Source organism: Salvelinus namaycush, chromosome 3 (assembly GCF_016432855.1).
Source record: "Salvelinus namaycush isolate Seneca chromosome 3, SaNama_1.0, whole genome shotgun sequence".
Taxonomy (NCBI): domain Eukaryota; kingdom Metazoa; phylum Chordata; class Actinopteri; order Salmoniformes; family Salmonidae; genus Salvelinus; species Salvelinus namaycush.
The window spans coordinates 61,170,380-61,314,558 of record NC_052309.1 but is presented as its reverse complement, the minus strand read 5'-3'; the positions used below and the strand labels follow the sequence as shown (position 1 = coordinate 61,314,558).

General features: G+C 43.5%; 6 protein-coding genes and 1 pseudogene across 9 annotated transcripts in view; 3 read left to right on the top strand and 4 right to left on the bottom strand.

The window, feature by feature from the left end:
* Window positions 1-19,603, top strand: part of stxbp2 (syntaxin binding protein 2) — a 19,810-nt gene extending 207 nt beyond the window's left edge. The window contains exons 2-18 of one of the 2 annotated variants that reach the window (XM_038980740.1): window positions 1,480-1,529; window positions 1,638-1,719; window positions 2,093-2,169; window positions 2,311-2,386; window positions 2,602-2,705; window positions 2,930-3,078; window positions 3,391-3,475; window positions 4,341-4,471; window positions 4,840-4,947; window positions 5,173-5,296; window positions 7,425-7,505; window positions 9,084-9,225; window positions 9,694-9,800; window positions 9,949-10,047; window positions 11,754-11,839; window positions 16,287-16,444; window positions 18,653-19,603. In XM_038980740.1, coding sequence (XP_038836668.1) covers window positions 1,480-1,529; window positions 1,638-1,719; window positions 2,093-2,169; window positions 2,311-2,386; window positions 2,602-2,705; window positions 2,930-3,078; window positions 3,391-3,475; window positions 4,341-4,471; window positions 4,840-4,947; window positions 5,173-5,296; window positions 7,425-7,505; window positions 9,084-9,225; window positions 9,694-9,800; window positions 9,949-10,047; window positions 11,754-11,839; window positions 16,287-16,444; window positions 18,653-18,717 — 1,724 coding nt within the window. In that variant the 3' untranslated portion in view covers window positions 18,718-19,603. Of the gene's footprint in view, window positions 1-1,479; window positions 1,530-1,637; window positions 1,720-2,092; window positions 2,170-2,310; window positions 2,387-2,601; window positions 2,706-2,929; window positions 3,079-3,390; window positions 3,476-4,340; window positions 4,472-4,839; window positions 4,948-5,172; window positions 5,297-7,424; window positions 7,506-9,083; window positions 9,226-9,693; window positions 9,801-9,948; window positions 10,048-11,753; window positions 11,840-16,283; window positions 16,445-18,652 lie in introns of both variants that reach the window. The other variant, XM_038980731.1, reaches the window with a different exon arrangement.
* Window positions 19,604-28,873: 9,270 nt separating this feature from the next.
* LOC120034226 (zinc finger and SCAN domain-containing protein 12-like) lies at window positions 28,874-31,397 on the bottom strand. Its single transcript, XM_038980707.1, has 2 exons — window positions 30,686-31,397; window positions 28,874-30,495 (listed from the first exon to the last, which is right to left on the bottom strand). Exons 1-2 carry the CDS (start codon window positions 30,879-30,881, stop codon window positions 29,309-29,311), a joined length of 1,383 nt encoding a protein of 460 aa, XP_038836635.1. The 5' UTR covers window positions 30,882-31,397; the 3' UTR covers window positions 28,874-29,308.
* LOC120034213 (pre-mRNA-splicing factor SYF1-like) lies at window positions 31,154-49,203 on the top strand. 2 transcript variants are annotated; one of them, XM_038980696.1, is made up of 19 exons: window positions 31,154-31,246; window positions 32,445-32,593; window positions 33,733-33,856; window positions 34,077-34,274; window positions 35,937-36,071; window positions 36,274-36,438; window positions 38,493-38,637; window positions 39,613-39,764; window positions 40,296-40,415; window positions 40,715-40,846; window positions 41,279-41,410; window positions 41,910-42,023; window positions 42,314-42,476; window positions 42,921-43,111; window positions 44,966-45,088; window positions 45,589-45,760; window positions 46,068-46,194; window positions 46,485-46,600; window positions 47,854-49,203. In XM_038980696.1, the coding sequence occupies exons 1-19, from the start codon at window positions 31,211-31,213 to the stop codon at window positions 47,919-47,921; spliced, it is 2,562 nt and encodes an 853-aa protein (XP_038836624.1). In that variant the 5' UTR covers window positions 31,154-31,210; the 3' UTR covers window positions 47,922-49,203. The 2 variants fall into 2 exon arrangements, with proteins under 2 accessions (XP_038836624.1, XP_038836615.1); XM_038980687.1 differs by lacking the exons at window positions 31,154-31,246; window positions 32,445-32,593 and adding an exon at window positions 33,181-33,362.
* LOC120034235 lies at window positions 34,568-35,238 on the bottom strand (annotated as a pseudogene).
* Window positions 49,204-50,590: 1,387 nt separating the features above from the next.
* Window positions 50,591-103,275, top strand: camsap3 (calmodulin regulated spectrin-associated protein family, member 3). 2 transcript variants are annotated; one of them, XM_038980658.1, is made up of 17 exons: window positions 50,591-51,130; window positions 64,163-64,425; window positions 87,602-87,757; window positions 87,911-87,997; window positions 90,365-90,503; window positions 90,944-91,083; window positions 91,726-91,810; window positions 92,215-92,257; window positions 92,468-92,538; window positions 92,992-93,064; window positions 93,234-95,484; window positions 95,573-95,706; window positions 95,894-96,186; window positions 96,344-96,446; window positions 96,685-96,803; window positions 99,085-99,203; window positions 100,462-103,275. In XM_038980658.1, exons 1-17 carry the CDS (start codon window positions 50,998-51,000, stop codon window positions 100,762-100,764), a joined length of 4,512 nt encoding a protein of 1,503 aa, XP_038836586.1. In that variant the 5' UTR covers window positions 50,591-50,997; the 3' UTR covers window positions 100,765-103,275. The 2 variants fall into 2 exon arrangements, with proteins under 2 accessions (XP_038836586.1, XP_038836594.1); XM_038980666.1 differs by having other exon boundaries at window positions 93,028-93,064; window positions 100,462-100,764.
* Window positions 103,276-104,336: 1,061 nt separating this feature from the next.
* On the bottom strand, window positions 104,337-111,271 carry nr5a5 (nuclear receptor subfamily 5, group A, member 5). Its single transcript, XM_038980676.1, has 7 exons — window positions 111,004-111,271; window positions 109,591-109,706; window positions 109,062-109,203; window positions 106,824-107,566; window positions 106,574-106,693; window positions 106,023-106,170; window positions 104,337-105,722 (listed from the first exon to the last, which is right to left on the bottom strand). The coding sequence occupies exons 1-7, from the start codon at window positions 111,098-111,100 to the stop codon at window positions 105,475-105,477; spliced, it is 1,614 nt and encodes a 537-aa protein (XP_038836604.1). The 5' UTR covers window positions 111,101-111,271; the 3' UTR covers window positions 104,337-105,474.
* Window positions 111,272-123,629: 12,358 nt separating this feature from the next.
* soul5 (heme-binding protein soul5) lies at window positions 123,630-127,143 on the bottom strand. Its single transcript, XM_038980647.1, has 7 exons — window positions 126,981-127,143; window positions 126,066-126,125; window positions 125,829-125,910; window positions 125,370-125,490; window positions 125,001-125,140; window positions 124,244-124,407; window positions 123,630-124,123 (listed from the first exon to the last, which is right to left on the bottom strand). Coding segments are annotated over exons 1-7 (648 nt in total). The 5' UTR covers window positions 126,983-127,143; the 3' UTR covers window positions 123,630-124,044.
* Between the last annotated feature and the right edge of the window lie 17,036 nt (window positions 127,144-144,179).

Genomic DNA, 144,179 nt, shown 5'->3' with positions numbered 1-144,179 from the left:
ATCCAAACTGCCTGGCTAGCGATGCATAGCATTCGCCACTCAAGCAAGTTGCTTCCTAGTAATGCCTGGCCATGGGAAATAGCTAGCTGTCATTAGGCTATTTAAAATGTAAATATTAAATGTGACTGGGAAAGGTATGCCTCATCACTAGTAGCAGTATTTCAAGTAAGCTCTAAAACTTGTTTTGCTAACTTTAGAAAAGTTTGGTCATACGCACGTCCTTGAAAACATAGGTGCTGGGCTAATGAACAATACTAGTAAAGAACAAGAAGGCCCGCACACTATTAAAAATCCCAATTCACCGCTTTTTTGACAACGTTTCGATCCGAAACGGATCTTCGTCAGGTCAAACATACAGTGCACACATACCAAAATATACACATCTCACCTCACGTGACCATTGCGGACATGACGCATGGTGGGTGCAAAAAATATTAGTTTATCTCTAATAATTTTATAACAATGAGATGGGTACATGTCGTAGTTCCAAAAAATAATATATATTTACAAAATGACCAAGTCGGTGACTTGGAAGTCAAGAAATGGTCTGATATCAAACTCCTGGTTCAGACCTCTAAGAGACATGGTACACAAACGGTGGATCCAATACAATTATCTTCTCAATAATAGATTATCAGTATCTCCCCCCTCCTAGTAGTCTTAACATGTTCGATGGCAATGTATCTCAAAGAGCTAATGTTGTGAAGAGCCACCACATTGTCTAGAAAGGTACTACGTGGCACCGGTGGAATGTCAGACCTCACCACCATTTGACTGATGTTGGGAGCGCGTCTGAAGACTACCCGCGGGGGTTCTTTAAACGTCTTTTCCAGTTGTGGATCAGTGCTCAAGATGTACCAGTGTTTTTTTAATGATGTGATCGAACTGTTTACCAAGTGGGGAGTATTGAAGGAAGCATTGAATGCTTTGGTCAGGAGGCCGGGGAGGTTTGGGCGTGAGGCTTTCATCCTGGGTCATATTTTTACAGCGTTCCCTTGTGTTTTGCTTACTTTATTATGGAAGCTATGATGGGAACAATAGGTCAAGTTGGGTGTAGCTAGTTGATTGTGGGCTGCCTTGTGATCAACCGTACACGTGAAGGAAGACGATGTGTACCTACTACCTGTGTAAGTTTGTTCCTTTGCCTTTTACGACCCAATTAGTTACTGTTTGACACTGGCTACCAAATGCCACCTGAAAAAACATAGATAAATTGGGTCAACTTTAAGAGATCTCTGTCAAATATGGAACCAGGAGAAAAAATACTGATTACAGAACCTAGACTACTGTTGTCTATTTCCAAATGTTTTGCCTCTTGCCAGGCCATCATTGTAAATAATAATTTGTTCTTAATTGACCCCCCCAGGTAAACTAAATATAAAATAAACAGCTCTACTCATTCTGAGTTATTGGACACATTTCAGTTTTGTTACTGTAATATTTCATACTTCCTCTGTCTGTCTTTCCTCATCTCTTAAGAAATCCTGAATGGAGTTATCAAAAGTGTGAAGAAGGATGGAGAATGGAAGGTATTGTAAAAAATGTTTTGCGAGTTGCTCTGAAAAGGTCCATGTCAAAAGACATAATGTCTAATGATCAATTGAATATTAATTGATAACGCCAATCTGTTTATCCAGGTGCTCATTGTGGACCACATCAGCATGCGAATCCTGTCCTCCTGCTGCAAGATGTCAGATATCATGGCAGAGGGGGTGACTAGTAAGTGTTGGGATGGGATGGCCAGTGGGCTAGGCTACTTGTATTTGTCAATAACAATTTATTAGATCAAGGGACACATCATTCTAAACTAGGTTCAGAGTAGACCTGGGTTCAAAGAGTATTTGTTTTCTTTCAAATACTTAAGCTGCGCTCAACTGAGCTTGTTTGGTGCAATGGTACCAATAGTCCCAAAAGTACAAACCCAACCCCTCCCACCTGGCACTTGAGACAGGCTCAATTAAACGCTATTTGAAAGAAGTAAATACTATTTGAACCCAGGTATGGGTCATAGTATGAGGAAGTGAGTGTCTGTGGAGGCGTTCTTCAGTTAGGATTGTACAGTCACTAACTGATCTTCCTTTTCCTCCCCTAGTTGTGGAGGACATCAACAAGCGCAGGGAACCCATCTCTAGCCTGGAGGCCATTTATCTGATCTCTCCTTCAGAGAAGGTGAGAAGTGTGTTTCCCCTGCCATTCCCCCTTTCACTATGTCATCAACTGCCATATCCTGTACTGCTGTAAAGCAATCTTACACTCTTCATCTTCCTCTTTTTCTCTCTCTCACCTGTGTGTGTGTGCGGATGTTCTCAGTCGGTTCGTGCTCTCATCAATGACTTCAAAGAGATTGCTTTCACCTACAAAGCGGCGCACATCTTCTTCACAGACAGTAAGACCATTTGTTTTAAAGTGTTATAAAAACTTCAAAACTGTACTCTTCCCTTGTCTGATACAAAAAAATGTGGTATCCTTCTGGTCATGTCTCTCTTGAAAGGAGATTCTAAATCTAATTGAGATTAACCTCGCAAAATGACAAAAAGCAGGAATATTTTGTTTAATAATACAAAATAACTGTTGGTTTTGTGACAATCACCTATCCTGCAGACTGCCCAGATGCTCTTTTTGCTGAGATTGGGAGGTCCAGAGTTGCCAGAGTCATCAAGACTCTGAAGGAGATCAACGTGGCTTTCCTGCCATATGAGTCCCAGGTGGGTACCTACCTACCTACCTACCCTACAGCACCTTCTTTGAACTTTGCTCAACTCTGGTCGCATGGCCAAATTGCCAAAAGTCTCATCTTGCCACCTCCCATTGAAAACAACACATTTTCTGGTAGTTTGATCGCTCTAAGGAGTATCCAGTGAAAATGCCCAGTAATTGTCGTCTCTCGCTCTCTCTCCCTCACGCCCTTCCTCTCCCTTCTCTATTCTAGGTATTTTCCCTGGACGATCCCAGCTCCCTGCACTCATTCTACAGTCCAGTTGGAGAGGGGAATAAAGACAGAATGATGGAGACTCTGGCAGAGCAGATCGCCACCCTCTGTGACACCCTGAAGGAGTACCCTGCCATCCGCTACCGCAGGTACCTATACACACCATACCCTAACTTACAGACAGGTCTCATAAATACAGGCATGCAAGTGCTACCAGAGTTTTCAGTGGGAATTGGATGTTCATCTGAGTAAATGGATACTTTTAGTCCTCCAATAGTGGACGAAGGTAGCAACATCCCACATGGATCGCGAATTGACACTTTTCAATGTCTTTTTCAAAGCTCATCACACATGTCTTGCATACAGAGCCTGTCTTCAATGGTCTTTTTGCACATCTGTGTCTGTGCTAGTTCAGTCGCAAGTCACCTCTCTCTCTCGTTCTCTCCCTCCCTCTACCATAGCGGTCCTGAGGAGAATGCCAGACTGGCTGAGGAGGTGTATCAGCGTCTGAACGCCCATAAAGCAGACAACCCCAGCATGGGAGAGGTGAGGAGAGGAGACACCAACGCCTCACCACCTCTCGCAATACACAACACTTCTTTACAGTACTAATAGTACCATGTCTGCTTGGCTCAATGACCGTTCACTCCCTGAAAATACACTGCATTGAATGACTTCTATCGGGCACCATCAAATGCTTTGTCTTTATGATAATAGGCTTATGCTATGATTATTGAAGCATTTTGAAAGTGTTACATCTATCGGAGTCTCTCATAGCTACTTCTACTTTCTCACTTGATTTCCTGTAAGTTATATTTCACACTCTCTGTTGCTCGGCTACTTTTCTCTCCTTTTCTGTCTTTCCTAGCTGGCATTTCCTTAAGCCTGTGTTGGACTTCTGAAGGCATGTATTCATTTGATATAATTTACCTTTCTGCTGTTGTCTTCTCCATGGTCTCTCTGCCTCAGTACCCAGCACAGTAATACCATTTTCACACTATCAGAACCGTACTGTGCTGGCTCGGATATGTGTTTTTCACAACAAAATATCCACTGTGGTGTGTGCATAAGCAGGCCAGCGCAGTACAGTGTGAAAATGGTATTAGAATACACATGGCAGAGATATTTTCTTGTTTTTGTGGTTGTACTTTTAGAAAAAATTGAATGCGTGAAAAAAAACTCTTCTGAATGTGGTCAAGTCTGATGGTGGCACTGAGTAGGTGACTTATTGGTAAATCCTGTTACCCAAAAGCATTCCTGACATTCTATTGTATAGCTAGAGACAATATATTTGATATATAACAATATGCCCTGTCTGCCAAAGCATTGAAGGAGTTAACTGGTCATTTAAAAAGTGACATTTTTAGGTATAATTTCTTGCCCTGACGTGAGATGTCTCATGCGTTTTCAGGGTCCTGACAAGGCCAGGTCACAGCTGTTGATTGTGGACCGTGGCTTTGACCCTATCTCTCCCATTCTTCATGAGCTGACTTTCCAGGCCATGGTCTATGACCTTTTGGACATCAAACAGGACATCTACAAGTAGGCTTAGTTTGGCAACCTGTTCCCAATATACTTCACTACTTTTGACCAAGGCCCATGATGACCATATGGAAAATGCTATACAGACACTCCTGACCTGCAAAACGATACTTCATTTCAGAATTGGTTAAGATTAGCTTAAGGTTAAGGGTCAGTTTTACATTTTGGTTAGTCGTTTTACAGGTTAGGAGTATAACCTTTCTCCCACCATATTATTATTTTATTTTTTTAATGTAGCTATATATAGTACTAATGTATAGTTACATATCATACCATGAGTAGAAGAAGGTATCTGTTATCCCTGTATAACGGTTGTTATTTTGTGTGTTCTAGTTATCAAACGATCCCTGTGTTATTGTGTGTTGTAGATATCAGACGACTGGGATCGGGGACTCGAAGGAGAAGGAGGTTCTCCTGGACGAAGACGATGATCTGTGGGTCCAGCTGAGACACATGCACATAGCCGACGTCACCAAGTAAGACACACGCTCATCAAGATCACATACGACTAGTGTTTTTAGTTCATCTAACCTCAACTAATAAGAGATGACATGATCCAGAGTTGATGGAGGTAAGTTACGAGTGTTGTATTCAGGAAGTGAATTGTGAAAATTCATATCATGAATTCTCTTTCTTGAATTGAACACTGAATTGAAGCCAGCGCTGGGTTCAGATGTTGATGCTCTTTGTTCGTGTTTCAGGAAAGTGACGGAGCTGCTGCGTGTGTTCTGCGAGAGCAAGAGGATGTCCACTGATAAGGCCAACATCAAAGACCTGTCTCAGATGCTTAAGAAGATGCCACAGTACCAGAAGGAGCTCAGCTTGGTGGGTATTCCTTGTCTTTCCATCTAAAAATCAGTTGATTGGTTGAGGCTGGCATTCATGTCTCTCCAGTGATCACATACTGTCAGCCTAAATGTCAACACATGTTCTATTCACATTTGGCAAAGACACGGGCTGTGTTCCAATGTCCATACTAGCAGACAGTAGGATTTTTACCTGCTACGCTGAAAGCTTAGTGCAAGTTACTTTATCCTATTGTTCTCAGGAGTGAGCTGCACGTAAAAAAAAAAAAAAAAAAAGTGCATTTTACACTCAAGGGGCGTGAGCCTGATTTAATTGAAATTAATAGGAGCGTATTACCCTCTGCAAATGTTGCGCATCCGGTGTAGCAGGCCACTTATAATGCATGCCCAATACATTTTTTCATTCTACTGTGCCTTCAGAAAGTATTCACGCTCCTTGACTTTTCCCCAAAATTTTTGTGTTACAGACGGAATTTAAAATGAGTTAAATTGAGATTTTCTGGGGTCACTGGCCTACACACAATACCACAATGTCAAAGTGGAATTATGTTTTTTAGAAACTTTTACAAATTACTTAATAATGTAAAGCTGAAATGTCTTAAGTCAATAAGAATTCAACCCTTTGGTTATGGCAAGCCTAAATACGTTCAGGAGTAAACTTTTGCTTAAGTCGCATAATAAGTTGCATGGATTCACTGTGTGTAATGGTGTTTATCATGATTTTTGAATGACTACCTCATCTCTGTACCTCACACATACAATTATCAGTCGAGCAGTGAATTTCAAACACAGATTCAACCACAAAGATCAGGGAAGTTATCCAATGCCTTGCATAAGAATGGCCACCTATTGGTAGATGGGTTAATAAAAATACAGACACTGAATATCCCTTTGAGCATGGTGGTTATTAATTAATTAAAATACAGGCGTTCTTCCTAACTCAGTTGCCGGAGAGGAAGGAAACTGCTCAGAGATTTCACCATGTTACAGAGTTTAATGGCTGTTATAGGAAAACTAGGGATGGATCAACAACATTGTAGTTAACTCCACTATACTAACCTAATTGACAGAGTGAAATGAAGGAAGCCTGTACAGAATAAAAATATTCCAAAACATGCATCCTGTTTGGAACAAGACAGTAAATTATTACTGCAAAAAAAATGGCAAACCAATTACCTTTTTGTCCTGAATACAAAGTGTTATGTTTGGGGAAAATACAATATAAAACATTAGTGAGTACCACTCTCCATATTTTCAAGCATAGTGGTGGCTGCATCAGGTTATGGGTATGCTTGTAATCTTTGTGTGTAACCTTTATTTAACTAGGCAAGTCAGTTAAGAACAAATTCTTATTTACAATGACTGCCTACTGGGGAACATTGGGTTAACTGCCTTATTTAGGGGCAGAACGACAGATTTTTGCCTTGTCAGCTCGGGGATTCGATTCAGCAATCTTTCGGTTACTAGTCCAACGCTGTAACCACTAGGCTACCTGCCACATCTTTAAGGACTGTGGAATTTTTCAGGATAAAATTTTTTATGGAATGGTGCTAAGCACAGGCAAAATCCTAGAGGAAAAGCTGGTTTGGTCTGCTTTCCACGAGACACTGGTAGATGAATTCACCTTTAGCAGAACAATAACCTAAAACACAAGTCCAAATCTACACAGGAGTTGCTTACCAAGAAGACAGTGAATGTTCCTGAGTGGCTGAGCTACAGTTTTGACTTAAATCTACTTGAAAATCTATGTTAAGACCTGAAAATGGTTGTCTAGCAATGATCAACAATCAATTTGACAGGACTTAAAGAATTTAGAAAAGAATGGGCAAATGTTGCGCAATCCATGTGTGGAAAGCTCTTTGAGACTTACCCAGAAAGACTCAGAGCTCTATAATCACTGCTAAAGGTGCTTCTACAAAGTATTGACTCAGGGGTGTGAATGTATTTAATTTTCCCTCCAAAATTAAACAGTTCTTAAAAACATTTTGATTGTGTCATTATGGGGTAGTGTGTGTAGATGGGTGAGAACTGCAATTTAATCCATTTTGAATTCAGGCTGTAACAACAAAGTGGAGTATCATGATAGTGTTTTGTGATGACATCAACTTTTAGAAGTTAATAAGTAATGTATTTCTTTTGATTTGCAGTACTCCACTCACCTGCACCTGGCTGAGGCCTGTATGAAGAAATTCAAAGCCTCGGTGGACAAGCTGTGTGAGGTGGAACAGGTCAGTGTTGCTACAAAACAGAAGTCCCAAATGGCACCCTATACTCTATATAGTGCACTACTTTTGACCAAGACCCATAGGGATCTGATCACAAGTAGTGCACTATTTAGGGAATAGGGTGCCGTCAAGCTCCCTCTCTCTCTTATGAAACCATATGCAAATGGCCTGGCAGGTACACTCATAATACACCCAGGAGCATGCTTTTGATTCTCGGAAGTTTAAACACACCCTGTTTTTATTTAACCAGCATGACCCTTGAGATGAATCTTGTCTTTTTCGAGAGTGACCTATAGCATTTTAATTACATGTTTGTAGTTTCTTTGATTGTATATGTTTCTGTTCTGTGATTAAAAAAAAAAAAAATTCTCCCCCATCTTTCCTGACATCCTCTATCATACTTTCTACACTGAAATGTTTATTTTCCCAAAGATATCCTATATAATATAAAAACAAATATAATATTATCTTGAATAATCACATCCCTGGTTGTTAGCCTTAGGTGGTTAAACCATGAATGACTAGGTCACTATGATAATGTTGTGCTGTTGTGTAATATATTTTAATATTTAGAACTATCTTATCATATAATAATGCTGTCCCACAGCGTCGTCCGGGTTAGGGGAGGGTTTGGCCGGCAGGGATGTCCTTGTCCCATCGCGCACTAGCGACTCCTGTGACGGGCCTGGCGCAGTGTGCGCTGACACGGTCGGCAGGTGTACGATGTTTCCTCTGACACATTGGTGTGGCTGGCTTACGGGTTAAGCGGGCATTGTGTCAAGAAGCAGTGCGGCTTGGTTGGGTTGTGTTTCGGGGGACGCACGGCTCCCGACCTTCGTCTCTCTCGAGTCCGTACGGGAGTTGCAGGGATGAGACAAGACTGCAACTACCAGTTGGATACCACGAAATTGGGGCGAAAAAGGGCTGAAAAAAAGTAGTGCACTTTATAGGGAATAGGGTGCCATTTGACATGCTACCATAGTGTGACGCTGTCTGGCGTCCTAGTGGGCATCCACTTCACTAATGTTGTGTAAAGGGCTTGAGACGAGACGTGTCGCACATCTCTATCAAGTGTCCCTCTCTGAACCTACAGTAATGCACAGGAAGCTGTTGTCATGTCATACCTAGTCTTTTAAAGACCATTAATGTTGCCAGGCTGTTATTACTACATCCATCCAGAAATCTTACACCATAAGACATCGTACATCTCAGACTAGAACCCCTTTCCCTTCCTGGTTCCCAGAACAGCTCCTACTTTCTCCCTCAACACATTTACCCCGTGCCAAATGGCACCCGAGTCCCTATTTAGTGCATTACTAATAGCGTGCCATTTGGGACGCATACATTGTTTTGATCTTAATGATTCTAATAGCGCCGCTCAGGTTTGTTTCCTAGTCTTTAACATGGTAGGTTTAGTGGTGGATCATTTGAGACGTACACAGCATGTCCAGGAGTGAGGTAATCCGGGTCTGATTGTGGGACTAGGATCTGCAGTGTTAATGCACTGATGCAGATGGGGTGGACCTAAATGCATCATTCTCTGAGTGGTCGATTTGTTGTTTCCCCCCATATGTTTCCCAGGACCTGGCCATGGGGACTGATGTAGATGGGGAACCCCTGAAGGATGCCATGAAGAGCATCGTCCCTGTACTCCTCAACACCGACATCGACCCCTATGACAAGATCCGCATCATACTGCTCTATGTCTTTCACAAGAAGAAGGGTAGGTCAACAGAATGGCTCTGGCTGCATGATCCCAATGTGTCTGCTTTCTGTCAATGCATGGTCAAGACACACACACACACACACACAGCAGGTACAGCAATATGAGCGTTTCTAATATGATAGGACACAGCTACTCTCCACCTGACTGCTATTGAAATGAAATGGTAGCTTTCCTGAACAGCTCTATAAGATCAATTGACTTGTTCACATTTCTTTGGTGTGTGTGTGTGTATATATTTGTGGATGTTGGCCTGAGGAGCAGATGGTGGTCTTTAAGTTGAGCGCTTGGCTCTACTCTGTAAATAATGATGGTCTCTCTAAGGATATATGATGTGGTTACTGTTGATACTCGGGGGATGACAACAGGCTAGCTAAGGAAGCAGTTTTGATTAGGCTAACTTGATGAGTCGTCACTCATCACGTTTTCCAGCTCTACTCTGTATAACGGTGGTCTCCTCACACACAGGCATTGGAGAGGAGAACCTGACCAAGTTAATCCAGCATGCCAACGTGCAGGCAAACAGCAACATCATCACCAACCTACAGCACCTGGGCTGTCCTGTCATCGCTGGGGTCAGTAGGGCTCTGTCTCTCCGGTCTGTCCGTCTCTCCGCCGCTCTCTCTCTCTCTCATGTTTTTGGGCTGAACAAATGCCTCTCTTTACAGTGAAGCCTTTTTTCCGCTTGTTATATTTTGAAGGATGTGAAATGTTGTGTTTCAGGCTCTCAATGCAGGGAAAACACTGCCTGAGAAGAAAGAGCGCAAGGAGAGCACGTACCAGCTCTCCCGATGGACACCCACCATCAAAGACGTGATGGAGGTATGGAGGAGGAGAAGGATAGACAGTGTGGTTTGAGGAAGTTGGACCTGCTTTGAAATGGGCCTGGGCTTTCCCACCCAGACCCGATATGCGTACATACATAACAAACAAACAAAAATATATATATATATATATATGAGACCCTTTCACGAACTGACCCGGGACAACTAGACCCGTTCCATATAGACTTGGTCAGATCCAGGTCCGATCCGAGTGCAGGAAGCAGCAGAAAAGTACATTTTAAAGATTTTTTTTATTAACCGGAGCTGATAAAGCATGAGAGAGAGAGAGGTGCTGCTCTAGCAGGGACCGTACTGTTTGTGTACTGTGAGAGTAAGGGAGGATCACCAAGCAGACTCGTGCTATGTATTTTATTTAACTAGGCAAGTCAGTTAAGAAAACATTCTTATTTAGAATGACTGCCTAGGAACAGTGGGTTAACTGCCTTGTTCAGGGGCAGAACGACAGATTTTTACCTTGTCAGCTCGGGGATTCGATCTAGAAACCTTTCGGTTACTGGCCCAACGCTCTAACCACTAGGCTTCCAGCAGCCCCATATACCCTTGACAATAATATCAGATAAGACCCGTGACATTTCTTTGAATTCTGGATCGGGTCTCAGGTATTTGGGTACAGGTGGAGCCGTCAACAGCTGACTGACGACAGGACGGTCGGCCAATAGTGCAGTTGAGTCCGTTTCGGCGGTAACATGGACTCTAAACAAAGTGATTAAACTTTGTTGCTCCTTGTTGAAACAAGCAACAAAAACACCCCCCACAATGCAGCAGCACACATAGAATGAATAGAAGTGGCTTGGAACCTATAACCCTGGCAAATTGACTGGTAAACTCATGGGTACACTCGCAATGGCTTCCTGATATAGACCCAGTCGGTATTAGATAGAGAGGCACGACCCTGCCCGTCTGTGGGGAAGACAACCTGTGCTTACCCCAGTGGCTCACAGCAAAAACTTGACCTTTTTCAACCACAATTCCCTTGTTTTAGTCAATTACAAAACTACATTTTAAGAAAAGTACATGTATAAAGATTACTTTTCAACATTGCCTGCTCTCTGGCCTTCTCACGACTTAGAAAAACGTTTAGGCTTCCCAGATCCCCCTTTTCTGTCATGACGATGCTAGCTAGCAGCCACTTGAGTGAGTGCTACCTACCGACCGGAACATTAAGCTAGCCAAGACCAACAACACAAACAAACAGACTATACGAGTAGTGAGTAGAGTTCCAAACGGACTGTACTAAACAAGTTAAATGTCTTACCTGTGATGTTTTCCACACACATAGTTACGTGTAGTCTACTTGGACACTGCGCCCCCCATTTCTCACTCTCCCACACCGAATAGCCTGAAGCCACAGGGCTCTTCTCACAGGCTCTGTTTCCCTATGTGGGAGCCCTGCAAACCATAGGTCAGTATTTATGACCTGGCTACATGTACATTGAACAACACAGCAGCTTTTCTGCATGTTTTGTTGTTTCTGTATAACAACAACAAATCTATGATGAAGTCGCCTCTTACAATGTGGATCAACAGGAAATAATGTTGGTGTTCCCCAACTTGTGGGCGTGGTCGAGGAGGAATTCCTTATTACATGAATACCGACTGGGACTATTGTGAGGCATTTGACTAGCCAATTACTGTCATCCAAAAATTCCAAGTCTGACCAACCATGTCTGCCTATTTTTCCAGAATGCCATAGAGGACAAGCTGGACCGGAAGCAGTGGCCATTCATCTCTGAGCCTGCCCCCATCAACACCATGCAGACGACTGTCAGGTGTGTATACTCTATACACCACGGGGGGGAGGGGTGGAGCCGGTCTGGGGACAGAGAAGGGGCATGGCCTTATCGGAGGCAGATGGATAACCAGGGTCACATACGTTAACACTTTAATCTCAGATTTAATCTTTAAAATAGAGCTTTGGCGCAGTTAAGTGGGCTGGAGAGGTGAAAAGTTAGTTGATCCAAGCTGCCATTAGACAGCCTGTGAATAATCTACCAGGAGTTATTTTATTTTTAGTTTGTTGATATAGCTTGTTCATGTTGTACAGTGCATTCGGCAAGTATTCAGACCCCTTGACTTTTTCCACATTTTGTTACGTTACAGCCTTAATCTAATATGTATATATATTTTTTCCTTTATTTAACTAGGCAAGTCAGTTGAGAACAAATTTGTATTTTCAATGACTTGCCTAGGAACAGTGGGTTAACTGCCTTGTTCAGGGGCAGAATGACAGATTTTTCCCTTGTCAGCTCGGGGATTCGATCTAGCAACCTTTTGGTTATTAGTCCAACGCTCTAACCACTAGGCTACCTGCCACCCCATAAGGACAAAGCAAAACCAGGTTTTTCTAAATGTTTGCTAATTTATATATATTTTTTTTTGTAAAACAATTATTTACATAAGTATTCAGACCCTTTACTATCAGACTTGAAATTGAGCTCAGGTGCGTCCTGTTTCCATTGATCATCCTTGAGATGTTTCTACAACTTGATTGGAGTCCACCTGTGGTAAATTCGATTGATTGGACATGATATGGAAAGGCACACACCTGTCTATATATACACAGTGCATGTCAGAGGAAAAACCAAGCCATGAAATTGAAGGAATTGTCCATAGAGCTCTGAGACAGGACCTGGGGAAGTGTACCAAAAATGATCTGCAGCATTGAAGGTCCCCAAGAGTACAGTGGCCTCCATCATTCTTAAATGGAAGCAGTTTGGAACCACCAAGACTCTTCTTAGAGCTGGCCACCTGGCCAAACTGAGCAATCGGGGGAGAAGGGTGACCAAAAACCCGATGGTCATTCTGACAGAGCTCCAGAGTTCCTCTGTGTAGATGGGAGAACCTTCCAAAAGGACAACCATCTCTGCAGCACTCCACCAATCAGGTCTTTATGGTAGAGTGGTCAGACGGAAGACACTCCTCAGTAAAAGACACATGTCAGCCTGCTTGGAGTTTGCCAAAAGGCACCTAAAGGACACAGACCAAGAGAAACAAGATTCTCTGGTCTGATGAAACCAAGATTGAACTATTTGGCCTGAATGCCAAGTGTCACGGCTGGAGGAAACCTGGCACCATCCCAAAGGTGAAGCATGGTGGTGGCAGCATCATGCTGTGGGGATGTTTTTCAGTGGGAGGGACTGGGAGACTAGTCAGGATCGAGGGAAAGATGAACAGAGCAAAGTACAGAGAGATCGTTGACGTAAACCTGCTCCAGAGTGCTCAGGACCTCAGACTGGGGGGACGGTTCACCTTCCAACAGGACAACGACACTAAGCACACAGCCAAGACAACATAGGAGTGGCTTCAGGACCAGTCTCTGAATGTGCTTGAGTGTTCCAGCCCGGACTTGAACCCGATCTAACATCTCTAGATACTTGTGTAAATATGATAGTTCCGTTTTTTTTTTTTTTTATACATTTGCTAACATTTCTAAACTGTTTTTGCTTTGTCCTTGTATGGTATTGTGTGTGTGTGTGTGTGTGTGTGTGTGTGTGTGTGTGTGTGTGTAAATAACAATTTCATCCATTTTAGAATAAGGCTGTAGCGTAACAAAATGTGGAAAAAGTCAAGGTCTGAATACTTTCCGAATGCACTGTATAAAAGCTCATCTGAAGGCACTCCCGGGCTTGGTAATCTGTGTGTTTGCTAATTAATTTACACAATGCAGTGGTGTCCCAAATGGCACCTTATTCCCTATATGGTGCACTACTTTTGACCAGAGCCCTGGTTGAAAGTTGTGCACCATATAGAGAGAATAGGGTGCCATTTGGGACATACACAGACTTCCTTGTTCAGAGCAAAGCTCTTCTTGAGGGCAGGGTTTAAATTCTTGATAAAATATTTATATATACACACACAGACGTATCATCATGGGTTGTGTCCTAAATGGCACTCTATTCCCTTTTATAGTGCACTACTTTGGACCAGGGCCCATAGGGCATTGGTCAAAAGTAGAATACAATGTAAAATGGGATCCCATTTGGGATGCACCCATGAAGAAATATGTTATATAGCAAGGACATCAACAGCTTAATGGAATACAAATGTGTTCACATCTGGGGATGTAACTTTAAACATGTCAACATCCGGCAGCTGTTCTTTTAGCTTTATAACTATATACCCTGTGCTTTTGTTCTCGTCCCACTGATGTTGTGCATTAGCCTACAGTACCAGACCCATACTCATTCTACATTGTAGAATAATAGTGAAGACATCAAACTATGAAATGACACATATGGAATCAAGTAGTAGCCAAAAAAGTGTTAAACAAATCAAAATATATTTCATATTTGAGATTCTTCAAAGTAGCCACCCTTTGCCTTGATGAAAGCTTTGCACACTCTTGGCATTCTCTCAACCAACTTCGCCTGGAATGCTTTTCCAACAGTCTTGAAGGAGTTCCCACATATGCTGAGCACTTGTTGGCTGCTTTTCCTTCACTCTGCGGTCCGACTCATCCAAAACCATCTCAATTGGGTTGAGGTCGGGTGATTGTGAAGGCCAGGTTCATCACTCTCCTCATTGGTCAAATACCCCTTACACAGCCTGGAGATGTGTTGGGTCATTGTCCTGTTGAAAAACAAATGATAGTCCCACTAAGAGCAAACCAGATTGGATGGTGTATCGCTGCAGAATGCTGTGGTAGCCATGCTGGTTAAGTGTGTCTTGAATTCTAAATATATCACTGACATTGTCACCAGCAAAGCACCATCACACCTCCTCCATGCTTCACAGTGGGAACCACACATGCGGAGATCATCCTTTCACCTACTCTGCATCTCACAAAGACACGGAGGTTGGATCCAAAAATCTCAAATTTAGACTCATCAGACCAAAGGACAGATTTCCACTGGTCTAATGTCCATTGCTCGTGTTTCTTGGCCCAAGCAAGTCTCTTCTTATTATTGGTGTCCTTTAGTAGTGGTTTCTTCGCAACCATGAAGGCCTGATTCACGCAGTCTCCTCTGAACAGTTGATGTTGAGATGTCTGTTACTTGAACTCTGAAACATTTATTTGGGATGCAATTTCTGAGGCTGGTAACTCTAATGATCTTATCCTCTGCAGCAGAGGTAACTCTGGGTCTTCCTTTCCTGTGGCTGTCCTCACGAGAGCCAGTTCCATCATAGCGCTTGATGGTTTCTGTGACTGCACTTGAAGAAAATGTAAAAGTATTTGAAATTTTCCAGATTGACTGACCCATGTCTTAAAGTAATGATGGACTGTCGTTTCTCTTTTATTTGAGCTGTTCTTGCCATAATATGGACTTGGTCTTTTACCAAATAGGGCTATCTTCTGTATACCACCCCTATCTTGTCACAACACAACTAATTTGCTTAAACGCATTAAGAAGGAAAGAAATTCTACAAATTAACTTTTAACAGGGCACACCTGTTAATTGAAATGCATTTCAGGTGACTACCTCATGAAACTGGTTGAGAGAATGCCAAGAGTGTGCAAAGTTGTCATCAAGGCAAAGGGTGGCTACTTTGAAGAATCTCAAATATAAAATATATAGCACTTTTTTGGTTACTGCATGATTCCATATGTGTTATTTCATGGTTTTGATGTTTTCACTATTATTCTACAATGTAGAAAATAGTAAGAAAGAAATAAAAACCCTTGAATGAGTAGGTGTCTGGTACTGTATATGTAGATCATATTTAATATATCCCCATTGCACCCCTGCATCTTGGATTATTCACATAGTACATCTACATAGCCCCTCGTTGATTATCCCATACATATAATAGACTTAGAATAACTTTATTTTTGGGTTATAATATACTATGTTCTATTTAATTCTGTGCATGGCCAGCCATCTTGCCAAATCATATTATCTTGAGGCTTTACACCACTTACGGTATCTATTATATAATCAAACAATATAGTGTGATAATTTACACCATAACTATGTATTGATTTAAGATCGATAATTGTTGGTAATGGATATATGATCGTTGGATAACTACATAATTACTAATGTACAGTACATCACAGGAGGCTGGTGAGTGGCGTGAATGGAATTTTATCAAACACATTAAAAACACTGTGTTTGATATCGTTCCATGTATCCCGTTCGAGCCATTTACTATAAACCCACCCTCTCCATTTAAAGTGCCACCAGCCACCACTGATGTTTTATTTTACCCCAGCAAATAATTTCTACATAATTAGAAATGTACATGTTTTATTATGTTTGTATCATACTGCAGCAGTGCGCGGTTCGGACAATGGCACAAGAACAAGTCTCCAACGGAGTATCGTTCCGGCCCTCGGCTCATCATCTTCATGATCGGAGGCGTGTCCCACTCCGAGATGCGCTCCGCCTACGAGGTCACTCGAGCTACCGACGGAAAATGGGAGGTCCTGATTGGTAAGGAACACAATAGTTGGACTCAAACTTAAGTGTACACGTTTGTATTTTATTTAACCTTTATCTTTAACCAGGCAAGCCAGTTGAATTTTTATTTTATTTACAATGACGACACACCATGTACCCTCGTTTGGAATTCCCCTGCTGGTGGCGCGAAAAGATCCTACAGTGCCTTCAGAAAGTATTCACACCCCTTAATTTATTCCACATTTTGTTGTGTTACAGCCTGAATAGATTACATGGATTTTTAATCCTTTAAGTCCTGTCAAATTGGTTGTTGATCATTGCTCAACAACCATTTTCAGGTCTTGCCATAGATTTTCAAGTAGATTTAAGTCAAAACTGTAACTCGGCCACTCAGAAACATTCACTGTCTTGGTAAGCAACTCCAGTGTAGATTATCCCTTGTGTTTTAGGTTATTGTCCTGCTGTCAAGTTGAAACAGACTGAACCAGGTTTTACACTAGGATTTTGCCTCCTGTTAGCTCCATTCTGTTTATTTTTTATTCTGAGAAACTCCCCAGTCCTGAACTATTGCAAGCATTACCCATAACATGATGCAGCCACAACTATGCTTGAAAATATGGAGAGTGGTACTTCGTAATGTGTTGTATTGGATTTTCCCCAAACAACACTATATTCAAGACAAAAAGTGAATTGCTTTGCCACATTTTTTGCAGCATTACTTTAGTGCCTCGTTGTAAACAGGATGCATGATTTGGAATATTTGTGTTGAGTTGAGTTGAAATAGAAGATCCCAGAAATGTTCCATATGCACAAAAAGCTTATTTCGCTTACATTTTGTGGACAAATTTGTTTACATCCCTGTTAGTGAGCATTTCTCCTTTGCCAAGATAATCCATCCACCTGACAGGTGTGGCAAATCAAGAAGCTGATAAAACAGCATGATCATTAGACAGGAGCGCCTTATGCTTGGGACAATAACATGCCACTATAATGTGCAGTTTTGTGTCACAACACAATGCCACAGATGTCTCAAGTTTTGAAGGAGCGTGCAGTTGGCATGCTGACTGCAGGAATGTCCACCAGAGCTGTTGCTAGATATTTTAATGTTAATTTCTCTACCATAAGCCGCCTACAACGTCATTTTAGAGAATTTGTCAGTACGTCCAACCTGTCTCACAACCGCAGACCATGTGTAACCACGTCAGGACCTCCACATCCGGCTTCTTTACCTGCGTTATTGTTTCAGACCAGCCACCGGGACAGCTGATGAAACTGACGAGTATTTCTGTCTCTAATTAAGCCCTTTTGTGGGGAATAACTCATTCTGCTTGGCTGGGCCTGGCTCCTCAGTGCGCCCAAGCCCAGTCATGATTTCCTTATATGAACTGTAACTCAGTAAAATCTTTGAAATTGTTGCGTTTATTTTTAATCAGTATATACAATATTGTTGATCCATCCCCAATTTTATCCAATCACAGCCATTTAAACTCTCTAACTGTTTTAGTCACCATTGGCCTCATGGTGAAATTCCTGAGCGGTTTCCTTCTGCGGCAACGGAGTTAGGAAGGACGCCTTTATCTTTGTAGTGACTGGGTGTATTGATACACCATCCAAAGTGTAATTAATAACTTCACCATGCTCAAAGGGATATTATTCAATGTCTGCTTTTTTTTCCTTTGCAAGACATTGGAAAACTTCCATGGTCATTTTGGTTGAATCTGTGTTTGAAATTCACTGCTCGAATGAGGGACTTTAAAGATAATTGTATGTGTGAGGTACAGAGATGAGGTAGTAATTCAAAAATCATGTTAAACACTATTATTGCACACAGAGTGAGTCCATGCAACTTATTGTGTGACTTGTATAACACATTTTTACTCCTGAACTTATTTAGGCTTTCCATAACAAAGGGGTTGAATACTTGACTCAGGACATTTCAGCTTAAATGTTTTTGTTAATTTGCAAGCATTTCAAAAAACAATTCCACTTTGACATGATGGAGTATTGTGTGTGTGTGTGTAGGCCAGTGACGACAAATCTCTGAATTCAGGCTGTAACAACAAAATGTGGGGAAAGTCAATACTTTCCAAAGGCACTGTATATCCCCCAGCATGTTTCTGTCTCTCTCCATACATTTTCATCACGAATCTTCACAATGAATGTAAGCGTCTTTGGGTTTCAGAAAAGCGCTATATAATTAGTATTAATATTCCTGTTTTTCGTTTCCCCTCCTCTCTATAGGTTCGTCTCACATTGTCACTCCCACCAGCTTCCTAAATGACCTGAAGAAGCTGGACCTGGTTTAAACTCCTGAAAGCTAGATATAACCCTCCCTTCTCTCCTCAGGCCTGGAAGGGAGCTGGTCTGAGTTTGCTGGGAGAATGTCTCTGAACACAAACCTGGATTCAAATTGCGCTTGTTTTGATTAAGCCTGCCGGGAGTGCCAGATCAGTGGGATTTGCAGTTTGTACTTTTTAGGACTATTCCAGTGGTTCTATTGGGTTAGACAAGTTCAATTAAGCACAGTTAAAAATAAAACGAATACTATTTGAACCCAGGTCTGCTGTTAACGGAGGGGTTCATCATGAGATGCTTGTGTACTCGTCTGTTGCAGGGTTTGAGATGACTAAAGCAAAGTGCCTTTTTTAAGATGTAGTCATCATTAAAGGAATGTATCTGATGATTCTCAATATTTTATTGAATTTTCTTAGTTGAATTATGCTTGAATTAAAACAAATGATGTACATACGTATTAATGTAATGCTGTGATGGACATTGTTTGCTCTGAATATTTCATTAAAACAGTCCTTATATTATGAAGATTATTTGAACCTGTGTCTTCTACTGTAATTGAGTTACAAATATGGGGCTGCATATCAACATTCTAAAGTGGCTTCCTCTTCTCTTGTCCTCACTGCTGAAGAACGAAAGGATATAAAGAGCAGTGGCCTCTTTAGACTATTGAGATGTAACCCGTGTTGGGACCATTAAATACTTGTGTGCCTTTCCCGAGTTACATTTATTCTTTTCATCTGTCTGAATGTCTTTACTACTGTAGTGTCTTTCTCTGAAATCATGCACTTTCATAATAATATAGGTTTTATAAAGGAAGGGATGATGTGTGGTTGTTAGGGCCTTTGATGTCTTTGTATTTTAGTCCAAATTATGAATAAACAAAATGCATACATTTTACTCTTTGTCATATGTTCTAGCTGCCATGAGAATGCCAAGAGAATCCCTGGTGTTGAAGCCAGGAGAAATCAACATAGTACTAGTCTGGGTACCGGGTGCAGATTAAGCCTGGAAAAACACTTTCAATTTAGATTATTTTTAGTCCAGGACTAGGACTGTGTCTGGGAAACTGTCCCTATTTTGATTGTATACATGAATTCTAATGTCCATTTATATGGCAATCAAGCATGAGTTATGTATTGTAGCATGTATTCTAATTTCTATGGTTTTCACAATCGATGCTGAAGGTCTTTGTTTAATGTAATTGATATTGACCACCAGCCTGTTTAGGATTGGAGACTTTATGGCACTGAGCTTAATTACTTATGCATCCTTATCCTCACTTCTTAATACTGCATTATGTGTCAGTCTAAATAAAATAAAAAAAATTGTCCCACTTAAAAAATAAACATGTTTTAATGTGTATAGACTTTGAGCAGAAACACCACATGGATGCTTCACAAGTCATTTATAGCGTTTCATAATAGATAATGGTGATATAATAGGCCGCTTCATCTGGTGTTACATCTGGAATTTGCTAAGGTCCACTGTAGCTCAGCTGGTAGAGAGCATGGTGCTTTCAATGCCAGGAGAGTGGGTTTGATTCCCAGGACCACTTGTCCGTAAGATGCACGACTGTAAGTCACTGGATAAAAGCGTCTGCTAAACGGCATATATATCATATGTATGCCTTATAAAAGTCTTATGAATGCTTCAGTAAGCCTTACAAATTTGGTGTAGTTTGAAGTGGGACCTAAATAGTCCCCCCATATACTGTATGTTCTTTATCAATGGCTGAAATGACACCGGTATCTGGTTCTGAGTGAAGCATCTATGCAGGCTTATAAAGGCTTCATTAACCTTTCATTGCTACCCATCCCGGATCCGGGAGCATCCTCATCAAAAAAGCTGACTAGCATAGCCTAGCCTAACGCGACAGGGATATCATATAATATAATTTTCATGAAATCACAAGTCCAATACAGCAAATGAAAGATAAACATCTTGTGAATCCAGCCATCATTTCCGATTTTTTTAAATGTTTTACAGCGAAAACACTATGTATTTCTATTAGCTAACCACAATAGCAAAAGACTCAACCGCATATTTTCACCATTTTTCTACCGCATAGGTAGCTATCACAAAACCGACCAAATAGAGATATAATTAGTCACTAACCAAGAAACAACTTCATCAGATGACAGTCTTATAACATGTTATACAATAAATTTATGTTTTGTTCGAAAATGTGCATATTTGAGGTATAAATCATAGTTTTACATTGCAGCTACCATCAAAAATATCACCAAAGCAGACAGAATAATTACAGAGAGCAACGTGAAATACCTAAATACTCATCATAAAACATTTATGAAAAATACATGGTGTACAGCAAATGAAAGATAAACATCTTGTGAATCCAGCCAATATTTCAGATTTTTTAAGTGTTTTACAGCGAAAACACAATAAAAAAAAAGTAAAAGTAATGTTTCGTTCAGGGTGGGACTCAAATACGGTATATGTTATTTAATAGTGACTGGAATTATTGGTTAAGATAATTTAGTATGACACTGAAGACAAGACAAGTCTGTGACCTGCAGTCAGCCTCTGTACAGACGATCTAACCCTGACCTCTGACCTGTCACCCTGCACGCCAACCCTTCACATGATGAGGATGTGCGCTCGACAAAACACAAACAACATGCATACATGGATATGGCTTTAATGATGTCAGCTGAATGTTATCAACAGCGAAAAGATCATCCTGTCTAGAGGATTATATATTTTATCTGTGATCACAGATGGTGATATTGAAGAGGGATGGAGGGTGGCAGCAGATGGAGCACTTAATGGGGAGGGGTTAATACTTAAGGGCTTATGTGATCCTTTAAAAGCATCCCCTCTAGTCACAACCTGCTTCTTATGCACTGGTACTGGCAATATCAAACCTCGCAAACATTATTCGAAAATCATACTCTTTTTAATCCATTTGGAATTTCCTATTACTACTGTAAGAGATATTGAGTTCTACGTGGTGTGTTCTCTCACCTGAAGTAGTTGTTGTGCCACTTTTCCACACTTGACTTGTGATTTGGCTCTGGTCGTTCTGGATGATGACAGCTGCTGAAGTGGAGACAGATTGGAGGAAACAGTATCCTGCTGTTATGTCATAGTGTCATTCATATTTATTAAATTATTTGTTTCATTTTACATCAGGATACACATAAAATGACAATAATTAGTTATTTTTTATAGCCAGCCAATGTAAAACGTGAATGCCTTTGAAAATTGTAAGAAAAATTTGAATGTGGTTGTATGGGTTTATGACCGTGTTCAAGAGGTTTTCATTGTACTGAACATTCATCTGTCATTCTCTGTTGTGTCACTAGCTACCTAACTATGTTCATGTTACTGCCAGACCTGCCTGGGTTCAAATACTATTTACGATAGAAGCTGACTTCTCCACATTGGGGGACTAGATACAAAGTGCTTTCATTTATAAACTGTAAAACAGATATGAATGAAAATAGCCTCAAATTACAGGAGACATTATGTACTGTTTCCTCATATGAAACACTTGATGACAAATAAAAAAAAGCTGGAGTATAGAACCAAATAAAATGTTTTAGCTTCACTGTCCAAATACATAAGGTGTGGACTGTATGGCTCAGGTCTTGTATTTATAAAGTGAACGAATGCTGATCCAGAATCAGGTTCCCCCAGTACATATAATCTTATTCATAAGGATCTAAAAGACAAAACTGATCCTAGATCAGCACTCCTATTATAAGAGACTGTATGAAATGTATATAGTATGTACAGTATACGTTGGAAGTAGAAGCCTAAGAGTTGTTGTCCATTAGATAACTCCAATTAGGGGAGGGATAATAAACAATTTATTTTTTATTTTTAATATAGATATTTTACATACAGTACCAGTCAAAAGTTTGTAGCAGAGGTAACTCTGGGTCTTCCTTTCATGTGGCGGTCCTCATGACAGCCAGTTTCATCATAGTGCTTGATGTTTTATGCGACTGCACTTACAGAAACTTTCACAATTCTCTCCATTTCCCGGATTGACTGATGTACTGTAATGATGGATTATCATTTCTCTTTGCTTATTTGAGCTATTCTTGCTATAATGTGGACTTGGTCTTTTACCAAATAGGGCTATCTTCTGTACACCACCCCTACCTTGTCACAACACAACTGATTGGTTCAAACGCATTAAGAAGGAAAGAAATTCTACAAATTAACTTTTAACAAGGCACACCTGTTAATTGAAATGCATTCCAGGTTACTACCTCATGAAACTGGTTGAGAGAATGCCAAGAGTGTGCAAAGCTGTCATTAAGGCAAAGGGTGGCTACTTTGAAGAATCTCAAATTTCAACTATATTTGTTTAACACTTTTTTGGTTACTACATGATTCCATATGTGTTATTTCATAGTTTTGATGTTTTCACTATTATTCTACAATGTAGAAAATAGTAAAAATAAAGAATGACCCTTGAATGAGTAGGTGTGTCCAAACTTTTGACTGGTACTGTATATATTTACAAAAAAATATATGGAGGTTTGGAAATGATGCAGACAATTGACGGAAGCCACAATCTATCTGCAATATTAAAGCTGATCTACCCCCCTAAAATAAATGTAAAAAAAGGGACTATGAATACGGGCCCTGATCTACTGTAATGTGTTCATATTGAAATTAATCTTTCTCCTTCAACTCTTTGTCATTGTCCAACAGGGAGCACCAGCTGAGAATGACAAGTTCCTCATCATGATGAGTCACACCCGAGGCTGTCGTATGGAAGAGCAACACTGTGTCTTGAACCCTACCGGGACCACTCCCTCTACCCCAAAACACTCCACGACTATACCTTCAGGTCAGTACTGTACTAACCTAATGTAGCAGGCGTTAAAGAAAAGCCCTTGCGGGGTCCTCACATCAGGTTTTCAGGGGAAAAGGAAGCTAGGTTGAAGATGCTTTATCCCTGAAAACTGGATGTTTCTGGGGTTTTATGACACCGCTAAGGGTGGTGCTGTACTGAAATTGCAGATATACAGACAAACAGCTGCCAGTAGTGCTTTCTATTCATCTTGGAAAAGTTGGTATTGATTTTTCTGTCTTCTCTCCCTCCCCTCTTTCTCTCTCTCTCCTCCCCCTTTTTCTCTCCCTCCCTCCCACTCAATTTATCTCTCTCTCCATCTTTCTGATAGGACAAGATGCTGACCGGTTCTTTAACCTGTTGGCCAACACCCAGGGTCATCGGCTTGACGACCAGCGAGTGACCCTTCCCTTGTTGCCTGGGATACATGGGTCTTCTGCTGGTCATCAGGATGGTGTGAAGACAAAGGCTGGACCTGATCCAGCTGTCACACCCCAGGTAGGCCCTATTCTGACTTCCAAATCAACCCCTAGCTCAGTGTTTTTCTACCCAAAAGGGAGCACATTTTATCCCCTACTTCCAAGGGCTAGGAGGGGGACAGGGGAAGCAGGTAGCTGACTATTGGTGGCTATTCAGCAGCCTGATGGTCTAGGGGTAGAAGCTATTGGCCAGTCTGTTTGTTTTAACCATGATAATCCTATGATGGAAGTGGGGAGAACAGGTCGTGGCTCGGGTGGCTGAGGTCCCTGATGATCTTTTTGGCCTTCCTGAGACACCTGGTGTTGTAGGTGTCATGGAGGGCAGGCAGTGTGCACCCAATGGTCCGTTCGGTTGAGCATACCACCCTTTGTAGTGCCTTGCGGTCAGTGGCGGTGGAGTTGCCGTACCAGGCTGTGATGCAGGCCGACAGTATGCTCTCGATGGTGCTCCTGTAGAACACTGTGAGAACCCTCGGGGGCAGGCCACATTTCCTCAGCCTTCTGAGGTTAAAGAATTGCTGTCGTGCCTTCACCACCACGGTGTGGTAGGACCATTCAGCTCCTTGGAGATGTGTACGCTGAGGAACTTTAAGTTTTTGACCGTCTCCACGGTGTCCCGTTGATGAGGATGGGGACGTGCCCTGCCTGGTTGCTCTTGAAGTCCACAATCAGCTCCTTTGTTTTGCTGACGTTGAGGGAGAGGTTGTTTACCTGGCAACCTCCTCACTATAGGCCGTCTCGTCTTTGTTGGTACTATCCTGTCGTCAATGAACTTGATGATGGAGTCGGAACAATGTAAGGCCATGCAGTCGTGGGTATACAGGGAGTACAGGAGGGGACTGAGGACACACCCTTGTGGGACCCCCGTGTTGAGGATCAATGTGGTGGAGGTCATCTTGTCTCCCTTTACCACCTGGGGTCGTCCCGTCAAGAATTCCAGGACCCAGTTGCATAGGAAGTTCAGTCCCGGAGCTGTGAGCATTGTGGTGAGCTTAGACGGTGCTATGGTATGCATTCCTCTTGTCCAGGAGGGTGAGGGCAGTGTGCAGTGCAATGGTGATTGTGTCATCTGTGGATCTGTCGGGCGGTAGGCGAATTGGAGAAGGTTGAGTGTGTTGGGGAGGGAGGAGGTGATGTAGTCTTTGACTAGCCTCTCGAAGCACTTCATGATTGACGGAAGTGAGTGTTACGGGTCAGTAGTCATTTAGTTTAGTTACTTTCCCTTTCTTGGGCACTGGGAGGATAGTGGACATCTTGAAGCAGGTGGGGATAACGGCCCGAGCTAGAGAGAGATTAAAAATGGCAGGAAACCCAACAGCTAGCTGGTCTGCACATGCTCTGAGGGTGCGGCTAGGGATGCAGTCTGGGCTGGCAGTCTTGCGAGGGTTAACATGTTTTAATGACTTTGTGGAGACCGTAAGCACGTAGCCTTCGGTGTCCTCAGGGGCTCTCCTCGGCAGCTCAGAGTCGTTTTGCTCAAAGTGTGAGAAAAAGGTGTTTAGCTCGTCCGGTAGTGCGGCGTTGGTGGCCCAACATGACTGGCTTTCTTTTTGTAAACCGTGCTCGTTTGAAGCCCCTGCCACATACGCCTCGTATCCGACCCGCTGAATTGCTCCTCCACTTTGTTCTTATACTCGTGTCTCGCCACCTTGATCAATCTGGGTCGGTCGTATTTGTACTGTTTAACCATACAAATGTCGCCAGAAAAACAACATGTAGCAATTACAATTGAAACCTGTCAAATCCTCTCACATACACAGGAGTGCCAAGGGAGTAGGTCCTATGCTTGATTTGGAATTCTGCAATAATCTAGAACTTACTCTGTTAGAGCAGGCGCCTCTTCAACCTCAGGAGGCTGAAGAAATTCGGCTTGTCACCAAAAGCACTCACAAACTTCTACAGATGCACAATCGAGAGCATCCTGTCGGGCTGTATCACCGCCTGGTACGGCAACTGCTCCGCCCACAACCGTAAGGCTCTCCAGAGGGTAGTGAGGTCTGCACAACGCATCACCGGGGGCAAACTACCTGCCCTCCAGGACACCTACACCACCCGATGTCACAGGAAGGCCATAAAGATCATCAAGGACAACAACCACCCAAGCCACTGCCTGTTCACCCCGCTATCATCCAGAAGGCGAGGTCAGTACAGGTGCATCAAAGCAGGGACCGAGAGACTGAAAAACAGCTTCTATCTTAAGGCCATCAGACTGTTAAACAGCCACCACTAACATTTAGCGGCCGCTGCCAACATACTGACTCAACTCCAGCCACTTTAATAATGGGAATTGATGGAAATTATGTAAAAATGTACCACTAGCCACTTTAAACAATGCCACTTAATATAATGTTTACATACCCTACATTACTCATCTCATATGCATATGTATATACTGTACTCTATATCATCTACTGCATCTTGCCATCTTTATGTAATACATGTATCACTAGCCACTTTAAACTATGCCACTTTATGTTTACATACCCTACATTACTCATCTCATATGTATATACTGTACTCTATACCATCTACTGCATCTTGCCTATGCCGTTCTGTACCATCACTCATTCATATATCTTTATGTACATATTCTTTATCCCTTTACACTTGTGTGTATAAGGTAGTAGTTGTGGAATTGTTAGGTTAGATTACTTGTTGGTTATTATTGCATTGTCGGAACTAGAAGCACAAGCATTTCGCTACACTCGCATTAACATCTGCTAACCATGTGTATGTGACAAATAAAATTCGATTTGATTTGATTTGTTCCCAACCTTTTCCACCCAGAGCCCTTATTAAATACACCACCAAAAAATAAAGTCTAGACCCGATTTTCCCTAAATGTTATTCTGCTACCAAATACATTTTATTATGATCATTTATATGAACTCTCAATTAAATTATACATATTCTCTTTTATAGACAGTGATTAGACCAATTGATATTGACAGTCACACATTGTATAAGATTACTTCCCAAGCAAAGTCCAATTTCTCTGACTCCTTGACTTTAGAAGGTCGTAGCTCAGCTTCTGAATGTCATAGAGACATGCCATATATTACCATGTGCATCAGTCACATCTTCCTCTGGCATTTCACTGCTTGTTTCTTGCCAAAAGCATTGTGGATTTATGCATCGTTTTAAATTGGTATAAAAATGGCATATTGTAAAAAAACATTGGCGCCACGCCCCATAGGTTAGAGCATAAAGCAACAGCAGTGATGTGTTAATGATGACGTCCATCCTCTGATATTTTCTGTCAGAGCTCCAAGGCAGATGTGCCACCATGGTCTTCCACACCCCAGATCATCCTGACTGAAGGGACTCCACTCACACAGGCCTACTATAGACCAGATTCTCCCACCCAGGCCTTATCTGAACAAGCAAACTCCCAGAGAGAGACACCAAGATCAACTTCCTTTAGCCCTGGCTCTGAATACAAGACCATACAGGATCCCTCAGCTCAAGTAAATATATTCACTTGAAATGTTTATTGCTTTTGTGGGATAACATCACATGCACATTTAAAACAAAAAGGAAAACCAATACAGAGGTATTCATATGCGTAGTAGGTAGGCAAGTCACTATGCAACAGGTGAGGTCAAGTAAATACATCTGTGTTTTCTTATATTTCATTCTCATTTTGATAAACAGATGTCTATTGATTATGGATGCATGTTGATTTGTTCACTTGGCTTCTTATACATTCCCACCATCAGACGCTTATATTTTGAAAGCATGATTAAATCAGTTTATTCAATGCTTGCTTTACTCAACGTCTGAACTCTGAAAGAATAGTTGTATTGTTGTCTGTATTGCTTTTTGAATTACAATAACTGTGGTACTTTCTTCCTAAAGGTAACATTGAGGTTGTCTATGTGCTTCACTCCACAACAGGTAAGCTTATGCATGATGTTGGTGACAGTCTGCTTGTTTGAAGAGTGTGGTCATACCGTATGTCAGTATTGTGGTCAACAAGTAAAACATCACCCAACAAGACTGTTGATTACTCATTTGGGAACTCATTAAGGCAGTTACAGAATGCAATTATAGAACTAAGAATGCAATAGAATACACATTACAATTCGTTTTCAGTTTCTGTCACTCAGGGACGCAAGGCCGACAACCAAATGAAAAGCTCCTTACCAGAAATGTTCCTCGATTTGGGACCCCAGAAGAGGCTCTGGTTCACTCTGAGCCTAACCCCAAGAAGAACCCTATCCCTCAACCTCGTTGTTCCTCTCCAGGCTCTGAGGGGTGGCCAGTCCTCTTCTGGCTGTGCCGGGTGGAGATTATAACAGAACATGGCCAAGATGTTCAAACGTTCATAGATGACCTGCAGGGTCCGTTCCAGGTCGTGTTTATTGCAATCGTGTTGCACAGATGATCAGATCTCACAAAGCCTGGTGAAGCGTTCCTATGTGTTTTAATCTTCCAAGATGTGCATCCCCATTTAAAAAAGGAATGTCTGGAACAACACCACCATATCAGAATCTCAAATGTCTTGCAAATGTTATATATCTCACGTCATATTTTTCAGCAATCCTATGTATTTTATGATGAGCTGCAGGCGAGAATGCAGCATTATGTGAATCTTCTTGTTTTGAACAGCAAGTTGAAGTTGTCAGTGTAATTCTTGTTAATAGCTATCCAATAAAAAAAATACATGATTGGTTTAAATTCTATTGCTTCTAAGTGAATTTTGTCATGTGTCATGTGTTCAGAACCTTACAGATAATAGCGTAGGTTCAGTCTGCAGCATCACGGTCAAAGGCCAAATGTACCATGGAAGTCTCTCAAATCACCAATGGGAATGGAGAAAAGCAGAATAGCACACAAATGAATGACTAGTTTAGATTGAGAACAAAAATGCTAACTTTATTCAGAATGTTGAAGATAATTTTCATTCCTATCATAACAGGTCAACATCAGATCTAATCTATACAGATCAGTTCGGTGGTTGGGTTTGTGTAGGCCTGGATTTGGGTTATGCCGGATCCATCCTTACAGCCAATTAAATGCATCCCACGGTGGATTAATGAAAATAAAATGAGCTTGGCTTTCAACAAGTTAGAGAATGTGACACTTTATAGAAACACGGGCACATAAATAACTTCTGTCTGCTATTTGCATTTGGTAAACTAATTGGTAATGGATACTAACAAGTAATGGTAACTACTGCACTGATTCCATAATGCAATGTGTGTGTCCTAAAGGGCTGTTCTCCTGTCCAATGGCGGTTAGAATGCGCCTCAATCTTCTATCTGATACCGTAACCCATACATGGCACTCTCATGTTGTATTCTCCTTCTTGTTGTGAACACTCTTCATGTGCCTTCTTTGAGATTCAAGCGCTTTGAAGCGCGTACCGCAATCGGTGCACACATATGGTCGTTCCTCATTGTGCATTGTCTGGTGCTTATTCAGTGACGTTAACGTGGCAAAACATTTATAGCATTCAGAACACATGTACGGTCTCTCCCCTGTGTGAACTCTCATATGCACTTTCAGGTTATCTCTTCTGTTAAAACCACGGTGGCAAACCGGGCAAGGAAACGGTTTGTCCCCTGTGTGAATCCTCCTATGCTTTGTCAGACAATCACTCGACCTAAAGCCTTTGCCACAGTCACTGCAGCGATGGGGTCTTTCCCCTGTGTGAATCATCATGTGTCTTTTCAGATTACTAGTCCAGTTGAAACATTGACCACATAAGTGACAAAAAAGATTTTTCATGTGAGTTTGGAGATGCTCTATGAGAATTTCTTTGGACTCAAAGTGTTTTCCACAGATACCACAAAGGCAATCTAGGCCTATATCCTCTGTGTGTTCTCGTGTATGTTTTATTAAAAAACTCACAGAGTAACATTTATTTCCACACACACCACACCAACAGGGAGTAGTAAGGCTTTGACTGTGTGGGTTCATATGGGATGACTCTGTGGATTTCCTTCCTTTTTTCCACATACCGGAGCTATGGCTTGCTATTTTCTGTGCTTTCTTTGATTTGAGTGGCTTAAACCTAATCCAAGGTTCCTTTTCCTCTTCTACACCTTCCCTGTATTTACTTGGGGTTGGAGAACAGACCGGATTTACCACAGAGAGGGGCTGAGGTTCCCTGGTTGGTTCTAATGACATGTAGCCCTCTCCATCAGGTTCTGTTTTGATCGGTTCCGTTGAAGTGCTTGTTAGAGAGGCTCCCTGTCCATATTCCTCACTTTGGGTTAGGTAAAGATGTGAGGGCTGACATGAGTCCTCTTCCTGATCATAGTCACTTTTCACACAGTCATTAGAGCTAATTATGAAGAAGTCATTATGAAACTCTTCCTCCTGCATGGTCCTGTGTTGCTCCTGTTGTTCCTCCTTAATCTGAGTGGGCTCTGGGTCTTCTTGCCCCAGACTGGGGCTCCATTCCTGCTCACAGTGTTGCTGCTCAGTGGGAACCTCCTCTTCGAAGACAGTGAGAGAGAGCTGCTGGAGGTCTGGGGAGAAGGATTAAACAAAAAAGTCAAAGCTGACATGAGACCATAATTACATTTACATGTATGCCACATAATACAAAACGTGTCTTTCAGCAGGACATGTGTTTCGTGCTCAAATGTAATAAAAAATGATTGCCAATGTCGCATAATATTAATGTCAACAGGAAAAATATAATAGCTAGTGACAAACCTGTCCTTTGTAATTGTATCTTTTGTGGTTTGAGAACGATATCAAGCTGCCTCTGTAGACGGCCGTTCTCCTCTTTTGAACGATACACTTCTTCCTGGTACTCTGCTATCGTTTTCTCAACAGCCCCAAATATCTCCTCAGCAGCTGCTGTTAAACGCTGGTTGAGAAACATTCTCAACAACTGTATTTTAGCCATTTTAAATAATCCAAGCAGACTAGCTAGCGCGTTTGTGTTTGTCGACGTTTTGGTAACCTTTCACCTTTAGTTTTGGCCATGCACGAGCATATCATATTTTCCAGTGTCGCGTCCTGCTGGGCTGGAGAACTGACATACGATGTTTTCTTCGTGACTAATGATTGGATAGTCTGTTGAGTGACCGTTGTACTACCCAATGATATTTCCAAAAGGGGCGGGGTTATTCTACGTTCTGAACACGTTGGAGGAGTCAGGAAGTTTAGTAACAATATATACATTTTGGGGTACTTTTGACACTACGGGTGTTAATTTTGATCATAAAAACAAAAATGTCCTCTCTAAATGGGAAACCGGACGTCATGTTTGTAAGTTATTTCATGAATATTGATACTTTGTTGTGGAATTGTTCTCAGCATGCTGCAATATGTCTGCGGCCTCCTCGAACTCGGATGTGTCGATTTGAATGCACCGGCTAACAAACGTTATATCTATCTGACAATAACACGTATCTAGATGATTGTTCCTTGAGATACTGTACAGGCTACTTACTGTGTGTGACTTTACATCATATTGTAGTAGGCTGGACACATTAAATGTTTAACAATGCTTTTTCTGATAAAAGCGAGTTCATTTCATAATTTTACCGTATGTTCCAGCTGCTTGCCGTAGCTTTGAAGTAATCACGAAAAAACAGGGCTTAATTTAGGGCATTTTTCGGCCTGCCAGCTCCTCCTATTCGTTATATTGAGCACCGTAGTACCAATTTGCCTTACGAACGTTCTATTATTCCCAGCCTATTGGTCTACGCCACAGTGCCTGCTTTGCTATTGTTTTTGCTATTGTTGGCAATGAGAACTGCCCACGTTGCTGGTAGTTAAAATGTAAACAACAACAAAAACGTACTCATGGAACTCTGAGGTCGTCCCATTGTTTCCTATAGGGAAGTATAGGTATATCTGTCTATTTTGCCAAATATCTCGCAATGTGTATATTTCGATTTTTTTCAAGTCGGACACCATTTTAATCAGGATAATCTCTTTCCAATTACTTAAATTTGGGCAGCGTACTCTGCTGTCATCGGTCGCTAGACTAGAAATAGTCTAAAGTTGCTATTGTTTTCCCTATTTCCTCGTTATGCAGACATAAGCACACTTGGCACCATCGAGGTGCGGATGTTTACTTTCTACATTACTATCTAAGAACAGATTGTAGTGGTAAAATAAAAAGGGATACATTTTTGGTGCCATTTACACGAAATTGAATTCTAAGCGACACTCCAGTCAGAAGAGGCTCTGCGAATGTTCTATTCCATTCATTTGCTATGGGCTCGCGCTAGTGGTCCAGCTTAGTCAACGTTATTTTGCCATTTTTCAGCCTTGGGTGATTTTTGACTCGTTCTATTGTCCGGCCTACTTGTAGCCCTTTCTATCCTTCAGAACAACGTTGCACTAGTTCCGAGAATAGTGCAGCGTTTTTCGAAGGAGAGAAAGGTGTCCAACGTTGTTCCAAGGAGAGAAGGCTTCCCGTTGACCGTTTTGCTGTGTTGGTGGTGGGCTTTTTCAGGAGGAAGATGACCTGCCTTATGAGGAGGAGATCATCAGGAATCCGTACTCGGTCAAGTGCTGGATGCGCTACATCGAGTTCAAACAGAATGGCGTCAAGTCCATCCTCAACATGATCTATGAACGAGCTCTGAAAGAGCTACCTGGCAGGTGGAGGCACAGTTTCTACATCTAGCTAGGTGCAGTGTTTCCCAATCCTGGTCCCGGGGACCCAAAAGGGTGCCGTGTATCGTTTTATTTTTGCCCCAAAATACACCCCCCTGGGTGCCCAGGGCCAGAATAAGAAAACACTGCTAAAGGTTCATGGAAAATACTGTGATGTCCCAGACTGTTTGTAGTCTGTCTGTAACTAGAGACAGGAACATGTTCACGGACAGTTACTGTTGCACATATAAGGACGGTTTCCAGGACACATCTTGAACTAGCCTTTCAACGAATCCGAGAGTGAAAGACTCCTCTCTCGTCTCTAACATGTAGACTCACTTTTTGTGAACAGTCCCATCACAAATCAGATTGGTGAATAAACTTTATTTAAACGTACTTGACCAGTTGTCTGCTGATTTTGTCCTAATGTAGGATGTAATCTGAGACAAAATATCCATAGAGTAGTGTTATTAACCTGACTTTCGGTACGCTGGTCTGTATGTCAGTTTGTATTTCTGTTTTGTATTTTCAATGCTGACACAATTTGCACGTAACTTACGCAATATATCAACAATGGCCGAGTTTAACCAAAGCACAGACCAAACGTTGCCCCACGCAAACAGCTGGCAAACTTCCAGCTGATTGCGAGGGAATGGGCTTTGGTCAGCAACATTCGGTTACATTTGGCTATTGTTTACATATTGTGAATAATGTGAAATGCGTCAGTAGATGGAAAATACAAGCAACGGAACCTTCCGACGCTGCAAAAAGTAAGGTAAACAACACTTTCCTGTGGTTACCCTATCTCCACTTCCTACCGCCAAATTAACCAACAGCATGGACAACCGTATGTTTAAATGTCATTGTATTCAACTTTCTGGCTTACAGAGAATATTACATATTTTTTACAGTGACTTCTTTCAGACTGATATCCATGGAATAACCATGGTAACAGTCTGATGTTTAGACATCTTAAACCTAGTCCTGGACTAAAAACATTTGTCAATCAGTCTCTGGGAAATCATCCCATAATCTAGGTTTATTTGAAACAGTACAATGGTTGTTATTGAATACCATACCAGTGTCTGGGCTAGGGTTTTAGGCATTGCTAAATGTTCACGGATTGTTCATACGTGACCTTGCAGTTACAAGTTATGGTACAACTACCTGAGAGAGAGACGGAAACAGGTCAAAGGGAAGTGCATCACGGAGCCAGCCTACGAGGAGATCAACAACTGCCATGAAAGAGCACTGGTTTTCATGCACAAGGTAGGCTAATGCTTATGTCCTGTTGTCCGTCCATCCATTGTGAAGAGAAAATACTCACACAAACTCTGAGGAATATCATTGTCCATTCATTGGCACAGACTATGACAGAGTACATTTATGTGTGTGAGAGTATTTTTTTTTAAACTTGGAAGTAGATTTTGTCGTCTGAGATTGTAGGAATAGCATCCCACATAACTTGTTCTTCCTGTGGCTGTCCTAGATGCCGAGGATCTGGCTGGACTACTGCCAGTTCCTGGTAGCTCAGTGTAAGATCACCAGGAGCAGACGCACGTTTGACCGAGCACTCCGAGCCCTGCCCGTCACTCAGCACCCTCGCATCTGGCCCCTGTACCTCCGCTTTGCCCGGAACCTGCCCCTGCCTGAGACCGCCATCCGTGTCTATCGCAGGTACCTCAAGGTAAGAGGACATTTCTAGAAGATTTGCTCCTCTGTGATTGAACTACAACCAAGGCTGAAGCACCTGAAGCCTCTCTTTATGGAAGACAGTCACAGGATAAATCAGAATTCACATTAATAAACACTTTATTTAATTTCAACCATGGTGATAAGAATGTGTCCTGGTTATGAGATTATAACAACACCAACCACACATCACATCGGAAACCGACAAGCTATCACGCAACATAGAAGGTAGGCCTGGAATAGATGACAGTGCTACCAATAAATGTGTGAAAGCAGGCAATGTGCCGCTCACACTTGGCTGAGCAGAAAATCATTAAAGGAAGTGTGAGAAGGCCACACGTGCATTGGCCCTTAGGCGTATGTAGACCTGATCTCCCACCTCCAGCTGTAGCGTGACTGCGTTACCGCCGTTATCTGCTGTATCAGTACTAGACTTGGGGTCAGATGTAATAGGCAGACACTCTCCATTCTTGATCAGGGATGTGTGGGAGTCTTCAGATCCTCCAGCCTGAAAGAAGAAGCTGAAGTAGTAGACCCCTCTTACAGGGGCTGCAAACACTTCTGTGCTGGGGGCTTTAGGCGTTGCCGATGTTAGTGATGACCTTGCTGTAGGTCAGGTTAGCGTCTTGGCTGAAGGGCCCTATTTTTCCAGTCTCTCAGGACAGCGGAAAAGAGCACCTTTGTCTTCTCTTTATTTCTCAGCTCCTCAAGCTGGCTCTCGATGACTTTTAGCTTGGTTTCCATGGCTCCTAGTTTTTCCCATCGTGGTTTGCAGTTTTTTCCACTGTGGTTTGCAGTTTCTCCTCCATGACTCCGAATTCTATAATTAGAGTCAACATGTAGCGTGAGTTCTGTAGTTCTGCAGTGCATTCCGCCTCATGTTCAGTCATTGGGGTGTCCTCCTGTGCAAGTGACAGACAGCAGCTCAGAGACGCCATCAGAAATGCAGTAGCCTTCATCCTTCACCTGGGTTCTGATACCCTTCTGAGTAAACCGTATTGGTCCTGAGTAGGCCTAACCTGTTTTGATTCCAGAGTTTTCTCAGCTTCTTTTTATACAGCCAGGTTTGACACGATCCAGTAGACTGGAAGTTAGTCCTTGTAATGTTGGTTTTATCGTTCTTTATTCAACCTTATTAGTCCGTAAATCAGACTGTCTGTGATTTTGTACCTAGATTGTGCTGTTCTGGCTTGGACAAAGCTTACTTTCTGGCCCTGTCCCTAGAGTTGCCGAACGTGTGATAACATTGCAGCGATGGTAGCTTTGTGTGTGTTATCTCCAAATCATATATCATTAGAAATCTGAAAGATTTTTAGAATATTTGGGTCAGGAGACCTCTGACCTCTAGGGTTCATATTGGAATGAACTCTATACATTACCCTGATAACCCTAGAGATTTCTTTAGTCCTTGTAATTATTTGAAGGAATGGACAGGACAATATACATGCATTCAAAAGATTGCATTTTTCTAGTCTTCCACACACGCAGCAGTGTGGTATTCCAGAGTTATTAGATAAATGGTTGATTAAGAAAGCTACATTTATATATTGGTTGTCAAGTGAGTTCTACTGTGCCACAAGTCTATATTTCTCAAAATGACAAAGTTATTTCTGCAACAGCCCCCTGGATTTGACTCTCTCCCCTTCTTTCTCTGCAGCTGTCCCCAGAGAATGCAGAGGAGTACATAGATTACCTGCGTTCCTGCAGCAAGCTGGATGAAGCAGCGGTGCGTCTGGCAGCCGTTGTCAACGATGAGAGCTTTGTGTCCAAAGAGGGCAAGTCTAACTACCAGGTAAGACCACGTCTGGCTCATCCTCCTTATCCCCATGTTGTTGTGTGGTTGATATCTAACGTTATCCCCATGTTGCTGTGTGGTTGATATCTAACGTTATCCCCATGTTGTTGTGTGGTTGATATCTAACGTTATCCCCATGTTGCTGTGTGGTTGATATCTAACGTTATCCCCATGTTGTTGTGTGGTTGATATCTAACAGCTATGGCACGAGCTGTGTGACCTGATCTCTCAGAACCCAGACAAGGTGAACTCTCTGAATGTTGGGGCCATCATCCGTGGAGGCCTCACTCGTTTCACAGACCAGCTGGGCAAACTCTGGTGCTCCCTGGCTGACTACTACATTCGCAGTGGACATTTTGAAAAGGTACTGGTCTGGATTTATGCATCCCAAATGGCACCCTATTCCCTTTGTAGTGCACTACTTTTGACCAGAGTCCTATAGACAATGTCATCTTTATAGTCCACTTTTGACTTTGTCGTCATGCATCAGGGTCATTAGAAATTCTTATTATCAATGACGGCCTAGGAACAGGGGCAGAACGACAGATTTTTCCCTTGTCAGCTCGGGGATTCAATCTTGCAACCTTTCGGTTACTAGTCCAACGCTCTAACCACTAGGCTACCTGCCGCCCCAGAAATTATGTAGGATTGTAGGGTAACTTACCACCATAACCTTGTCATAATATACACTGCTCAAAAAAATAAAGGGAACACTTAAACAACACAATGTAACTCCAAGTCAATCACACTTCTGTGAAATCAAACTGTCCACTTAGGAAGCAACACTGATTGACAATAAATTTCACATACTGTTGTGCAAATGGAATAGACAAAAGGTGGAAATTATAGGCAATTAGTAAGACACCCCCAAAAAAGGAATGGTTCTGCAGGTGGTGACCACACACCACTTCTCAGTTCCTATGCTTCCTGGCTGATGTTTTGGTCACTTTTGAATGCTGGCGGTGCTTTCACTCTAGTGGTAGCATGAGACGGAGTCTACAACCCACACGAGTGGCTCAGGTAGTGCAGTTCATCCAGGATGGCACATCAATGCGAGCTGTGGCAAAAAGGTTTGTTGTGTCTGTCAGCGTAGTGTCCAGAGCATGGAGGCGCTACCAGGAGACAGGCCAGTACATCAGGAGACGTGGAGGAGGCCGTAGGAGGGCAACAACCCAGCAGCAGGACCGCTACCTCCGCCTTTGTGCAAGGAGGTGCACTGCCAGAGCCCTGCAAAATGACCTCCAGCAGGCCACAAATGTGCATGTGTCAGCATATGGTCTCACAAGGGGTCTGAGGATCTCATCTCGGTACCTAATGGCAGTCAGGCTACCTCTGGCGAGCACATGGAGGGCTGTGCGGCCCCACAAAGAAATGCCACCCCACACCATGACTGACCCACCGCCAAACCGGTCATGCTGGAGGATGTTGCAGGCAGCAGAACGTTCTCCACGGCGTCTCCAGACTCTGTCACGTCTGTCACATGTGCTCATGTGCTCAGTGTGAACCTGCTTTCATCTGTGAAGAGCACAGGGCGCCAGTGGCGAATTTGCCAATCTTGGTGTTCTCTGGCAAATGCCAAACGTCCTGCACGGTGTTGGGCTGTAAGCACAACCCTCACCTGTGGACGTCGGGCCCTCATACCACCCTCATGGAGTCTGTTTCTGACCGTTTGAGCAGACACATGCACATTTGTGGCCTGATGGAGGTCATTTTGCAGGGCTCTGGCAGTGCACCTCCTTGCACAAAGGCGGAGGTAGCGGTCCTGCTGCTGGGTTGTTGCCCTCCTACGGCCTCCTCCACGTCTCCTGATGTACTGGCCTGTCTCCTGGTAGCGCCTCCATGCTCTGGACACTACGCTGACAGACACAACAAACCTTTTTGCCACAGCTCGCATTGATGTGCCATCCTGGATGAACTGCACTACCTGAGCCACTCGTGTGGGTTGTAGACTCCGTCTCATGCTACCACTAGAGTGAAAGCACCGCCAGCATTCAAAAGTGACCAAAACATCAGCCAGGAAGCATAGGAACTGAGAAGTGGTGTGTGGTCACCACCTGCAGAACCATTCCTTTTTTGGGGGTGTCTTACTAATTGCCTATAATTTCCACCTTTTGTCTATTCCATTTGCACAACAGTATGTGAAATTTATTGTCAATCAGTGTTGCTTCCTAAGTGGACAGTTTGATTTCACAGAAGTGTGATTGACTTGGAGTTACATTGTGTTGTTTAAGTGTTCCCTTTATTTTTTTGAGCAGTGTATATTTGACATGTTTTGACTAGCTATCATGCATGTTATGAAGCTTTACGACATTGTTATGTAGTTCAAATAAAGTGTTACCAAATATATTCACTGTTTTTGGGATGCACACACACACTCACACAGACTAATTTGAATGCTTGTGTGTTGTGGCCCACCAGGCTCGTGATGTGTATGAGGAGGCCATCTTGACGGTGGTGACGGTGAGAGATTTCACCCAGGTGTTCGACAGCTACGCCCAGTTTGAGGAGAGCATGATCGCTGCCAAGATGGAGACTACCTCCGAGATGGGGAAAGATGAAGAAGGTGGGCGCATCTCAATAGTCTAAAGTGATGTCACTCTCCGCATCTCCTGCTCGGATCTCAAGTAACTGTATAAAGGGAGATTGATTCCTTACCTAGGTATCCATGTTACTGTTTTTCCAATCCTGGCTGGTACTTTTTTAAATTTATTTATTTTTTATTTTTTTATAAATTGTATCCCCTTTTCTCCCCAATTTTCGTGGTATCCAATCGCTAGTAATTACTATCTTGTCTCATCGCTACAACTCCCGTACGGGCTCGGGAGAGACGAAGGTCGAAAGCCATGCGTCCTCCGAAGCACAACCCAACCAAGCCGCACTGCTTCTTAACACAGCGCGCCTCCAACCCGGAAGCCAGCCGCACCAATGTGTCGGAGGAAACACCGTGCACCCGCCCCCCTCGGTTAGCGCGCACTGCGCCCGGCCCGCCACAGGAGTCGCTGGAGCGCGATGAGACAAGGATATCCCTACCGGCCAAACCCTCCCTAACCCGGACGACGCTAAGCCAATTGTGCGTCGCCCCACGGACCTCCCGGTCGCGGCCGGCTGCGACAGAGCCTGGGCGCGAACCCAGAGACTCTGGTGGCGCAGCTAGCACTGCGATGCAGTGCTCTAGACCACTGCGCCACCCGGGAGGCCCTCCTGGCTGGTACTTTGAGTAAAAAATGTTATTTGTCACGTACCCAGTTTACAGCCGGTCTAAAAGGTGCAGGGAAATGCCGGTGCGCTAGTTCCTTCAACATAACACGTAAATGTAACCGAAGGAGAGTAGTCTTGGGAATCAAGCCATTTTAGAGTATTGAGATGCACCCAGTGTGTCTGGATTGTGGAGTATCACAATCTCTCGCAAAAATAGAATTGATCTCAACGAGAATAACCTGTGTAAATAAAGATTACAAGGGGGGGGGGGAAATCACAGCCGTAAGTGAATGTTTTGCCTTTGTCGTCATGCTCAACTCGTGTTTCCTTTCCTTCTCAGAGAACATAGACCTGGAGCTGCGTCTGGCCCGCTTTGAGCAGCTGATCGCCCGCAGGCCCCTCCTGCTGAACAGTGTGCTGCTGAGACAGAACCCCCACAACGTCCACGAGTGGCATAAGAGGGTCAAACTGTACGAGGGGAAACCACGACAGGTAGCAGAAACCAGAAGTGGGCACGTAGTAGGAGTGCTGATCCAGGATCAGTTTAGCCTTTTAGATCATACTGAATATGATTATATGAACAGACGGGACCAGATCCTAGATCAGCACTCCTACTCTGAGACCCTTTGTGGATACAGGCCCTGAGCTCTTAGCCCTAGTCTGACTCGGTGTCATCTCCTTGGCTCTGTCTCTAATACCCATTTTATACTACTGAACCGAGGTGTACTGCGCTGGCCTGGTTCCGCATCCACTGTTCTAGCTGGAACCGGGATGTGAAATGAAAATATCCGAGCCAGCGCAGTACGGTTCAGGCCGCCATTATAATGTGAAAATCCTGAAAAACAGTTCTTTACCGAGCTAGTTGACATCTGTGTTATTGGTAGAGAGTAGCGATTAATCATGTTTACAGATTTCACGTTTCTAATTGTTTCTTAGTCTTTCTAGCTGGCAATAGGTATCTTGCATGCTCTTCCTCACATACATGTACAGTGTATAGAAGGTGTGTCTTAACCTCTTTTTCAGATCATCAACACCTACACAGAGGCAGTTCAGACTGTAGACCCTATGAAGGCTACAGGGAAACCCAGCTCTCTCTGGGTCTCCTTCGCCAAGTTCTATGAGGAGAACGAGCAGCTAGACGACGTGAGTCTCAAACTAACGTTTCCCCATTCCACGTGGGTTGAAATTGTATTTAAAATCTTTAAAATATTTCAAGTGTTCGTTTGTGCCTGTCTGGAGTGCCAGATGGTTAGAATTGTCACTTTTGGGACTATTCCATTGGTTTCATTGCAAGCTCGCCAAGCAAGCCTAGTAAAGTATTTACCCAGGTCTTCTCCCTACTTAGGGTGACAACAACATAGATTTACTCCTTCAACCCAAGAGGAAGTTAAGTTAATTTTTTTTAATGTTCTTTCTCTTTTTCCACTTTTCCCAACCATCAGGCGCGGACCATCTTTGAGAAAGCCACCAAGGTGAACTACAAGCAGGTTGACGACCTGGCTGGCGTGTGGTGTGAATACGGAGAGATGGAGCTACGCCATGAGAACTACGAACAGGCGCTACGTATACTGAGGGTGAGAAGGAAACATAGGCACAACAAATACTGACCCACTATCTGTCACACACTCCAAAGACACTTACATTTGTGCTTTTCTGTCATCCAGAATTATTTCGTATGCGTTTTAAACTGCTTAACGTTGCTGTGTGGGCAGCTGATCTGTACTTGCGTTTTTAATCTATCTATTTAATAACTTCAATCAATGAATACCCTCATCTAATCTCAAATTCTATGATGCAGACTGCTCTTCTCAGAGTTTCAAATATTCTGTCTATAGATGCACATTTTTATTTATTTTTATTTAAGCCTTCTTTTACAAGGTAAGTTGACTGAGAACACATTCTCATTTACAGCAACGAGCCGGGGAATAGTTACAGGGGGGATGAATAAGTACTGGATGCATGTCTGTGTAAATATCCCTTGACTTTCTCTCTTTCCAATTGTGTAGAAAGCAACTGCCATCCCGTCCAAGAAGGCGGAGTACTTTGACGTGTCAGAGCCGGTGCAGAACAGAGTGTACAAGTCTCTGAAGGTCTGGTCCATGCTGGCTGACCTGGAGGAGAGTATGGGAACCTTCCAGGTACTTTCTTCATATTTCCCTCTAAGGTATCTGTCTTCGTTGTGTTTCAATTGCACTGCTTTAGAAAGGAAAAGAAGGTAGCTTTGATGCAACACATCTAAGACTGCGTTTACACAGCCAGCCCAAATCGGATCTTTTGCCCCATTATTGGCAAAAGATCTTATCTTATTGGTCAAAAGATCAAAATGGGGCTACCTGTGTATACGCAGCCTAACAATAGTCAACCAACATTTCGGCAGCAAGTATCCTTCATCATGGTTTCTGGATTGGATTGATTAACATTGTTTAGGTTTATACGGTTGGCGTATTCCATGAGCTCTTCTTTCAGATTAAATCGTGTTAGAACAGGAGAAACTGAAAATGCATCTTGTGCATAGTGATGACCCAGTTTTAGGGACCAAACAATGAAACAACCAAAACGTGTAACAACAACGCATGTAATGACCATACGATATAACTAACAACCCTGCCTTTTGTCTTGGTCGTTTCTCCCCGTCAGTCCACCAAGGCGGTGTACGACCGCATCATTGACCTGCGCATAGCCACACCCCAGATAATCATCAACTACGCCATGTTCCTGGAGGAGCACAACTACTTTGAGGAGAGCTTCAAGGTGACACCGTCCACCTGCCCTGATGCACACATCTCACTAGCCTGGTCCCAGTTCAGTTGTGCTGTCTTGACAACTCTTATGGTCATTATCACGATGCCTGAACTGGGACCAGTCTAACGTTTCACAGCCTAGCATATCAACACTAACTCATACTGCATTCAAACTGGGTCGTGTTCAGGGCAGAGTACCCTACTGAACAAGACCCTGACCGTGCCTCCACCCTTAAAACCACAGCATTTTGATCAGTTGTTAAATCCCCGTTGCTGACGGTCTCCATGCGCTCTCTACAGGCGTACGAGCGCGGCATCGCCCTCTTCAGGTGGCCCAACGTCTATGACATCTGGAACACCTACCTCACCAAGTTCATCGACCGCTACGGGGGCAAGAAGCTGGAGAGGGCCCGGGACCTGTTTGAGCAGGCGCTGGATGGCTGTCCAGCCAAGTTCGCGAAGAGTAAGGGACTTTGTTGTCTACGTGACTTCTGTATGTTTTTATGTCTAATGCATGTTTGTGACGTGTTGCATGTCTGTTGAAGTATGATGCAAAAAATAATTTCCTGACTGATAAAACAAAGTCACCATCACAGTTGCTTTTTAGCTACTGAGAAGCACCAAGGAAAATACTGCCCTTTTCACACTACCAAGACAAGCTGTACTGTGCTGGCCTGGTTACACATCCACCACATTTGCAGGAACCGTGCTGGGAATGACAGATGTTAAAAGACCATGACCGAGCCAGCTCCGTACGGTTCAGGTTGGCATGATAGTATGAAAAGGGTGTTCGTGTATTTTTCAGTTTGCTGCTGGTATCTATTGTAATAATGGCCTCTTATTTATGTGGTACTATCCCCCCAGCTACAGGAATGACAAGTGAGCTATTTTCTGTTGTGATTGACAGCCATCTACCTGCTGTACGCCAAACTGGAGGAGGAGTTTGGGTTGGCGCGTCATGCCATGGCGGTGTACGAAAGAGCCACGCAGGCGGTGGACAACACGGAGAGGCATCACATGTTCAACATCTACATCAAGAGGGCTGCAGAGATCTACGGCGTCACCTACACCAGAGCTATCTACCAGAAAGCCATCGAGGTAAGAGTGTAGTGGCGCACACACAGGTGCATCTCAATAGTCTAAATCAGGGCCTGCAGGTGGTTTGAGTAAAAAAAGAGATACTTCAAAGTAGCCACCCTTTGCCTTGATAGTTTTGCACTCTCCTGGCATTCTCTCAAGCAGCTTCATGAGGTAGTCACCTGGAATGTATTTCAATTAACAGGTGTGCCTTGTTAATTTCTTTCCTTAATGCGTTTGAGCCAATCAGTTTTGTTGTGACAAGGTAGGGGTGGTATACAGAAGATAACCCTATTTGGTAAAAGACCAAGTCCATATTATGGCAAGAACAGCTCAAATAAGCAAAGAGTAACAACCGTCCATCATTACTTGAAGACTTGAAGCTCAGTCAATTCAGAAAATTTCAAGAACTTTGAAAGTTTCTTCAAGTTCAGTTGCAAAACCAAGCGCTAATATGAAACTGGCTCTCATGAGGACCGTCACAGAAAAGGAAGACCCAGAGTTACTTCTGCTGCAGAGGATAAGTGAATGAGAGTTAACTGCACCTCAGATTGCAGCCCATATAAATGTTTCACAGAGTTCAAGTACCAGACACATCTCAACGTCAACTGTTCAGAGGAGACTCCGTGAATCAGGCCTTCATGGTCAAATTTCTGCAAAGAAACCACTACTAAAGGACACCAATATGAAGAAGAGAATTGCTTGGGCCAAGAAACATGAGCAATGGACATTAGACCGATGGAAATCTGTCCTTTGGTCTGATGAGTCCAAATTTGAGATTTTTGGTTCCAACCACCGTGTCTTTGTGAGCCGTATAGTAGGTGAACGGATGATCGCTGCATGTGTGGTTCCCACCATGAAGCATGGAGGAGGAGGTGTGATGGTGTGGGGTTGCTTTACTGGTGACACTGTCTGTGATTTGTTTAGAATTCAAGGCACACTTAACCAGCATGGCAACCACAGCCTTCTGCAGTGATACGCCATCCCATCTGGTTTGTGCTATCATTTGTTTTTCAACAGGACAATGATCCAAAACACACCTCCAGGCTGTGTAAGGGCTATTTGACCAAGAAGGAGGGTGATGGAGTGCTGCATCAGATGACCTGGCCTCCAAATTCACCTGACCTCAACCCAATTGAGATGGTTTGGGATGAGTAGGACTGCAGAGTGAAGGAAAAGCAGCCAACAAGTGCTCAGCATATGTGGGAACTCCTTCAAGTGTTAAGTGTTGGAAAAGCATTCCTCATGAAGCTGGTTGAGAGAATGCCAAGAGTGTGCAAATCTGTCAAGGCAAAGGGTGGCTACTTTGAAGAATCTCAAATATAAAATATTTTGATTTGTTTAACACTTTTTTTGGTTACTACATGATTCCATATGTGTTATTTCATAGTTTTGATGTCTTGACTGTTATTCTACAATGTAGAAAATAGTTTAAAAAAAATATTTAAACTTGAATGAGTAGGTGTGTCCAAACTTATATATATTCCATTTTTTTGGGGGGGGGAACAAACTCAATATACTTTCAAATGACTAAAACCAAATATAAATGTTGTGAAAATGATAAGGGACCTACATTCATACCCGTTTCATGACTGTCTCCAGCATGCTAATAATCACTGAAATGAAAGCTAGACAGTCAGTGAGCATTAAACATTTTCCAAAAGATGGATATTGGAAAATGTTTTGCTAATTCTGACGGTGAAAAAGATAACACATTTTCAGTGCGGCCCTCGTTGAAGAACGAATGCAGCCCCCATGGCAAAATGAGTTGGACACCCCTAAATTAATCACGTGTTTTTTATTCATTGTTAAGCTGTATATGGTTATGCAGCTAATATATTCCAATATATAATATCATATGTTGTTTTCTTCCAGGTGCTTCCAGACGAACACTCCAGGGACATGTGTCTGCGCTTCGCTGACATGGAGAGCAAACTGGGCGAGATCGACCGGGGACGAGCCATATACTCCTACTGCTCTCAGATCTGTGACCCAAGGGTGAGCTCTCACACTGACCCAGGGTCCTGTTCATTAGTGCACTCTAGAGCTGGGCAATATGGACAAAAATCCGTATCACGATAAATTGCCTGAATTGATGCGATAACAATAAATAGAGCGATATGCTTATAACATTAATGTACTACCACTACTACTAGTTTGATAGTTGTAGCCATCAATTGTGCCATTAACAATCACTCAGCAAACGTATTTAATTTCAAACTTCACATTTCTCTACTGTAGGCTACTTATCGCAATTAATGATATAAGCAAAATGCCTGCGGTAAGTTATCGGTATGCTCGGTGTCGATGATTTTTGGTTTATCGTCCCAGCTGTAACGCACACCGTAGGAAAACGTTGTTGAACGAAAAACAAGCTGTTCTTATTGGACAATCCATGTAGTCATTCTCTGTTTCAGTCCTTTCCTCATTTTGGTGGAAACACAGGTTCGTGTTCAGTAACGATAAAATGTTTCACTCCCTGTGTGTGTTTGTTTCAGATGACGGCTACGTTCTGGCAGACATGGAAGGAGTTTGAGATCCGCCATGGGAATGAAGACACTATCCGGGAGATGCTGAGGATCAAGCGCAGCGTCCAGGCCACGTATAACACACAGGTCAACTTCATGTCCTCACAGATGATGAAGGCCACCACCAACGCCACCGGCACCAGTAAGAATGCACACACACACGCGCATGCATGCACACATATGCACGCACACACACACACACACACAAAACACACACGAACACCTTTGGTCTCCAATGATGGCACAACCTTATCAAGCATTATATATTTTTCCTATAAGAGATTGATTAATTGATTCATCTCATATGTTGATTTTGAAGTGTCATTCTCACATCTGTAGATGTTTTTCATGAAAAACATAGGCCAGATGGGGCTAGATTAGAGTTAGGGCTAAATCAGGGTTAGGGTGTACCTTTGTATCTAACTCTGTGATTCTGTGTGTGTGTGCAGTCTCAGATCTTGCCCCGGGCCAGATGGGGCTGGATGATATGAAACTGTTGGAGCAGCAGGCCCAACTGCTGGCCGCCGAGGCTGAACAGGACAAACCCAAACTCAAAGAGAAGATCCTCTTCGTCAGGTCTGTCACCCCCCACCCATTTAGCATCCTTTCCTTTGACCTCTGAAACCCCCAACTACAGACCAGGGCCCGTATCCCCAAAGCGTCTCAGAATAGGAGTGCTGATCTAAAATGTAATATCATAATGAATAAGATAATATGGACAGATCTTAGATCAGCAATCCTACTTTGAGACGCTTTGTGGAAACGGGCCCAGGAAGTGGCCAGTCATTTAATATAAATACAACAATGCAGAAGTGGTTCAATACTGGTCTTAACCACTGTGTGTCATTGTGAATCTGTTTGTTTAGGAGTGACACGTCACGCAGCGAGCTGGCTGAACTGGCCAAACAAGCCAACCCTGATGAGATTGATATTGATATTGATATTGATGATGAGGATGAGGATGAAGACCAGGGCCCAGAGGGTGAGTTACAACATCACCGGGGGGGGGGGCTGTTGAGCAGGGAGCAATGCTACAGAACATTTACATAGAAATGGACTGTGTAGATACAGAAAGTGATTCTGTCACAGAATATAGAACCATGCCAACCTTATACTTTACATTTCTATCTGCAATGTTTTGATGATTGAATGTTTCAGCTGTTTTCTTGAAAACCCTAATAATAATAATATTTAAAAAAAAAAATAATACATACATACATACATAGTACCAGTCAAATGTTTGGACTCCTACTCATTCAAGGGTTTTTCTTTATTTGTACTATTTTCTACATTGTAGAATAATAGTGAAGACATCAAACTATGAAATAACACATATGGAATCATGTAGTAAGCCAAAAAATTTATTTATATTTGAGAATCTTCAAAGTAGCCACACTTTTCCTTGATGACAGCTTTGCACACTCTTCGCATTCTCTCAACCAGCTTCATGAGGTAGTCACCTGGAATGCATTTCAATTAACAGGTGTGCCTTGTTAAAAGTTATTTTGTGGAATTTCTTTCCTTAATGCATTTAAGCCAATCAGTTGTGTTGTGACAAGGTAGGGATGGTATACAGAAGATAGCCCTATTTGTTAAAAGACCAAGTCCATATTATGGCAAGAACAGCTCAAATAAGCAAAGAGAAACGACAGTCCATCATTACTTTAAGACATGAAGGTCAGTCAATCTGGAAAAGTTCAAGAACTTTCAAGGTTTCTTCAAGTGCAGTTGTAAAAACCATCAAGCGTTATGATGAAACTGGCTCTCATGAGGACCGCCACAGAAAAGGAAGACCCAGAATTACCTTTGCTGCAGAGGATAAGTTAATTAGCGTTACCAGCCTCAGAAATTGCAGCCCAAATAAATGCTTCACAGAGTTCAAGTAACAGACACATCTCAACATCAACTGTTCAGAGGAGACTGTGAATCAGGCCTTCATGGTTGAATTGTTGCAAAGAAACCACTACTAAAGGACAACAATAAGAAGAAGAGACTTGCTTGGGCCAAGAAACACGAGCAATGGAAATCTCTCCTTTGGTCTGATGAGTCCAAATTTGAGATTTTTGGTTCCAACCGCTGTGTCTTTGTGAGTCGCAGAGTAGGTGAACGGATTATCTCTGCATGTGTGGTTCCCACAGTGAAGCATGGAGGAGGTGGTGTCATGCGGCTTTGCTGGTGACACTGCATGGTGTTTATGTAAATGTGTGTTTTCATTATGTTTGTCTCTCCCTCCAGAGGTGCAGTTGGAACAGAAGACCGTCCCCACCGCTGTCTTTGGAGGGCTGAAAGAAGGAGAAGATTGAATACAGATATGACATCACTGACGAGCTCCCTGGTCCACGAATGGAGCCTTTTCAACCCCTGTAAAATGTATGATGAGAATAGATTGTGTGGAATGTGAACTTTGTCATTTATCTTTTCTTTGTTGTTGACTGTAAGGGTTCTTGCTCTACATTCATAGATTGTCAAGTCTGCACCAGATCTGTGAATAAAAATGAGATTTATCAATAGAATTCAAATGTTCCTTATTAAAAACAAATGAAATGCTCCTTTCTAAAAACAATGTAAATGCTAATTTTCCTTCTAAACATGAGGACCAAGGCACACTTCAAAGTTTACATGTTCAAATTACGATGGCATGTTCAATAGAACAAAATTGTAAAAACCTCTGACATGTTTTGGCATGACTTTTGTCAGGTAGTTTTTAAGATTTTGTTCTATTGAACATGCTACAGTATCATAATAAAGAGTGCCTTGGTCCTCCTTGTTATTTATGTCATATTAACCCTTTAACCAAAGAGCGCCTTCAACCTACAAAGATCTACTAGTAGTGTATCCTAGCAGCACTTATAATTCTTTCTACAAATGCTCCTTGATGTAGTGATGCATTAAAGCAAAACTAGCATTGGTAACACTGTGGCTCTTTTTCGACAGTTGAAATCACTGTTTGCTACGGTATTGTATGTCTTGGCATTGCAATTATTTCAACCTGCATGACCTTGAGCCTGTTCACAATGGTTCTATGAATTTGATGTGTAAACTGCTGACATAACTCTTACTGTAAGTCCAACACCATGACTGACCGGGTCTGTGCAGCAGTGCTTTGCTGCAGAAAGACAAAGGGGAGTTTCCTGCCCTAGAAAAACAGGGAGTAGTTATGCTGGGTGAATAGGGAATATTTCATTGATACTGGAGCTGGGAGTTGTAAGCAACAAGAGACACATTTTACAGCCTTGTCATGCTCCCAGGCTTATTGTTTTCTCTAGCACTCACACTAGCTGGAATTCAACAATTCTTAAGAATTAGGAACGTGGCATCCTATACTGGATCTGAGCAGTATGTTGTGTATTGTAGCCTAAAGTAACATAATTTACACTTCCACCTAAACTAACCCTTAAACCAGTTTTTTACTGATTTGTTTGTATTGTTATGAAGGGAAATTAATAACCCTAGAACAGGAAAGTAAATAGTCCTAGCATTCTCTTCTATCCAGTGGTGTAAATTACTTAAGTAAAAATACTTTAAAGTACTACCTAAGTTGTTTTTGGGGGTGTCTGTACTTTACTATTTCTATTTTTGACTACTTTTACTCCACTACATTCCTAAAGAAAATAATGTACTTTTTACTCCTTACATTTGCCCTGACACCCAAAAGTACTCGTTACATTTTTAATGCTTAGCAGGACAGGAAAATTGTCTAATTCACACACAAGAGAACATCCCTGGTCATCCTTACTGCCTCTGATCTGGCAGACTCACTAAACACAAATGCTTCCTTTGTAAATTATGTCTGAGTGTTGAATTGTGACCCTGGCTAACCGTCAATAAAAAATACAAAAAAAAAAAATTGTGTCTTCTGGTTTTCTTAATATAAGAAATTTTAAATAATTTATACTTTTACCTTTGATCCTTAAGTACATTTAAAACCAAATACTTTTAGACTTACTCAATTAATATTTTACTGGGTGACTTTTACTTTAGTTATTTTATTTTAAGGTATCTTTACTTTTACTTAAGTATGAAAATTGGGTACTTGTTTCACCACTGCACCACTGCTTCCATCTCCTGTTTTAAGTGATCGGTTTGTTATTCAGAGAAAGGAATCACCCTGGAACGGAAAAGAAATAGGCCTTAGCGTTCTTCTCTTCCATAATTAGATGAAAATAGTTGAGAGGTAATCCTCTCAGGCTGCGTCCCTAATGACACCATTTTCCCTACATATGTATTACTTTTGATCAGAGCCTTATGGGCCCTGGTCGAAAGTAGTACACTATATAAGGAATAGAGTACCATTTGGGACGTAGTCACAATGTTACTGCTGAGAGAGCTCTTGGAACTTTCAAGGCCATCATGTGATGTGATTGGGAGATCTGTGTGCCTGCTGAGAATTCTGTGTTTTCTGTGTGGTTTGCAAAGCTTGAGGATTGACTGGAAAGTGTAAAGAAAAGAAATCAAGGCCTAGGCTCCTATTTCACATGTTTATTTTAGTACAATTTGGGGGTTTGTGGCAGTCCATGTGTTTTATTTTAATAATAGTTGCTTATAATTTGGTGGGCTACTTTTTGTTCAAAACCACACAGAGTAGGCCTACGTGAGACCTGTGATAAAAATGCCTACATTGCATTATCATTTATGGCACCTAGGCCATTTATGCACCTGTTTAATTAAAACGTATAGGCCTACATTTCATATACATTCCAAAATGCATCATTGTTGGCGTTTTCTTTTACCTGTATGGTAGGTTTCATGGTCAGAGGACAATATTTGGAGACAAGTGTATGGAAACCTCCTTTAGGCTATTTGCTCAATTCAACACGGCAAGTTTCACCTACCTAATTCATATTATGCCATACCTAATGCACCTGTCATCATACGCTACCTGCTGGTCGCGTTCACACGATTGAGAACCCGCCCCTTCACTCTTCCTCAAACGCGATTGGCCAGTCGGCTGAGTGAGTGATGCCATTGTGGAGCACCTGGAAATCAGTCATCGGCGGGGCTCCAGCCTACTGTAGAGCGCTAACCAAACGTTAGCAATGCGGACGGCAAAACGGGAAATAATACGCCTTTATTTATTTATTTTTATAACCCGATGTGTTGGGGCTTCAGTAGGGCTTTAAGACCGCGCGCCTTCATCTTATGACCATTTTTTGGGGTCTGTAATCAGGAGAGAAACGGGATATATCCTGAGCTGGGGCCCATAGTGTCTGGATATTTCCTGAGAAAACGATTACACACATCCGTGTTCCTCAGCCCCAGTGTTATGGAAAAGGAAAAATAAAAGAATGAATGCTTGATTTGAAGCTTTTTCTTTCGCCACCAACTATTTTCTAGGTCTCTATCCCCGTCCGGTTACTACGGCCTGTCTGCGGACTTGCTATGGTGGACACCAACGCGATGAGGAAGACTTTTGTAGTCCCGGACATAAAACCTTTGGATCTGTATGATTGTACCAGGGCAAAAATATGCGCAAGTGTGGGATGGGTCTTGGCTAAATCTTACGGCAATGCAGGTATGTGGCCTAGGCTATTGTAGCCAGACGTTTATAATGTTTTGTTCTGTGTTTTTCTTACATTCCCCTCCCTCCCATGTAATCCAGCATTGTTCCCCAACTGTCAGTGTTATGAAAAGCGCGTGCATGAAGGTGAACTGACTGCGCGTTGTGTAAACTCAGCGATTTTGGGCACACAAAGAGTATCCTACAGTACGTTAGAGGTGGGACAGAGAGCGTGTGTGGGATGTAGCCCTACTCTGCACCCCATTTCAACCCGAATAGCGGTCCTTCGTCAGATTCCCAGGTGTTGTGCCTGAATATTGTTTAACGTCGAAAATATATCCTTACAACATCCTAAAAACAGACGCACTGTTGTTTTTGTTTTGGATCACAGCAGCCTATTTGATCAACAGTAGTTGATTTAAGATCCAGCTCGCTGCTTGCCAATTTCGACTGGTGCATTGAGGCCCCCCTAGCGAATGGTGACGAGGCATCGGTTTTGACAGCTTGTCTAATTTCAATCACCAATAATGGAATGAACTAATTTAATTTTGGCTGGCGAGTAACTCCGGGACTATAAAATATCCTGACCTGAACCGAGTGTTCACCACTGAAAAACACATAGGCTATTGTCAGGTCAGCTGCTGAACAAATAGCGTGATATTTTAATAATGTATCCAAATATACTATAACAGGAGGTATCGATAATGGTATATTTCTCTATAATAATACTAATGGTAGAAGCCTACTGAAACCACCCGTTCTCTTTCGATGACGCGCATGCATACACACCCACTTAAAGATAATCGGTTGGTTAGATATATGTCTACTACACTATTTAAACGAAACCCGTTTTAGTTTTATATAAGCCGCCTACCCTCCCCAGTTGAATGAACATCTATACTGAACCCATATATAAACCCAACAATTTCAATGACTACAGTTCATATAAGGAAATCAGTCAATTGAAATGAATTCATTTGGCCCTAATCTATGGATTTCACATGACTGGGCAGGGGCGCAGCCATGGGTGGGCATGGGAGGGCATAGGCCCACCCACTTGGGAGCCAGGCCCAGACAATCAGAATTAGTTTTTCCCCACAAGAGGGCTTTATTACATACAGAAATACTCCTCAGTTTCATCAGCTGTCCAGGTGGCTGGCCTCAGACGATCCCGCAAGTAAAGAAGCCTGATGTGGAGGTCCTGGGCTGACATATAACAAATGGTCTGCAGTTATGAGTGCGGTTGGAAGTACTGACAAATTCTCTAAAACGACGGCTTATGGTAGAGAAATGAACATTAAATTATCTGGCAACAGCTCTGGGGGAAATTCCTGCAGTCAGCACGCCAATTGCATGCTCCCTCAACTTGAGACATCAGTGGCATTGTGTTGTGACAAAACTGCACATTTTAGTGGACTTTTATTGTCCCCACACAAGGTGCACCTGTGTAATGATCATACAGTTTAATCAGCTTCTGGATATGCCACACCTGTCAGATTGATGGATTACCTTGCCAAAGGAGAAGAGCTTACTAATAGGGATGTAATTATATTTGTGCACACAATTTGAGAGAAATAAGCTTTTTGTGCTTGGAACATTTCTGGAATATTTTATTTCAGCTCATGAAACATGGGACCAACACTTTACATGTTGCGTTTTATATTTTTGTTCAGTATAGATGGGAAAGGACAGAACCAATAACCAACCACCATACACCTGCATTTATGTATGTATGTTTGTTTTACTTATAATAGGAGGATATGGAGTACTCTTACCAAGTGCTCTCTTACTATACATAAGCTCTCTTATTGGTCAACCCTAGCCACAGTCCAGAACACTTGATTGATGCATAATGCATAGTCCTACGGCACATAAGACATTCTACTACACTTAGTAAACTGTGAAGATCCATTCCTATCTTAGTTCGAAAAGGCTACATTTGGAAATCCTGTAACGATAACCTTCCTTCACTTTCCTGAAATGTAAACAAAGGTCCCCGATTTCCCCGGCTAGCCAGGGATAATGAAAGGAGCTTGGGAGTACCCTGACTGAATTCATGCCAACAAACACACACACACACACACACACACACACACTAAGATGTCTCTAGTTTTGTCAGACATCAAGCAGACTAATTGATATCTGTTCTCTCTGTAAAAATCGAATAATTAAACAAAATAACTAAATTAGATTGTGTACACAGGGGTCAGAGCATACAAGAAACAGAGAGCAACTCATGGAATGGGTGAACAGATAGATATGAAAGACAAAACCCCATGCTCTGTCAAACTCAATGTGACTTCCCTGTTTAAATAAGGAATTAATGACAATATTGATTAGCCTACTTGATTAGCCTTCTCTGTCTGTCTGTCTGTCTGTCTGAGATAAAACAGAGTTCCCAGTGAACAAAGGTTATAAAAACATCTCTTGTTTGTTCACTGCGCCTGAAACCTGTCGCTGCTTTGTAGCTCCACCTTGCTAGAGCTGTGTCCTGTTCATAATTATGACTCATGTTCTCATCATCAGTGTGTCTTGGGTTGGGTGTGAGACTGAGTCAATAAGTGAGGAGGACCTAAGGAGGATCTAGCGCTGCATCCCGACTCTCTACGCTTCTGCCCTAAGTGTTTACTTGTTCTTCTCCCTTTGTGGATTTAAAAGGAAATTAATGGTATAAGAAATATGGTGGAAACTACCTATGTGCTGTAGCACATGCTTACAGCATGTAAATACAGGGTTCTGTTCAGCGAAGTTGAAAACGTATTCAAACGCAATAAAGCAATGAGGTGCTACTACCTGAACCAAACAGACTGATTTTCATTTTCCGTTGCAGAACGTTTTGCTACGGTGTGCCCTACTGAACCTAACCCTGGTCTATGATGGGAAGGGTATTCATGTTGAAGCTTAGGATGTCATTATGCTGTGGCTCTGTGGGCATTTTATAGGCCAGTAGGAAGTCACCAGTCCTGTTGGAAGGTGAACCTTTGCCCCAGTCTGAGGTCCTGAGCACTCTGGATCAGGTTTTCATGAATGATCTCTCTGTACTTTGCTTCTTACATCTTTGCCTTGATCCTGACTAGTCTCCCAGTCCCTGCCGTTGTAAAACCTCCCCACAGTATGATGCTGCCACCACCATGCTTCACCGTAGGGATGATGCCAGGTTTCCTCCAGACGTGACGCTTGGCATTCAGCCCAAAGAGTTCAATCTTGGTTTCATCAGAACAGAGAGTCTTGTTTTCATGGTCTGAGAGTCTTTAGGTGCCTTTTGGCAAGCTCCAAGTGGGCTGTCATGTGCCTTTTTACTGAGGAGTGGCTTCTGTCTGGCCACTCTACCTCCTTGCTTGCACATACTTTTTCAGTTCTGCCCACAGATTTTCTATAGGATTGAGGTCAGGGCTTTGTGATGGCCACTCCAATACCTTGACTTTGTTGTCCTTAAGCCCTTTTGGCACAACTTTGGAAGTATGCTTGAGGTCATTGTCCATTTGGAAGACCCATTTGCGACCAAGCTTTAACTTCCTGACTGGTGTCTTGAGATGTTGCTTCAATATATCCACATAATTTTCCTTTCTCATGATGCCATCTATTTTGTGAAGTGCACCAGTCCCTCCAGTTACAAAGCACCCCCACAACATGATGCTGCCACCCCCATGCTTCACGGTTGGGATGGTGTTCTTCGGCCTCCAAACATAACGATGGTCATTATGGCCAAACAGTTATATATTTTTCCCATCAGACCAGAGGACATTTCTCCAAAAAGTACGATCTTTGTCCCCATGTGCAGTTGCAAACCATAGTCTGGCTATTTTATGGCGGTTTTGGAGCAGTGGCTTCTACCTTGCTGAGCGGCCTTTCAGGTTATGTCGATATAGGACTTGTTTTACTGTGGATATAGATACTTTTGTACCTGTTTCCTCCAGCATCTTCACAAGGTCCTTTGCTGTTGTACTGGGATTGATTTGCACTTTTCGCACATTGTACGTTCATCTCTAGGAGACAGAACACGTCTCCTTCCTGAGCGGTATGACTGCTGCGTGGTCCCATGGTGTTTATACTTGCGTACTATTGTTTGTACATATGAATGTGGTACCTTCAGGCATTTGGAAATTGCTCCCAAGGATGAACCAGACTTGTGGAGGTCTACAATTTCTTGTCTGAGGTCTTGGCTGATTTTTTTTCTTTTCCCATGATGTCACGCAAAGAGGCACTGCGTTGAAGGTAGGCCTTGAAATACATCCACAGGTACACCTCCAATTGACTCAAATGATGTCAATTAGCCTATCAGAAGCTTCTAAAGCCATGACATAATTTTCTGGAATTTTCCAAGCTGTTTAAAGACACAGTCAACTTAGTGTATGTAAACTACTGACCCACTGGAATTGTGATACAGTGAAATAATCTGTCTGTAAACAATTGTTGGGAAAATGACTTGTGTCATGCACAAAGTAGATGTCCTAACCAACTTGCCAAAACTGTAGTTTGTAAACAAGAAATTTGTGGAGTGGTTGAAAAACGAGTTTTAATGTCTCCAACCTAAGTGTATGTTAACTTCCGACTTCAACTGTGTTTAAATAAGGTATTTCTGTTTTAGATTTTTAATACATTTGCAAACATTTCAAATAAACAGTTTTCGCTTTGTCATTATGGGGTATTGTGTGTAGATTGATGATTGCAATTTTTTTTATTTTAGAATAAGGCTGTAACATAACAAAATGTGGGAAAATTCAAGGGGTCTGAATACTTTCTGAATGCACTGTATGTATGTCTCATAATTGAGGCATTCAAATCTTGGGGGATTTATATCAACATTTTTATACACAAACCAGTAATAGTTTTTAAATGTAAAATTTTTCATTTATTCCTTATTTAACCGAAGATGTCACATTGAATTTGACATAGAGCATGGCAGTTGCAATGCCAGGATAGTGGGTTCGATTCCCGGACCACCTGTGCGTAAAATGACTACAATCATGACTCTAAGTCCCTTTTGATAAAAGCGTCTGTTAAATGGCATATTATTATCTTTTTCAGTACACCCTAGTTTTAACAATAGACAAGAATGCTGGTAACCCATGATGTCTGAAGTGTGTGTAGTTAACCTCAACCTGTAGACATCAAAACCCTGAGGCCTGTAGTTATTTCGAAGGGTGTTTCAGGCAATCGGCATATCAACCTGAACCAGAGAGGGGTCATGTGGAACATTAGCCTAGTCCACAGGATAATAACATGTTCACCATTAGTTACCAGTCTTAAAACAAGGCCTGTCTTTGTCCTAAAAGCACTCAGCGTCTCCCACTGTATAATGAAGGTTTTGATATTTCTGTGAACATGCTATGGAGGGATATCACCACAGCGACAACAACGGATCAACAATTGTCGACAACAACATTGTGATTTATGTTCTATAAATTATTTTTGATATTTTCTAGGATAATCGTTTGAAGTACATCTTATTTGATCATAGATACTTATTTGGATGTTCTCACTTAAAGCAGACATTTGAGACTGTGCTTTCTCCCACCCTCCCTCTTAGTGCTTACCTTGCACAGTTGAGCATATCAGAGTTCTTTCTGAATTATTTAAGGTGTAGACATGTTCATGAACGGTCTTCGCAGTATACTGGACCCCGGCCCTAATCAGGAAATGTGTGGGCCTCTGTCTGCTTCTGGCAGCTGCTTTGTTCGGCCCTTAGTTTTAATTAAGTGGTCTTAATGTGTTCACTGTTCCCATGACAACCCTTCTGAAATGTAACGCTGGTCAGCCAGCCAGTAAACCAGTCAGTTTGTCTGTCAGTCTGCCAGCCAGTCAGTCAGTCAGTGCTCTACCTGGTGTACAGTTAACTGGAATGGAGAGGGACAGAATTGATCCTTACAGAATCTTACCCATAATGACGCTTCGATTGAAACTAGGGCCAGCCTCTGTGTGTAGTCCTATTTCAGTGTTTTAGTTTGTGACTGTCCATTTGTTGACGGCCACATGTCTGTTTATGACAAGACTGACCGGTCGGGCTAATTCAATCGATCAATTATATATAGGACTACATGGACCTCTGCTCTGGTGCATCCCCCTGCCACTTCCTGTCAGTAGTGGGGTTGGGGTGTAGACAACACACAGAGCAGAGCTCTTTTATATTCTACTCCATCATTACCTTTACCTCAATTTACCTTAGTCTATTCACTTATAGTTCTTGTGTAAGTTGTCAGAGCCTTTTGTGTATTACTCACCAAATTTACATGATGTTTTTATTACAATCCAGCTTGTGTATGACCTTTGACCCCTCACCTAGACCAATAGATATGCCCTGACCCCTGACCTGTTATAGTGATAGTTGAGCGGCTGCTTCCCTGGAACCAGTGTCCCGGTTACTACACTCACTCAGCAAACACTAACCTGTCTGACTTTGTGTAAACTATCAAAATACTATCCTCTTGAGGGGGTATGGATATCAATGTCCTGGTGACATTTACTGCTGACTCGTGACCCTTTTCCTGATTTCCACTCACTCTTTTTTTTTTTCTCACTCCTAAACATTGTGTCCTAAGCATTTTTTTTTCAAACAAAGTGTGAACGGCTGTTGTGTTACTTGAAAGAGAGCAGGTGTGTGTGCTGCAGGCCTTTTTAAAACTGCGGTTCCCAATACCTGAAATCCCATTTGCAAAATGTCTATTTCCAGCTGCTGCTGCTTCCCTGTCTGTCTGTTTCAACCTGGTGATGTGTGTGACAAAGACTGGTCGTTCATCCTTCTGGACCGTCCCACAGGGAAATTATGCTTGTATCGACTGCATCCATCTTGCTTTGCATCCTAATTTGCATTATGTCATTTTTTATTTTTTTTCTCCACGTCCTATAGTGACGTCCTGGTGGTGCGTGGTGGAACTGCACTGAAAATCCATAAAACATTATTATTCCACGTGCAGTGTCTGAAAACGCCTTGTGTGTTCAATGCGGTATCTTATGTTGCATTTCAATACTCTAGCAACTTGGCGGGCCAATGTGCTTCCTTCCATCAGTCCAGTTCTTTTGAATCCGAGTGGAGGAAGGAAAGGAGATGAGAAAAGGTCCACTGCTTTAGACTATTGAGATGCACCCGTAGTTTAACCTCCCTCACTTGGTCAGTTAGTTTGCATGAAACGTTTATACTGCTAACAATGCCCTGTGGTTTAACCACAATGGAACATTCACACACCCCAATGTAATCTTTCTCTATTTGACATACTAGTATTCTACACCTGGGTTGTGTTCAGTTGGGTGAAAACCTTTGAGAAACGGGAGTGATATTTCATGAACAATAATCACAGATTATTGTTTTGTTTTCTGTTGCGAAACGTTGTAGTGGTGAAAGTACAGAAAGCCGGAGGGAGGTAAATGGAATGTTGTTTTTGGGAAAGACGTCCCATGCTATTGTGTGCCCTAAATAAAACCAATAACATAATTCAAGGAACCCTAATGCAAAACGACAACATGGTCGGGCGACTCCCTTTATCCTTCAATCTCCTCTGATCTTCTCATGAGTCAGAGTTCAGCACGTGATGTCCCTTTTTAAGTCTCCTTTCAGATACTAACCTAACTGTTCCTTTTTCATTGTTTTCAGCCTTCCAACTGTTTACGGTAGGGTTTGAAAATGAGTCTGTGTGTAGGCTACGTTTACTGTCCATCGAATAAGCCATGTCGGTCTCATCTAGGGCTGTGGCGGTTATGAAATTTTGTCAGCCGGTGACTGTCAAGCAAATAACTGCCAGTCTCGCGGTAATTGACCGTTAATTAACATCAACACATTTAGCATCTCCTAGCTTCCACGCATGGCCTACAAGCCACTGATGCTGACCTTTGGAACATCTACATTTTAAAAAGTCTAAATCCATTTAATATAGCCTACACCATCACAATAAATCACCATCACAATTTTTTTTAGACTGGTCTAAAGAAACATGATATGAAGAAAATAGTCTATTTCAGAAGAACAGAATAGCATACATTGAGTTGTCCGTATGTTAGGTCCTGATCTGGCTATGCCATATGGCTGTGGGCTACAATAGTTCATTTAGCAGGCAAGATTTGCTTAGAATTCCGTGGCATTAATTTATATACACTTTGCTATATTATTTTATATATGAAGAATACAATTGAACATAGGTGAATATTTTCTCCAAACGATTTGAGGGAGTGCACACACACTATTCTGTGTTGAGCGGTTAACAAAAAACAGCTCCTCCTATGCTTAATTAAGAGTTATTTATGTAACTTTAGTTGTGATACAAAGGTTGGGCTATATGCTTTGATTTTTAGTACATTCTAAGGCTGTATGATGCGACTCTAATGATGATTTGAAAAAAGTTGAAAGGCATGGGCTCTACTTTATTTGCGCAGGCTGTACACACTTCATCAGTCTCTCATTCACTATTTTGACAAGCACTTGATAATGCCTCGAATTTCCCAGCTGCATGCCCTTTGTGTGGCTGTAATGCCCCCTAATAAAATCTTACGTGCATACTTATCCAATTCCAAGGCGCACATTTAAGATATTGGAAGAACTGTCCACATTTACTTTTCGTTAGCCAACAAGATGAGTAGACCTATAAACTTTTGTACTATAGTAGATTGTCAATAGTACAAAAGTTGACCTATTCTGTGCAAGAAAGAAATATTCCAAACATAGTCTAGGACAGTTGTGGGATGCGATCGATCCCAAATTAATACAACCACTAGCATCAAACAAACGTTTTTATGCAATGAGGCTGACGCAACAGATCAGAACGTTTAGCTTAAAATGTTGATAAACTATTAGGCTATTTCTTCACATTATAAGCGCATTGAAACTCACGTGCTGCGTATGTATGCCAGTTAACTCTACCTGTTGTAAAGCAGATGAATGTGCTTAACTTCTTTTAAAATTATTTGGCCACTTTAGTTGTGATACAAACCTTATTAAAACATATAGGCCTATGGGCTAGGCTACATGAGGTGTGCGACTATGATTTGAAAAAGTGGCCAAAAAAAGTGGCAGTTTCTTGCCTTACTGCCCACAAGCTGGGCATCATTCACAAGTGGTAATATATAATTCACAAGTGGTACGCTAATATTGTCACCCATCAGACTGTTCTTGATTTAATCTTGGCTTTACATATAATATGTGTATGAAATTTGTTTTGGATTCAGAATGGACCATTATCATGCACCTGTCTCTAAACAGGGTCAGCTGGGAAAAAAAATACATGTCTCTATGCACATACATAGCGAATGGAGGACGCTTTTCCTGTGGTTAAATTTCATGTCAGCCAGGTAGGCTATACTCTTGTTGTAAAGAGAAGCAATGTGCTTAATATTAGGAAAGTTGAGAAATAAATATAGTAGCCTACAGAAATGTTGCGCAACAGGAGCTTGTGGGCTCTCATGAAGTGTTTGATTAGATTTTCGATTACATTTGCATTGATGTCAGTGATTTAAAGGGACAAGAGTGCTGAGTACCAGGCAGTTAGCAAGTTTGGTAGGCTACTAATGACCATCAGCAGCATCAGAGCTTGGAGAAGCCTAATTACCTTGATTAAACGGTCACGTGGAATTTGACTGCCGTCATGACTCGTGACCGCCGGTGTGGCGGTAATACGGTCACACCGTAACAGCCCTAGTCTCATCCACCGTAACAGCCCCAGTCTCATCCACTCTGAATAGCGCCAAACCAGTTTAAGAGCGTGTGTCAGATGTGGATTTTCAGGTTCATGTTTGTATGGGGTTTTGTGTGGTGTGTGTGTGGCCGTGTTTACTGAAAACCAGTCCAAGTCGTGTTTACTTTGTGCTCTTCAACATCTTCCTGGACTGTGCTGCGTTAAAGGGACTTGTTTCCTACATGGTGCTGTGTGCTCCATTGAGGTGGAAATCGTGTGCCTGCCTCAAATGGTACCCTATTCCCCTTATAATGCACTGACCTGAGCTAGTCAAACGTAGTGCACTATAAAGGGAATATGGTGCCATTTGGGGCGGAGACACTGTTTTGGTTTGCCCTTTCGCAAGGTTCAGGTGACTTTCTTGTCCTGCGCTGTGAGAAATGTGCCACAAAGCATAGGTTCCTGTCAACTCTTTTCAGAAGTCGCCTTAAAGACAATTTCCCACAGAGACTGCCCTCGGCTGAAAATAAAACACCAGGGTCGTGTTCAACGGGGCACACAAGAGAAAACGAACATTAGCTTTTCTTAATGGCTAGGCCAAGGTAGTCTGTTTTCTTCTGTTAATGCCTAATGAACAAGGCCCTGGTTATCTACCAGTACCACAAGGCTCTGTCTGGTAATTCTCAGACGCTGACGCTAACCTCTGGGCCTGGATGTCGTGTCATTTCACTCCTCTTGACCCAGACTGATAATGTGGTTCCATGCTGGCCGCATCCCAAATGGCCGGGGTAGTGCACTATATAGGGAATGGGGTGCCATTTGGGATGCAAGCACTGACTGACGTGGGGTTGGAAATGGAATGCACCACAGTGTCGTTCCCGTGGGGGAAGAATGACACTATCAGACCTGAACTGCTGATCGAACAGTTACAGACATGGAAATGGAGGGAGGAGTTGGTACTAGCCCCCAGGAAAGATCAAATTTATTTATATAGCCCTTCTTACATCAGCTGATATCTCAAAGTGCTGTACAGAAACCCAGCCTAAAACCCCAAACAGCAAGCAATGCAGGTGTATAAGCAAGATCAAATTGTAACCAGTGTATCATGCCTGTCTCTGTAACCTTGTCTGTCTCCTGCAGGCCCTATGATTGGCTGGCTGGATATGCTGTGGAAAACACAACACCGAGACGCACGCCACACGCACACACAAATGCACGCCACGCGCACACACAAACGCACATACAGGTACACATACGCTCGCACACACCTTCGTTTAACCCCTACTCGGCCCTTCACTCAGATTGTAGTTGCAAGGCAGTCTAGCTTTGTCTATCCATACTCTATACCTTCATTATACACTTAGTGTACAAAACATTAGGAACACCTTCCTAATTTTTAATTGCATCCCCTTTTGCCCTCAGAACATACTCAATTCGTCAGGGCATGGACTCTACAAGGTGTCAAGCGTTCCACAGGGATGCTGGCCCATGTTCATTTCAATGCTTCCCACATTTGTGTCAAGTTGGCTGGATGTCCTTTGGGTGGTGGACAATTCTTGATACACACAGGAAACTGTTGAGCGTGAAAAACCCAGCAGCGTTGGAGTTCTTGACACACTCAAACCGGTGTGCCTGGCACCTACTAACATACCTCGTTCAAAGGCACTTAAATCTTTTGTTTTGCCCATTTACCCTCTGAATGGCACACATACACGCAACCCATGTCTCAATTGTCTCAAGGTTTAAAAATCCTTCTTTAACCTGTCTCCTCCCCTTCATCTACACTGATTTGAAGTGGATTTAACAAGTGACATCAATAAAGGATCATAGCTTTCAGCTGGATTCACCTGATCAGCCTGTCATGGAAAAAGCAGGTGTTCCTAGTGTTTTGTATACTCAGTGTATAATTGATGAGGAAACATCCACTAAGTTTGTTTCTATTAGATACTAAGAGATAAACAGAATATGTGTTTATCTGACAATAGGACTTTAAACTGTGTTTTGCCAATGATATTGTTAGGACTTTGAACGTTATGTTCCTGTCCAATATCCAGAACAAACAGCTGAGAGATTGTGTCTGAGATGGCACCCTATTCCTTTGAAAGACCTCTGGTATTAAGGGTGTGAAAGTTTAAACGTTAAAATGAAATTGGTATCCTAATGTTAAGAGAAATCCCAAACCTAATTATATATATATTTTTTTAATAATACAAAAATGTAATAATGTTTTTGTAGATGCAGAAAGTAAACAGCATAGTGGGTCAATTTCCATGACAACTAAGAGCATTGGTTCCCTGGCTGCCACGCTGTGAACACGTGAAGCGAACCTGTGCACATGCGCAGATACTTTGTGTGACTGCGAGAGCGAAGTGTTGAATCTGGCTCAATATCCTATTCATTGATGATTACTGAAGTTGCGAGACATGGCAAGCCAATGAATCTGCGAGATACAGCATGGAATTGTGAGATACAGCTTTTAATTGCCGATAGATAGGCTGTTCTGTCTGTCTGTCTGGTAGCTGACATGCCTATTAGGGCCGTGATGATACCAGTATCGCAATATTTTTTCCATTTAAAAAATGTAAGCACGAAGCAGGTCAAACTAGTTGGTCCTTTAAAAACTAAATGTGACTCTGTATGACAACATAATTATGTTTCCAACATTACGGCTGAGTGGAGGCTGTTATAGCAGCAAAATGAGGGACCAACTCCATATTAATCCCCTTGATTTTAGAATGAGATGTTCGACGAGCAGGTGTCCACATACTTTTGGTCATGTAGTGTATCACGATACTGGTATCGTTCCCAGCGCCCTACTGCCAATACTGTGCACCTCGTTCTCTCTCCGTCCCTCGCTATGAAAGATGCGAGTGTTTGATTCGTTGCCATACTTCCGAGAACAGTCTCTTCCGTTCCAAAAATACTGAATCCTACCGGAATCGAATCTTGACAGTCAGAAAGGGTCGACTCTCCACCACTAAATCATTGTCGTTAATTAACAGTTGGAAAAATGGCAGAGAACGGCAAATGACAGCAGCGAAGTCCTGTATGGCAATACTTTGAGAAGTTAAATGAGAACGAAATTCAAACTTTCCGAGTTGGAATTGAGGTACAGTAATGGTAGTACAGGTGCGATGCTTAACCATCTGACAGGGACGCACCGTGAGACCCAAACCGTTTCTTGCAGCAGCGAAGCTGCATTGTGAATTCACGTGAAATGTTGTCAAGATTTCTTATTGTTTTTAATGGAACACCGATAAAACAATGGCGCTTTAAACGTTAAGAAACATCTTTCATTTGTCACGTCCCTATCTGGTATATTGGATGCAGTCCGGGTATCTTTTCAGTATTTTCTCCCTCAGAGGACCTTGTTTTCCCTATTAATAGTGTACTCTGCTCCCACATGATTATTTCCCTCACTGTTTTTGTCCCTCTTCTCCGTCCGTAGAGCATGTTCCAGTGGAGTTGCGGGAGCCCTTCTACTGTGACCAGTATGAGCAGGAGCACCTGAAGCCCCCCGTCACACGCCTCCTGCTCTCCTCTGAACTCTACTGCCGCACCTACGGTCTGCTGCAGGGGGACCAGGAGGGGTCAGGGGCCCCAAAAGACAATGCCACCCTGCTGCAGCTCCTCGCCAACAGGGGCGTGATCCCCAAAGATCAAGACATCCCCGTGACTGACGCGGACCTCCGGCATAAACCAATCAAAATGGTAAGCGATGGGTGTGGCATATGGCGTGTCGACATGGTAATCTTGGCGCCCAGAGCCAAGTCTCGTGTTATGTTAGGTTTCGTCTGACACGAGAGACTATGGTTTGAGTTATGGGAAATAGAGGACGATTTCTGTTTTGCTGTTGGCCACCAGTCTTTGTCTCCCAGTAATAGTAATGATTGCCCCTGGGATGGGATTGGGGTGACTGGGGATGACTGCCACAACACACAGGTTCAATTGAGGGAAGATCGAAGCTGCGCTGGAAACTGCCACTGGACCGGTCCTGGTGTCACAATAATCCATCCAGCAGTGATCGATCTGGTCGTCTGGGCATACGGTCTGCCTCATAGGGACACACACACAGGCATTGTCTGGTCACCCTCAGCCATTACTGCTGGTCCAGGGGGAGTGGGGATGTTAAAGCTGTGGAGGGGGATTGGGGTGTGTAGGGTGTTCATGTATGGGGAGGGGGTGGGTGGGTGGGTTAGGGTTGGGTCGCACAGGAAGGGACTTGTTTATGCTTTGATTCCACGGATTAGACAACATTAAAAAAAGACCCCCTTTCCGGGTCCACCCCCCCCATCACCCCAGCCGATCCCCTGAAGATGAGTGGATCCAGCTGTGAGGACCAGGGGGACGTCAGGGTGACTCCAGGGGGGATTCAGTCTTAATTCTGGGTGTAGCATGGTAGGGGTGGGACTGGGAGGGAGGGCTGGGAGGCCTGGAGAAGGTAGTGTTTCTGAGACAATAGGTGGCTCTGACTAAGCCTTACAGTCGTGGCCAAAAGTTTTGAGAACGACACAAATATTAATTTCCACAAAGTTTGCTGCTTCAGTGTCTTTAGATTTTTTTGTCAGATGTTAATATGGAATACTGAAGTATAATTACAAGCATTTCATAAGTGTCAAAGGCTTTTATTGACAATTACATGAAGTTGATGCAAAGAGTCAATATTTGCAGTGTTGACCCTTCTTTTTCAAGACCTCTGCAATCCGCCCTGGCATGCTGTCAATTAACTTCTGGGCCACATCCTGACTACCACAAGTTCTCAATGGGATTAAGGAGTTTCCTGGCCATGAACCCAAAATATCGATGTTTTGTTCCCCGAGCCACTTAGTTATCACTTTTGCCTTATGGCAAGGTGCTCCATCATGCTGGAAAAGGCATTGTTCGTCACCAAACTGTTCCTGGATGGTTGGGAGAAGTTGCTCTCGGAGGATGTGTTGGTACCATTCTTTATTCATGGCTGTGTTCTTAGTCAAAATTGTGAGTGAGCCCACTCGCTTGGCTGAGAAGCAACCCCACACATGAATGGTCTCAAGATGCTTTACTGTTGACAGGACTGATGGTAGCGCTCACCTTGTCTTCTCCAGACAAGCTTTTTTTCCGGATGCCCCAAACAATCGGAACGGGGATTCGTCAGAGAAAATGACTTTACCCCAGTCCTCAGCAGTCCAATCCCTGTACCTTTTGCAGAATAGGTACAGATGTTTTTCCTGGAGAGAAGTGGCTTCTTTGCTGCCCTTCTTGACACCAGGCCATCCTCCAAAAGTCTTCGCCTCACTGTGCGTGCAGATGGACTCACACCTGCCTGCTGCCATTCCTGAGCAAGCTCTGTACTGGTGGTGCCCCGATCCCGCAGCTGAATCAACTTTAGGAGACGGTCCTGGCACTTGCTGGACTTTCTTGGGCGCCCTGAAGCCTTCGTCACAACAATTGAACCGATCTCCTTTAAAGTTCTTGATGATCCGATAAATGCTTTATTTAGGTGGTAGTAGTTAGTCTTGTCTCATCGCTGCAACTCCCGCACGGACTCAGGAGAGGCGAAGATCAAGAGCCATGCGTCCTCCGAAACACAACCCAACCTAGTCGCACTGCTTCTTAACACAATGCACATCCAACCCGGAAGCCAGCCGCACCAATGTGTCAGAGGAAACACCGTACACCTGGCGACCTGGTCAGCGTGCACTGCGCCCGGCCCGCCACAGGAGTCACTAGCAATGAGACAAGGATATCCATGCCGACCAAACCCTCCCTAACCCGGACGACGCTGTGCGTCGCCCCATGTTCCTCCCGGTCGCGGCCGGCTGCGACAGAGCCTGGGCTCGAACCCAGAGTCTCTGGTGGCACAGCCTTAGACCACTGTGCCACCCGGGAGGCCCGTTAGGTGCAATCTTACTGGCAGCAATATTCTTGCCTGTGAAGCCCTTTTTGTGCAAAGCAATAATGATGGCACGTGTTTCCTTGCAGGTAACCATGGTTGACAGAGGAAGAACAATGATTCCAAGCACCACCCGCCTTTGGAAGCTTCCAGTCTGTTTTTCGAACTCAATCAGCATGACAGGGTGATCTCCAGCCTTGTCCTTGTCAACATTCACACCTGTGTTAACAAGAGAATCACTGACATGATGTCAGCTGGTCCTTTTGTAGCAAGGCTGAAATGCAGTGGAAATGTTTTTTGGGGATTCCGTTCATTTGCATGGCAAAGAGGGACTTTGCAATTAATTGGATTTCATCTAATCACTCTTCATAACATTCTGGAGTATATGCAAATTGCCATCATACAAATTGAGGCAGCAGACTTTGTGAAAATTAATATTTGTGTCATTCTCAAAACTTTTGGCCACGACTGTAGATTAGAACAATAGGCAAACTGCTCAGCACCAGTGAACCCAGAGCTGCCTGTGTTAAGAGAACACTTTGGGCTCTGTTACGAGCTGGTAGCTGGCTCTCTCTCTCCTCTTCTCTCTTCTTTCTTTTTGTGTGTGTGTGTGTGTGTGTGTATGTGTGTTTCTCTCTCTCTAACCACGTTTCCATCCACAGTTTTTATGCGAATCACAACAGCTCTGACGAAAAAGGAAGTTTCGGTACAATTTGATAAATGGCAACAGATAATTTGTTCGTTCGACATGGTACCGGTAAAGTGTGTTATGTGAGAAATAGCAGTGGAAGCGCCTTTATGTGGAAATGTTTATATAATAACATCATATCGAAGTAAACATGGAGTCACGTGATGATGTGGTGTGTGGTCCCCCTACTACGACTCCATAAACCATGCAGTTTATTAGGCTAAAGATTAAAGACAGTACCTTCATAAAGTATTCACACCTCTTAACTTTTTCTACATGTTGTGTTACAGCCTGCATTTAAATAGATTAAATTGAGATTTGGTGTCACTGGCCTACACACAATACCCCATAATGTCAACGTGGAATTATGTTTTTAGAAATTAAATTGTTTTTTACCAATTAATTACAAATTAAAAGCTGAAATGTCACTAAGCATTCAACCCCTTTGTTATGGCAAGGCTAAATAAGTTAAGGAGTAAAAATGTGCCTAACAAGTCACATAAGTTGCATGTACTCACTCTGTGTGCAATAATAGTATTAAACATGATTTTTTTTTTTTTACGACTACCTCATCTCTGTACCCATGTTTTCACCTTGTCATTATTCTGGAGGGCTGAGCCTGTTCAAATAGGAACTGTGTAACATTACAGCTTCCTGTCTCTTCTTTCACTATACCCAATTTAACGACAGTCTATAATGTTAGTCTCTAACTAATTCAATAGTATACGTCCTAGATTTTATTTTGAAATGTGACTTAGAAATATCTTAATGAGATGTAGAGGACTTTGTAAACGATTCATGGAATTCCAACTTGAGCACAATAGACATCGTAGAATTCTCATTATACTTCATGAAAGTGCTTTAGTCAAAGGCTACAGTTTGGCTTCTTGAGCATACTTTGACATTCTCCTAATTTTTACAGTGTGACTTTAACCATATTACCCCCCCCCCCCTCTAATACTGTATAATCTTCACTACAACATCTATGTTCTTACCCCCATCCAGCCCAGCTCCTCTAGCAGACACCGGCCCAACAGACACCGGCTCTGTGATTTGAATGCCTCGAAGTCAGTCTCTGGAGAACCTGTGTAGCTGTAGTCAGGCTTGTTTCCCCTCATAGTCAGTCAGGTGAAAGTAGGACGCTCCATTACCCCTGCCTCCGCCTCTCTCTGTCTCTGCTTCTCTGCCTGGTGCCTCTAACAGGGGAGCTACACTGGGCCGGCGAGCCGCTTTATCAAGTGTTCTCGGCTGTGAGCAATTATTGAAAATAGAACTAGAGTGTAATGTTATGCTGAGCAGCGCACGGCTCTCGTGAAACTGCCTGGAGCTCTCTACCTGTTGGCCAGGGCACCAGGTGGTGTATTCAGTCTGCAGGTCCTTGTACTAATTGGACCAGTGGTGTGCGAGGGGAGAGGTGTGCTGTGCTGTCTCATCCAGACCTGGGTTCAAATAGTATTGACGTTCTTACAAACACTTAAGCTGCGCTCGATTGAGCTTGCCTGGCTGGCGCAATGGAACCAATGGAATAGTGGAGGTGAGAGTTGTGCTCCGCTGTGCTCAGCTAGTACTGTCTGTGCTGTGTTCTGTGCTCAGATCATACTGTTCTGTGTTCCCGCTAGTGCTGTTCTGTGTTCCCGCTAGTGCTGTTCTGTGCTATTCTGTGTTCAGCTGGTGCTGTCTCTGCTCCATGGTGGTGATGGTGTTGCTGCCATGCCACCAGGCCTGGGAGGCTCCCTCAGCCTCAGCTGGCCAAGAGCTGGTAGTGAGACTCACCACTTGTTAGGCTACTACTGCTGCTACTCAACTTGCACCTGTAGTGCTCTCTGAGCTTGAGCTGTAGACAGTGCTGCTGTCTGAGCTGGGCCGCTGCCTGGCTCTGTCAGGGGAGGAAAGTGGGTCATGCAACACGCACGCGCAGCGTTAGGAGGATGGAACAGTGCATCAATGTGGGCCTTGGCCAGTAAACGGCTTTGGAGCAACAGCAATCTGCTGCTGTAGTGTGCGGCTTTATATGAAAGCTCATCTGTGTCATACACGCATGAATGCACACACACACACACACACACACACACACACACACACACACACAGCGTGTTCACACACCAACCAAAGTAATAAAATGCTAAAGTATATTTAAAACCAAATACGTTTATACTTTTACTCAAGTATCAAGTGTAAATGTAATTGCTAAAATATACTTAAGTATCAAAAGTAAAAGTATGAATCATTTCGAATTCCTTATATTAAGCAAACCACACGGCAAAATATTTAAAAAATGTAGTTACGTATAGCCAGGGTCACACTCCAACACGCAGACATCATTTACAAATGAAGCATTTGTGTTTAGTGACTCCGCCAGATCAGAGGCAGTAGATGACCAGGGATGTTCTCTTGATAAGTGTGTGAATTGGACCATTTTTTGTCCTGCTAAGCATTCAAAATGTAATCAGTACTTTTGGGTGTCAGGGAAAATGTATGGAGTAAAAACTTCTTTAGGAATGTAGTGAAGTAAAATTTGTCAAAAATATAAATAGTTAAGTACAGATACCCCCAAAAAACTAAAGTAGTACTTTAAAGTCTTTTTACTTAAGTACGTTACACCACTGCCTATCACTCCACAAAAGCCTATCGATCTGCAAGGGAAACACTTCAAGGTCTCAGAGCAAGTGACGTCACCGATTGAAACGCTAGTAGTGCACACCGCTAACTAGCTAGCCATTTCACACCGGACACACACACACAGCGAGGGTAAACCGAATATATTATTGTTTGCCAACAGCTAATATCTATATTGCCTTTAAATATGTTACACTGTGATATTGACCAGTCTTCTCTCTGGCTGTGTCCCAAATACCAAGAACCATATTTCCTATGGGCCCTGGTCAAAAGTAGTGCACTATGGAGGGAATAGGGTGTCATTTGGGAGGTTACCGCTGTTATCAATAACCGCACAGCTTACATCAGCTCCAAATGAGGCTGGGGCAAAACAAGCTAAATGAAATGCCTGCCACCTGCAGTATAGATATTTTAAATAGGATACTTTCTCTAGTGCCCCACCCTAGAACGGCGCGGTCACTGAAGCCATCTAGATCACTCAGCCAGTCTTGCTATACGACACCTGGTCTTGGGCTGTCCCCCACATGGCACCTTATTTCCCCATGTCCCTCAAACTCGACTCTGGACCTCAAAGCCAGTTCAATTTCTTTTTAACGAGTGTTTTTGAATGGAATCCTTGTTTATGTTGTCAGATTTACGTTTTGGTCATTTAGCACTCTTATCCAGAGCGACTCAGTCAGTGAAGTTCATTCAAATGTTTTATATAGCCTACATATGACAAAGGCATGAATGTACTTTGGGGGAGCAGTGGGGGTGGTCAGAGGATAGCCCTGTTTCAGAAGTCCCTGCCTGTGTCTATGGTTGGTTTTGGTCAGTGAGTCGCTGACACGTTGACCTAACTCATACTGCTGTGTACGCAAGTTTTCGCTCAAGTTAGCATCCGTCTAGAGCTCAGTAGGAATTAGAAGTGGCACAGGTCGGGTCCCAAGTGGCACCCCGTTCCCTATTTAGTGCACTACTTTTGACCAGGTCCCAGTAGTGCACCCATAGGGCTCTGGTCAAAAGGAGTGCACTATATAGGACAGAGGGTGCCATTTGGTACGCGGACTCAGTTTATCCCCTGGATCAGGAATGCTGCTGAACATCATCTCAAAACATTTGGGAGGTCACGGGACCTCCCAGGCCTGCCAAGGGGGGAAATAACATTTAGTTGTATTTTCTTTTGTTTGTTACAGAGAAGATTCAACAAAAGAAAGCTGCAGGGATTACAACATTGATCTTGGAGGTTGGTTGGGGGGACATTGTTATCCATTTGGGAGGGTTGCAAAAAGCTGGCGCAGCACAAATTGGTGTGGTTTTGCTGCTGCTTCAGTATTTAGTATTTAGCTAGACATGTCCAATACCATGTGCTGTTCTTGTCAGTGGAGCGTGGGGTGCCGGGAAGCGCACCAGCCCCACCAAACCCCACCGCGCTGCACCCCTCCCCCCCCCTTCACTGATCCCCACACCGACCGCAAGAGCACTCCGCACCCACCGAACACCACTGATCCCTCAGACCTGGCTGGCTGTCTGATCCTTCTCTTTGTCCCTCTGTCTAACCCTGGATTTCATGAGTACGGGGCTGTGGCCGGGGGGGGGTTCAGAGGGTTAAGTCATATTTCAGACATAATCAGATTTTACCTTTTATCCGTCATAATCGCTCTTAACGATCTGCGAGATGAATTTAGTGTTTGTTTTCCTGTTATTGTTATTATTGACATGGATGATAGTCGCAGTATTCCCAAAGCAGAGATGAATGATTTCCTTATGGACAGCTTAATATATATTGTTTAATATTATATTATTTAATATGTTGGAGGATATGTTATGTCCGGTCAGCTCAGGAGGATTCTGAGCAGAGCGCCCCAGTGTTAAGCCGGCGGGGGGGGTAGAGCACCGCTCAGGATTGTGGGTGGTGAGGTGCATTGTGGGTCAGATTGTTGGTTGTTATGGTGATTTGGCTGGTGGACTGTGTGCCCTGTGTTCCAGGTTTGCACCTCTCTCTACCCCCCTCTCCCTTCTCATTAGTGAGAACTTGTGATTTGGCTTAGCAAGCTCCGCAGGGTCAGGACAGGAAATCTGTGACCCCCCCCTTTTCCCCCCCTTCTCCCAACCCCTCCTCTCTTCCTCTCTACTCTGCTTTCATTCCACGCTTTAGTTGTGAATGACCCTGTAGTCTACTCCCTCCTGAATGATCACTGTATTACACCACAGTGAAACAGTCCCAGCCCCACCAGTAAAGGGCTTATTCTCACTGAATAAGAGTTTATCTGGACACAATTTTGATTTACAGAATATGTACATACACTTTTCAATTCACATTAGCGAATGGAATGTCACGAGCCGGGAGAGGGTTTGGTTGACGTTCTTGGTTACGCAACAATTCACAAGCATGTGCAGACAATTAAAGGGTTGGTATAATTCACTGGGGAGTTGATGTTGAGCTGTTCTATATGGAAGTCCATTCCCACCACCCAAAAATAAAATGCATATAGATCTTACATATAGGTTCTGTTTCTTCATTTGTAGCATTGTGTGCCGATTTCCATCTATCCACGTTGCAAAGATCCGCATAGCAGGGCTGCTGGCAAACGTGTGGCAACCTGGCATTTTCCCCAGCACTTTTAATTTAGTTTAATACAAAATGTTGACACACAAGCTTTGAAAAGAGGGACAAAGTAATGTTTTTTAAAATCTGATTCGCCTCATGATTTGTTTGACAGGATTTTAATGTTTTCATTCTCCCTAGGGCCAGGAGTTTTTCCAGGAGTTAAAAAACAACAACATTTGATCTGATTTATAAAAAATCTGGTCCCATCATAGCCCATATAAAACTGTTTTTTACAGCTGATTTTATTACTATGTCATAACCGGAGTTTTACCTGGTTAGGTCAGCCTAGCAGACCATGAACAACTCTGGGCCCCAGGAAAACAATTCCCCCCCACCACTCTGGGACCTGTGGTGCCACCTCTGAAATCACCACACAATGTTAAAAATTAAAAAACATTTATTTTCTTTCATTATCTATCTAAAACATGTTGATTTATGTAGTTTGACTTACATATCTCAACATTTTGTAGACTTCCATAGTTTTGCGTGGCTCAGCAGGTGGCAGCTACTGCGACCAATTTCAGAATGTAACGGGCAATTTAAGGTAAACACTCAAGGAAAATGTCTACATTTCAGCTGTTTCAAAAACATTGCTCTGCTATTACCAATTCTTCTGTAAGTGTTGAGCTCAACGAGACCGTTCTGTTTACACTGCCCTGTTCAGAGGGTGGGAGGACTGTCAGGCGCGACCTTCGGAGGTAGTGCTCGAGACTAGAGGTCGACCGATTTAATCGGAATGGCCGATTTTAATTAGGGCTGATTTTTTAAAAGTTTTCATAACACTCCACGAGGAGACTGCGTGGCAGGCTGACTACCTGTTATGCGAGTGCAGCAAGGAGCCAAGGTAAGTTCTAGCTAGCATTAAACTTATCTTATAAAAACAATCAATCTTAACATAATCACTAGTTAACTACACATGGTTGATGATATTACTAGTTTATCTAGCTTGTCCTGCGTTGCATATAATCGATGCGGTGCCCGTTAATTTATCATCGAATCACAGCTTACTTAGCCAAACGGGTGATGATTTAACAAGCACATTCGCAAAAAAAGCACTGTCGTTGCACCAATGTGTACCTAACCATAAACATCAATGCCTTTATTAAAATCAATACACAAGTATATATTTTTAAACCTGCATATTTAGTTAATATTGCCTGCTAACATTAATTTCTTTTAACTAGGGAAATTGTCACTTCTCTTGCGTTCTGTGTAAGCAGAGTCAGGGTATATGCAGCAGTTTGGGCCGCCTGGCTCGTTGCGAACTGTGTGAAGACCATTTCTTCCTAACAAAGACCGTAATTAATTTGCCAGAATTGTACATAATTATGACATAACGTTGAAGGTTGTGCCATGTAACAGCAATATTTAGACTTAGGGATGCCACCCGTTCGATAAAATACGGAACAGTTCCGTATTTCACTGAAAGAATAAACGTTTTGTTTTCGAAATGATAGTGTCCGGATTTTACCATATTAATGACCTAAGGCTCGTATTTCTGTGTGTTTATTATATTATAATTAAGTCTAAGATTTGATAGAGCAGTCTGACTGCGTGGTGGTAGGCAGCAGCAGGCTCGTAAGCATTCATTCAAACAGCACTTTCCTGCATTTGCCAGCAGCTCTTCGCTGTGCTTCAAGCAGTGCGCTGTTTATGACTTCAAGCCTATCAACTCCCGAGATTAGGCTGGCAATACTAAAGTACCTATTAGAACATCCAATAGTCAAAGGTATATGAAATACAAATGGTATAGAGAGAAATAGTCCTATAATTCCTGTAATAACTACAACCTAAAACTTCTTACCTGGGAATATTGAAGACTCATGTTAAAAAGAACCACCAGCTTTCATATGTTCTCATGTTCTGAGCAAGGAACTTAAACGTTAGCTTTCTTACATGGCACATATTGCACTTTTACTTTCTTCTCCAACACTTTGTTTTTGCATTATTTAACCAAATTGAATATGTTTTATTATTTATCTGAGACTAAATTGATTTTATTGATGTATTATATTAGTTGAAAAAAAAGTGTTCGTTCAATATTGTTGTAATTGTGGTTATTACAAATATATATATATATATATATATATATATATATATATAAAAATCGGCCGATTTAATCGGTATCGGCTTTTTTTGGTCCTCCAATTATCGGTATCGGCGTTGAAAAATCATAATCGGTCGACCTCTACTCGAGACGTGATAAGTATTGTCTCTCGAATTGATGCCTCTCGAAAATGTTCCTTTGCTATCTTTCATGTGAAACCAGCTTCAGTTTCCTCCTCCCCTCTTCACACTCTCACTAGTTCCTTCACTCTCTCACATTCCTTTCTACTGTCAGTCTTTCTCTCTCTGTCAAATTACACACTCTCAGACTCTCTAATTCCTCTCATTTTAACACAAACTTTAAGGTAATGGCTCCCTCTGTGTCTGAGTCTCTGTTTGGATGCTTTACTGTATTTCCCTCTACTTTTTGTCTTCTAAATTGAACACTTGAAAAGGCAGCCATTGCAGCGACATGATGACAAATGGCTCAGTTCCACAGCCATTCCAGTCGCTCTGTTGTGGGTAATCAGTGTCAGGGAGTGGTGTTGAATCTCTCTCCCCATTAGAGAGAGCTACTGGGCTGGCTGGAAATGGCATCTCCACCCCCCCCCCCCCCCCCCCACCCCCCCACCCCCCTCAGACAGCCCAGCTCAACCCAGACCATGCAGACATCATGACAGCTTTATCCACATGCTACCCTGAGTGCTCTCAGCCCTTGTCTTTCCTCTCTCTCCCTGGCCCTGCACTGACTGTGCTAGCCAGATTCCCCCCCCCAACCCCCGTATTTCCCCTCAGTCCCAGCCCCGCCCCCCAGACCCCCGTCCCTGCCCCCCAGACCCCTTTCCCTGCCCCCAGACCCCCGTCCCCGTCCCTGCCCCCAGACCCCCGTCCCTGCCCCCCAGCCCCTGTCTCTGCCCCCAGCCCCAGTCTCCGTCTCTCCCCTTGCACTACACTGCAGACAATACGTATACATTGAACAGACAAGTCTTGGCTCACAGATAAGCTAGTAGTGTGACCCTGCCTCCGTTGAGCACAACACAACACTAGAGTGAGGAGGGGAGAGCCCAGCCGTCTCTCCCAGTGCCCAGCGCCCTCCATCCCTCCCCTTAGGTAGAATGGTATGTGACAGCAGGGCAACGGTGACTGGGCTGGCACTGCCATGTAGTCTCTAGTCTCTCTTTCTCTCTCGCACACGCACACACATACACACACACACACACACACACACACACACACACACACACACAGCACTGTGCCGACGTCAGCACTTTACACCCAGCACACAGAGAGAGAGAGAGACAGACAGACCAAACGGCAGTTGTGTGGAGAGATTCAGGCCGCAGCCTTGTAGCAACAGCAGTGTGTGTACATGCTATGATGACTACCAGTCAGGGAGAATTTGTGTTCTGAAAAAGTAAAACAACAAGTAGAGTAAAAGGGGCTGGTTAGTACAGATTAGGCTCAGACTAAAGAGGGATTGAGGTGGAAGAAAGGGCCCCCCTGACAAGGGAATCTGTTGTTATGACCGGTCTGTCCTCTCCATTGCTCTACTTTTGACCAGGCCCCTTTGGTTTCTGGTCAAAAGTACCAGGCCTCATTGGTATCTGGTCAAAAGTACCAGACCCCATTGGTCTCTGGTCAAAAGTAGTGCACTAGGTAGGGAATAGTGTGCCATTTGGGACTCAGACAGGGTTAATGATTATAACAAAGAGAGGGGGCTGTGGTTAGCCAATGGAGAGAAGGGAGGAGGCCTGCTGCTGGTAAGCCATAGGGCTCTGGTCAAAATAGAGCTGGGCGGTATACCGTATTTGACTATATAACGGTATTGATGTTTTTTTTTTTTAAGATATACGCAACGCCGGCTCGTTTTTATAGTTTACTCTGTTTGATACTTGATGTCTTTCTACCTCTCCTCGTGCTGTATGCCGCTTCCCCTACACCAAACCCTGCCCCCTGTCATGCCAGGAGAGAGCAGTTGCTCTTGAGTCACAAGCACTTTCTTTCCGTTCACTCTGCAGTCTAGCGTTCTATAACAATATTAGTTTGTTTATCTTACTGTCTGCAAACTACTGTCTGCTAGTTTCTTTTCTTAGCAAGCTGTGGCTAAAATAAATTGTTAGCCCCTAATGCTAATCGCTAGTTAGCTGGCTAACGTTAGCTAGCTTCTAAATGAACTAGGAGTCAGAGCGAACGTAGATGACTAATACAGACTGGGACCCGTTCTGGTGCAGGCCTAGCCCGTTGTTTGTGCAACGGTATCTTCAAAATCCGAGAGGAATAGGTGAAACATGAATACGTAATAACAAAAGTGCATAAATTGTACAAAAGGCAGAAAATATGTATTTTAAAAGTTTGATTGAACAGTATAAAACAATTTGGATGGAGAAAGACCCATTTGAAATCACTTAGAATGTATGTGTTGCCACCCTGGGGCCATGAACTACTCATAAAGCATATTTGGAAGTTTTACTGTTCAAAAACATAAAATACCTTCACAAATGTGAAAATATTGTGATATGATACGTTGGCCATATCGCCCAGCCCTAGGTCAAAAGCCGTGCACTTTTTAGGGGATAGGGTACCATATCGCCCAGCCCTAGGTCAAAAGCTGTGCACTTTAGGGAATAGGGTGCCATTTGGGGACTATTTTGTTGTGCGTTATGTGAAACAACACTGATAGAGGGGGAGACAAAGATGGAATCATTATTGCTCTTAGTGGTAGATTCATGTACGAGGGGCAGACGAGAAGCAACTGTTAGTGTAGAACAAGCATAGTCGGGTAAACGACCGCAGTACAATTATAGCAATGGGTACATTTCTATATTTTCTGTGTCCTCTGTATCTATCATATCTTCAGCTAGTGTTGCCCAAATTACTCTCCCCTGTCTTAGCTACACATCAGTCCTCAGCCCCTTTCTCTCCCCACTGCCTGTCTCTGACCCTGTTTCTGTCCTCAGCCCGTCTCCATTTCTCCCCCATCCCGTTTCTGCCCTCAGCCCGTCTCTCCCCTCAGCCCCTGTCTGTACCCCCATCTCCGTCCCTCCCCTCAGCCCCTGTATGTGCCCCCGTCTCTGTCCTCAGCCCATCTCCATTTCTCCCCCGTCTCTGTCCTCAGCTGCTCTCTCTGTCCTTAGCCCCGGTCTCTGTTTCTGTAGTGATGTGGATCCTTAGAAATGAGCATATAACAGGCAAAAAAAGGCTAAACTAATCATAGATCAGCACTCCTGCTCTTAAACAATTCATGAATAGAGGCCTTCAGGACAGGAGCCCCTGGTGTCGTTCAGTTGGACAGCTAGTCCAAAGGAAACCTAGCCTGGTTAAAACCAGACTGAACGCTGTGCTTACCAGGCTAGACGTACAATGCCTGCTTGGCTGTCTGCACACTGAACTGGCTGTCTGCACACTGAACTGGCTGTCTGCACACTGAACTGGCTGTCTGCACACTGAACTGGCTGTCTGCACACTGAACTGGCTGTCTGCACACTGAACTATCTGTCTGCCCTGCTATCTGTTTGCCCTGCTAGCTGTCTGTTTTGTTTTTCTGTCTTTGTCCTTGAGTCCTACTGAAAACCCTAAGAGCACTTATTTAAAACAACCCTCCAGACTCACAACCCTCCAGACTCATTGTCCTTCACTGCATGGCCTTGATTTGATTGGAAGGTCGGAGTGTTGTGTGTTTTTATAAACAGTTCTACACTTCACTAACTGGGTCAAAGGCTGTTCTCGTCTCCGTTGGGGAGCAGTGGAGGTTACATGAACCTGTAGGCCCACTTCTCAGAACCTGGTGTGTGTTCGTGCGTGAGTGCCACTAGGGTTGCACATTTTGGGGAATATTCAGAGGTGGAAACTTTCCGTGGGAATTAATGAGAATAAATGGGAATTTACGGGAATATATGCAAATTAATATTAATACCAATTAAATATAGATGTTTTTTGCATTGAATATATTTTCCATATCATATGGAGACAGAAACCTTTTACCTTATCATAAGTAGACATGATTAAATCCTTCCAATATAAATGTAAAAAACTATTTACTTACGAATTGAACTTTAATTAAATGAGTTGACTCTTCACATGGGATGATTTCACTCAACAACAAAAGGGAATATTGAATGATCCCCAATGATCCATCGCATCTCCCAAAAACATTTTAAACATACATCTGTAAAGTGATAGTGTAGAAACTAAAGCCTTGGTTGTATTCCTCTCAGGCTTCCATGTCTTCTCCCTGGACCTCCTCAATGTCCACCTCTTGAACATCAGACTCTGAGGCCTCATCTTCACTGTCACTTTCCAACCTTGATGAGGATGGCTCGTTGTCAGGCTCAAAAAGCCTCAAATTTTCCCGGGTGGCCACCAGTTTTTTAACCGTTCTATTGGTCAGCCTGTTGCGTGCTTTGGTGTGTGTGTTCCCAAACAAGAACCAGTTGCGCTCTGAGGCTGCTGATGTTGGTGAGATTTGGCAGATGATGGAGGCAACAGGGGAAAGAGCCTCAGATCCACAAAGTCCCTTCCACCAGGTGGCTGAAAATATATGTTGGCACGACTGCCATATTGCATCTCCATCCCAAAGACCTTGCTAGGAAGTCTACTTCGCCAGACTGCCAAGAACCTTGCCCTCATCCAGGCCAAGGTGGCGAGACATCATAGGCCTTGTTGATCTCTGCACCAGACAGGATGCTCTTACCAGCATACTTGGGGTCCAATATGTACACTGCGGCGTGTATGGGCTTCAGGCAGAAGTCTTTACGCTTTTTGATGTATTTTAGAACTGCAGTTTACTCTGCTTAGAGCAACTCCTCATTGTTTTAATGCTTCTGGTATTTTTGCAAATGACATAAGTGATCACTGTGCCATTGCCTGTGTGAGATGGTAAAATTCCTAAGAAATCTCCATGTGTTATTACGAAAGAAACTTGAAGCGGTTTGATAGTCAAGGTTTTTTACATGATGTATCTAGCATTGAATGGAATTAATCCCTGATGTTGAACTAGCCTTTTCTTACTTCCGCAACACATTCCAGGATGTATGCAATAGGCATGCCCCTTTTTAAATAAAATCAGGATTAAGGGCAGACAGAACCCTTGGTTTACTAAGGAACTTACAACAATCATAAGGGAACGAAATGCTATGTGGGCTAAAGCAAGAGGGACTGGTTTGGCAGATGATTGGATGGCTTTTAAACGTCTTAAAAATCTGGGTGTGGCTATGATCCGTAAATTGAAAGCAGACCACTACCTGAAATCTACTTCACATAATTTAAATAATCCATCCAAATGTTGGCAAGTAGTGAAGGGTTTGGAGTGCAAAAAAAGATACACCGCTTCCCAAACAATTGTTGGTCGACACACAGATTGTAACTGAGAGAACCTCCATTCTGAAAGCCTTGAACCAGAGTTTTTTTTTAGATGCAGGCAGTTTATTTGAAAAGGTCAAATGTATTATTGAGCCCCCTATAAATTTACCTGACACCCCTGTGCACTCCTTCACCAGGTTCTCCTTTTTGTCCTTCTCTGTTTCAGAAGTGTGTAAAGCCCTGAAAGAAATTGCTGGGAAAAATCCCCTGGCCCTGATGAACTAGACCCCCGCTTCCTACACCTAGCTGCAGACATCACTTCTCCCCCCCCCCCCCCCCCCCTAATATGTATTTTTAACATCACGCTTGATATAAAGGAAATCCCCAAGTTATGGAAATCTGCTTTTGTACTGCCTCTCCTGAAAGGTGGAGATTCTTCGCTTCTTGACAACTATCGACCCATATCAAAATTGTCTTTACTGTCAAAGGTACTGGAGTCCTTAGTTAGTCAGCAGCTAAAGGCCTACTTCCAAGAAAACAACAATTGTTGTCTCAATGAGAAAAACCTGTATAAATAAAGGTCAAATAACAAAACTGAAATGGGCAGGGCAGTATGGATTTCTTCTCTTACATCTGCAAGCAGAGTCTGAACATCAGACTGGATGGCATTGTCTCCCTCAATCTGTGCAATGGCTACTGCTATAGGTTTCAGGAGTTTCAGGCTGCTTTACCACTCTCTCCCAAAATACATCATCCAGGAGGATCCTCTTGATGGGGCTGTCCATATCGGCAGACTGTGATATGGACATTTATTGGAGAGACTCCTTCCCCTCCAGGAGACTGTCAAATGATGACAACACCACCCCAACGGGTGTTGCTGGGCAGCTTCAATGTGGTGCTCTTATTCTTCTCACTTTGCTTGGTGAGGTAGATTGCTGCTATAACTTGATGACCCTTCACATACCTAACCATTTCCTTGGCTCTCTTGTAGAGTGTATCCATTGTTTTTAGTGCCACGATGTCCTTGAGGAGCAGATTCAATGCATGAGCAGCACAGCCAATGGGTGTGATGTGAGGGTAGGACACCTCCACTTCAGACCAAGCAGCCTTCATGTTCGCAGCATTGTCTTGTCACCAGTGCAAATACCTTCTGTGGTACAAGATCATTGATGACTGCCTTCAGCTCATCTGCAATGTAGAGACCGGTGTGTCTGTTGTCCCTTGTGTATGTGCTCTTGTAGAATACTGATTGAGGGGTGGAGATGATGTAGTTCATTATTCCTTGCCCACGAACGTTCGACCACCCATCAGAGATGATTGCAATACAGTCTGCTTTCTCTATGATTTGCTTGACCTTCACTTGAACTCTGTTGAACTCTGCATCCAGCAAATGAGTAGATAAAGCATGTCTGGTTGGAGGGGTGTATGCTGGGCAAAGAACATTCAGAAATGTCTTCCAATACACATTGCCTGTGAGTATCAGAGGTGAACCAGTTGCATACACAGCTCGATCAAGACATTCATCAGCGTTTCTCTGACTTAGTTCCTCCGTTGAGTCAAAATAACTTCTGATAGGGCGGCAGGTAGCCTAGTGGTTAGAGCGTTGGGCCAGTAACCAAAAGGTTGCTAGATCGAATCCCCGAGCTGCCAAGGTAAAAATCTGTCGTTCTGCCCCTGAACAAGGCAGTAATAACCCTAGGCCGTCATTGTAAATAAGAATTTGTTCTTAACTGACTTGCCAAGTTAAATACAGGTTAAATAAAAAAAGAATTCCAGGAGGACCATGAGCTGTTGCTATCGATAAGGTGCCTGATTCATCATTTTCACCAGAAGTTTACATACACTTAGGTTGGAGTCATTGGAGTCATTAAAACTCATTTTTCAACCACTCCACACATTTCTTGTTAATAAACAATAGTTTTGGCAAGTTAGTTAGGACATCTACTTTGTGCATGACACAAGTAATTTTTCCACCAATTGTTTACAGACAGATTATTTCGCTTATAATTCACTGTATCACAATTCCAGTGGGTCAGAAGTTTACATGCACTAAGTTGACTGTGGCTTTAAACAGCTTGGAAAATTCCAGAAAATTATGTCATGGCTTTAGAAGCTTCTGATAGGCCAAAGTTCAATCACTGGAAAATAAAGTGGACGAACTACAAGCACGTATATCCTACCAATGGGACATTAACAACTGTACTATCTTATGTTTACATAAACCTTAGCCAAATACATGTCAACTCTGTTTTTCACAATTCCTGACATTTAATCCTAGTACAATTTCCCTTTCTTAGGTCAGTTAGGATCACCACTTTATTTTAAGAATGTAAAATGTTTGAATAATAGTAGAGAGAGTGATTTATTTCAGCTTTTATTTCTTTCATCACATTCCCAGTGGGTCAGAAGTTTACATATACTCAATTAGTATTTGGTAGCATTGCCTTTTAAATTGTTTAACTTGGGTCAAATGTTTCAGGTAGCCTTCCACAAGATTCCAACAATAAGTTGGGTGAATTTTGGCCCATTCCTCCTGACAGAGCTGGTGTAACTGTGTCAGGTTTGTAGGCCACCTTGCTCGCACACGCTTTTTTCAGTTCTGCCCACAAATTTTCTATAGAATTGAGGTCAGGGCTTTGTGATGGCCACTCCAATACCTTGACTTTGTTGTCCTTAAGCCATTTTGCCACAACTTTGGAAGTATGCTTGGGGTCATTGTCCATTTGGAAGACCCATTTGCGACCAAGCTTTAACTTCCTGACTGATGTCTTGAGATGTTGCTTCAATATATCCACATAATTTTCCTGCCTCATGATGCCATCTATTTTGTGAAGTGCACCAGTCCCTCCTGCAGCAAAGCACCCGCACAACACGATGCTGCCACCCCCGTGCTTCACGGTTGGGATGGTGGTGGTCGGCTTGCAAGCATCCCTCTTTTTCCTCCAAACATAACAATGGTCATTATGGCCAAACAGTTCTATTTTTGTTTCATCAGACCAGAGGACATTTCTCCAAAAAGCACAATCTTTGTCCCCATGAGCAGTTTGAAACTGTAGTCTGGCTTTTTTATGGTTTTGGAGCAGTGGCTTCTTCCTTGCTGAGCGGCCTTTCAGGTTATGTCGATATAGGACTCGTTTTACTGTGGATATAGATACTTTTGTACCTGTTTCCTCCAGCATCTTCACAAGATCCTTTGCTGTTGTTCTGGAATTGATTTGCACTTTTCGCACCAAAGTAGGTTCATCTCTAGGAGACAGAATGCGTCTCCTTCCTGAGCAGTATGATAGCTCCGTGGTCCCATGGTGTTTATACTTGCATACTATTGTTTGTACAGATGAATGTGGTACTTTCAGGCGTTTTGAAAATGACTCCCAAGGATGAACCAGACTTGTGGAGGTCTACAATTTATTTTCTGAGGACTTGGCTGATTTCTTTTGATTTTCCCATGATGTCAAGCAAAGAGGCACTAAGTTTGAAGGTAGGCCTTGAAATACATCCACAGGTACACCTCCAATTGGCTCAAATGATGTCAATTAGCCTATCAGAAGCTTCTAAAGCCATGACATAATTTTCTGGAATTTTCCAAGCTGTTTAAAGGCACAGTCAACTCAGTTTATGTAAACTTCTGACCCACTGGAATTGTGATACAGTGAATTATAAGTGAAATAATCTGTCTGTAAACAATTGTTGGAAAAATGACTTGTATCATGCACAAAGTAGATGTCCTAACCCACTTGCCAAAACTATAGTTTGTTAACAAGAAATTTGTGGAGTGGTTGAAAAATGAGTTTTAATGTCTCCAACCTAAGTGTATGTAAACTTCCGACTTCAACTGTACAGGACGGTTTTGCTAGCACAGACTGGAATATGTTCCCGGATTCTCCCGATGGCATTGAGGAGTACACCACATCAGTCACTGGCTTCATAAATAAGTGCATCGATGACGTCTTCCCCACAGTGACTGTACGTACATACCAGAAGCAATGGATTACAGGCAACATCCGCACTGAGCCAAAGGGTAGAGCTACCGCTTTCAAGGAGCGGGACTCGAACCCGGAAGCTTATAAGAAATCCCGCTATGCTCACCGACGAACCATCAAACATGCAAAGCGTCAATACAGGACTAAGATCGAATCGTACTACACCTGCCCCGGGCTTGTCGGATGTGGCATGGCTTGCAAACTATTACAGACTACAAAGGGAAGCACAGCTGTGAGCTACCCAGTGACACGAGCCTACCAGACGAGCTAAATTACTTCTATGCTCGATCTGAGACAAGTAACACTGAAACATGTATGAGAGCATCAGCTTTTCGGGACTACTGTGTGATCACGCTCTCCATAGCCAATGTGAGTAAGAGCTTTAAACAGGTCAACATTCACAAGGCCGCAGGACGGATTACCAGGACGTGTACTCCAAGCATGCGCTGACCAACTGGCAAGTGTCTCCACTGACATTTTCATCCTGTCCTTGACTGAGTCTGTATGACTGCACGGCCAGGCACGACTCCAACACCATCATTAAGTTTGCCGATGACACAACAGTGGTAGGCCTGATCACCGACAATGACGAGACAGCCTATAGGGAGGTCAGAGACCTGGTCGTGTGGTGCCAGGACAACAACCTCTCCCTCAACGTGATCAAGACAAAGGAGATGATTGTGGACTACAGGAAAAGGAGGATCGAGCACTCCCCCATTCTCATTGACGGGGCTGTAGTGGAACAGGTTGAGAGCTTCAAGTTCCTTGGTGTCCACATCACCAACAAACTAACATGGTCTAAGCATACCATGACATTCGTGAAGAGGGCACGACAAAACCTATTCCCCCTCAGGAGACTGAAAAGATTTGGCATGGGTCCTCAGATCCTCAAAAGTTCTACAGCTGCACCATCGAGAGCTTCCTAACTGGTTGCATCACTGCCTGGTATGGCAACAGCTCGGCCTCCTCACCGCAAGGCACTACAGAGGGTAGTGCGTACGGCCCAGTACATCACTGGGGCCAAGCTTCCTGTCATCCAGGACCTCTATACCAGGCGGTGTCAGGAAGGCCCTAGAAATGGTCAGACTCCAGCCACCCTAGTCATAGACTGTTCTCTCTGCTACCGCACGGCAAGCGGTATTAGAGCGCCAAGTCTAGTTCCAAAAGGCTTATAAACAGACCATTTGCATTGCCCCCCCCCCCCCCCCCTATTTTACGCTGCTGCTACTCTGTTTATTTTCTATGCATAGTTACTTTAATAACTCTACCTACATGTACATATTATCTCGACTAACCGGTGCCCCCACACATTGACTCTGTGCCGGTACCCCCTGTATATAGCCTCGCTATTGTTATTTTACTGCTTCTCTTTAATTATGTTACATTTACTTTTACATTTTTTTAGATATTTTTCTTAACTGCATTGTTGGTTAAGAGCTTGTAAGTAAGCATTTCACTGTAAGGTGTACACCTGTTGTATTCGGCACATGTGACAAATAAAATTGTATTTGATTTGACTAAATGCTGTGCTTTCCAGGCTTGACTAACACTGCTTGTCTGCCTGGCTGTCTGCACACTGAGCTATCTGTTTCTTTCTGCGTCTGTCTCTGTCTGCCCTGCTGTCTGTTTTTCTGTCTGTCTATCTGTCCTTGAGACCTACTGATAACCCTAAGAGCACTTATCTAAATCCAACCCTCCAGACTCTCTAACTTGCACTCTCCTTCACTGGCCCTGGTTTGATTAGGTCAGAGCATTGTGTTTCTATGAACAGTTCTAGACTTTACCACAGATGGGAACAATGAGAGAGATATTTCACTGGATGTATAAATGTGAAGCATCCCCTTAGCGTTTCCACCCACTGCCAAATATGGTAGTGAGAGGAAGTCCACTGGCCGGCAGTGAGAGAAAATGAAACGAGATGGATTTTGGGTGACAATCTGCACATTTTCTTATCGGTGAAACATTTGATTTCAATACAGTTTTCTGTTCCCAAAACTAGAATCTGTTATGTCCAGAGTGGACTAAGTTTTGTAGACTTTACCCTTTGCAAAAGTTTTAAAAAATCACGTTGTTTAGGAGTGCAAAAGCGAATTGAGTTATTGCACATGCGCACTTCACAGAGGAGGCGTTCCCTAATGGAAATATGCAGATACATGCTAGAATGCGCCAATAGGATCTCGCTAGCTCGTGCTTGGCTCTGCCAACCTCCTTGCTTGTTCTGGCAACTATGACTCATTTGTTCCCATTGGAAACGACAGTCTGTCGTTTATCTGGGTTTAGTTATACAAATCTTTGACTGTACTAACTGGGTCAAAGGCTGTTCTTGTCTACGCAGAACTCTCATGATGACTTCCGATTTTTTGGGGGGGCCCCAACCCCATCAGTTACCCATCCCTGACCTAGCCCCATGGCAAGCATGGAGGGATGCAGCAGTAGACCGATAACGAGCTAACCCTCTTATGGGAGCTAAGGAGCTCTCCCCTGAGTGAGCTGATCATGTTTTTGGTGTGTTTTAATGGGCTTGGGCCATGAGAGCGCAATGTAATGGGTTTGGCCATGAGAACTAAAGGCACTAATAGGTTTGGCTATGAGAAAAGGTTCTGGGGCTCTAACTAGCTTGGAGAAAGGCACTGTCATGATTTTGGGCAAGGAGAGAAGGAGAGGAACAGAAGCAATGGGCCCTGCATTGGGGGTTGGCTGGAAATACGCCCGTTTTAGTTTGGGATGTGACCGGGGAAGCTATTGTTGTGCCCTTTTTTATGTTGTGTAAATTGATACTGTATGTTTTATGGTTGTGTTGGTGTGAAAGAAGGGGTTTTGTGTGTAGTTTTACGCACATTCTAGTTTGTGTGTGTGTGTGTGCACGCGCACTGCGCCGCAGGATTTCTGGAGTTTGTGCATCTCTCTCACTGAGCCATCCCTAGTGAGTTGATTACAAAACAACGCTGTACAGAACCAAACTGTATCCTGCACAGCCCTAGAGGCACTGTACACAACGTTATCCTGTAACCTGTCGTCCATGAGTCATGCTGCCATATCTCCTAGCAGAGAGGAGGGAGAAAACGCGCCACACACAACGATTAGAAGGGAGAAGAGGGAATGACTAGGAGGAGGAAAGAGAGAAGGTATACCGTGAAGGGGCAGAGAGGGAGTACACAGAGTAAAAAGGGCTGTTATCGTGACAGCACAGATGTTCCAAAGTTCACTCAGACAAGCTCTCTCTTTTTTTTTTTTCTCTCTCTCGGCTCTCTTTGCTCTCCTGCTCTCTCTCTCTCTCTCTCTCTCTCTCTCTCTCTCTCTCTCTTTCTCTCTTCTCTCTCTGGTGTGGTCACCGCCACGCTTTCTGCTGACTCAGAGCTGTGGTTCTTGGAGTCCCCTAGTGGCTGTATGTGGTATTGCCCTGACAACCTGCCATACATACTACATACTGCAGCCTGGTGTGATCTCATCTCGCCAGCTCTGCCACATTAACATGGACCATGCTCTTTCAGAGCAGTCTGAGGCTGTGGCCCAAATGACACCCGCTTCCCTAAATAGTGCACTACATTGAACAGGGCCTTTGATTCAACCCTATGGGCTCTGGTCAAACGTAGCGCACGATACAGGGGATAGGGTGCCGTTTGGGACACAGCCTGAATGTTAGTGCTGCTACCCACCATTATTGCATTAGCCATAATTGATGGATGCTGTATTCAATGTCGTCTGGGTTTGGTGGGCGAACAGCCAATCCCGCAGCTACCTCCCCTGACTGTTCCAATGCTGACAGTTCCCTGTTCTCTTTGCTGTGATTGGTGCAGAGTGCCCACCTGGCGGTGATGGATGCCCTGATGTCGGTGGGCGCCATGGAGACGGTGAGCGCAGTGAGGATGGCTGGTGCGGCGACAGGGGAGGAGCTTCTGGGTGGAGTGGGAGGAGCCAGCTGGGAGGACACCCTGCTCCACTGGGTGAATGGGGTGAGGACAAGGACAGGGAGGACTCTCTGTCTCACTCTCTGTCGCTGAGTCAGGATTTCATAACCCAATTTATATCGGAGTACAAAATATACAGACTTATAACGTGTGGCTTTCCACCCCCCCCCCCCCCCCCCCCCCCCCCCCCCCCCCCAGTTGAATCAGAAGCTGAGAGAGCAAACAGAGGGTGCACAGGGTGACCCGTCTCAGGACAGCACAGAGCCACAGCCTGTCCAGCCTTCAGTAAGTATTACACTACACCTGTACTACACAGGGATTGTGTCCAAAATGGCGTCCTATTCCTTATATAGTGCATCTGTATAGAGCCCTATGGGCCCTGGTCAAAAGTAGTCCACTATGTATGGAATATGGTGCCATTGAGGATGCATGCAGTATTTATGTCAACAGCACTCACATTACACAACACATTGTGTAATACATGTACATTCATCTCATGGATTACATACTATTAAAACAGTCTGACGTAAACATTTCCTGTGAACAAGCATGTTTTATACAGTGTGTGCATGTAAGATATTTCTACTTTATCGTGACAGTTTATAGTCAGTCTCCTACGCACACACTATACATGCAATCTCCCTAGTAACCTGGTGCGTGTGCAGGTAGCTACCAAAATAAAGGAAACCACGAGCCGCTGAAACAGCTTCAATGTGCCTTGGCATAGATCCTAGAAGTTTGGAGGGATGCGAGACTTCTTCCACGAGATATTCCATCATTTGGTGTTTTGTTGATGGTGGTGGAAAATGCTGTCTCAGGCACTGCTCCAGAATCTCCCATAAGAGTTCAGCGGGGTTGAGATCTGGTGACACACACACACACACACACACACACACACACACACACACACACACACACACACACACACACACACACACACACAACCCTTTAAACCCCCTATTCTCCCTTTGAGACTCCTCTTTCAAAGTCACTGAGATGTCTTCTAGCCATGGTAGCCAAAATAATGGGCAACTGGGCATTTTTCTACATGACCCTAAGCACGATGGGATGTTTTAATGGCTTAATTAACTCAGGAAACACACCTGTGTGGAAGCACCTGCTTTCGTATCCCTCATTTACACAAGTGTTTCCTTTTATTTTGCCGTTACCAGTATTTCAACATAATGCATACATTTTTAGGCTATATAATCTTCAAAACTGTCTTTTTCCTCTTAACTATCCTATTAAAGTAGCCTTAATACATATAGTATCCTCTCCTCTCCACCTGTCTTCTCCTTCCCCGCTTTCCTCTCTTTCTCTGTCCTCTTTCCTCCTCTCTGACAGTGTCCCACTCGCTGGTACTGGAAACTTGTCCCTGTAAGTTCCTCCTCTTTCTTCTCCTCCTCTGTTGCATCATTCCTTATCTTTCTCTCCGTCTTCATATTCTCGCTCTTGTTAGATTTTCGAATGAAAGGTCTGTTCTGTTTTTCTCTCCCTGCCTCTCCCCCTGTTGGTACAATATGAGAATGCAGGCATACTGCTTCACTGCTCTGCACTAGGCCTATCCGCTGTACATTTCCTTGGGCTGATGTCACAGGGAGGGGCAGGTTATTGTTGTTGTTGGACATAAATCACATGTAATCCACTCAGGGCTCTGGAAATGTAAAAAAAAAAAAAAAAACGTTCCTGCTAGAAACCAGTCCGTCTGGTCGGCTCCGTCTTAAAAAGGACCATGTGTGAGGGGGGGTTTTAGTTTCTAGCCACTAGCCAGTCATTGTTTTGAGTCCCAAATGGCACCCTATTCCCTATTTGTTGGATTACTTTTAGCCAGGGCCCATAGAGTAAGAAGTAATGAGCTTATGGTGTAGGCCTTTTATGTGAGGTGAAACACTATGAACTGTGCCAATACAACTATTCTAACATGGCTGGTAGTCATAGCTGTTTTACACTATATACGTTTCTATCTGATTGGGACTGTTGTGTAACATTACACTCTCCTGAACAGACCCCAGGTATTACAGTCTGTTGACACTGTGCTGGCTGTGTTCAGTCGTTGTCTAAAACCTGAATAGTCTCAACCTGAATAGTTTACCTGCGTCAGGTTGGGTGAAATATATTCCTCCGACGAGACTCTCTCTCCTGGCCTACTTTCCACTGACAAAGCCCTCGCTGTCTCTGGACTCATTCTATGGTTACGTCCAAATTGCCACCCTATTCCCTTTGAACAGAGCCCTAGTCAAGACTACTGCACAACATAGTCAATAGTAGTGCACTGTACAGGGAGTAGGGTGCCAATTGGGACTCAAGCCATTCTCTCTGTCCCCATGGCTTCTGCTGCCTGGTTGGCTGCACCTTTCTCTTCTCCACTTCCTTGGCATGTAATCTGTTCTGTCTCCCTCTCTCCACTTCCACCCCTTTATTCTCTCTCTCCTCTAGGAGCATGTTGTTGGTCACGTTATCCGCGAGCCTGACGGGCGTTTGTATGCGTGTGTGTATGTACTGTTTGTGCTGCATGTTTCCACCTGTGTTTTTTTTTTTTGAAGAACATTGGCCTTGAACTCGCATTGAACGGTAAAGCCTGGACGTCTCCCCAACTCTCCCGTACTCACTCAATGACGTCTCTCTCTCTCTCTCTCTCTCACCCCGTCTAAGATCCGCTACAGAAAGGACAAGACGCTGTCTAAACAGAAGCCTACGTTTCCGGTGGTGACTGAAGTCAAAGACCTCTCCAACGGTTGTGCCATCGCTGCTGTTGTACACTACTACTGCCCCGGCCTGTTGCAGCTAGAGGGTACGTACATGCATAAAACCACATGATACAAATTAGCATGACAGTATTTGATATGCAAATACAAAAGTAAAACACAGGACTTGCGTATTGTTGTCCAATACAATATAGTACATGCCTGAGGGTTTGACTAAAAAGCCTAGCTTACTATGTCACAGGTTCCATCTAGGTTTAAACCACACTACCTTTTAATACAGTAACTTACTGTGTGCAGTGTATCATTACACGTACTGTACTATCTGCTCATTGTCCTGTGTTAGATGTTTAGACTCCACGGCCTGACTACCTGCTCATTGTACCGTTCCTGTGTTAAATGGGGCTCTAGCCTCTCCAAACTGTACGTGTGACTTTTCAGAGGGGTTGGGATAAAGCGCGAAGTCGAGTTTCCGTCGGTCCTCCGCGTGTAGTTGGACAATAAAGTGATCCTCGTTTTCTCCTTCAAGATGTGTGTATGAAGGAGTCCATGGCGGTGGAAGACAGCCTGTACAACCTGCAGCTGATCCGAGAGTTCTGTGACAGCTGTCTGAAGAGCTGCTGCCCCCTAGTGTTGGAGGACCTGCTCTACTCCCCACAGGAGCTCCAGGTACCCCCCCCCCCCCCCCCCCTGTCCTCACTGTGGGCCCATATAGCCCTGTAGGATTTTGCTCCAACCCCAGTTGTAACTAACCAGATTTCATTTAGATTATTATTAGGCGCGCTAGACTAGGGTTGGAGTACAAACCTACAGGATGGTAGCGCTCCAGAAACAGGTTTGGAGAGCTCTGATCTACACATTGTCTTGCCCTCAGAGCCATGCATTTAGAAATGTGTGGCTAAATATATGTCTCTGCCTAGACTGGAGCGGCAGGTAGCCTAGTGGCAGCAGGTAGCCTAGTGGTTAGAACGTTGGGCCAGTAACCGAAAGGTTGCTAGATCGAATCCCCGAGCCGACAAGCTAAAAGTCTGTCGTTCTGCCCCTGAACAAGGCAGTTAACCCACTGTTCTCCAGTAGGCCGTCATTGTGAATAAGAATTTGTTCTTAACTGTCTTGCCTAGTTAAATAAATGTTAAATAAAAATGTTAAAAGACTGTCTTATACAGAGTGTGTTTGGCCAACTGCCGCTGGATGCCATACATGTAGTAAAACTATTACAGCATGTAACTTTATTGATATCCAGGAATGAATTGTTACGGAGATCGAAACGGCATTACAGGGGTCCTTTAACTGTTTCTCTGGTATGTTCAGGTCAACATGATGAGTTTCCTAGCGGAGCTGCTGGGTTGGTTCGAGGTACGGAGGCCGGAGTTTGTTCAGCCACTGAACACCACTGGTAAGTGTTTGCCTGGGCCCTGTTCAGGAGGATGCAATGTTACAAAACGTTCACATAGAAATGTGTCCTATTGAACAAATGTGGTGGTCTGTCAAGTAGAATAGGGCATTATGTCAGCTCTAGTTGTTACATTTCTATCTGCAATATTCGGAGCGTTTCGCCTCACTGAATACACCCCCAGGGCCTATATTCATAAAGCGACTCTGAGTAGGAGTGCTGTTCTAGGATCAGGTCCTCCCTGTCCAAAATAATTGTGATCTAAAAGGCTAAACTGATCCTAAATCAGCCCTTCTACTTTTGAGATGCTTGATACATTCAAGCCCAAGTCTTGTGTGTGTGATTCCTGCGTAGGCCTAAATGGCAGTGTCGATATTTGACTAATGAGACTGTTTGTTTTGCTCCAGATGCTTCTGCACCGCTCAAGCCAACCAGTTTGAGCAATAACAGGTACAGCAGCTCTCACACAGTCATAATCACAAACATAACTTTATAATTTCTATATCAGTGGTCATCTGTCTCAGGAATGATACCTTTAGAGGGAAAGTTTATTGTGACAGCTCGGGTGAGTGAGTAGATTTCCAATTTATTTATTACCTATGGCAAATCAACTTGAAACTTCATCTTGACACTTGAAACAAATTTTTGTCCGTATTTCAGCGGCTCTCCTTCCATCTTCAAGAAGCCATTCCTGCCCATCTCCTCACCAGTGTCGCCAGGGCCTGCGCCAGGTGAGAGCAGGGCAACGCCCATCCCATCATTTAGGTCTGTCACACTTCTGTCCTCTGCAGAACACCCGGGTCCAAATATAGTTTTTGTTTTTATTTACAATCAAACAACACGTATAATATAATAAAACAGATTGCTTGACGAGCTTGCCTGGCCCAATGAAAGCAATGGAATAGTCCCGAAAGTGCAAACCCCGTTCTTCTGCGACCGCAGGCAGGCATGCACAATCAAACGTTCCTCAAGTTGTTTGAGAGAGAACGGGTACTTAAGTTCACACCCAGGTCTGGTGAGTCTTTTATAACTGTGTTGTCTGCGTTTGTTTATCAGTGGGTCCATGTGAAGGTTTTTCTGCCTTTTTTGGGGGGTATTTATCTTTGCATGCCCTGACTAGTGCCTGTGTGTCTTGGTGGTGTCTGTGTGTGTCTGTGTTGACGACTGTGTGTGAATGTGTGCAGCGTCTCTGACTCAGTCTGCCTCCATGTCTCATGTAGAGAGAGCTGGGAGAACATGGACCAAGAAGCCTTTCAGGTAGGCCCCATCTCATTGTCTCTCTCTCTGTCAATTCTCTCTCTCTCTTTCTCTGTTAGCTCCATATTTCAGTTGTATCTCAGTACAAAGGGTTGGGGTCAATTCTATTTCAATTAAGTCATTTCAGGAAGTAAACTCTCTCTCTCTCTTCCCGTCTCTCTCCGTCCAGTCGTCCCCTGTCCTCGGCCGTTTCATTTAGCATTCCCTTTGGCCTGGACAGCGACGTGGACGTCGTGATGGGCGGCGCCATCACCCGCTCGGTCAGCTCTGATAACGTGGCCCCCGGCCTGACCATAACTCGCGTGCCCTACACCCCCCCAGAGGACCTTAGTCACTTGCTCAGCAAGCCCCCCGCCCCCCCCGGCTCCCACAGAGGTTCCTGGGCCACCCAGAGCTCCTCCGTGGTGCCCATGCTGCTGAAGGAGAATGGCCTGGGAGAGGGGGACGGGGATGGGGAGCTGCCTACCATCGAGGAGGCCCTGCAGATCATCCACAACGAGGACAAGATGGAGCCCCGGCTCCACCCCGACGGCGCGGCCGACGGATTCTTCCTGCACTCTCCCGACGACCCGGCCAGTGCCAGACGCAACGGCCGCGGCGCTCACCCCTCCCACCCGCCTAACCCCATACCCCTCAGCTGCTCCGCCCCGTCCCGCTCTGGGATGATGTACCACCCCCACCTCCCCATGGGGGGAAAGACGCAGGCACCCAGGGAGCAGCCCTCCTCCACCCCCTTCTCCCGCACCCGACACACCTCGGAGGGCTCGCGGGACGACGACTCGGTGCTGAGGGACGGGAGCGTGGACTCTGACGCCTCTGAGGACCTCCTTCTCCTCCCCAATGCCCAGTCCACGCCTGCCACACCTGCTGTCCACACCAGAAGCTGTGGAGGGGGGACGGACGCGCCGGACAGTGGCGTGAGGATGACCAGCTTCGCTGAGCGCAAGAAGAAACCGTCGACAGTGGGCGTATCACCTAAAAGCGGTGGCGCCAGCAGCAGCGAACCGGTCGCCCCGGCAGCGACAGTTCCGATGACCAGCTGGGTGATCCAGCCCCAGAAGTCGACAGAGGAGAGCCCCAGTAGGAGTCCTGGATTGACCACCGAGATGTCCGAGCTGGGAGCCCGGCTGGACGAGAAGAGGAAGGCCATCGAGGCCCAGAAGAAACGTATTGAGGCCATCTTCGCCAAGCACCGCCAGAGACTGGGCAAGAGCGCATTCCTGCAGCTGAAGAAAGAGCAGGGAGTGGGGGAGAGAGAGGAGGAGGAGGAGGGGGGCCAGGTCAGCGCCTCCTCCACAGAGGAGGATCTCAGGGGGCTGACGCTAGATGAAAGGCTGGCTCGCATGGAGGATGAGGAGCAGCAGGAGGTGCAGCAGCAGGAGAAACGGCGCCTCTCACTGGAGCAGGAGGGGAACATCAAACCTTCATCACACCTGGACAACAAGCAGGCCTCCTTACCCAGAAGGGAGAAGGGTGCAGGGGCGGCAGGGCCAGGAGGAGAGCAGGCCGGGGTGGTAGCGCGTCAGCCAGCGCCCTTGGGGGACTACAACAATGCTGTCTCAAAGCTGAACGCGGCGCTAAGCTCCCTGCAGAGCGACATGCAGCGCCTCTCCGAACAACAGAACCAACTCATCAGGAAGAAGCCTGCCGCTCCCGCCGGCAACAAGTCCTGGGTGATCCCGCCCAGTCTCAAATCCTCGGCCCCTCCCTCGACCCGCATGTCCCGCGCGTCCACCCCCCGCGACCTCGCCTCCGCCTCCTCTTCCCCCTCGTCGTCCCGCCGCAACGCAGCCAGTCCCGCCAGAACATCCAAGTCGCCCCAGGTCCAGCGCCGGGCCCAGTCGGTGCCTCCCAAGAGCCCCAAGCACCAGGCCACCCACTACCACCACGCCCGCCCCCAGGACCTCAAAGTGCCGGGCCTGTCGCGCGTCCTCACCCCCCCACAGAATGTGGACACTATCCCCCACCTGCGCCGCGCCTCCCCCTGGCAGTGCCGGGACCAGAACTCCTCCACCTTCAACATCAGCTCTGCCTCCAGCCCTGCCTCCACCCCAATCCCCTCCCCTGCTCCAACCCCCACCCCCAGGGCCCTGTCGCTGGCCCTGGATGACAACATGTCGGACGCCGGCTCGAACGAGGACCAGAGCATCTTCAGCATCGACCTGGATACCGCCACATCTCAGGCCTCGGGGAGAAAGGAGCATGGTGGTGGAGGGAGCTCGGGGGCGCCCTCTGAGTGCTCGTTTGAGAGTGACGTTCCGGCTGCGGGGGTGTTTAATGGCAAGCGCAGCAGCCTGATCGAGATTTCTCTATCGGCCTTGTGCGGAGACGGGGACGAGGATGACCTGAGTGTCATGGACGACTCCATGAGCGACGTGACCGAACCCGAGATGAAGGGAGGGGTCGGCTTCTTCTTTAAGGTTAGTCGGACAGTGTGTGTGTTTGTCTGTTTGCCTGTGTGTGTGTTTAAGCCTGACTAATCCTGTATCTGTGTGTGTCCGCCATCAGGATGACAAGGTGCGGCCGGAGGACGAGATGGCCCAGAGGAAAGCAGCCCTGATGGAGAAACAGCGGAAGAGGGCGGAGGAGATGAAGAGACGGAGACTGGAGCAGGAGGAGAAGCGAGAGAAAGAGCATGCGATGTGTGTTGCTTTTTCAAGCCACTTACAGTACTGCACTGTCCAACAGTCGACTCTCTAAATCCACTAGATGGCGCTGCTTATGTTTCTTGTCCAGGTTACTGCCAAGCACTGTGTGACTTATTTTATTTGAATAATTCAATGATTTGATTGATTAATTGGTTCTCCTCCCCTCTCTCTATACCTCTAGCCGACCTGAGTGGTTTAACATCGAGGGCTGGGGAGACAAGTGTGGTGGGGGTGGCAGTGGTGAGGACCGGCCCCGGACCCCCGGTACTCCCCCATCAGAGAGCATGACCCAGCGGAGAGACACCTTCACCAGGCAGGAGTACGAGCGGAGGCAGCAGCTGAAGATCATGGAGGATCTGGATAAGGTGTTGCGGCAGAAGCCCACCACGGTGCGCGGCGTGAAGAAGCAGAGACCCAAGACCATGTTCCGGGACGACTCTGTGCTTTCCCGCAGCCCCGCCAAGGGATTCATGGGTAAATATAAACTCCTCTCCCATTGCTGAGTCAGTCTGGGGGCGTTCCTTGTTGATTTTTGTTGTTGTTTGCAGTCGTGCTGCGCATCTCAGACTGCGATGACACATTTTGATGGGGTTTTCTCTGTGTTTGTCTCACTCTCACTCACTCACACTAGGCTCCAAACTCAACAAGGTCTATTCCCACTCTACCATGAACCTGTCCTCAATGGCTAACGATACTGGCAACAGCGGGACACTGACCGTCAGGAAATCTCCCAGGTAACTAACTGTCAACAAGCTGTATTTTACTGCACAGGTAGCTATGGTTAACCATAACTAGTTGTATCCCCCCCCCCCCCCCCCACAAGGATCTGAAGCTGCCTGACTATCCCCTCCTCCCGTCCTCATCATTGGCCTATTTTTAACACAAATATGTAATTCAATGTCTGTCTGTTTATGTACCGGTATGTAGATTGTTTTGTTATGCTTCACAACAAATTTCCTCTCCTCCCTACAGCCGATCTCACTCCCCCTCAAGGCTGATGTCACCGGGACGAATGGCCAATCAGAATGGAGAGAAGGACTGGGAGAACGCCTCCACGGCCTCGTCTCCCGCCTCCATCCCAGAGTACACCGGTAGGTTTACCTTTAACCTTACGTTACAGCTCAGTGTTAACCATCACTCGGGGTCCATGACTGTGACATAATCTCTAGTTCCCTCTTCCAATATTCCTGTTCCAATAATATCCACACTAGCATTCATCAATAATCTTACTTAACCCAGAACTAAAGTCTTGTGTAATTGGCCAGATGCTCGATTAAGTTCTAGGTCCATACCGAGAAGAGATAGAAAGAGAACCGGAACGGAGAGCTCTCTCTTTGCAAGTTACGGGCCGAGCGTCCCCTCCCCGTAAGAATTTTGAAAGATGCTAAGACCTGCAAAATCGGGATTTGTCTAAAGTACCGGAACTAATGCTGCTCGTTATCTCACACATCCCTTTGTATCATGACAGATCGACGCTACCATTTATGTTTACGAGAGAGGACTTTATCATGAGTGAAATGCTAGTATGGATATGGTAACAGAGCCTATACTGAGAATACGATGTCATCATAAGTACAGTTGAAGTCGGAAGTTTACATACACTTAGGTTGGAGTCATTAAAACTCGTTTTACAACCACTCCACAAATTTCTTGTTAACAAACTATAGTTTTGGCAAGTCGGTTAGGACATCTACTTTGTGCATGACAGAAGTAAGTTTTCCAACAATTGTTTACAGACAGATTATTTCACTTATAATTCACTGTATCACAATTCCAGTGGGTCAGAAGTTTACATAAACTGAGTTGACTGTGCCTTTTAAACAGCTTGGAATATTCCAGAAAATGATGGCATTATAAGCTTCTGATAGGCTAATTGACATCATTTGAGTCAATTGGAGATATACCTGGGGATGTATTTCAAGGCCTACCTTCAAACTCAGTGCCTCTTTGATTCACATCATGGGAAAATCAAAAGAAATCAGCCAAGACCTCCACAAAAGAAATTATAGACCCCCACAAGTCTGGTTCATCCTTGGGAGCAATTTCCAAATGCCTGAAGGTACCACGTTCATCTGTGCAAACAATAGTACGCAAGTATAAACACCATGGGACCACGCAGCCATCATACCACTCAGGAAGAAGACGCGTTCTGTCTCCTAGAGATGAACGTACTTTGGTGCGAAAAGTGCAAATCAATCCCAGAACAACAGCAAAGGACCTTGTGAAGATGCTGGAGGAAACGGGTACAAAAGTATCTATATCCATAGTAAAACGAGTCCCATATCGACATAACCTGAAAGGCCGCTCAGCAAGGAAGAAGGCACTGCTCCAAAACCGGCATAAAAAAGCCAGACTACGGTTTGCAACTGCACATGGGGACAAAGATTGTACTTTTTGGAGAAATGTCCTCTGGTCTGATGAAACAAAAATAGAACTGTTTGGCCATAATGACCATCGTTATGTTTGGAGGAAAAAGGGGGAGGCTTGCAAGCCGAAGAAAACCATCCCAACCGTGAAGCACGGCGGTGGCAGCATCATGTTGTGGGGTTGCATTGCTGCAGTAGGGACTGGTGCACTTCACAAAATAGATGGCATCATGAGGCAGGAAAATTTAGTGGATATATTGAAGCAACATCTCAAGACATCAGTCAGGAAGTTAAAGCTTGGTCGCAAATGGGTCTTCCAAATGGACAATGACCCAAAGCATACTTCAAAAGTTCTGGCAAAACGGCTTAAGGACAACAAAGTCAATGTATTGGAGTGGCCATCACAAAGCCTGGACCTGAATCCTATAGAAAATCTGTGGGCAGAACTGAAAAATCGTGTGTGAGCGAGGAGGCCTACAAACCTGACTCAGTTACACAAGCTCTGTCAGGAGGAATGGGCCTAAATTCACCCAACTTATTGTGGGAAGCTTGTGGAAGGCTACTCGAATGTTTTGACCCAAGTTAAACAATTTAAAGGCAATGCTACCAAATACTAATTGAGTGTATGTGAACTTCTGACCCACTGGGAATGTGATGAAAGAAATATAAGATTAAATAAATCATTCTCTTTACTATTATTCTGACATTTCACATTCTTAAAATGAAGTGCTGATCCTAACTGACCTAAGACGGGGCATTTTTACTAGGATTAAATGTCAGGAATTGTGAAAAACTGAGTTTAAATGTATTTGGCTAAGGTGTATGTAAACTTCTGACTTCAACTGTATCTGTTTGAACTAATCGATCACATATTAACAGAAAGCTCATATGGGAACGTACTTGTTCTTTGATCTATGGCATGCTATTTGTATTGATTTTGTTGATTTGTGTAGATGTGTTGTTTTTGTGTTTGATTTGTGTTTGTGATATTTGTGTTGGCTTCCAGGGCCCAAGCTGTACAAGGAGCCCAGCTTCAAGTCCAACAAGTTCATCATCCACAACGCCATCTCCCGCTGCTGCCTTGCTGGCAAGGTCAACGAACCTCAGAAAAACAAGATTGTAGAGGTCAGAACTCTATAAATCCACAACTCCACTTAGATCCTTTTAAATAAATATGTGCATCTCAAATAGCACCACCATCTTCCATTATAGTGCACTACTTTTGACCAGGGTCTATAGGGCACTACAAAGGGAATAGGGGTGCCATTTGGGATGCGAACAACACCCCCTGTTAGAGGCCTTTTAAATCAACAACCTTGCTATCCTCCACTCCGCTGGCTAGGCTGGATTGGCTGTCAGTCTACCAGGTTGGAGCCTCCACACTGCCACTGTTTATATCCTGTTCACCTCCTCTCTCTCAGTTCAGTTCAAAGGGCTTTATTGGATGGGAAACATATGTTTACATTGCCAAAGCAAGTGAAATGGATAAGCAAAAGGTGAACAGTAAATATTACACTCACACAAGTTCCAAAAGAATAAAGACATTTCATATTATGTATGTATACAGCGTTGTAACGATGTGCAAATAGTTAAAGTACAAAGGGGAAAATAAATAAACATCAATATGGGTTGTTTTTACAATGGTGTTTGTTCTTCACTGGTTGCCCTTTTTTTTGTGGCAACAGGTCACAAACCTTGCTGCTGTGACGGCACACTGTGGTATTTCACCCAGTAGATATGAGAGTTTATCAAAATTGGATTTGTTTTCAAATTCTTTGTGTGTGTGTAATCTGAGGAAAATATGTCTCTAATATGGTCATACATTTGGCATGAGGTTAGGAAGTGCAGCTCAGTTTCCACCTCATTTTGTAGGCACTGTGCACATAGCCTGTCTTCTCTTGAGAGCCAGGTCTGCCTACGGCGACCTTTCTCAATAGCAAGGCTATGCTCACTGAGTCTGTACATATTCAAAGCTTTACTTAATTTTGGGTAATTTACAGTGGTCAGGTATTCTGCCACTGACTCCTCTCTGGTTAGGGCCAAATGGCATTGTAGTTTGCACTGTTTTTTTGTTAATTCTTTCCAAAGTGTCAAGTAATTATCTTTTTGTATTCTCATGATTTGGTTGGGTCTAATTGTGTTGTTGTCCTGGGGCTCTGTGGGTGTGTTTGTGAACAGAGCCCCTGGACCAGCTTGCTTAGGGGACTCTCTCTCTCTCTCTCTCTCTCTCAATTAAATTCAAAGGGCTTTATTGGCATGGGAAACATATGTTTACATTGGCAAAGCTCTCTCACTCTTTCTAATGTGGATTCGTATTGAATTGTGTCATTGTTAAAGCGTTTTTAACATTGTTTTTATCTCCCCCTCTCCTTCTATGGTTCAGGAGATGGAGAAATGCCAGGCCAACCACTTCCTCATCCTCTTCCGTGACTCCAGCTGTCAGTTCCGGGCCGTCTACACCATGAACCCAGAGACCGAGGAGATGGTGCGCCTAACGGGCATCGGGCCTCGCGTCATCAGCCCCGCCATGGTGGAGTCCATCTACAAGTATAGTTCGGACCGCAAACAGTTCACCACCATCCCGTCCAAGACCATGTCCATGAGCGTCGATGCCTTCACCATCCCCGGGCACCTGTGGCAGAGCAAGCGCCCGGGCACCCCCAAGAAGCTGGGCACCCCCAAATAATGAGAACATCTCAATGATGGAGGAGGTGGTGGGCAGGGGGAGGAAGAAGGTGGACATATGTAAATCAGGGGCCCCTCCTCTTCCCCCAGTCAACCCCCCACCCCCTCCTCCCCCCTCCTTTCTCTTATATTGGTTTGGTCCAGTGTTGGCTGTTGATTTGGGGACTGCTTTGGTTCAGTAGGCTGGTCAGGTAGACCGCCGGAAGGATCTGAAAGGAATAAATGACACTGGTGTCAGACATGTATAAACCGCCTGCCCCTTTAAGCCTGTCCAACCAGATGGTCTCTGCCCCTTTAAGACCAACCTGGGTCGTATTCACTAGGAAGCAAACGGACCAAAACAGGGAGGGACTACCTGAATGTGTCCAATAAGAAACGCTTGTTTTTCGTTGCAATATGTTTTGCTACGGTGTGCACCAATGAATATGACCCTCATCAGCTCAGTGTATGGGGGACATTTGTACATGTCATGTGACAAGGGGGCCAGCTACAGATAATCACTACTACTAAAGCCATTCATAGGGCCCTGTCTGTCACACACTACATCCCGTAGGGGCCTCTGATTGCCCCCCCCCCCCCCCCCCCCCCCAGCCTGATCTACCTAGATTGTAAAATAATAATGTTGTGATAGGTCAAGAATGAACAGGGCTTCTTCCCACCGTACTGGGCCTGGCTCCCCCAGCCTCCTACTGCTTTCCCACTGCCTCCCCTTGACTAACCCCGTCCACAGTCATCCATTGTGACCTTAAGCACTTGGTGGTGAGCGCGAGAGGGAACATCTCGCACACACTGCCGCAGCTCTCTGAACAGAACATGGGGGTCAGACCCGCAATCTCCCTCTCTTTCTCTCTCTCTTTTCTGTTTCTTTAATCTGACCTTCTTTCTTCTTTAATTCCAGGACTCTTTCTCCTCCCGTCTGCTGCCTCTCCCTGCAGACGGGACAGAAGAACCCACCCTGAAAGAAATCCGACTTAGCAAACTGCTCTCTCATGAATGTAGGGCGCACCCGAACCACTCGGCTCCCCCGGGTGTGTTTTCGTTGGCCAGTCGAGGACTGGGAGGTACTGTATTGGGCGGGTCCACCGAGGGCTCTAGCACTCTTGACTGGCTGCCGTGCCTGTCAGTCAGAGCGGTATGAAGGACTCCGCCCAGCTCCAACTCTACTTCAGCTCTAGACATCTGGATGTTTTTTTTTTACACCACTACTTTTGACATGTTGTGCTGAGTGAATCGCTTCGGCCTTCGTGAGCAGAAATGAGAACTAATCCACACCCCCTTTACTTGCTTTATTTCCTATTTCAGTACGAGAGGTGGAATGAAAATAGCGTTATACCGTTGTACATTATTATCTTGATGAATGAAACTGGAAAAAATGAAGGAGGACTTTATACTCTGTTTAGCATTACCCAGGATTCACATTGTGTGGAAAGAGAAAAAGAAACGAAAATGAATGACAATTTAATATATATGAATGCTGTTTATTGCTAATTACTTTCAGTTTTGACAATGATTTGTACAAACAAGTTGAACTATGAATAAGCTAGCCTGCTGCTTTACCATTAGCGAGGTGTGCGTGTGTCTGAGAGAAGAGTGCGCCAGTGAGTGAAAGAGCGAGTGAATGAGTAGAAAAACTGTCTGACAACAGAGACTTAGCGAACTCTCCACAATCTGAGAAATAAACCCAGAAGGACAAAAATGAACATGCTATGTCATTTGAGATCACACACACACATGTTACCTGTGAATGAAGGATAATCGGGACTGTATCAGCCCTAATTCGGTCCCGCTGCAGGGTATGGTGTGGTACTACAGTATTTGGGGTTTTGGGTAAGCCTTGACCCCATAGGGTACCATTTGGAACACAACCCGTGTTTCTGGTCTAACCTGTAGGCACTAGTGGGTTCTGATCCCCTCTTGTCTTCATTTAGCACTATATCAGCTGATGTAGGCCAACCAGCCAATCAGCTGCCATCTCTCCTGTCTTGTTTCACATCACAAACTGCCTCCCAACAACAACATCACGTTCCTGTCGTTTTGACTGAGATTTTCAAATGGAGATCTGATAGATTTTTTGGTCTCTCTAAAAAGTTTGACAATGGGTTTGTATGTTCAGTGTGTATGGCAAGGAGTGTGAGATGAATGGACATGTGTGACTGTGTTGGTGTTTGTAAAGGAGAGTACGTATGCGATAGTCAACCTATAACTGGATTCTGTGCAATTCTCCTGTAGACAGTAAGTCAGTCATGTAACCCCAAGGTGTGTTTGTTGGGTAAAGATTAGAAGGATTTTTTAGTTTCAAGATTCTATTATGATTATTATGATTTTATTTTTTTCTCCATTTAAAGTGGTGATTCAGATGTTCATTTCATAGAAGACATGTCCTGTATGTAGTCTTTTTTATTTTGCTCTGTTACCACCGTGTCGATGTGGGCAGAGTATTTGTGTTCCTCTCGCAAAATTGTTCATGATTACAGATAACTGGACCAGGCTAATAAAATCCTTTTAAAAATCACCATTACCCCTTTCATTTATGTCATGCTCATTCTTAGTGTTTCTGGACCCACCTTAAATGAACAACTTTAAAGGCTTAACAAAGCCTTCATAAACCCATTTATAGGGCTACATACAGTAGGTGCTTCACAAATCCATTTAGAAGCTGATTTGTACTATATTAAAATGTGTTCTAACATAACGCTTTTCTAAACGTGACAGCTCTTTTTCCACCCTTTATGTATACAGAATGGTATGTCCTTAAATGATTTCTAAAGCATCTTTCGTATGGAGGCCTTATAAAACCTTTTTAAAAGTTTAGTTACGTTGCCTATCGGTTCCACGTTTTTAAGGTTTGAGGGAATTTCTTTCCTTTTCATAGTCTTTTTCCTCTCGCTTCATACTGTCAGCGTTGCACTGGGACTAGCTAACTGTTGGCTAAATGGTATGTGTGTAACAAACGCGTACCCTCTATGGCCCATGTCAACAAAAAAGTGTGTGAGGAAATGAAAGTATAGGTTGAGCGCATTCATGCTTATACACACACTTGCTGCTTCCACAATTCTTGTTTTCAGGGGTAAAATTTGAGGGAGCATGGCTTACGGATGGTTGAGGTGGGCTAGGTCCCCCGTCTGGAAGTTGGCGAATTTAGCATTTTTCAAACAGCTGAAATGTCTTTTTCCTGCAATCTAGAACCATAATCATTATGCTTAATTGGCGTCAACCCCCCCCAAAAAATTGGGATATCAATGCATATACCTCTTGAGCAGTCAATCCTCCTGAGTGGTTATTTTAAAACAAAATATACTCAAATCTGGGTACAAGATTAAAGGAATGTGAATCTTATTCAGTACATTTAGTTATTGCTTTTCTAAAGCCTACCAACCTTGTCAACAGGCATGCCAGCTAAGCTAGACAAGCTAGCTACTCTGACTTGATTGATATCCTGAAATGGCTTCTTGGTAGCTAGTTATGAGATTGGGAACCTATCTGGGCTTGCTAAAGCCAACTTCAACAATTGCTAAGTGGCGAGTAGCATTACAGAGAAGGAACAAAAGAAGAATAAAATGTACAGGACAAATCTGAGGGGGCACGTGACGCCTCTGCTTGTTTATTTCAAACAGGTCTTGTGGTAAAGGGATGACATGCTTTACTCCAGATTTTATCTGACAGATAAAAACGATACACAACATTGTCTTGTCAAATGATATGTATATGTCGTCTGCATAATGTGTGTACAGGAGAAGAGGAGAAAGCATATAGCAGTGTTTTGGTTCCTACTCCCATCTGACTGAATACTGACTAGTTAACTCAGGGTTTCAAACAAATGATCAATTGGAGATAAGTATTACATTACTCAAACTCGTCTGAAAGCAGATGGATGTTGTTATTAACCACAGGCCCTGGATCAGATGTTAATGTCTTATCCCCTTAATGGTTAGGATTGGCGTTAGGGTCATTGGGTCCAGCTTTTGAAAAATGGATTTCAGCTATCGGATAGGAGTAAATGCAAAGAAAGAATATATAGAACCGGAGTCCCCATTCAAGTCAATGATTCTTTCATTCTATGCAGATAGGTAACTTTTGAAAAACTGGGCCCTGATCTCAGATCTGTGCTTTGGGACAATGTCTACCTTTGAGCAAAGATTACAATCTTGGTGGACATATAACAGGCTCATTGGCAGTTGAACAAGTCCTGGGCATCAGGGTGATGTTCAGTATGGAGAAAATGTTTTGAAATGCAGTGAAACAGGGAGGTAATACCTATATTTGTCCTGTTTGCTTTCCGTTGCAAAATGTTTTGCTACGATGTGCCCTATTGAACAGACCCCTTGGTCGTGTTTACCATCCTACACCTTGGCAAAAATGTTTTACAATGGAATACAAAAACACGTTTTTTTTATTGGACAAGTCCAGGTACTCCCTCCCTGTGCCAAATTAACACAACCCAGGTGAAGAGAGGGAGCCCACCAGCCAAGTCCAGCAGGCACCCTTCCAGCAGGTAGTTGTTCAGAAGTGCATAGCAATCAGCATCTCTGAGTGGAACAGGGTTAAACGTCCCAAATGCCACCCTATTCACTACAGTATATAGTGCACTACTTTTGACCAGAGCTCTATGGGGGCCTGGTTAAAAGTAGTACACCATGTAGGGAATAGGTTGCCATTTGGGACAGTCCCAGGGTGTTGTAAAGCATTCTCTGTTAGCAGGGCAAGGCGGTATTCAGCTGTGTTTAGCGTGCAGCATCTCTGTGAGCAATGAGTTGCAGGGCAGATCACCCAGTAGGTGGCGCTGGTACAGATACTCCTCCACCTGCAGGCTGATGCTGCGAACCTCAGGAAGCCGTAGCAGCAGTTGGCCAAACTTGTCGGTGTGACCCGGGTGGGTGTAGAGGGTGTGGTCCATCAGGGTGTGGTTCACCCTTTCCTGGGTCCGCTCCACCTGCCCGCGGTCCTGCACCGACTTCACATCTGCAGGGTCGAGAAGGACAGGTAGAGACAGTTAGTGCATAGTTAGTTGAACATCTATAAACCATTTGTAGGGGACTATCCAAACTGACTTCACGTCTGCAATGTGAAAAAGAGGCAGAGACAGTTTGAACAATTGGGAAGTGTTTACTATGAGATTGTCTAATACAAAAACCCAATCAAGTTGTCCGTTTCCAGTGGAGATTCCTTGGCTGAGAATCAGTCAACCAGGGACCAAAACCAGAGACCTACAGCAGAGGTACATCAGAGCAAAGTAACATTCAGAAGGACTGGAGGACTCACCAGGGTTGAAGAGGACCAGGTATTTGAGGCACACAAACTCCTGTGTGTCCATGTGGAGGGCCTTGAGTTTAACCACCAGGTCCTGAGTCCTTGACACCAGACTGGTCAGAGTGACCCCTGCCTGGGTCAGGATGTTCGACACCTCAATCTGCATCAGAGAGACAGGAATATTTAGGACCTCCAGACTTGACACCATCCAGACCCATTGGATGGAATTTCCTGTAGTCAGCATGCCAATTGCACACACACATAGTTGCCAAAGCTACAAAAGAGCAAAACGATATCATCTGAAAATAACTAGGTAAGATACTCAAGTGACATAGTGTGAGAGGAAGGCTCCACACCACTCTTCAGACTACACAGGACGTTCAAACTAGTTGGGACTTTCGGCCCTATTGTATTATTCAGGCAATGCATTATAGTATGAGCTAATTGAGGAGGAGGAGGAGATGGAAATTGTGAGGAAGAGGATGAGGACGAGCATGAGAACAAGTACAAGGACGAACACGAGGAGGACGGGAAGGAGGACAGGGATTGGAGGTGATAGCTACCTGTTGTCCTGTGACTAGATAGATGCAGCCTTCTCTGCTGTAGGCCACCTGTCGACACAGGTAATCCAGCACCAGCAGCTCACTCCAACAGCTCTGCAGCAGCACCATCTGGTCCTCCACCTAAAGGAGTAACCACCAGGACCACACACAGGTCAGTTCACCTCTCAACGCGGTCGATTCAGGAAGTGAATTGAAAGTGTCCCATTGTTTTCTATGAGGATAATTTTTGTTGTGTGTGTGTGTGTATGACCTTGAGCTCCTTGAAGAGAGCACTGTTCCTGGCCCATTCCACGAGCCCAAACAAAGTCTGGTCGGCCATTTTACACATGACACTGAAGGTGTTGAGGCGGTCGTGTTTCCCACGGCTTGCCTGCTCTCTCTGCAGGCTGGCCAGCACCTTGGCACACAGCTGGCGCTCATCCGGCTCACCCTCCAGAAGCTGGGCCAGGAAGCTAGGTGTGGGAGCAGTCAACGTGGAGGTTAAGGTCGGGGTTGAGCTCAGGGTAGTTGTGGGCGTGGTGAGTGGGGTGAGTAACCCGTTAGGCGTGGGCGGGGTTGGAGGTGCCGGGCCGTAGCTGTAAGGCATCATCTCACTTTTCTCCTGGTGGTATCCTGATCCCCCTCCATGGAAGGAACGGTGGTACAGTTCAGGGTAAGCCAGGGACGGGGGAGGAGCTAGAGCCCTCCTGTCCAGGTTCATGGTGCAGTCCAGAAGCATGGGGGGGAGCTCTGAATGGCCCATATTAGAGGGGTAGGCCTGCGATTGGTGGAAATTGTCAGAGGGCAGGGGTGCCGATGTGTGACTGGACATTAGGTGAATGTTGTTTGAAACGGAAGGCTGGTGTGTTTGTGCACTTTCCAGTTTGATCCTGTAGGGGGTGGTGTTGTACTGCTGGTGGTGGTAGACCCCTCTCTGCTGTTTCATCTGCCTATCTCGTCGATACAGAGGGCCAAACTTGTTCCGGCCACCTCTCATTCGGTCTGCCCTTACCGCTGTAGGACCAGAGAGTAACATACAGTAGAGGTACGAGTATAATGACACTATAATGAAGAGAGTAACATGAGTACATTAAAACTATATATTTTTTAAGTTACATGTGAATGAATGTATTGACACTATAACAAATGAAGAGAGAGTAACAGGAGTAACAATCCTGCCAGGAGGGCTCAGTGGGCAGGGATTGCATATGTTCGGGGAATATTTGAATGGTTCCAACTCCCATTGTGCCAGCACTGCCGGGTAAGCTCAATCAAACTCAGCAAAAGGATTTGAAAAGACAAACCAATACTACTTGAACCCAGGTCTGATGTCAGCATGTTTTAGTGTACACTATCTGATTCAGTTCTGGTTTATGAGTCCACAGATAAGTCATATGAGGGAGCAGAACATGGAAGGGTGTCAATGGAAGTAAAGGTAAGGCATTATGCAAGCTAGCAGAGGAGATTTCCACAGGTACACATAATGGGAACATTTCAGTACATGAGTGATAAAGTATATTGAAAGCCGGTGCTTTCACACAGGTGTGTTTCCTGAATTAATGAATAAAGCAATTAACATCCCATCATGCTTACGGTCATATATAATAATTCTGGGCAGGCCATTATTTTGGCCATTACTTTGGCTACCATGGCTTTGCCCCCATAAGATGACAATCCACAGGGCAGGAGTGGTCACCAGATCAGATCCCAACCCAGTTGAACACTTATGGGAGATTCTGGAGCGGTGCCTGAGACAGCGTTTTCCACCACCATCAACAAAACACCAAATTATGGAATTTCTTTTGGAAGAAGTCTCACATCCCTCCAATATAATTCCAGACACTTATAGACTCTATGCCAAGGTGCATTGAAGCTTTTCTGGATTGTGGTGGCCCAACGCCCTATTAACACACTTTATGTTGGTGTCCCTTATGCTGGCAGTTACCTGTATATCAGGGATGGGCAACTTTGATGGGGGTGGGGGCCTCAAAATCTGAACTCATCAGGGGGTGGGGGCCGCAGTTGCTCGCAGCATATTTTTGTTTGTTGATGTTGTAAATTTAACCTTTATTTAACTAAGGCAAGTCAGTTACAAACAAATTCTTATTTACAATGACGGCCTACACCGGCCAAACCCGGACGACGCTGGGCCATTTGTGCGCCGCCCTATGGGACTCCCAATCACGGCCGGTTGTGATACAGCCTGGACTCATACCAGGGGGTCTGTGGTGACGCTTCTAGCACTGAGATGCAGTGCCTTAGACCGCTGCGCCACTCGGGAGCTCTGGATTGATCAGAGGGCCTTCAAAAGGGGCTCACTAGTTGCCCATCCCTGCTTTAAATGCTTCCTGAGTCCCACAGGTCTGTCCTGTGCTGGGTCTCAAGGATTGTTTTGAGGACACACATTGATTGTTTAGGTGTGTGTATGCATGTGTTTGAGTGTGGGTGTATGCATTTGGTTTAAGTGTGTGTGTGCACGTGCATGTGAGTGAATGAGTGAGTGCCGTACCCTCTCTCTTCATGCCCACGGCCAGGCACTTCTGGAAACGGCAGTAGGGGCAGCGTTTCCTCTGGGAGGGGTTCATGGGACAGCTCTGTCTCTCTGCACAGGTGTAACGCTTGTTGTTCTGCACCGAACGCTTGAAGAAACCCTGCAGATAGAGAGGGAGAGAGACAGGGAGACAGAGCGAGGGGGGGACAGAGCTCAATCAAGCTGCTGCTAGTATGCTGTTTGTGTGCCTTGTTATGTCTCAAAGGAAACAATGAAATCACTTAGATCTACGATAGAGAGGTTAAATAAGATCTACGATAGAGAGGTTAAATAAAAATACTATTGGTTTCATGTTGCTGCTCTTGACTGAGCTGGCCTGGTGTAATAGAACAAATAAATAGTCCCAAAAGTAAGGAAAAACAACAACATCCCATCTGCCACTCCAGGCAGGCTCAATGTAACAGTCAACAAAATCATCCCAATACTATTTGAAACAAGTGTGTCATTGAAAAGAAGTGTGTCGTCGATCACGCTGAGCCTACATTACCTTGCAGCTCTCGCAGGTGAGCAGCCCATAGTGGTAGCCAGACACTTTGTCTCCACAGACTGGACAGACCTCCGCCTGATCTGGCCTGGTCTCTGGCTCGGTCTTCAGCTCCTGAGCTGGGGAGTGGGGAAGGTTTAGCGGTTTAGGATCCCCATTAGCTGTTTCACATGCAGCAGCTACTCTTCCTGGGGTCCACAAGGTGTTGGGGTGTCATGCATTGGCTAATGGCAGGGATTAAAGAGACCTCTGTGTGTCTGCTTGTTATTAAGTGGCCGACCAAGGTCTGACTAAGGGCTAGATTCAATCCGATTTTAAAGGCAATGCTTCAGTGTTTCGTGGAGACCGCATCACGGTAAACACTGCATAAGTCAGTTGGCTCAATCAGAAATTACCTTTAAACGTCAATCACGCTATAACGCGGATCTTCTGCGGTCCGGATTGAATCTAGGCCTAAGTTAGTAGTCAAGTCAAGTTCTTGTACTTATACTTGTTAATCGATCTGAGTCTGAATTCACAAAGCATCACAGAGTAGGAGTGCTGGTCTCTCGTTATTCATTATGATTTAAAAGGCGAAACCAAACTGATCCCAGAACAGCACTCCTACTATGAGATGCTTTATGAACACGGCCCTGGTTTATTCTTCAGTAAATGAGAGGCGGCGGCCTCTGAACAGCCATCGTGTTATATTCTTATCACTCAGATTGATAGGCTAAAACATTACACTGAACTGTCTTACTGTGACACTTACGTAATTCATATTGACCATGTTTTTATTGAATGAACAGATTTGGACAATAAGAAACTACGTTTGGCAATGGAAATGACGATATTAAGAGGAAAGTCACCAATGTCCATATCTGATAAGTAGTGAACGATTTAAAAGAAAGTTCCCTCTCCCTGAAGCTGTCTTCACACCCTACATTCAACTGATATATCAAAGTACTGTGACCACTAGCCTGGTTCCACACTGGATATCTGTATCCAACTCTTCTTTCCTTGTAATGCCATACATGTTTGGCTTGACAATGAACGAACAGAGAGAGGAGTTGGCCAAAGCACAAATAGGCTGGACCAGCGTTTCCCAAATCCGGTCCCGGGGACCCAATGGGGGTGCATATTTTGATTACATTTTGATTACTTGAATCACCTGTGTAGTGCTAGAGAAAAATACTAAAACGTGCACCCCCTTGGGGTCCCCAGGACCGAGTTTGGAAAACGCTGAACTGCACTATCAGGCTATATGATCACACCTTTCGTGTCACAAACAAACAAAACATTCTGAGAGGCACCTAGTAGCTTGAGAGGCAGCTAGAACAGTAACAGTAACAGAAGCAGTTATAGTCCAGGTCGGTAACAGCAACCGTAATAACAGTACAAGCAAGATTACCAGTCCAGGTCAGTAGCAGTACTCACATGTCGACGATCCCTCCGAAGACAACAGATCCAGAGGCTGGACCTGGCATAGGGCCTGGCCCTGGTCCGCATGGAAGTGGCCCTGAGGTACGTACATTTTGAAAGAGGGGATAGCCAAATTCACCCTAACTAGTTCCTCATAGCCCGAGGGAGCAGGAGGCCAGCCAGACAGACAGACAGACAGACAGACAGACAGACAGACAGACAGAGAGGCAGGCAGCCACAGCAGGACCTCTGCTGTCTGTCTAAGGACTCACTATTGGACTGTGCTCCATAGTGGACTTTGGACTTAGCTCCATGGTGGCGGTGCAATAAAATCCTGTCCTGACTTACTGGAACTCCTATCACAGCCTGGTGAGTGAAGACCTTCTTGGAGGAATTCCTGTGCAGTAAGTAAGTGCTGTAGGTAGGAAGGCATTTCTGCAAAGAAACCACTACTAAAGGACACCAATAACAATAAGAGACTTACTTGGCAAAGAAACACAAGCAATGGACATTAGACCAGTGGAAATCTGTCCTTTGGTCTGATGAGTCCAAATTTGAGACCTTTGGTTCCAACCTCTGTGTCTTTGTGAGACAAGGAGTAGGTGAACGGAAGCATGGAGGAGGAGGTGTAATGGTGTGGGGGTGCTTTGCTGGTGACACTGTCAGGGATTTTATTTAGAAAGCATGGCTACCACAGCATTATGCATGCCATCTGGTTTGTGCTTAGTGGGACTATCATTTGTTTTTCAACAGACAATGACCCAACACACCTCCAGGCTGTGTAAGGGCTATTTGACCAAGAAGGAGAGTGATGGAGTGCAGCATCAGATGACCTGGCCTCCACAATCACCCGACCTCAACCCAATTGAGATGGTTTGGGATGAGTTGGACCGCAGAGTGAAGGAAAGCAGCCAACAAGTGTAGTAAGGCACTTAACCCCTTATTTAGCAGACACTCTTATCCAGAGTGACGTACAGTAGCAATTAGGGTTAAGTGCCTTACTCAAGGGCATAGATATTTCCCCTGGTCGGCTCGGGATTAGAACCAGCGACCTTTCAGTTACTGGCCCAACGCGCTTTAACCACTAAGCTATCTGCCACAGACTACAGTTCTGTGTTTTAAAACTTTAAAAAAACGTTTCCTGTATATTGAAAGTAATTTACTGGCTACTGCACTGCCAGTAATGTAGTGTAATTAAGTACCACCCCACAGAATACAGTACCATGCCATATTTTTAGAGCACCAAAAACTCTTTGAACACTAGTGGGTGCATGGTATTGTTGTTTCTGGCTCATTAACATATGTTGAGGCATGTCTTGTAAGAGGCAATATTTTTAGCACCTGTTAGTGAGAGTGTTGAACCAATTTAACAGAAATTTGGTAGTAGTTCCGTAACAATTGAATGTGTGTAGGGGACAGATCAGGTTATCAGTAAGTCTAAAATCTTTAATGGTTTAGCCATGTCCTTTTGATCTGTTTCGCCCGTTAGTCAATGCCAGTTTAGAAGCCTTTGTTAGGGCCTCTTCAAGTGCAAGTGATATAAAACACACCTTTTTAATTGGTATGCTGTAATATATAATTACTTATTCAACAGCAATTGCTGTAATTTTATTACAATACATCAATAAAAGTACTGTATTCCTATTTTGCTATATATTTACTGCAGCATTCTATCAATGTTGTGGGACGGCAAAGAATTGTTGGGTCATTATCATATTTCGATGCGTACCTTGTTAGTGGCTATATATTTTTGCACCGGTTAGTGAGAATGCCTACCAATTGAACAGATACGTGGAAGTAGTGCCCTACCAATTTAATGTGTATAGGGAACAGATTAGAGTGGTAACAACTCTTAAACCTTTCCTGGTTGAGCGTTTTGCCAAGTCCTTTTGGTCTGTTTTAAATATACAAAATACCTTGACGACCCCAATGTATCCTTAACTACAACAACATTCTCAGTAAAGGTTCCAAAAACGTTTTTACTTCCTATGACTGTGATTTATTACTTTTTTTTTTTTTTTTTAAATCAACCTTATTTTAAAAGCCACACAGCAGTAGAAATCCACTTTTTCGAGCTAAAAGATGATGGCCAGAGCTTACCCGTGATGTTGCACAACGATTTAAGTCAATAAGTCATCGTTTTAGTCAAAGTATGATATATTTGGGCTTGACGTGACACATCCGAACCTCCAATTTCGTGGAAAGCCGTGTGAATGCAGTCTTTTCCTATGATATGACATACCAATTCTTTTCAGCCTACGTTTCGTTTCATGGCTGGCTTTTATTTGAATGTTACCACCCACCAGCATGGCATTGTTTATTAATCAGAAACAGCTGTATATTTATTCCTCTTCGTGACTGAGATGAGCCAAACAGCCTTGAGTCCATTTAGCCGCCTGAGCCATGGAGCAAATAAAAATAGGGGTTACAAACTTATGTTTTTGCATCTTCACTTGTTTTTTTTCTCCAGAAAATGATTATAAACAATTGGATAATTTGTAAATGTTCACTTGTTTTTTAACTAGTCTTGGTATAAATGGTATAATTGTGTGATGTGATCACATTTTGCAAACCCGCTCCCCTTGTCGCCCCAAGATGAATGGTTTTGACCACTAAAGGTTTGCTTCGCTACACGCTTGTGTAACATTAGCTAGAAACCACAAGTGTCTATCCAGATAATGCAAATGCACCCGCAAAAGAAAATTCAAGTAACTTATAGTTACAGTACATGTCATTTGCGGCGTGCATGATCATGAGCAAAGTCATTGTAGCCTATAATTTCCCATGTGAGAACCATGAGCACGGGCTGACTTGGCTTTGCTGTACTGCAGCAAAGGTTGGACCGTGACCACTATAATGTAGAGAAACGCATGTCAGCTATCTTTCAGTAGTTATCGATTTTACCTGAGCTTCATCTTATTCTAACCATTTCTATGGCGGATTCGCGGCTGCAATTTATGGAAGATGCCAAAACTTTGGAGATAACAATAGATGGTGAAGTCAACGATATAAAACAGAAAGGAAAACGCTGCATACTGCTGCTCATTCTCCCAGGTGATTTTATTGTAACAAGGTTTCGACCCTTAGGTCTTCATCAGGCATCCATATCCCTGGTGGGGATGGTGGTGGTTATATACAGGGGCAGAACTCAGTGACATCACTTCCTGAAACAGGAGGTAAAAATATATAACATAGGTCCACAATATTAACATTCAATGTATCAAAATATAAGATCATACACAAGTAATGTGATCAATATTTACAATAATATATATATATATATATATATATATAATATTCAATTAGGATGAAAAAACAATTTTGACATTATGAAACTATAAAAACGGTTTCAAGTCTAACTCCTCGTTAAGGTCAAGAGGAGAGTGTGTTGAGCCTATGGATCCAGAAAGTAAAGTAAATGTGTTTGGATTAAACATAAAACCTGTATGACCTTACATTGTCTCCTGAAAATCTTGGCTCATCAGCAACATCAGACCTGCAAATCACAATAAACTGGTTTATGACATGATTAGTAATTCCTACTGGAATCCAGCGGTGGATATCCAACAATTGGAATATTTTATCAGCCGCAACCTGCATTCAGAATAACTGCTTTGGTGAAGGACTCAGCAAACAAGACTACCTAAAGCATCTAAACTGAAACAACCATCTCAGTAACGGGTGCAATAAATCCATCCCCTTACAGATTGTATTAGTTTTGAAAAATATATTTATCTTTGCATAGTATAAGATCAATTAATCAATCAATGTGCATGCAGAAACATAGATATTAAAACAAACTATTCAAAAAAATCTACCAGCAACAAAGAATTTTGGGATGAGGCCCCTCCCACATCTTTTTCATTCTGATAAAGTTAACGGAAATGAACACAGTCGAGTAACACCACCACACAGTTGTGATTCAAGTAACATTTCATTTATTCACCGCATGTGGTGTCAATTTCAATCCCACTGATGTTAATCCCAATAGAATCAACACTCAGATTTAACATTCACAACACTTTTTACCTTAACACTGAGATTTGAACACTTGTAAAGTGCCTAAGCAGAATGCCATATAAAGCTTGTGTTGTCCAGAGCCGAGAACTCTACCATCTATGGCAAAAGCCTGGGCTCTTGACGGGGACAATATAATTCTCACCACTGGTGTTTATCACCTTCCAAACTGATTCTACATTGAATTTAGTATTCACGATTCTCAAACAGTGGATCTGTAGTTGGTGTACTTCAACTCTAAAATTCTCTAGACTGTGTAAGACAAAACCCACCAAGAAAAGATAACAGGCAAATGCATATGTGGTCTCAATGTCTAAATAGTGACAGCACGGATAGTTTGAACTGCAGAGGGATGGTTCTCCTCATAGGTGAGTGAATCAGCCCGTGCTTGATGAATAGCACTTGGTTGATCTCTGGGAGCAGGACACAGGAGAGCCGAATTAAAATGTGAGACAAATGTGAGACAAGAATGAATAAAATAAGTAATCACAGCAAAATAATATAGTTTGTGAGCTAGAAAATGAACAGCCTAACAGTCTGAGGCAATGTGCTCATTCTGCTCCAACTATTGACAAGGATAATGTGGCATTTCTTAATTGTCAGTATGAATGAAATTAGTGGGTCCTGCCGTGATGACTGTATTAGCTTTACACTACTTGTCCTATAGATTTTTGTAGTCTTAAAAATACACCGTTCTCGGTAAAGGTAATGTAATCTTACCTGCTTGCTATGCTCATACTTGCTTGCTCATACTTGCTATGAATGTGATATGTTCTTGTTTATCTACTTTAGTTTAATGCACTGACTGTAAGTCGCTCTGAATAAGAGTGTCTGCTAAATGACCAAAATGTAAACATTTAAATATAAATCAAAATACAAACAGTTTGAGAGCGCAGCTCCTTAGAATAATAATACCCAAGTGTTCATTTTTACATTTATATTTTGGTCATTTAGCAGACGCTCTTGTCCAGAGCAACTTACAGTCAGTGCATTAAAGGACCCCCCCCCCCCCCCCAGAGGAAGTTGCCGCCACTTTTTCAACGTAATTTTCTGTCCTAGAGATGAAATGCACATTTAAGTTCCACCTCTAAACAATGATGAAGGCTACTTATACATATTCACAATAAAAAAAATAGAAAAAAACAGCTAGCAATTAGCAAATACAACAATTAGATCGGTTGCTAGCTAGCTGGAGAAGATACCTTTATCACTAGCTAGCATGTCATTCCTGGCCAAGGAGCATTTCAGCTATCCGTTTATTCCTTGTAATAATTTAAGCGGGCCACTTTCACATTTATTTGTGTATTACAAAATACATGTATTCTAATTAAACTGTTGAATTGTACCTCAAGCCAGTGAATTACAAATGACAAAATAGGTATTGACACTATTGAAATACCTATATCAAATACACGTAACAGAAATACTGCCCGTCGTTGACACTAAGCTGCCTGCACTGTAAATCAGCAACAGTTTACTAACCACTATACTTCCAGTAATGCACTGTAACATCTAGAAATACACCATGTTGCTGTAGTCAGCTGTTAACTTAATATGCTGCACATTTGTGTTTCAGTAAAGATCTGTGCTGCCAGTATTTTACTGTAAAGTTACAGTAACCTACTGGCTACTGTGCTGCCAGTAATGTACTGTAAAAATGACAGGACTTTTTTTTAATAGTGTAGACAGATGGGTAGGCAGGTAGATAGGTTGGTAGGCAGACAGGTAGGTTAGTAGGTCAGCAGGCAGGAAGGCAGATCAGTAGGCAGGTAGGTAGGTGGGAAGGCAGGCAAGTAGGAAGGCAGGCAGGTAGGTTGGTAGGTTAATAGTGAGGAACAATACTAAGAAGATTACAACCCCAAAGTGCAAGAATACATTTGTGTCCTTACCTTGTAAGCGGTCTATGGAGAAAAAAAACTGAATACAATCCTACACGCTTTGGGTTTGTTTTTGTAGCCACTGCCACCATCCGATAACTTTAGTAGCGTTTCACAACCGAAAACCAATAAAAGTAAATTAACCCAATATTACCATGCTTTAAACTTCTTGCCCAAATCTTCTCAAAGTAACTTCAAACAGTGCAAACCCGCATTTGGGGCCCTGGGACACTGACCTCCAGGGGTGCAATTTCAAGAGAAGCCTGGATTTAATTGTACTCAATAGGCAACATTCCAGATCACTTACCAGGTGGGTGCAGATAACAACATGCCAATCACTGGGCTGGAGCACAACATGGTAATCTTAATGATGTGCCGACTGACGTCAGAGATAAGACAGCAGTCCAAGGGTGATCGCTTATCTAACTTTCCCCTCTGTCGGGATATGAATTATGACATTCATGGACACGTGGCATGAGTCCCAAATTGCAACCTATTCCCAATATAGTGCACTACTTTTGACCAGGGTGCACTTTATAGGGAATTGGGTGTCATTTGGGATGCAATCTATTTGTCCCCTGGGATTGCGGGCCTATCATATCCAAGTTATGTTTCTAGTGAAGCCTTATATGTTCTGGAAAAGATACGTTATCTAGGTTATGCTTCTGTTCAGGAAATGGTTGATGGTGGTTCAAAATTGTTTGGTACTAGTTGAACAAAACAATTTTACACTAGTTGAACAAAACCAATTAAACTACAAAACTAAGACACTATTAAACCTTTAATATTCAAATATTTCCTCACGGACAAATCATGTTACAGTATTAAAATCTATCACAACATGGGATAATTAGATTCTTCCTCTATAGAAATAGGACAGTTAAAATAGCAACCTATGAACGGTTCTATCAAGAACCCGTAAAGCTTTGGAGGGTTCTTCCTATAACTCTCTATGAATGGTGAACTGGATGAACCGGATTTATTAACCTTTAAAATGTCATTATTATTGACAATACATTACATACTGAAAGAATGGCGCCGGAGGAGATGGCTGCCGTTTAACGGGATCCTAAGCAATTGTGATATTTTGTGTGTTTTTTTTTCGCATTGTTTGTAACTTATTTTGTACATAACCGTCTCTTATGACCAAAAAGAGCTTCTGAATATCAGAACAGCAGTTACTCACCTCGAACTGGATGAATATTTATTATTTAATGAGTCTGACGCAAAGGATACAATGTTGCTCCCAGACAAGACCCAAATCCCCATCATTCGCATGAAGAAAAGAAGGAAATACAGGGGTGCAGATCAGGGTGCCTTGTGAGAATTCGTGGGCCAGTGGGTAACCCGCCTCTACCATCCGTTCTATTGGCCAACGTGCAATCACTGGAGAATAAACTGGATGAGCTCCGTTCGAGACTATCCTACCAACCGGACATTAAAAACTGTAATATCTTGTGCTGAACAACGTCATGGATAATTTACAGTTGGCTGGGTTTTCCGTACATCGGCAGGACAAACAGCTATGTCCGGTAAGATGAGGGGTGTGTCTATTTGTCAATAACAGCTGGTGCGCGATGTCTAATATTGAGGTAGTCACGAGGTATTGCTCACCTGAGGTAGAGTACCTCATGATAAGCTGTAGACCACACTATCTAAAAAGAGAGTTTTCAGCTATATTTTTCATAGCCGTCTATTTACCACCACAAACTAACGCTGGCACTAAGACCGGACTCAACGAGCTGTATAAGGCCATAAGCAAACAAGAAAATGCTCATCCAGAAGCGGCGCTCCTAGTGGCCTGGGACTTTATTGCAGGCAAACTTAAATCCGTTTTACCTAATATCTACCAGCATGTCACTTGTGCAACCAGAGGGAAAAAAACTCTAGACCACCTTTCCGCCACACACAGAGACGCGTACAAAACTCTCCCTCGCCCTCCATTTGGCAAATCTGATTCTATCCTCCTGATTCCTGCTTACAAGCAGTACCAGTACCAGTGACTCGCTCAATACAGAAGTGGTCAGATGACGTGGATGCTACGCTACAGGACTGTTTTGCTAGCACAGACTGGAATATGTTCTGTGATTTATCCAGTGGCGTTGAGGAGTATACCACCTCAGTCACCGGCTTCATCAATAAGTGGATCAACGACTTCATCCATTTTTATTGATTTGAAAAATCTATATTTAACTAGGCAAATCAATTAAGAACAAATTCTTATTTACAATGACAGCCTAGTGGGTTAATTGCCTTGTTCAGGGGAAGAACGACAGATTTTTACCTTGTCAGCTTAGGGATTTGATCTAGCAACCTTTCAGTTACTGGCCCAACGCTCTAACCACTAGGCTACCTGCCGCTCAAAAATACAGTGACCGTACGTACATATCCCAATCAGAAGCCATGGATTACAGGCAACTTCCGCACCGAGCTAAAGGCTAGAGCTGCCACTTTCATGGAGCGGGACACTAATATGGACGCTTATAAGAAATTCTGCTATGTCCTCAGACAAACTATGAAACAGGTAAAGCGTCAATACAGGACAAAGATTGAATCTTAATACACCGGCTCTGATGCTCGTCGGATGTGGCAGGGCTTGCAAACTATTTCGGACTACAAAGGGAAACCCAGCCACAACCTGCCCAGTGACGCGAGCCTACCAGATGGGCTAAATGCCTTTTATGCTTGCTTCGAAAAAAGCAACACTGAAGCATGCATGAGAGCACCAGCTGTTCCGGACGACTGAGTGATCACGCTCTCCCTAGCCAATGTGACCAAGACCTTTAAACAGGTCAACATTCACAAGGCCGCGGGGCCAGACGGATTACCAGGACGTGTACTCAGAGCATGCACGGACCAATTGGCAAGTGTCTTTGACATTTTCCACCTCTCCCTGACTGAGTCTGTAATATCTACATGTTTCAAGCAGAACACCATAGTCCCTGTGCCCAAGAAAGCGAAGGTAACCTGCTTAAATGAGTACTGCCCCGTAGCACTCACGTCTGTAGCCATGAAGTGCATCCCGGAAACCCTAGACCCACTCCAATTTGCATACCGCCCAAACAGATCCACAGATGACGCAATCTCAATTGCGCTTCGCACTGCCCTTTCCTATCTGGACAAAAGGATCACCTATGTGAGAATGCTGTTCATTGACTACAGCTCAGCTTCAACACCATAGTGCCCACAAAGCTCATCACTAAGCTAAGGACCTTGGGACTAAACAGCTCCCTCTGCAACTGAATCCTGGACTTCCTGACGGGTAGGCAACAACACATCTGACACGCTGATCCTTAAAATGGGGGCCCCTCAGGGATGTGTGCTTAGTCCCCTCCTGTGCTCCCTGTTCACCCACGACTGCGTGGCCGAGCATGATTCCAACACCATCATTAAGTTTGCTGACGACACAACGGCGGTAAGCCTGATCACCGACAACGATGAGACAGCCTATAGGCAGGAGGTTATAGACCTGGCAGTGTGGTGCCAGGACAACAACCTCTCCCTCAACGTGAGCAAGACAAAGGAGATGATCGTGGATTACAGGAAAAGGAGGGCTGAACACCCCCCCATTCACATCGACGGGGCTGTAGTGGATTGGGTTGAGAGTTTCAAGTTCCTTGGTGTCCACATCACCAACAAACTATCATGGTCCAAACACACCAAGACAGTTGTGAAGAGGGCACGACAACACCTTTTCCCCCTCAGGAGACTGAAAAGATTTGGCATGGGTCCCCAGATCAAAGTTCTACAGCTGCACCATCGAGAGCATCCTGACCGGTTGCATCACCGCCAGGTATGGCAACTGCTCGGCATCCGACTGTCAGGTGTATGGCCCAGTACATCACTGGGGCCAAGCTTCCTGCCACCCGGGACCTATATACTAGGCGTCGTCAGACGAAGGCTCAAAAAATGTCAAAGACTCCAGTCACCCAAGTCATAGACTGTTCTCTCTGCTATCACACTGCAAGCGGTACTGGAGCGCCAAGTCTAGGTCCAAAAGGCTGAACAATTAATCAAATGGCCACCTAGACTATTTGCATTGACACCCCACCCCCCGCCCTTTGTTTTTACACTTCTGCTACTCGCTGTTTATTATCTATGCATAGTCCCTTTACCCCTATCTACATGTACAAATTACCTCGACTAACCTGTACCTGCACACATTTCTTTTTGTCAATAAAGTTTTTGTATAATTTTTTAAAAATCAATATGACATTACACAACACAAATAACAACAAAAACATAACACCCAACAAGACAGCAAACAAGGCAGCAACTTTCAATCATATATCATTGGTTGGAATATTAATCAGCATATATAAAATATTATAAAAAAAGTAATACAATACAAAAAAACACCCATGACACATACAGTACCAGTCAAAAGTTTGGACACACCTAATCATTCAAGGGTTTTTCTTTATTTTTACTATAGTGAAGACGTCAAAACTATTACATAAAACATATGGAATCATGTAATAACCAAAAAAGTGTTAAAAAGTAGTCACCCTTTGCCTTTACAGCTTTGCACTCTGTTGGCATTCTCTCAACCAGCTTCACCTGGAATGCTTTTCCAAAAGTCTTGAAGAAGTTCCCACATATGCTGAGCACTTGTTGGCTGCTTTTCCTGCACTCTGCGGTCCAACTCATCCCTAACCATCTCAATTGGGTTGAGGTCGGGTGATTGTGGAGGCCAGGTCATCTGATGCAGCACTCCATCACTCTCCTTCTTGGTCAAATAGCCCTTACACAGCCTGGAGGTGTGTTTTGAGTCATTGTCCTGCTGAAAAACAAATTATAGTCCTACTAAGCGCAAACCAGATGGGATGGCATATCGCTGCAGAATGCTTTGGTAGCCATGCTGGTTAAGTGTGCCTTGAATTCTAAATAAATCACTGACAGTGTCACCAGCAAAGCACCACCACACCATCACACCTCCTCTTCCATGCTTCATGGTGGGAACCACACATGTGGAGATTATCCGTTCACCTACTCTGCGTCTCACAAAGGCACGACGGTTGGAACCAAAAATCTGCCTGTTGACCTCGAGTGCCGGGGAGGGAGTATACGTGACAGGTCACTACATGATTCCATGTGTGTTATTTCGTAGTTTTGATGTCTTCACTATTTTACAAAGTAGAAAATAGTTAAGATAAAGAAAACCCTGGAATGAATAGGGGTGTCCAAACTTTTGACTGGTACTGTACAAGCGGTCACCCTAGTCCCAAGGACACCTTAGTAAAAAAATTATAAAACGGAAATATGAAAGCGTGCACCGCCTTTCTATGGTGCACCGCCTTTCTTACTCTTATTTAACCATAGCATATAACTAACAATACTTGTTTTCACCCACTAAATGGCAATAAGTAAAAAGAATAAAAATGTAAAGGGGAAACAACATTTTCTATGCATATAGCCTCATTATTGCTATTTTGTGTTACTTTTTTTATTTACATTTTATTTAGTAAATATTTTCTTAACTCTATTTTCTTAAAACTGGATTGTTGGTTAAGGGCTTGTAAGTAAGCATTTCACGGTAAGGTCTACACATGTTGTAGTCGGCGCGTGTGAAAAATACAATTTGATTTGATACACTGAGTATAAAAAACATTAAGATCACCTGCTCTTTCCATGACACAGACTGACCAGGTGAAAGCTATGATCTCTTATTGATGTCACTTGTTAAATCCACTTCAATCATTGCAGATGAAGGGGAGGAGACAGGTTAAAGAAGGATTTTTAAGCCTTGAGACAATTGCATGTTGGTTTGTGTCAAGAACTGCAACGCTGCTGGGTTTTTCATGCTCAACTGTTTCCCATGTGTATCAAGAATGGACAAAGGACATTCAGCCAACATGACTCAACTGTGGGAAGCATTGGAGTCAACATGGGCCAGCATCCCTGTGGAACGCTTTCGACACCTTGTAGAGTCCATGACCAGACAAATTGAGGATGTTCTGAGGGTAACCTTAATCACCCACAATCTGCATTCAGAATGACTGCCAGGGTAGGGAAGATTGAGTACTGAGACTAGCTCAATCATCTAAACTGGAACAACTACCTCAGTAATGTACGCAATAAATCCAATTACTAACAAATTGGATTAGTTTAGAAAACTGTATGTTCTTTATCTTTGTGTAGCATAAAATTAATCAACCAATCAATTTACATGCAAAAACAGATATTACAGTATAACAAATAATTCTGAAAATCTCCAATAGCTCATGCTGGGAAATATTATATATGGTTCTATGTAGAACCCTTATTGCCTTCCAAAGAATCCTTCTTGCCTTCCAAAGAATCATCAAAGAACCCTTTCTTCCAAAAACGGTTCTTAGAATGTTAAAGATTCGAAGAGTGTACTTGTGATCTGTTTTCTTACTATTCTGAAGTATTTGAGAAGTTTCCTTCTTAGAACATGCCCTCGTTATTAACGGCGGCACTGAATGGCGAAAGGTGTACAGTGTTCACTGTATACGACTTCACTGTATTTTTGAAAAGAGTGACTGCAATAAAGTCACTCTGGATAGGAAGGTCTGCTAAATGACTAAAATGTCAAATTTAACATTTCATTCGTTATGTTCATTGTAATCTCTCATGGACAGACTATATAACAAATATGGTATCTGACACAATTACCCAAGATTTTATGTTCATTATAATCATACTGTATTCACCACCACTCGAGTACGACCAAAGAGCTGGAGAGGATTTGTTTGGCATATATTTAAGAAGAAACAAACTCAACCCAGACACAATTCATATTTTATTGAGAAAAAGATCCAAATCATGTCCAACATTGAATGTTGTAGTTTGTGAAAAGTAACTTCCTTTTTGACAAACGGAACCAGTTATTTAGTACAAATGTATCCCTGTCTACATTCACCCCACATCGTTAGAACCTCTATGTATAGAGTTCGAATCACGGGTCTAGGGGGTGCTAGTCACCTCTCTAACAAATTGAACCCTGAATAAGTATGAGCAAAGTTTGCATACACTCTACAGTTTGTATACACTCTATAGTATGTGGCATATTGATTTTGGATTATATATTTTTTGCCCCCAAACCACATTTTCTCAGATGTTCTCAGTCTACCATGCACCTCCCATTGGTCCTCCTCAAAGTGGTAATGCCAGACTCAGCAGTAATGGAGGAGGATGTTTAGGAGGAGGTAGGGCACACAGGCTCTCCCTCAACCATGTACCACACCTCGTTGTGCCTATTCAGAATCTTCATTGGGCTGTAGGACACATACACACACACACACAAAATATTAAAGTATGTTTGAAAAAGTATTTTGGTGGAATTGTGTTGGATGCTGGATATGAGTATATTGAAGGATTTGTATCCGTGCTCTCACCTGTCATATCCCACAGCATAGTGGTAGTCTTTGTTGTAGGTGGCCTGGACGTTGTCTAGCTGCCTTTTCAGCAGCATAGAGTTTACACTGGATGTCAAAGACATCATCCATCCACCGTAGCTCCTCACGTACACTTTCATGTCTGGCGTCTCTGTAAAATACACCTGCACGGGGAAATCACAAAGACATCCACATTGTTAACCAGCGGTCTTTAAAAAAACATGACATACTTAACATGGGTTCAAATGGTATTTGTGTTTTTTCAAATACTTAAGGTTCGCTCGATTGAGCTTGCCTGGCTCAATGGTGCCATGGAAAAGTCCCAAAAGTGCAAACCCCACCCACCTGGCACTCTATAAAAGCTAAATCGAAGTATTTGAAAGATACTTCTTGAACCCAGGTCTGATAGACAATCATATTATGTCCAACTTAGATTCAGTTTTTCTAGTGCCAGGTGGGTGAGGTTTGCACTGTTGGGACTATTCCATTGGTGCCATTGAGCCAGGCAAGCTCAGCGCAAGTATTTGAAAAAACACACACAATAAACCACACAAATATTACAGACCCCTGGATAACGATGTGGATGTCATTGTGTCAGGTTTACAGGGTTTTGACAGGTGTCAACAATATGGTAATAGCTCCACTTTGCCCTCTGATAGGCTAAGTGGAAGTTTCACCATATTGCTTAAACCAATCAAATCCTCACAGATCTTTACAAGTGCATAGGGCGTAGGGTCTATTTGGGATTTGGCTTTACCTTGTCATCAGTGGGTCGGGGAGGAGTCATCTGATAGTCAGACGGCAGGAGGAAGCTGATGGTGAAGACAGACGACGCCCACATCTTCTTCTTCTCTTCAATTTTGACAGTCACCGGAGCTGTCATGTCAATGTTGACGCCTATAGGAAAAATGCGTGTAAGCACATGTTACCAGGTAGACACACACGCATGGAAACAGACTCATGCACGTGCATACACACACACACACACACACACACACACACACACACACACACACACACACACACACACACACACACACACACAAACACACACACACACACACACACACACACACACACACACACACACACACACACACACACACACACACACACACACACACACCAGCCTTGTTGGATCCGGTGATGTATTTGAAGAGTCTCCGGAAGGCAGTGTAAGTGGCCTTGTCCATGAAGTAGCATTCCTCGTCTGTCGACACCCATTTCACCGAGTCATAGTGGCGCACCTGTAACACAGACACAAACCTTCACTCAGAGTCCTGTGTTGGAGAGTGTATTGAGTTACGGATGTTGAGAACGCGATTAGGGTGATCTACAACCCTGCATGACTTGATCTACAACATGTTTCCAATTACCGAAACCCAATGTGATAACCAAAATGGGGGTGATAATGATGATTATCATGTTGTTGATTTGACATATTCTAATGCAAATGCTATTGTTTTGTATCTGCTACCCTGACCAACAACTAAACATAAAAAAAATTGGTCACAAAAAAGGTGGTGAAACAAACTCCTAAATTGTAGCCCCAATGTGCCATTCATTTGTGCTGCACAAGACTCACCTCATAATCGTCATTCTTGCACACCAGATCATAGAGCAGACATTCCTTTGACTCGGTACAGAAGCTAGACTCAGAGGAGTTTCTAAAGGAATCAGTGGAAAAGAAATCAATAAAGAACAACAGCATGCGATTTAGCCCGGATACCGTTCGTTCACTATACAAACAGATAAGTCATTCTGAAACGTGTGGTTACGATGTGAGGAAAGTAAGAACAGATGTGTATTATTACTTCATTACCCAATTCTGGCTTCAGCAGTCAAGATGAGAAGCAAGCCAACCAACCCTGAAAAATAAACCCTGAAGTACACACAAACAGTCAGTGTCATCACATTAAAAGCCTAAAGTACACACAAACAGTCAGTGTCATCACATTAAAAGCCTAAAGTACACACAAACAGTCAGTGTCATCACATTAAACACCTAAAGTACACACAAACAGTCAGTGTCATCACATTAAACACCTAAAGTACACACAAACAGTCAGTGTCATCACATTAAACACCTAAAGTACACACAAACAGTCAGTGTCATCACATTAAACACCTAAAGTACACACAAACAGTCAGTGTCATCACATAGACACAATGTAATACTCTTTCACACTCTTCACATATCGTGCTGCTACTCTGTTCATTATCTCTCCTGATTGCCTAGTCACTTTTACCCCTACCTACCTGTACATATTACCTCAACAACATTCTACCCCTGCACAATGACTCGGTACTGGTACTCCTTGTATTTAGCCTCGTTATTGTTATTTTACTGTGTTACTATTTCCTTTTTTATTTTGCAAATTATTCTTCGTTTTTAACTCTGCATTGTTGGGAAAGGGCTCGGAAGTAAGCATTTCACTGTAAAGTCTACTACACATGTTGTATTCAGCGCATGTGACAAATACATTTGACATGAAAACCTAAACCTCACATGAAAAACATAAAGTACACACAAGCAGTCAGTGACATAATCATATAAAAAATATGTTATACAGACATAACTGATTAAGATCGCAATATTGTAATACTTTAAAAGACAGTAAACTGTGTTATTACCCATTCCTATTTCTAGAAAAATCACTCTTGCTTTAGTTACTTAACACCATAACAACTCAAACAAACCTAGTCAATGCAATGATAAACTATCATTTATACTTACATTGTGCTGAATGTGTGTCTCTTAGATCAGCTCAGTTCAGATGCATTCACTGGTCTGAGGGACATGCTTGCGCAGAAACTATTTATACAAACTGAGGGTATTTGCATCACCCCCAAAAACACACCCACTTCACCACAGAATGTACAATGGACTTCACATGCTGAAGAGAAGAAAAGGTGGTTTAAGTGTGTGGCAAATTAGATAACGTGAGAAAATCGATCTTGATGCGTCTTTGAAAAGCAAGTATAGGCTTATTGAGAAAGAGGCTGTAACTAGATCCATCACGTGTAGGAGACTATTATATATTTCTGTTTCGTAATTAAAGCCTTTGCTGTTTCGCAATAACAGCCTGGCTGTCACGTTTAGACTAAATAAATAGCACTTGCATGTAGTTTGTTCACTGAGCACTGCTGGGTCAACATTACCAATCACTAGTGGATAATGGAGTAGCCCTGTTTATAACTGGTGCTAACATGGACTCTTTGTCCTGATCTTGTCCACATTCTGATTGTGCCCACATTTTTAGACAGGTGTAGATGATTTAAAGACACATTGGGATCAGATCTTCCTTACCACCTCCGGAGGTCATCCACATTTATTATGATATTACGTTTTTATAATGTAGAGTGAAATTAAAATAAAAAAAATCAGATGCACATTGGGCAAACATTTTCCAATTCATATCAAACCATATTCCCCACCTACAAAAGCAGATAAGACAGCACTTGCACGACCCAAAGAGCTCAGCTTTGACCCCCAGAGTAGCCAAGAAAACAGAACTCTGGGGTGTATCTCAATAGTCTGAAAAGGATTAATTTCTAAACAGTTTAGCAGACACTCTTATCCAGAAGGACTTACAGGAGCAATTAGGGTTACAGATTTTTCTGCCTAGTCGGTTCGGGCATTTGAACCAGCAACCTTTCAGTTACTTGCCCAATGCTCACTACCACATGGCTACCTCGTCTCCTCTTCACATGGGCTGACCTGAAGAGACAAAGGATAGGTGGTGAATACAAAACGGCGCTCCTCACTTTGAATCTGATTCCAACTGCCCCTGTTCTTTTACATCAGTGTAGGAAAGGAGACAAGAAAACAAGAAAAGGAAGCCACTGAATACCAAGATGGATGCAGTCATGGAATGAACCCTGCCCTAGATTTAGAAAGTCAAAGTCAGGTCAGTTTAAATGACCTTTAACAAACCTCTGACGTCCCCTGTGATGTCAGCTGGTCACCACCTCAGAGGGGCTCAACGGGCGACAGCCTTCACTTGGGGTCTTCAGCCTCAGATGAAGAAAAACTCAAAATAACTCTTATGATCCCCTCTCTTATGTCCGTTCTATGCGGAGAAGTATGTGCTTTAGGTCGAATTCTTAGCCAACACGTTGCTTTAGCCTGATTTGATCAGGACCATGAAACTGTATGTGGTGGACATTTCCATGGCATCATGGAACAAATGTTGTCACACTGGCTGCAGAGCTGATTGTTGTTGTAGTTGTATTTGTTGTTGTTGTTCAAAAAGTTTACTTTGTATATAAAATGAACTTGTGAGAGTGATTGAACAAAACATCAGAGATGTGTTTGTTTCTCTCTGAGCATGAGACGCCCTGTTCCAACACAAAGCACTAGAGTACAGTTTAGTTTACACTCTTAGAGAAAAGGGTTCCAAAGGGTTCTTTGCAGAGGGATAAGGTTCTGCCAATAACTGTTTTTATCTGATGAACCCTTTTTGGAAGACAAAAGTTCATTGTAAGGCAAAGAGTTCCACCTAGAACCTTTTTCATCCTAAAATTTTGTTTTCGGAAGAAAGGGTTCTTTGATGATTGTTCCGAAGGCAAGAAGGATACTTTGGAAGGCAATAAGGGTTCTTAAAAGAACCCTCATTAATCTGAATAAGCTTTTGTATAGATTTTCTTCCCTTTCTTTGAAATAGTGCCTGAGTGTTGACATCAAGCGTTTAAACGTCAACATCAGGAGTTTGAGTAATACGATACGTTTGCAAAGATAGGTGTGAGAATGTTTTAAACTGTACCTTCAGTATATGGGAGTATTCGTGCATGTTTCTGGTATTCCCTTAATCATTTTACATATAGTATACTGACATACCGTAGTTGATATCTTTGCCATTATTTTCTGTGATTTTAACAATGAGCAGAGAGTAGGAGAATATAAGTGAGTATGAGTGAACTAGCAGTGTATTGTGTGGGTACAGAGCAAATTACAAATGGCAGAAAAACATGAAGCAAAACTGATTTAATTTAATCTTTGGTACATAATTGGTCTAGCCTGTACTCCAAAATTAAACAAATTTGAGTAAACGCCTTTGAGTGTGGACTATATTATTATGCATACTGGATGGACTGGTTACCTTATGCTACGCTCCAAAATGTATACCCTTGGAGAGAATGTATAGCCCCAGGCGATGCTGTTGGTTCATTGATTGTTCGGGGCGGCTTACAGGAAGCCTACAATTATAGTGACTTTGTATTTGATTTTGAATAACCCAGTAATCGGGAATTTCTTATTTTTTCAGAATTATTTGAGTGACACATTACCTTTAGCTATACAGAATACCATCATGCATTTTCATCTCCTCCTCGCTCTCCTTTATTCCTTTCTCGAGCGTGCAGAGGGGCTGTTAACAGTTTTGTGAAATATGTTTTGTTGGAAAAACGTGTTACTATCGACGTTCCTGAACAGATTTCACTTAGTTTCCTAAATTAAGCACTGGGTAGCTGCAGGAACAGGGTTGGAGAGCCCATGACATACAGAGTTTGGGCAGAATATCACCTGTCGCGCAGCGAGAGCATGCTCCTCAAACGGCATACTCCTCCACATTTTCTTACATCACAACCGTATTCTAAAATGGATTAAATAGTTGTTAGCCCTCATCAATCTACACATAATACCCCACAACGACAAATTAAAAACAAGTTTTAGAAATGTTTGCAAACTTGTAAAAAAATTAATTACAAAAATATCACATTTACATAAGTTTTCAGGTCCTTTACTCAGTACTTTATTGAAGCACCTTTGGCAGCAATTGCAGCCTCAAGTCTTCATGGGTATGACGCTACAAGCTTGGCACACCTGTATTTGGGGAGTTTCTCTCATTCTTCTCTGCAAATCCTCTCAAGCTTTGTCAGGTTGGATGGGGAGCATTGCTGCACAGCTATTTTCAGGTCTCTCCAGAGATGTTAGATCGGGTTCAAGTCCGGGCTCTGACTGGGCCACTCAAGGACATTCAGAGACTTGACCTGAAGCCCCTTCTGCGTTGTCTTGGCTGTGTGCTTAGGGTCGTTGTCCTGTTGGAAGGTGAACCTTCACCCCAGTCTGAGGTCCTGAGCGCTCTGGAGCAGGTTTTCATCAAGCATCTCTCTGTACTTTGCTCCGTTCATCTTTTCCTCGAACCTGACTAGTCTCCCAGTCCCTGCTGCTGAAAAACATCCCCACAGCATGATGCTGCCACCACCATGCTTCACCGTAGGGATGGTGCCCGGTTTCCTCCAGATGTGACGCTTGGCATTCAGGCCAAAGAGTTCAATCTTATATAAGTGTGTGTGTATGGCGAATGTGTGCCTGTATGTACGTGTCATGTGCAATTGTGTGTGTGTGTTGGAGTGTCAGTACTTGTGAATGTGTGGGTAAAGTCCATTGTGTGTGCATAGAGTCAAAAAGAGTTAGTGCAATGTAGATAGTCCGGGTATCTATTTGTCTTATGGCTTGGGGTAGAAGCTGTTCAGGAGCCTTTTGGTCCAAGACAGTATATATCCGTGTCTAGACCTGACAGTTCGTGCAGCTTTAGTATTCTGATCATGGAGTTCTGATCAAGGAATTCTGAATGGGTCATGCATCTACACCTACATTTAAATGTGTCTACTGTGTTCACAGTGTGTCCAGGTTTCCCTTTTCCTGCGCTATATTCAAATTCCAGTATCCATTCTACAAACAGTGAAATAGGCAAAATATGATAATAACACAATAACTGATGCCAGTAGCTAACTACTGTAGCTAACTAGCCAGCTAACCTCTGTAGCTAGCCAGCAATCTAGCAAGTAAAGGGATTGCAAACGGGTTAGAATAACTCTAGTAAAACAATGTTTTATATCTAAATATTAACTAGCTGGCTGGCAATTGAGGCCAGTAAACACATTCCTCACACGCTAGGAACGAAATGAAAAGGTACCTCTCGGGCCCAAAACAAAAGTTTTCTGGAGACTTGTGGGAGGAGTGCTGATGACGTTGCCCGCTGTATGCGCTTTCGGGAAGCCTGATTGCATCCAGGATGGAGAAATCCAAACATGAAGCATCCCTGATCACCTCCTGAAGCGGTCAGCCAGATCTGAACACAATCAAACCACTTTTGTGCATTTAAACCTGTCTTTTCAATGCGATCTTCGTATTCTGATAGCAGAAGTCGCATGTAAGTGTAAAGTGTATGACTTGGGTGGCTGGTGAGACACACACACACACACACACACGCACACGCGCACACGCACACACACACACACACACACACACACACACACACACACACACACACACACACACACACACACACACACACACACACACACACACACACACACACACACACACGACACCAGCTTGATATGTCCCTTTTCCCCTGTCTTTTTACTCAGAGTAACAGTCCTAGTGCTCTCTGTCTCTCATTTTCTTCTTTCTTTTTCTATGCTTGTCCTAGGGGTGAGTAGAGCTGACAAAATCAGAACTGAGGAGGATTGTTACGGAGCCCCATGAGGAATACTTGAATCTGCGCTGACTTCTCTCTCCTGGATGCTCTCCTGCCCAAACTGTCCCGTTGTGTTTCACCACCTCTGAACCCCCTTAAGCAACTAGTGGCCCCTGATCACAGATCTAAGATTGTATTCAATCTCAATTTTAACTCCATCTCCCTCAATCTCTTTGTCACTCTCTCCCCCACACACCCCACACACAGGCACACATGATAGTTTTTACGTTTGTGTTGTAGTGAAGCTCTTCTTTGGTTACCTATGTGTTAACTGTTGTTACTTCTATTGTCATATATGGTTGTTAATTTGTTATTAATGTTGTTACCAATTTGAATAAATGTATTGTTTTTCTTACATTTAGATTTCAGTGGGAATTTCACTGTACATTTACAGCATTATCCCGGCACCAGAGTTGCCAGCTTAATACTGTAATTTTGCTTTACAGCAGAGATGCTGTAATATATTTCACAGTACTGTTTGCCTTACTGTAAAACATTACAGCATCCCTGTAAATTTACAGCAGGGATACTGTAAAAAAAAGTTATATTTTGAAAATAGAGCAAATGCCTTAATTTTAAGTTGTTTGGCAAATGTATGTGTTTTAGAAACCATAGAACCTGCTCTTAACAATGGGTTATTAAATCAAAACGTCTTACTTGCATGAAGGATGATTTGAAAAAGTTGCTTTTTGAAAAGCTCTGTTCACCTTCTTTGTCAATTACCCATGCTGCACTGCAGTATCTTCATTCACAAGGCAATTAATAATATTGTCACCCATCAGACTATTGTCAATTTAGTCGTGTCTTTAGGCTACATCTATTAATACAGAGCAAAATCAGAAGTGTTAAAGTAACTCGCTATCGTGTTAATTTTAACACTTTTGCAGTGTGTATATGCATCCACTCTCAACAGAGTGAATTTCACAGTTTCAAAGTGTTCAAATGTTAACATTTAGACAGTGTTTCTGTAACCTATACAGAGTAGGAAAAAAAACACTGGCTGTGTCAAATTCACAATACACTGGAGTGAAATAATTGGCATTTAACTCTATTCTGGAGTAAAATATAAAATGCACTCACTCTACTGTGGTGAAAATCACACAATTTCACTTTACAGTGGAGTAAAATTCAAAAGGCACTCACACATCTGAGCTATCTTAGATGCAGGTGCATGGTAACAGTTGAATAAGATGAGAAAAAAATAAGAAACCCGCACACTGCTCAAAAGCTAAGACTAAGGCCTTGAGGCCGATAAGTACAGCTTAATAAAGAGCAGTGATACTAGCAAGAGCAGTGTGCAGGTTTCTTTTTTTTACCCACTTTACAGTGGAGTGAAATGTAATGAAATGGTGTACGGTTTAAAGTCACATTTTCATGTTTCCCAGGGTGCCTTTTCTTTTTGAGTGAATTGTAGAGTTACCACCCATGACTGTATTTGTTACTGACACAGACATGGTTGTTGAATTATTTCCTTTTAAAGGCCTGTGGCTTTCACCAAGGGAGTTCCTAGGCAAATGTTATCATTAAAATGATCTGACAAAATACATACATCATAAGACCTTATTTTGATGGCCTAGTTTTACCCTAACTCAGTGGTGTTAGGAAACTCCTGGTTTACAGGCCACATCAGGCCCACAAGTCACTTTATTCTGGTTTGCAAAGTGATGTGTGATTCCTATTGGAATCCAGACAGAGTTAGGATATCCAACAGCTGGAATTTTTATTCATCCGCAACCCGCATTCAGAACGACTGTCAGGATAATTGAAATTGATAAAGGAGAATAACTAAACTATACTGAACCAAAATATAAATGTAATATGTAAAGTATTGGTCCCATGTTTCGTGAGCTGAAATAAAAGATCCCCAAAATGTTCAATATGCACAAAAACCTAATTTCTCTCAGATTTTGTGCACAAATTTGTTTACATCCATGTTAGTGAGCATTTCTCCTTTGCCAAGATAATCCATCCACCTGACAGGTGTGGCATATCAAGAAACTGATTAAACAGCATGATCATTACACAGGTGCACCTTGTGCTGGGGTCAATAAAAGGCCACTCTAAAATGTGCAGTTTGGTCACGTAACACAATGCCACAAGTGTTGAGGGAACATGCAATTACATGCTGACTGCAGGAATGTCCACCAGAGCTGTTGCCCGAAAATGTAATGTTCATTACTCTTACCATAAGCCACCAACGTCGTTTTAGAGAATTTGGCAGTACGTCCACACGGCCTCACAACCGCAAACCACTTGTATGGCGTCGTCTGGGCAACCGGTTTGCTGATGTCAATGTTGTGAACAGAGTTCCCCATGCTGGCTCTGGGGTTATGGTATGGTACCATAACGAGATCCTGAGGCTCATTGTGAGGCCCAGTTTTTTAAGGTATCTGTGACTAACGGATGCAGATCTTTATTCCAAGTCATGCAAAATCCATAAATTAGGGCCCAATTAATTTATTTCAATTGACTGATTTCATCATATGAACTGTAACTCAGTAAAAATCTATGAATATGAGATTATATTTTTGTTCAGTACATTTAAACTGGAACAACCATTTCAGTAACAGGTGCAATAAATCAAATTTATTGGATTCGTTTATAAAAATGTATGTTATTTGTCACGCCTGATCCTGCTCCCCCTCTCTGGCACTCGAGGGCACCAGGCTGCCCTTCATTACGCACACCTGTCACCATCATTACGCACAGCAGTGCTCATTGGACTCACATGGACTCCTTCCCTTTGTTGATTGCCCCGTCGATATCTGTCTGTTCCTCAGTTGGTTCCCCGTGTCAGCATTATTGTCGTTGATATTGTTATTTTTCCCCTGTCCTGACGCTGTTCCTGTTCTGTTTCAAGTCCGTTGTTTATTAAATATTCACTCCATGTACTTGCTTCTTGTCTCGAGCATCGATCCTTACAGAATGCTGACGCCACTAAAGGAAGCATCAGGGAGTTTTTTTGTTTTTCTTTAGGTTAGTAACGTCGGGTCCGGGTGCCGTCGCCGATGGAACCGGGGGTGCCTCAGCTAGCTCGTCGGGCTTCCACACCTTAGCTGGCTCGAGAGGTCTTCTTGCCTCGGTCAGCTCGGCAGGCGCCCACCCCAGATCATGCTACACCTGGCCCATCAGGCCATGCCTTAGCCGGATTGTCGGGCTCCCATGCCTCAGCTGGCTTGCCCGGCTCCCACTTCTCAGCCGGCTTGTCGGGCTTCTATTGTCAGATTGTCAGATGACAGTCAACTGGTGAAAAGGACACGGGGGATAATTACACGTCTTCCTAAAACGACTTATAACACAAACTCAGTGAAACCCTAGTGATCTTGTTTAAGGACAATACAATTGTCCTACCTAGACCACATTGTAATGAATAATTGCATTATTGTGCAACATTTTACTCTAGGCTGTAAATTGCAGTAAAAATGGAATTTGAATAACGGTGCAAACAAAAACCCTGTGATTTGAATATTTAATTCTATTCATTCCATTTGGGTCAGTTGTGGGTCTACCCTTGACAGTTTCTACGATATAGAAAGGCACAGTAGCATCCCAGTTTGGTTGTATGTTAATTAAGTTCTGATACTGAGATGTGCTGCCTGTTGCGGATCATCATTCTCCCAAGTCATCCTACAATAATGTATTCACGGAAGCTTAAAGCGAGCTCTGCCTCCTCTCCGATCAATAGCCTATAGCCTAAATATTTGTCATTCAATTTGTTTCATGTATTACCTTTTATGTGTGGCATTAACACAACCAGTCACAAGTATTTTGTAGGCTACCTGCTCACGTTCGTCCAAAATTTTATTCCAGCATCCAAACTGTGCAGATGCCGAAGTCAGTATGTTTTGCTTATTAGTTGTCGTGCATTGGCACAGAAACCTGTGGGTGGCAAATTCGTTGCATATATTTTACATACTGTAATTACAAATATAGCATAAAATATGGGAACAAACCAAAGAACCCTATATGGTTTTACTTAGCACCTTTTTATGTAAGAGTGTACTAGTGTACAGGCCTAACTGGTCTTGAATAACTACCTTGGTCTTAACGACTCTCCGTAGTCTAGCAGTGACAAAGGCATCGCACCAAAGGAAACGTTAAAGCTTTCTAGTACACTATAGAAGGAGTGCATGGAGGTGGTTCACACATCCTCCTCGTATTACTGCTTTGTTTCCATGTCTTATCACAGGTCACAAGATACCTGCTCTAACCATTCTGGGAGGGAATGTTGGGTGCCATTGTCCCTTTGTTGGTGTTTCAGAATCACACCAAGTTCAGATCCCTGTGAGGGATTCCATTCTACAGAGGAACAATGGCACCCAAGAAGTGTCTACACGCCCACCCAGTACTATACCCAGGCTGTGTTCGATATGAAAGAACAGTGTGCAACGTTTAATCCAACTAAGTTTTGCAATCGATCATGCCACATGGGGCGACAGGTAGCCTAGTGGTTAGAGCGTTGGGCCAGTAACCCGAAAAGGTTGCTGGATTGAATCATCGAGCTGACACGGTAAAAATCTGTAATTCTGCCCCTGAACAAGGCAGTTAACCCACTGTTCCCCAGTAGGCCATCATTGTAAATAAGAATTTGTTCTTAACTGACTTGCCTAGTTAAATAATATAAAAAAAGGTAAATTGTGATCATTCCACACCTTGCCAAACCCACCAAACGGGAGCAAAGGCTACAGAAGAACGGTGCATGGCCGGTCATTCAGAACAAACCGTCATGCATCGTAGCGAATGATGAAGTTAACTGAGCACACCCCATTGCGATACCATAGGGAACAGGATAGAAGACCTAGTCGAGAAACCAACCAACTACTCAACTATTGCAAACATGACTTATTTTTTGCAATCAATGTTTCTACACAGAGTCACTGTCTCACAATCCATTTGGGTGAATTTGAGAAAAATAAACTGTATAATATATTTCTGTGACAAGGTGCTGTGTAAGTGACACGAAGTACAAGATCTCGAGTTCTTGATGTAAAGTGATAATGCTGAAACACAAAGCCTGCACAACAACTCCACAAACTGGTTATGTTGTCATGTAACTTAATGAGGACTAGGAGCACACAAGAAAGGACGCCTGAAGTTATAGAACTTATTCAATTCAACTTGTATCGTTGAAGTTCAGCAATATAGCACGACTGAAATGTAAAAGTAATTTACGATTGAGCTGACATACAGTAACAGTCAAAAGTTTGGACACACCTACTCATTCAAGGGTTTTTATTTATTTCTACAATTTTCTACATTGTAGAATAATAGTGAAGACGTCAAAACTATGAAATAACACATGCAGTAACCAAAAAAGTGTTATATATTTTATATTTGAGATTCTTCAAAGTAGCCACCCTTTGCCTTGATGACAGCTTTGCACACTCTTGGCATTCTCTCAACCAGTTTCATGAGGAAGTTGAAATGGAATGCATTTCAATTAACAGGTTTGCCTTCTTAAAAGTTAATTTGTGGAATTTCTTTCCTTCTTAATGCGTTTGAGCCAAGCAGTTGTGTTGTGACAAGGTTGGGGTGGTATACAGAAGATAGCTCTATGTGGTAAAAGACCAAGTCCGTATTATTGAAAGAACAGCTCAAATAAGCAAAGAGACATTAAAGTCCATTATTACTTTAAGACATGAAGGTCAGTCAATAGTAATACAGAAAATTTCAAGAACTTTGAAAGTTTCTTCAAGTGCAGTCGCAAAAACTGGGGGAGGGGGCCCCCAGGGTGAAAAGGTCACAGTGAACTAAAACGTTGATTAACAGGAATATGACCAGGATCGTGGGGGCTCTGAACAATCGGGGGGGGGGGTTCAACCATCCATGAAGGTTTAAGGATCAACAACACTCTAGACATTGTACAGCCACCTAGGGTCAGAGACGAGTTTAATGCTGAGAATGAATTGATCGAACTGTATAACATTGTTCTGGACAACAATCGCTATATTAATGAATTGGGTGAATCTGTGGGGGATTTTCCCATGAGGTGTACAGAATTCCCTGGGGTTTAAGCACACACAATTACAACCTATGAAAGATGACATGTATGAAAATCGTATTCTTCATGATGAAATTCATGCTCTCAGGGAAGAAAATCATACACTTAGGGGGTAGTGTGTTGGTTTAACCCTGACCCAAGCAGATGTTGTACAAAGGCCTCAAAGTTATTGTGATGATCTTACTGACCAGTACTAGTATCATAACTGCGAGGGAGTTTATCAAGTTTTGTTAATAAAGTGTTTGTATGTTTGTAATGGTTAGTGATAATTGGGTCTGTTACGTATTTGTACACATTTGCTTGGTTTCAGTTATTGCTGATGGCTTGTATGGTTTCATTTTAAATTAAGTAATTCAGTGTTGGTGTCACGCCCTGACCATAGAGAGCCCTTGGTTCTCTATGGAGTTGTAGGTCAGGGCGTGACTAGGGGGTGTTCCAGTTCATTATTTCTATGTTGGTGTTTTGTATGGTTCCCAATTAGAGGCAGCTGGTAATCGTTGCCTCTAATTGGGGATCATATTTAGGTAGCCAATATTCCCACCTGTGTTTGTGGGATATTATTTGTGTTTGTGCTTGTAGCACCACTGAGGTTACGGTTGGTTGCTTGTTTATTGTTTTTTCTGAGAAGTTTCACTGCAATAAAGAAGTGGAACTCAACACACGCTGCGCCTTGGTCCCGTCCTTATTACGAACGTGACAGTTGTGTAGGTTACTTTCTAAATGTAATCCGTTACTAGTTACCTGTCCAAAATTGTAATCAGTAACGTAACTTTTGGAAGACCGTAATCTGATTACATTCTGTTACTTTTAGATTTCTTTCCCTTTAAAGAGGCATTAGAAGAAGACAAAAATGTATGTTACCAATTGAACGACATCTATTGCAGGATAAATCAATGTTAAAGTTTACATAGCTGTATATGGATGTTACATTTTACTTTATGGGTTGGTTATGTTGGCTTCTTCTAACCCATTGCCTTCTACTACATATAATAATACGATTAAATGATATCTTTACATTAAAAACTGAAGTCTATCAGCATTCCAGTCATTCCAATAAATGTTATACCCCCTTGATCTCCAAGAATAGGACTTGGAAATATGGAAGTATAGATGAGCCAAATTGTTTTACCTGAGCATAACCCCAAAACTAACCCCAAAAGTACTTATTAGCCAGCTCTACTCTGTTGTTTATGATTTTGTTGTCATGGAGGACTGATGAATGCATTGATTCGAGTTGAAAAATAAATGCTGCGCTCATGGAAAGGCATGCTTTGAGCACTACTGAAAAGTGCTATTTACATGAGAAAAATGAATGCCATATGTTGCATTTGCTATGGGCCTATTGTTGAACTTTTTGTTGGTGATATCTTGATAATATGCAACTGTTTAAAGAGCAAATCCACAGATGAAACAATAACAAAATGGCAAATCTGTTTTGATAAAAAGCTGAGGGATGGGCCTCGAAACGTAACCACTCTCAGATTAATAGACATAGCTATGGATGCAAGGACTGACCATCCATGATATCAACATTATTGTTTTAACCATGTTATGAGGCTATACAGTGTTTGTTTACATTGTAAAATGTTTACAAACATTAGAGAACTGACAGTTGAACTAACCTCATGAAGGATTTCTAAGTTATATTCTTCAAGAATCAATGGATATACAGTATATATATTAAACACATTTGGTGTGTCATCAGTGGTCTCTCACTTGTGGTCAGACTCGCTCAGGTGGAACAAATTTAAATTTGCGCCTTTTTTCAATGCTGACAGAGAAGTGTGATATTTTTTTCCGCAATCATCCTTTCTGAATTTAAAAGTAATCCTGTAAGTAATCATCTAGTTTTCAAAAATATCTGTAATCTGATCACAATATTTTAGCTGGTAGCGTAACGGTTACAGTTACCATTTTTTTGTAATCCCATTACATGTAACAGATTACATGTAATCCGTTACTCCCCAACCCTGTCAATAATAATAGTGTCTTGAGCCTAATTGTACATTTGCTTGTTTAAACATTTTTGATAATGATTTTAGGGCTTTATTATTTTGATGCAAAATTTAGTAGTATTTTTCTTTGACTTTTTGTTTTATAGTGGTAATATTTGTATAGATACCAAGATGGCATAGCAGTCCGACGTCCTTTGTCCTCGTCTTGTCGTGTCCCGTGTATATATATATTTACATCTTTCTTCGCATATCTTTTATATATTTTCTTTTCCAAAAACTCAACTTCAAAACACTCTCCTGCAACCCGCCTCACCAATTAAAAAAAAGAAATATTATTTACCTCAAACAGCCAGAAGCCAGCCAGAAGCCAGCCAGTTTACTGGCTAACGTTAGTATTCAGCTAACCACGGTTGGCGGTCATCAGCTATTCTTTAGCTCGAAAAGCTATCGCCAGTTTTGTACAACGCGACTCAGACCAGAACATACCGGACCTATTCTTCTCCATATCCCTGGATTTCAACCGAAAGCTCTGGACATTTACACCTGGATCTCGCTGCTATCCATGTGACTATTGGCTTACATCGATCCCGGAGCAAACATCAATTATTCCGGAGCTAGCCAGCTGAAGAGTTCCATCAGCCACTCCTGGGCTACAATCACCTATCCGGACCCGTTTTACTGCCGATGCGGAGCCCCACCGGGCCTTCACGACTGGACTACCGACGTTATCTGCACGAGGGAGTTATCCAACTGGCCCCTCCGTCGCGACGTTACCTGAACGCCCATCTGCGGCCCGCTAACCGTTAGCTGTCTTATCGTCTGCTATCTGAATAGGTCTATCGGACAATTTTTCTTGGGTCACTATAACTATATCTATTTTGCCAATTGGATTGATCCCCTCTACCACACGGAACCCCACTAATCTACCGACAAAAACACACGAGGTGGCTAAAAACAGACCTCCATCCTATGCTAGCTTGCTACCGATGGCCCGGCTAGCTGTCTGAATCGCCGTTACCCCAACCAACCTCACTACTAACTGGACCCTTATGATCACTCGACTAAGCATGCCTCTCCTTAATGTCAATATGCCTTGTCCATTGCTATTCCGCATCCACGTCCCAGACCACAGGGGCTACGACTCGAGAGGTAAGGCAGGTCCTCCGGCATTCCGGTGCCTCGTCCGTGATTCTCATACTCTACCATGAGATGGTGGGGTTATGGTGTTAGAGCCATGGGACGCCGAGGATGATCTTGTGCACTGGAGCACTAATTATGAAGAAAGGAATGTTTCTCCACAGTGAGGGTGAGTGGTTTGGTGACGTGTGTAATGGTTCCGGATCCTAGTGGTCGATTATCCAGGGCTTGAACTGGAAATGGAGAGCTGGTATGTGGTGATGTTAAGAGAGGAGGCAATTATCTGGTCAATAAAGTTCCCAGTGGCACCAGAATCCACTAGTGCTGTAGAAACAGTACACGAGGGACAGCCAGCTAGTGTGATCGACGCTAAAAAGGGTTTGGCAGAGAATGATGAAGATGGGGATACTCACACCTGCCCCAGGAGGTGGAAGATCATGTGCTGATGCCCTTCTTGACCACAATAGGGACAGAGCCCCAGGTGTTTCTGTCTACATCGTTCAGCCATGGGGAGTCGTGTGACCCCTGCCTCCATGGGTTCAGGCTCTGATACAGAGTGGTCTCTGAGGTAGGGAGAGAAGCGATGAGGGTACCAACGCTCCCGAAGAAGGTTATCCAGACGGATGGCCATCACGATGAGTGCATCCAGGGAATGATTGTCGTCTCAACATGCCAGTTCTGTCTGGACCTCCTCACACAGTCCTCTTCTGAATAACGTACGGAGCGCTGGATCAATCCATCGGCGGGATGCTGCTACAGTCCGGAAGGTGTGCGCGTACTCAGTAGCGGCCTGGTCATCCTGCCGTACTTGAAATAGGCACTCACCCCCCTCTGTGACCTCCGGTGGATGATCAAAGATACCTCTGAACAGAGCCATGAACCCCTTATACAAATCCAGCTCCTCCCATCTCTCCGAGACGGCTGTAGCCCACTCCAACACCCGCCCAGTCAGCAGAGAAATAAGCGTGACAACCTTGGACCTTTCAGTGGTGGGGGCTCCCATCTGGTGCGCAAAATACTGGAGTTGGAAGCCTCGGCATTTAGAAGGGGTTCCGTCATATTTATCCGGGACAGACAAACATGCATTGCTGACCTGGGCGGACTGCTGAATGGACTGTTGTGCTGGCTCGGCTGGTGGAAGAATATCCTCCGCTAGTTGAAGGCAACGCCTCTCGGGTATGTTCGAGAAGTTGAAGGACCTCTTCCAAATCCCATCCCCAGTTGCGCCAGCTGGTTGTGGTGTTGACGAAGTAGATGTCCCTGTTCGTCGACCGTCTGGGAGATGTCCGGGTTGGCGCCCCCCCCTTGGGTTGTGCCGTGGTGGAGATCTTCGTGGGCTATACTCAGCCTCGTCTCAGGATGGTAAGTTGGTGGTTGAAGATATCCCTCTAGTGGTGTGGGGGCTGTGCTTTGGCAAAGTTAGTGGGGTTAAATCTTGCCTGTTTGGCCCTGTCCGGGGATATCGTCAGACGGGGCCACAGTGTCTCCTGACCCCTTCTGTCTCAGCCTCCAGTATTTATGCAGCAGTAGTTTGTGTCGGGGAGCTAGAGTCAGTCTGTTATATCTGGAGTAGTTCTCCTGTCTTATCCGGTGTCCTGTGTGAATATAAGTATGCTCTCTCTTTCTTTCTCTCTCTCTCTTGGCGGACCTGAGCCCTAGGACCATGCCTCAGACTTCCTGGCCTGATGACTCCTTGCTGTCCCCAGTCCACCTGGCCGTACTGCTGCTCCAGTTTCAACTGTTCTGCCTGCGGCAATGGAATCCTGACCTTCACCAGACGTGCTACCTGTCCCAGACCTGCTGTTTTCAACTCTAGAGAGACAGCAGGAGCGGTAGAGATACTCTGAATGATCGGCTATGAAAAGCCAACTGACATTTACTCCTGAGGTGCTGACCTGTTGCACCCTCGACATCCACTGTGATTATTATTATTTGACAATGCTGGTCACCTTTGAACATTTGAACATCTTGGCCATGTTCTGTTATAATCTCCACCCGGCACAGCCAGAAGAGGACTGGCAACCCCTCATAGCCTGGTTCCTCTCTAGGTTTCTTCCTAGGTTCTGGCCTTTCTAGGGAGTTTTTCCTAGCCACCGTGCTTCTACACCTGCATTGCTTGCTGTTTGGGGATTTGGGCTGGGTTTCTGTACAGCACTTTGAGATATCAGCTGATGTAAGAAGGGCTATATAAATTTGATTTGATCCTACAGCTCCACTAAAAACTGCTCCATGCTCACAGTACAAAAAAAACTAACGCTCCAAATTCGTTACATTCATTAAAATCACAATTTAACCAACACCTATTTAACCAACACCTATCTATTTTTGTGACTACCTGGACCTACCAATTGGTTTTTACGTATTGAAACCATATGGACTTGAATGAAAAGTATTTGAATAAACATGAAAAGATGAATGTAAGAAGCTAGCATAATTTCAAATAGGCTACAGGTTGTATTAAACGGCGTATTTATCAAGGTGAGACCCAACTGCAGACACAGGAGGCAGATGGTTGGAGTCTTACAATGTTTATTAATCCAAAGAGAATGGTCGTGGACAGGCAAAAAGGTCTAAACCAGATCAGAGTCCAGGAGGTACAGAGTGGCAGACAGACTCGTGGTCAAGGCAGGCAGAATGGTCAGGCAGACGGGTACAAAGTCCAGAAACAGGCAACGGTCAAAACCGGGAGGACTATGAAAAAGGAGAATGCAAAAAGCAGGAGAACGGGAAAACCGCTGATTGACTTGGAAACATACAAGACAAACTGGTACAGAGAGACAGGGAACACAGGGATAAATACACTGGGGAAAACAAGTGACACCGGGAGGGGGTGGAGACAATAACGAGGACAGGTGAAACTGATCAGGGTGTGACCGTATAAACACTCCAAATAGGTCAGGAGCCAGACAAGAAGCCTAGGAAGGAACAAAAATGAATTATTTAGGCTATATTACTTAAACCGAGGTAAAGACAGATTCAGGTTGGATATTCAATGGATATTCGCCTGTAGTTTTCCTTACGTCCACCAACAGCAGTTAGGGACCGTCAACATAGTGACAAATCAAATGTTTCAAATTCCAATAACTCTTTAACCATTACTCCTAAAACTTCCAAAACTGGTTGTAGCTAACCCGATGGCTTAGACACACATTGCACACACTTTTTCTGTTCAATTTACATCTCGCAGTATTTTTATGTACATTTTTGAATTTCAATAGCTCTTTGGCCATATGACTTACTGACTTCAAACAAGGTTCAGAATGTACACTCAGTGGGTCTACACATTGCATACCCTATAGTTTGTCCATTTTCATCTCACACGTTTTTACATGAATTTTTCAAACTTGAAAATGTCA

Coding starts and splice junctions, on each gene's coding strand:
- LOC120034226 (XM_038980707.1), bottom strand. CDS start 30,881: ATGGCTAAAATACAGTTGTTGAGAATGTTTCTCAACCAGCGTTTAACA. Junction 30,496..30,685: donor GATACAATTACAAAGGACAG/GTTTGTCACTAG, acceptor CCTTCTCCCCAG/ACCTCCAGCAGCTCTCTCTC.
- LOC120034213 (XM_038980696.1), top strand. CDS start 31,211: ATGTCCTCTCTAAATGGGAAACCGGACGTCATGTTT. Junction 32,594..33,732: donor CTGAAAGAGCTACCTGGCAG/GTGGAGGCACAG, acceptor GTGACCTTGCAG/TTACAAGTTATGGTACAACT. Junction 46,601..47,853: donor TGAAGACCAGGGCCCAGAGG/GTGAGTTACAAC, acceptor CTCTCCCTCCAG/AGGTGCAGTTGGAACAGAAG.
- camsap3 (XM_038980658.1), top strand. CDS start 50,998: ATGGTGGACACCAACGCGATGAGGAAGACTTTTGTAGTCCCGGACATA. Junction 96,447..96,684: donor ACCGTCAGGAAATCTCCCAG/GTAACTAACTGT, acceptor TCCTCCCTACAG/CCGATCTCACTCCCCCTCAA. Junction 96,804..99,084: donor CTCCATCCCAGAGTACACCG/GTAGGTTTACCT, acceptor GTTGGCTTCCAG/GGCCCAAGCTGTACAAGGAG.
- nr5a5 (XM_038980676.1), bottom strand. CDS start 111,100: ATGTACGTACCTCAGGGCCACTTCCATGCGGACCAGGGCCAGGCCCTA. Junction 107,567..109,061: donor CGTGGGCATGAAGAGAGAGG/GTACGGCACTCA, acceptor CTGGTCCTACAG/CGGTAAGGGCAGACCGAATG. Junction 106,171..106,573: donor ATCTAGTCACAGGACAACAG/GTAGCTATCACC, acceptor TCTCTGATGCAG/ATTGAGGTGTCGAACATCCT.
- soul5 (XM_038980647.1), bottom strand. Junction 125,491..125,828: donor GCAAGAATGACGATTATGAG/GTGAGTCTTGTG, acceptor TCTGTGTTACAG/GTGCGCCACTATGACTCGGT. Junction 125,141..125,369: donor CACCGGATCCAACAAGGCTG/GTGTGTGTGTGT, acceptor TTTTTCCTATAG/GCGTCAACATTGACATGACA.